The sequence below is a fragment of the Homo sapiens genome, chromosome 17, assembly GCF_000001405.40.
Source record: "Homo sapiens chromosome 17, GRCh38.p14 Primary Assembly".
In the NCBI taxonomy this organism is placed as follows: domain Eukaryota; kingdom Metazoa; phylum Chordata; class Mammalia; order Primates; family Hominidae; genus Homo; species Homo sapiens.
In genome coordinates, this window is record NC_000017.11 from 37,909,190 (window position 1) to 38,019,517 (window position 110,328).

The following is a 110,328-nucleotide window of genomic DNA, read 5'->3' on the forward strand; positions in this document are numbered from 1 at the left end:
AACATGGACAAACCCCGTCTCTACTAAAAATACAAAATTAGTCGGGCGTGGTGGTGCATGCCTGTAATCCCAGCTACTCAGGAAGCTGAGGCAGGAGAATTGCTCCAATCCAGGAGGCGGAGGTTGCCGTGAGCCAAGATCGCGCCATTGCACTCCAGCCTGGGCAGCAAGAGTGAAACTCCATCTCAGAAAAAAAAAAAAAAAAAAACAAGTATATATAAGTCAGCAATGAAGAAAATGCAGGACTTGTACACAGAAAAATCATAAAACTTTACTGAAGTAAACTGAAGACAACATATATAAATGGAAAGACATTTCATGTTCTTGGATTGCAACACCTTAATGTTGCTAAGATGTTACTACTCCAAAGCAATCTACACATTCAATAAAATCCCTGTCAAAATCCCAAGAATGTTTTTTGCAGAAATTAAAAAAAAATACATTCTAAAACTCATGTAGAATCTCAAGGGACCTCAAATAGTCAAAACAATCTTGAAAAAGAATAAATTTGAAGACATCACACTTCGTGATTTCAAAACTTACTACAAAGCTACAGTAATCAAAACAGTGTTGCCAGGCTTGGTGGCTCATGCCTGTAATCCCAGCACTTTGGGAGGCCGAGGCGGACGGATCACCTGAGGTCGGGAGTTTGAGACCAGCCTAATCAACATAAAGAAACCCCGTGTCTACTAAAAATACAAAAATTAGCCGGGTGTGGTGGCACATGCCTGTAATCCCAGCTACTCGGGAGGCTGAGGCAGGAGAATCGCTTGAACCCAGGAGGCAGAGGTTGCAGTGAGCTGAGATCAGGCCACTACACTCCAGCCTGGGCAACAAGAGTGAAACTCCACCTCAAAAAAACAAAAACAAAAACAAAACACAGTGTTGTACTGGCATAAAAACAGAGCACTGAAAGAGAATAGAGAGTTCAAAAATAAACTCTCGCTTATATGGTGAAGTGATTTTCAACAAAAGTGCCAGGATCATTCAGTGGGAAAGAGACTCTTTTCAACAAATAATTTTGGGAAAACTGCATTATCTACATGCAAAAGAATGTAGGTGGACACTTCTCTTACACCGCACACAAAAATTGACTCAAAATGGATCAAAGACCTAAACATAAGAGCTACATCTGGTGGCCGGGCGCGGTGGCTCACGCCTGTAATCCCAGCACTTTGGGAGGCCGAGGCGGGCGGATCACGAGGTCAGGAGATCGAGACCATCCCGGCTAAAACGGTGAAACCCCGTCTCTACTAAAAATACAAAAAATTAGCCGGGCGTAGTGGCGGGCGCCTGTAGTCCCAGCTACTTGGGAGGCTGAGCCAGGAGAATGGCGTGAACCCGGGAGGCGGAGCTTGCAGTGAGCCGAGATCCCGCCACTGCACTCCAGCCTGGGCGACAGAGCGAGACTCCGTCTCAAAAAAAAAAAAAAAAAAAAAAAAAAAAAGAGCTACATCTGGGCCGGGCATGGTGACTCACACCTGTAATCCCAGCATGTTGGGAGGTCGAGGCAGGTGGATCACGAGGTCAGGAGATCGAGACCATCCTGGCAAACACGGTAAAACCCCGTCTCTACTAAAACTACTAAAAAACTAGCTGGGCATGGTGGCAGGCGCCTGCAGTCCCAGCTATTCAGGAGGCTGAGGCAGGAGAATGGCGTGAACTGGGGAGGCAGAGCTTGCAGTGAGCTGAGATCGTGCCACTGCACTCCAGCCTGGGCAACAGAGTGAGACTCTGACTCAAAAATAAATAAATAAATAAATATAAAAATAAAAATGTCAACAAATTTGCTCAACTATAACAGAAAAAGAAAGCTTACAAGAGAATGTAGAGCTCATAGTTTCTACTTAGTGTTTGTTAGATAGATGGTTTAAATGGACTGAAAATCCTGAAAAACTGCTTGAATCATAAAGAATCTTTGAAATATTATGGAAGCATTTTCTAGCTTGTTTCTGAAACCTCTGAAAAAAACCTCCTCATGTATCAATACAAGCTAACCTGCTTTACAGAAATCAGAAGAAAACCATGGCTGGGCACGGTGGCTCACGTCTATAATGCCAGCACTTTGGGAGGTCGAGGTGGGCGGATCACGAGGTCAGGAGTTCGAGGCCAGCCTGGCCAACATGGTGAAACCCCTGCTCTACTAAAAATACAAAAATTAGCCAGGCATGCTGGCAGGCGCCTGTAATCCCAGCTCCTTGAGAGGCTAAGGCAGGAAAATAGCTTGAACCTCGGAGGCAGAGATTGCAGTGAGCCGAGATCGCACCACTGCACTCCAGCCTGGGACCCAGCGAGACTCTGTCTCAAAAAAAAAAAAGAAAAAAAGAAAACTATGTATTTTATTACATGTACACATTTGTCTTTCATATACTTGTAACTCAGAAAACCATGCTTTCACAAATGTAATAATAGAAATACAATAATATTAGCAATCATAACATTTGTGAAAGTGTAAAGAATAAACTGGTCAGATGCTGTCTCTTACACCCTAGAACCCAGGTTCTGGTCAAGGCTTGTCTTGGTTGTATGAACTCACTTCATGGACCTGTCATAAGGCTCAAAAGAGATACTGTAAACAAAAGCATCTTGTAAACTGCATAAGCCTGTAGATTTGTGGTCCATCTAAATCCAGGCACTTTAACGACTGATAGCTGTCCCCCCAGAACCTCCTTTCTCGATTCTTAACATAAACAACTTATACTTCCAAGTCCAGTTCAAAAGTTATATTCTTGGAAGCCTCCACGTCCCTCCTGTCCATCCAGGCAGAACTAATCCATCTACACTCTAGTATTATGCTCTCATAACTCTTGGCTCTTCCCCAGTTCATTCAAGAGTGTAACGAGCAGTTAAAATATGTCAGACATCATGCTATGCACTGGAGAAAAAATCTTAAATGTGTGAAGCTTACAAAGCTTTTTCACACACATTATCTCATTTCATACTTTAAAAATATCCCATAGGATCATGATTATGTGTTTACAATTTCTCTAACCAGAATAAATTCCCAGGGGGTAGAGACTAAGTGTGATTCATCTTTGATTCCCCAGAGTCTAATGCAGTGTCTGGCACCCAGAAGGCACCCATTAAGCACTTGATAAATGAATGAGTAAAGGAGTAACAAACACTTGTTCGATTACTAAAATGTCAATCAGGGTTAACACTGAAATAATCTTTCCACAAAGTTTCCACAGGGGAGAGGGGAAAAATACATTATATTATATACAAACACATCTGGGGAGCGAAAATTCCTCCCTATAGCAGAGCATCTCCAACTCAAGTTTAACTGTTTAACAAAGCCACATAGCAACTGAGGATGGATTTGATTTTACTACTGGACTAACAAGCTCTTGGTGAAGAACAATGAGTTCTGCATAAAAGCTCCTATGTAGATCATTCTGCTTGGTAAAACTGGACATTATTACACAAATATTAAAATAAATACTTAAAGAGCTTCTGCACAGCAAAAAAAAAAAAAAAAATCATCAGAGTGAACAGGCAACCTACAGAATGGGAGAAAATGTTTGCAATCTATCCATCTGAGAAAGGTCTAATATCCAGAATCTATAAGGAATTTAAACAGATTTATAAGAAAAAAAAACCATCAAAAAGAGGGTGAAGGATATGAACAGACATTTCTCAAAAGAAGATATTTATGCAGCCAACAAACATATGAAAAAAAGCTCATCATCACTGCTCATTAGAGAAATGCAAATCAAAACCACAATGAGATACCATCTCACGCCATTTAGAATGGTGATCATTAAAAAGTCAGGAAACAACAGATGCTGGAAAGGATGTGGAGATACAGGCATGCTTTTACACCGTTGGTGGGAGTGCAAATTAGTTCCATCATTACCAAAGACTGTGGCGATTCCTCACAGTGACCAATTGAAATTATATTTTACATGTAATAAAACCATTTTCTATTTACAAAAATCAAATAAATTCTCGTAAAGCAAACACGCCTCCATTTATTTCCCACTTTTTGCACAAAATTGGATTTTCACTGTAACTGAGGTGTGCTAAATGCATGGTTAATCTAGTGTCAGCATCATCTTCCTATAAATTACAGATGCCTTCTGTGAGCAGGTCTCCTGCAGGCTCATGTATGTTGTATTTTGAAATCTACTTTAGAGGATATTTTAAGACTTTTAGAACCAGAAATACCATTTGACCCAGCAATCCCATTACTGGCTATATACGCAAAGGATTGTAAATCATTCTACTATAAAGACACATGCACATGTATGTTTATTGCAGCACTATTTACAATAGCAAAGACTTGGAACCAACCCAAATGCCCATCAAGGATAGACTGCATAAAGAAAATGTGGCACATATACACCATGGAATACTATGCAGCCATAAAAAAGAATGAGTTCATGTCATTTTCAGGGACATGGATGAAGCTGGAAACCATCATCTCAGCAAACCAACACAGGAACAGAAAACCAAACACCACATGTTCTCACTCAAAAGTGGGAGTTGAACAATGAGAACACATGGGCACAGGGAGGGGAACATCACACACCAGGGCCTGTCAGGGGATGGCGGGCAAGGGGAGGGATAGCATTAGGACATATACTTAATGCATGTGGGGCTTAAAACCTAGACGACAAGTCGATAGGTGCAGCAAACCACCATGGCACATGTATACCCATGTAACAAACCTGCACGTTCTGCACATGTATCCCAGAACTTAAAGTATAATTTTAAAAAATTTAAAAAATAAAAAATAAAATAAAGTCTTGTTTCAGGGTAATATTAATTTGCGTTACCACCTATTTCAACACGGCAGACAATTGTACCATCTGAGACAAATGGAGCTTTGACATGAAATCTTAAAATACCCCATAAATGGTGGCCGGGCGCGGTGGCTCACACCTGTAATCCCAGCACTTTGGGAGGCCGAGGCGGGCAGATCACAGGGTCAGTAGATCGAGACCATCCTGGCTAACACGGTGAAAACCCGTCTCTACTAAAAGTACAAAAAATTATCGGGGCGTGGTGGCAGGAGCCTGTAGTCCCATCTACTCCTGAGGCTGAGGCAGGAGAATGGCGTGAACCCGGGAGGTGGAGCTTGCAGTGAGCCAGATCGGGCCACTGCACTCCACCCTGGTCAACAGAGCCAGACTCCATCTCAAAAAAAAAAAAAAAAAAAAAAAAAAATACCGCATGAATGGATTGATAGACAAAAAGCGAAAAAATCCAATGCTACCAGCTCTCATAAGCTCAAAATTCAATTCTCTACTCTACAAAAATCCCTGGTATAAGTGAGAGATATACTTCAAGATCTTTGCATATTCCAAAGTTTATGGCTATTACTGCCACAGAGCTTCTTCCATAAACTTCAAACGTTTGCACTGAAGAGCACTGTGTCTGGGGACTACTTTACTATCACTAGCTTCATAATGGTGTTTTCTCCTTGGTGTAATATTTCACAAGGAGACAAAGAATACGTATGTGTGTATGTGAATCATTCATGCTAGTTACCACGTAAATAACAACAAGCAGCAAATACGAAGTTAAAAGTGAAGTTGCAGTGTAAATGCTGCTGTCCAGATGGGTGAGGCTTACTCATCCGCCAAGCGAAGTCCTCAACCTCGCCTCCACCGCACACAGCGTTCAAGTTTCCATCTCAACAGAACTTACGCATCATGAACCTTTACGGTTCATAAACAGTTGAGAAAGCTAACATCAAATTCTTGCATGCCAAGAGTCTACAAATTATTCCATTCACAGATGTTATAATCGGATTTTTTTTTTTTTTTGATACGGAGTCTTGCTCTCACCCAGACTATAGTGCAGTGGCGCGACCTCGGCTCACTGCAACCTCCGCCTCCGGGGTTCAAGCAATTCTCCTGCCTCAGCCTCCCGAGTAGCTGGAATTACAGACACGCGCCACCATACCCGCTACTTTTTTGTATTTTTAGTAGAGACGGTGTTTCACTATGTTGGCCAGGCTGGTTTTGAACTCCTGACCTCAAGTGATCCGCCCACCTCAGCCTCCCCAAGTGCTGGGATTACAGGCGTGAGCCACCTCGCCCGACTCTGATCATTACTTAATTAGGATAAAACCATTCCTTAGAAAGGTCATTCAATTCTGATGATTGTATATCTCATATTTTTCAAATACTCTCATTGTTAATAAGCATTTCACTCCACTAAGGCTACCCTGGCATCAAACGTATTTCAGATTTGGCCAGGCTCGGCAGCTCATGCCTGCAATCCCAGCATTCTGGGAGGTCGAGGCGGGTGGTTCACCTGAGGTCAGGAGTTGGAGACCAGGCTGGCCAACATGGCAAAACCCCATCTCTATTAAAACTACAAAAAATTAGCTGGGCGTGGTGGCAGGTGCCTGTAATCTTAGCTACTCGGGAGGTTAAGGCAGGAGAATCCCTTGAACCTGGGAGGGAGAGGTTGCAGTGAGCCGAGATTGCACCCCACTGCACTCCAGCCTGGGCGACAGAGCAAGACTCCATCTCGAAAATAATAATAATAAAATACAGTGAGGTGGTTTTTTTTGTTTGGTTGGTTTTTTGGGGGGTTTTTTTGTGTTTTTTTTGACCGAGTCTCGCTCTGTCACCCAGGCTGGAGTGTGGTGGCGCGGTCTCAGCTCACTGCAAGCTCCGCCTCCCGGGTTCACGCCATTCTCTTGCCTCAGCCTCCCTAGTAGCTGGGACTACAGGCGCCCGCCACCACGCCCGGCTAATTTTTTGTATTTTTAGTAGAGACGGAGTTTTACCATGTTAGCCAGGATGGTCTCGATCTCCTGACCTCGTGATCCGCCCACCTCGGCCTCCCAAAGTGCTGGGATTACAGACGTGAGCCACCATTCCCGGCCCAACACAATGAGTTTTAATAGACAGAGTCAGGTGACATTCATCTATCTAGTCCTACACGCCATTTTGGCATTGAAGGGTTCCACAGGGCTGGAGTCACTTAGCTCTAGGTGCACAATTCTAGTGTATGAGTATACTTTTCTATTCTAAAGCCGCAATGAGCAAAATGGGTCAGTGTAATTGTAGAATTCATCTTCTACATATCAAGCACTGTAATAGGTAAACATTTTATATACATCCTCTCTAATCTTTGCAACATTCCACAAAGTAAGGGTTATTTTACCCATTGAAAAATCACTGGAAAGTCAGAGGATTTAGGGCCATTGCCCCCAACATCTACAGCCCACACCAAGATTTGAACCCAGATCTCTCTGGTTTCAAAACCCTGCCCTAATCATTTCACTGTATTACCAATCCAAGGAATAAATAAAGTTAAGGTATCTTAGTCAGATAAAAGTGGCAAATTAGACCAGGCGTGGTGGCTCACGCCTGTAATCCCAGCACTTTGGGAGGCCGAGGCAGGCAGATCACGAGGTCAGGAGATCGAGACCATCCTGGCTAACACGGTGAAACCCCACCTCTACTAAAAAAATACAAAAAATTAGTCGAGCGTGGTGACACACGCCTGTAGTCCCAGCTACTCGGGAGGCTGAGGCAGGAGAATCGCTCGAAGCTGAGAGGCAGAGGTTGCAGTGAGCCAAGATTGTGCCACTGCACTCCAGCCTGGGTGACACAGTGAGACTCCATCTCAAAAAATTTTTTAAAAATGTGGCAAATTAATGAGAGGAAAATTTAAAAAGTTAACCCCACAAACCAAGAAATCTATTTATGATTATGTTTGTTGTAAGAGACAGAGTCTTGCTCTATTGTCCAGGCTAGTCTCAAAGTCCTGACCTCAAGCAATCCTCCCGACTCAGCCTCCTGAGTAGTGGGGATTATAGGCGTTACAGGCATGAGCCAATGCCCCCAGCAAGAAGTCTGTATGTTCTTATCATACGTGCGACTAAACAAAATTATACTTAAGAAACTGACAAATCATGGTAATATTTTAAATATCATGACTACACTGAAACCCTGCCAGAGGTATTTTTAAAATGTCAAGGATTTTTTTGATTTTTTTTTTTTTGAGACAGAGTCTCCCTCTGTTGCCCAGGCTGGAGTGCAGCAGTGAGATCTTGGCTCACTGCAACCTCTACCTCCCGGGTTCAAGCAATTCTCCTGCCTCGGCCTCCCGAGTAGCTGGGATGGCAGGCACGTGCCGCCACACCCGGCTAACTTTTGTATTTTTAGTAGAGACGGGGTTTCACCATGTTGGTCAGGCTGGTCTCGCACTCCTGACCTTGTGATCCGCCCACCTCGGCATTCCCAAGTGCTGAGAATACAGGCGTGAGCCACCGCGCCCGGCCAAAATGTCAAGGATTTTTACGCTGATGTGCTTAATGTGCCCAATCTGCAATTCTAGTGGTAATCAGTGACATACCCATAAATCAGAGAGTACTTCTATGAAAATAATCACAGCCTACAAATACGGATAAAACTCCTCAGCTTTACCTCTTAGATGGTTCTAGACAGTTTCAGAATTCGTGCCTCTTTCTTCAACTCTCTCATTAATTTTATTACCCTTGGCAGTAAAATAATCTTACCAATTGCTCTCCCTATGAAATTGTGAATGAAAATTCCCATTTCTCTTTGCTAGGTCTTGTTAGCTGCCATCTCTGGGAAGGAGAAAGTGTTTTTATAGATAGGCATGGCAAGGACAAATAATGGAGTTGAAATGCAAGGGTGGATGGCAAATAAATTGCATCTTGTGAACTACCTCCAACTAACTTCTGCCTGGAGCACTGTGTTTAAAAGGATTCCTAGGCCACATCTGGAGGGATCCGGGAAAAAAAAAAAACAAAAGAGATGTAACGAAGGTAAGCGGAGAACCAGTAAAGTGTAGTGCTACAGTAGCCTAGGGTTTCAAGGAAAGGAGATTATAATATCCAGTCAGGCAGAGCAGCAGTCAAACAACATGAAGAAAAATGTCCACGAGACTTGGCATGTAGGAGATCACTGATGTGCCTATTGACAAGTTCAGTAGCGTTGTGAGGGAAAAGTCAATGGGCTAAAGCGGAAATGAGTGCTGACACAGAGACAGCAGGTGTAAACCAGAGACAGAGCCAGTGTACCGGATGGCTGAAGTCAAATACTTACGTAGCAAATGGGGATAGAGACACGTGTCCGATGGATGTATTGGCCTTCTCAGGACAAATATTCCATCCCCTGAAAACCACAGGAAAGGGGTAAAGAAGGATACTCCTATAGGTCAATTTACAGAAGAGAGCAAAACCTTAAAATTGTCAACGAAGTAGGAGCTAAGAACCTCTGTATCAGGTGAAGAGACAGGAAGGTCAAGACGGGGAAGGAGAAGATTTGCTAAAGATGTTGAAGAGAATGAGAGAACTAAACAGGGCTGGGCAAGCAAAGGCATCAGGCAAGGCTGAGTACTCAGATGAGGTTGAAATTATGTAATAGTTACATTAAAACAGGGTTAATCTGTATGACTAGGTGCTTTTTCTTTAGCCTTCAGATACAGAAGTAGAACAACAGACTGTGGATTGGGCTGGCATTTTGCCAGGATACACCAGGAAGACGGGCACAGGAAAGGCCCAATGTTGGGAGTATTTCCATTAATCTCCTATGAGATCCAGGCTGGCTAGGGTAGCAAGGCAGGTTATAAGAAGAAAAATACAGACAAACTCGTGAGACTGCAGAGGCTTGGAAGGAGAAAATGTGTTGGGTGACAGTGAGATGCAGAAGATTTCTAAGGTGATACACCTGTAGAGGAGAAGGTGGAGGTCCCAGCCCGGGGAAAAGGTGGCTAATCTGCCCCTGGTGATGACCACTGGCATTAAAGGAATCCAGAAGAGACGAGGCTTTTTCTGTTTGTGGAAGTTATCTCCTTGTCCAAGTTTCTCTTCACCACTGAAAACCTCTGAAAGTTGTCAACTTCATTAAGGTAGATTCAGAAGACCTGTTTGATTCAAAATGACAAAATGCTTCTAGAGAAAAAGCACATATGTCTGGTCAGATAATGCGTGTATGACTTCGGACAAATCATAGCATTTCAGTGTTTGAGGTAACCTAGTCTGTCTGTCCTCTTTATTCCTTAACTCTCCATCTGTACAGACAGAAACAATGTAATCAGCCACATAACTTGTATAGAATAAATATGAAGAGAGAACCAATTATGAAGGTAGAAGTTCTTGGGGTGAGGGGAAGAATTTTAAAATACAAAATTAACTAGCTACTTCTTCAAGAAGAAAAATATCAGGGAGTACTGAAAGAGAACAATTGCAGAAAGGAAGAGAAATTAACGTGAACAGCAACCAAAAACCTTCTAAGAATGTATCAACAGTCCAGTGGAAAACAAATACCCACCCTGATGACACCTTGATCTTGGACCCACGGCCTCCAGTACTGTGAGACAGTAACATTCTGTTGCTGAAGGTGCCCAGTCTGTGGTACTGTAAAACAGCCCTAGGAAACTAACACAGCCTGTTAGCCCACAGATGGTGGAGAGAAGGAATGCTCAGTGGAGCTCCAGGCTTACTGTCTACAGCTCCCAAAGTGTGCTACAGGACCCCTGGATGGGTGTAGGTATGCAAGATAATTTTGGGTGGTGCAGGGTGAATAATTTCAAATGACATAAAAATGTGTTTCTCTTACTGGGTAAATCAGGGGTCCCCACCTGTTAGGAACCAGGCAACACAGCAGGAGGTGAGCAGCCAGCCAGGGAGCAAAGCTTCATCTGTAGAAACAGCCGCTCCCCATCCCTCGCATTACCGCATGAGCTCTGCCACCTGTCAGATGAGTGGTGCCGTTCCATTCTCATAGAACCCAACTGGGAACTGAGCATGCCAGGGATCTAGATTGCGTGCTCCTTATGAGAACATAATGCCTGATGATCTCTGACTGTCTCCCATCACCCCCAAGTGGGACCACGTAATTACAGGAAAACAAGCTCAGGGCTCCCACTGATTCTATGTTATGGTGAGTTGTGTAATTATTTCATTATATATTACAGTGAAATAATCACAGAAATAAAGCACACAATAAATGTAATGGGCTCGAATCATCTCTGCACCATCCCTTCCCCTTCTCCCAGGTCCGTGGAAGAGTTGTCTTCAAGAAAACTGCTCTCTGGTGCCAAAACGTTTGGGGACCGCTGGTGTAAATGTTTCTAAGAATAGTTAAGCAACTTAAGCTTCACATGCTACGAAGAATACAGCTTTAAATGCTAATAAAAATAGGTGCAAATGAAAACATTCTTTCTGTGGTCCAGGGAATCTTAACCATTCTATCAGAAAGACTTGCAGCTTGGAGCTGCAGCTGCCCTCCCACATCCTGTCCGCTGTAAAGCCCTGCAACACACACATACAGGCGCACACACACACACGCACACATGCACATACATGCACATGCATATACTTGCACACACACATGCACACACACATGCACACAGATGCACATACATAAATACATTCACATGTATATACCTGCACACACACACATGCACACACATACACATGCATATTCCTGCAAACACACACACACACACACACACACACACACACACACACACGCTGTGCTTCATGCCCTCACTAGGGTGGCCTGGGAGGAAATGCGTGTTTTTAGGAGAAATGAAGACAACTCAGGCCCCTCATTCTCCTGGTGTTTGCACAAGTGCCTTCTCTGCAGACCATGCTTCAGCCTCTTTCTTGGTTCTCCCTCTTACTGAAAGAGAGAAGCAGAGGCCCGGCACATACTCGGCTGCTTAGGGCTCAAGCCAAGTTCGCAAGCTTCCTGGGGAGCCTAGTGAGATGAAGGCACTGCAGAGCCTCCCCAAAAGAGTCGTCGGCTTTTCGTGGATCCTTGAGCCCAGGAAGGCGATAGGTGAGACATCACAGTTCATCAGAAGACACGAGCAAACTCCGGCGAGAAAGGGCAACGGTCAAAGATTTTATTCTCTCGGAAAAGGGTTCTCGGGCTGTAAGCAGCAGGCAGAAGACTTTATTGCACGCGTAGTTAGGTGATGGCGACCTACGGTTTTCACTGGGGACTGGGATCGAGAGTGATCCGACCTCCTACTCATGCTCGTCTCTCCCTGTCTCTCTCTTTGCCTTTTGTGTCTCTCTGCCTGTCTCTCTCGCTCCTTTTCCTCTCAGCCTCCTCTGTCTCTCTCCTTATCTCTCATCCTCTCTCTCTCTATCTCACTCCCTTCTCCCCATCTCTCTTTCTCTCTCCTTCTTTTCCACTTCTCTCACCCTCCTCATCTCTCTGCCTGCCACTGTTCAGGCTCCTGGGGCCCCACGTGGATGGGCGGACACAGGACTCCTAGGCTACCTTTCATAGCGCAAGCAGAGGGCTGCAGGACCTTGGTCCCCACCTCCCAGCATCCTCAAAATGAGGGGTGTGGGGTGTGCCGTGCTCTCCTGAGTGGGCGCCCCACACTCCAGGAAGCAGAAACTGCAGGTCACAGCTGGCTCGAGTGGTGCCCACGGGGCTGCCAGCTTCCATCGTGTGATCTGCTGAGGCCAAAGCAGAGGACAGCAGCCCAGGCCCATCTCTGCAGCAGGGTGGGGGTAGGGGTGGGCTTGGGGGTGGGGATGGGGATGGGAGCCGCCAATGCAAACTGGCCCCTGGCTGGTTTCCTACCCTGCACCCTGCCATGCAAGTCCTCCTCTCCTACCCCTACCCCTGTCTGCCCCACCTCCACCCCTAGGCTGCCCCACACCCAGGCTCCAGAAGTCTCCCAGGATCCAGGAAGTAAGGGCAGCCTCTGGGTTCCATAGCCCCTAGTCCATGAGTCAGCCACCCCTCTGCGTGCTGACAAACCTTGGCTCTCATGCCCCACCCCAAGCCAAGCACACAGCCCTGTCCCCCCACCAGCATTATCACCGCCTCCTGATTTTGGCCCTGACAGCCCTGCTTCCTGGTAACCTTGCCCCCTCCCACCCTGCTCCAGGCTAGCCCAAAGGCCAGGCCCTCCACCCACCCTTCCTGGGGGCCACTCTACTATCTCCTTGCCCAGATGTCTTAACCTGGCTTTACCAAGATAGAATAAATAACAGGGATGAGGCCCCGGACCCCGCCAGGAAGATGTGCCAAAATACCCTCCATTTAGAAGCGGGAACAGTGATGGGGCCTATGGATGACCCCAGGATTGTCACCCAAGCAGCAAGAAGGGCAAGGAGCCCGGTTTCCTGCCCTTACCTGGGGAGGACGTGGCCAGGGCTCCAAAAGGCCCTGGAGAGGGGTGGGCAGGAGAGCAGATCCACCCTCCTCTTGAGGAAGCAGCCACCATCCCCAGGAAGAGCAGATGGGGGCACACAGGCAGAGTCCCCACGTGCTGTAGAGCAGGACCAGCAGAACTGTACTCAGCCCCAGCCCCAGGGGAGCTGCAAGATAGACTGAGACCCTCACAGGTTGGGCTCTGTGTCCCCACCCAAATCTCATCTGGAATTGTAATCCTCCTGTGTCAAGGGAGGAACCTGGTGGGAGGGGATGGGATCTGGGGACAGGTTCCCCCCTGCTGCTCCCCTGATAGTGCGGGAGTTCTCAGGAGAGCTGATGGTTTGAAAGTGTGGCACTTCCTGCTTCTCCGCTCACTCCCTCCTGCCGCCTTGTGGAGAAGGTGCCTGCTTCCCCTTCGCCTTCTGCCATGACTGTAAGTTCCCTGAACTGGGAGTCGATTAAACCTCTTTCCTTTATAAATTACCTAGGCTCAAGTATTTCTTTATAGCAGTGTGAAAACAAACTAATACCCCTTCCCTGAGGCGCCTTCTCCTTAGGCAACCCGCTGCCCCCATGCTCCTCCTCTGCCCCCTGTTCTTTCTTTTCCCCTCATGAGGCCCAAGTGATAAACGGGGCCAGCCCCAGCCCCAGCCCCAGCCCCAGCCCCATCCTACTGCAGGCCTGTGTGGCTGCTGGAGAGGCCGTGTTCCTTTCCTCTCCCTGAGCCTGCCTGATATGCTTTCTGGATCCTGGAGGAAACTGACCCCCTATTCTCATACTGGTGCAACATCTTCCAAGACCTCAAAGCTGTACCATTTGAGCCAGTCTTTTTTCTTATCTCCACTTGCTAGGGCTGTCATTGGGACAGTCCTAGAGGGTGGTGCCAATGGATGAATAGATGGATGGACAGTAGTCCAGGGATGATGTCCCTGTCTGTCCTGAACCGGGCCCTTCCTCCAATGAGAAGCCTTCCTGAGTGAGTTTATACAGTCATCCCTTGGTATCCATGGAGGATTAGTTCTAGGGTCCCCGGGAATGCCAAAATCCATGGATGCTCAAGTCTCTGATATAACGTGGCCTAGTATTTACGTATAAGCTATGCGCATCCTCCCGTATACGTTAGACCGTTACTAGATTATTTATGATGTGTAATACAATGCAGATGCTACATAAATGGTCGTGATACTGTATTCTTTAGGGAATGATGACAAGAACAAAGTCTGCACATGTTCAATAGAAACATAACCGTCCAATTTATTTTCTGAATATTTTCCATCTGCTGTTGCTGAATCTACAGATGCAGAGCTCCTGGATACGAGAGCCAAGTGTGCTTTGAGAGTAGGGTGGGTGAGGTTGCTAATGAGTACAGGGGAGCAGGTGTTGATCAGGAGGACCCTGCACTGGGGCATCTGGACGTCCTGCCTCAGGACTTGAGACTCCAGTTGGATGGCACAGGCAGACTCAGCCCAGGTCAAAGCCGTCCCCTTGAAGTTTCTTTTTATCCCAAGCTCTTTCTGGCCCCTGGAATTTGGCATCCCCTAGGCCCTGTGTGGAAGGACAGATGAACCAGGTTTTAGATAACATGTCTAGAAGAGTGAGCCCCTACTGTGTGCCCGGCACTTTCCCCACAGGATCCTCTAGCTAGAATATCCAAGGGTCATGGAGAGAAATACCCAGTTAAAATATCAGAAATGAAAAAGCGATACCATTAGAGACACTAAAAAGACCATTAGGTAATAGTACTAGCTTTTGTATTCTGAGATCCAACAGCAGCAGTCACTTCCCTCCACCGCTATGTGTATCCCAGGACCACCCTGGGCAGGGAGGGCTGAGGTTAGGGAGCAGCCATGGATGCTCTGATGCTGGCCCTGGGCCTCGGGGGTGACAGTGATGAGGAACTGGGTGCACACATGAGTGGGGCAGCCGGGCCTGGCCAGAGAAGCAGCACACACGTGCACAGATGTGTTTACCCACATACACATGTGCACGCACGTGCACAAACACATTGCAGGCAGGCATGTTGACGCCTCAGGCAGCGGAGGACCCTGACTCTGGGCACTGCTGACCCGGGCAAGGCCCCACTGTGATTCGTGCCATGACCTCAGAATGTCACTGGTGCTTAGCACCTATCTGCTCTCTGGCCTGCGTCAGTGGTCTACAGCAGTTACACACAGGCAGTGGTATCTGTGAGCAGCTCTGTGGACTCAAAGGTTTTCTCCCTGAGAGGCATGACCCAGGCCAGCTGATTCATCAGAATCAGGTGAGCGTGACCTGCTCTCTTCCCTCCAGGCGGACTTGGGGGCAGTGGCTACGGTGCGGGCGGTGTTGGCCTCTGTGGGGCAGCTACCGAGGAGGGTCATCCCTGAGCACTCACCAGGCGCCCGTTCTACACTGCCCGTGTAGACGATTGGCTCTTTCGTCTCCATGGTGGCTTCGTAGAGTGGGTGCTGTTCCCAAATGTCCCCATTCGACAGATGAGACGTCTGGGGTCAGAGAGGCAGTAACCGGCCTGGGAATCCGGACATGACCCTGAGTTTTGCTCTCAGCCCTGCCGTGTGCTGTGCTGGAATTCAGGCCTGAACCCTGTGACCTCCCTGCCCTAGATCCCAAATCTGCCCAGGTTTCCCATCCCGATGGGGCAGAGCCTGGTCCTGGCAGAGCCACTGGTATAGAGCCACTGGTACAGATCCACTGACGGTCCTCAGAACACCTCTGTGCCCTAAGCTGGGTCCTGATGGTCGCTGTGGGCCCCACTGAACACACATGGTCCCTTGTCCGGGGGAGCCTGCTGCCCTTGGGCAGCTGTGGAAAATGAAGGAGCCCTGGAGGGCTGGCTGAGGGGAGACTATCTTCCCTTGTGTTCAAAGGGGTCCGGGCACTAGGGTTCTCCCCAGGTATTTCTTGCTCTGCGTGGTCCTCTTGAGGCCTCGCCCTCCTTTTGCCTCGAGTATTCCCAGGAGGGACGGTCCATCCAGCTGTTCTCCAGGACCAAGGACCCACTGTTCTTCCTCAGTGACCCAGGAAAATGAAGCCTCCTCCTGTTGGGACGGCTCAGAATGGTGGACTCCACAGTCCCTCCGCGAGAGACGTGGTTTCCATGCGTACAATAGATCTTCCTCATCCCCCAAACCCAACACCCTCCTGCTCAACAGGCGTTATTCCTAAAGTGGCTTCACTGTTCAGACTGAAGAGCCACGGTAGCCAAAGTGATGAGCGGAGTAGAACCGAGCAGTCGGGAGAGATCTTGTTCCCTGTAGGAAACTGGGCATCGCTGAGGCCCTGAGCATCCCAGGAGGCCGATTGCACAGAGACCTCTGGTCGCTGACCCCAGTCTGCCTCCACATCCCTGGAATAGCCCATCATGGGCCCTTCACCCTTGGCAGGTGGAAACCATTCAACCTGCTGGGGCCGGTGTGTCCCCATTTCATGGCATTGGGGGACAACAGGATTCTCTGTCTAGGTCCCACTGTACTCAAGTCCTTGGGAAGATGCCCACCCCTGCTTGGGACTTGAGACTCCAGAGACTGGAGCAGCTGTGGGCCACTGGGTCTGGCCCCTTTTTCCCTGGGGGCGGCGGTGGAATGGGGGTTACGCAGCCAGCCAGCATCTGGGAGCCCGGCGAGAGCGGTTCAGGTGTTCTCCGAAGCCGCCGCGTACGGTGTGACCTTTAGACAATTCTGTCTCACAGGATGGACGTGGTAGAGGTCGCGGGCAGTTGGTGGGCACAAGAGCGAGAGGACATCATTATGAAATACGAAAAGGTACAAGTCGGTCTGCTTCTTGGAGGGAGGCCTCTTCCAGTGTGCCCTGGTCAAAGGGTCCTGGGCTCCCTAGGAGCACAGGGCAGGGACGGGTGGCCAATGCCCCCAGGCCCTTGCACCCTTTACCTTGGACCCCTCACCAAGGCTCCCTCTGGGCTACAGGGACACCGAGCTGGGCTGCCAGAGGACAAGGGGCCTAAGCCTTTTCGAAGCTACAACAACAACGTCGATCATTTGGGGATTGTACAGTGAGTCCTCTGCACTCCCCTCACCCCTAAAGCACCTGTCTCAGCTCAGGGATGGGTTTGCTTTTAGAAAGGCCTTTCTGACGCAGGACATGTCTCACCAGGTCGGGTCAACCTCCTTTCCAGGGACAGAACTCCTCCCTGACTCCCCTGCAGGTCCAGCCCGAGGTTGTTAGGCCAGAGGTGTGGGGCCCATCTAGGGAGCCGGTGGGAATGGAGACTGGGCTAGGTCAGGCCCCTGGGCGCTCAGCAGTTCTGTCGGCAAGTGAGCACAAGAGGAGCGGGGCAGCCTGAGGGTCTGGCCCTGTCTACTTGGAGACAAACCCGGTGAGATGCAAGGGTTATGGCCACAGGGTGAGGGGACTCCTGGCCCAGCCTCAGGGCTGTTGTGCAGCAGGTCTCTGAGGGCCCACCTGCCCCTGTTCTCCCCCATTCCCCTAGAGCTACAGCCCTCACTGTCCCGTGAGGGGAAAAGGCATGGTGACAATGGGGGCTGTAGCCCTAGGAGAACGGGGGAGAAGATGGGCAGGGCCCCGTTCTGGGCATCTCACGGTGAGGCCAGGGAGGCAGCAGGGCTCGCGGCTAAAGACCTGGGTCTGGTGCTGGGAAGGGATCTGGGGCCGGGTAAGAGGAGCCCAGCCAGGAGCCCATCCCTCAGGGATCACAGGATGGAGAGACAGAGGATCCCTGGGGAGGTAGGGCGGGAGGGAGCTGACGAGCCGTGCCACTTCTGAAACGCAGGGTGTGTGGCTCGGGTGCAGGGAGAGGCAGGTGGATGCTGGGAGGTCAGAACCTGCAAGGGCCTTGGGGCTGTCAAGTGGGGTGGGCCCCTGGTGCAGCCAGAGTACACCGGGCAGGTCTCAGGGCAGGCTCCCTTGACCCTGGCGGGGGGATGTGGTCACTCCCTGAGGGACTCCTGTCAGGGCCCGGTCGCCCACCCTGGGCGGCCCCCATCCCATCTCAGGGCTAACCTTTCTCAGCTCCAGCAGAAAGCACCACCTCGAGTCCAGGACGGGCAGCCCCATTGGGCAGCCTGACCGCCCCCCACGCCAGGGGCCCCAGTAACCCCGGCCAGGCTGTCCCTACACTCCTTCTTCTCCCAGGTCCTGCCCCTCCTGGGAGTCAGCCCCACAGGAAGGCCCTTGTCCTCCCTTCCCTGTGCCTTCTCCTGGGCTGAGCCCTGAGCTGGAAAGGGACAGAGCCAGTCCTTTCTGGGGGTCGGCACCCAGGCTGGGGCCGCTCCAGGCCCCGTGCAGTTCCTCAGCTCTGCCTGGGTTGCCTTACAGTGAGACGGAGCTGCCTCCTCTGACTGCGCGGGAGGCGAAGGTAAGAGCCTGATGCGTGGAGGGGCTGGTCCAGGGACGTAGGGACTGGGCGGGTGGTCAGTGAGGCAGAGGAAGCAGCTGGCCTGAGCGGTGGCGGGTGAGGGCAACACGCTGTCACTGGGAGGGGCAGCAGTCCCTGCTGGACCTGACCCCAGGTTGCTGTTCACTTTGGCAGTTTGATAAAATTCCAAAAGGAGAACCACAGTCCTGGCTTGGGGGTGGCTGCGCGCTTGTGTCAGGACCCCACCTAGAGGCTGGGACCTAAGACTGGTGTGTCTGTGGCCTGAGGATGGTACATCCCGGGGTCCCAAAGCCAGCCCACTGGTGCTCATTTGCTCAAAGGCTCTCAGCCCTTGAGGTCTGCCCTTCCCTGGCTCCTTCCAGCTGGCTCCCACCAGGGCTCCAGAGCCCAAGACCCAGCATCCGCGGGCGGCTCTGGGAAGCCTGGCAGCTCCGCTAACTCCAACATGCCTCATTTGACAGCAAATTCGGCGGGAGATCAGCCGAAAGAGCAAGTGGGTGGATATGCTGGGAGACTGGGAGAAATACAAAAGCAGCAGAAAGGTAACGTGTGGAGGGAGGAAGCACTCTCTGCAGAGACAGGGGACAGGCACCCATGGCTGTGGCCTGGCACCATCAGCCTCTCAGAGGGTGGGCGGCACACTGTCCTCGCCCAGAGGACTGCAGGCCTGGTCGCCAGATTTCCTGCCTATTCGTGCAAGCGTCACCTTGCAGGGAGGGAATCTGAATCTAGGGCTGGGACTACCCGGAGCTCAAGGCTAGGGATGCCCTGGTGACCTGAAGGAAGGAAAAGGTTCAGATCAGAGTTTCGACTCTGAGTGTCCATCCACTCTTTCAGTCCTGGGAAGGGAGACCCTGTCCCAGCTTGATCTCACCTCTACTGAGGAATCATGGGGCCAAAACCGACAATTTCCAGAATCCCCGGGCTCTGGTCCTCACTGGGGTCACCCCGTGGCCTGTGACACCAGATCGTTTTCTGCCCACAGCTCATAGATCGAGCGTACAAGGGAATGCCCATGAACATCCGGGGCCCGATGTGGTCAGTCCTCCTGAACATTGAGGAAATGAAGTTGAAAAACCCCGGAAGATACCAGGTACGCTCAGCCAGAGCACAACAAACAGGACAGGCCGTGTCGGGGCCCAGGTCTCCAGCTGGAGGGAACGTCAAGACCACCCTGGGGAGCTGGGGGTGAAGGTCAGATGAACACCCTGGGCACAGATGGTGACACAGTCACCACAGACAAACTCAGCTCTGGTGACCCTCCCTGGCTTCAGTAACAAGCCAAAATGCAGCTTTCTGCAGAAGGAAACCTTCCTTCTGTCCTTCCTTCCCGAAGTGCTGACTGTGGGCTGACTGCCACTGGGGGCAGGGAGTCTTCCATCTGTTCTGAGACTGCTTCCTCCTCTTGGCCCTGCCCTACAGATCATGAAGGAGAAGGGCAAGAAGTCATCTGAGCACATCCAGCGCATCGACCGGGACGTAAGCGGGACATTAAGGAAGCATATATTCTTCAGGGATCGATACGGAACCAAGTAAGCCTACGGGAGCCACAGGGTCCCAGCAGAGATGGGGTGAATGAGAGGGATGGGGGCTTCCCCGGAGCAGAAGCCAGGGTCACCCAGGAGGGATGACACAGCTGCCAAGAGCTCTCCCGGCCCAGGGAGCAGCCGGCACCATGAACCGAGCACCTCCCTGGTTCCAAGCCCTGGGCCAGACTGGAACATGTGGGGCCAGAACCCAGGAGGATCCTGAGGAGATGGAAGGCAGCAAACAAAATCATGCACAATGGTGAAGGGTGCTCTCCCTGACCCATGGGGACCCATGGTAGGACCCACGGGAGGGTGGCAGGATAGAGGGCCCATGAGCCCCCCCCAGGCAACAGTGACAGCACCAAATGCTGGGAGAATTAGGGGTCCTGGAAACTCTCATCCAGGTCCGCTGGGAACATGACATGGCACAGCCACGTTGGCAGCCCGTTGGGCAGTGGCTCACAAAGCTCGATGGACTTGAACCACACATCCCCAAAGTGTCACAGATATTGAACCCACTGATTTGCAAACTGACATCCACATGAAACCAGCATGCCAGGTTCACTGCTTGACTCCTCGTCACTCACACACGGAGCCTTCGGGGACGGCCTTCAACACGGGGATGGGGAGAGCAAGGCTGGTCCTCCCTTCAAACGGAAGACCCAGTGAGAAAAGGGAACGAGCCGGTGATGCCCGCACGAACGTGGGTGGATCCTAGATGCATTTTGCTGAGGGACAGAAGCCAGACCCAATAAGCTACCACAGTAGGATTCCCATTCCTAGGCCATTCTGGAAAAGGCCAAACCACAGGGACTGAGAAGCAGTCTGGGTGGCCAGGGGCTGACGGATCGGGGAGAGGCTGGGTGCATAGGGGCCACCCTGGAGACTTGGAGGATGAAGGAGTCGCCCCAGGAGGGGCTGGAGCGGTGGCCGGGAGACTCTGCACATCGGTTTGGAACCGTGGAGGAACTGTACACCCACAGACTGAACTGGCGTGTGTGCAAACTGAAAAAAAAAAAAAAAATCATTCAGAGTGAAAAGGATCAGGCAAGTCACTGTACAACTGGGCTATTTGCATGTCACAGATGTGGATTTTACTGAAACATTTCTTCAAGGGTCTCAGGCCCTGAAGAGCTCACTGCTTATCTGGTGAAACATCTGAACCTGAAATGGGATTTGCTGTTAGGCTTTGTAGACAAAGTGAAATTAACAACATCTGCACAAAACAAACCAAAGCCCCCTTTCTCTGTTTCCTAGGCAGCGGGAACTACTCCACATCCTCCTGGCATATGAGGAGTATAACCCGGTGAGTATTCCCGGCAGTGAGGTTCCCGGGCCATATTTCCATATTGACAGGAGTGGGTGTCTGGTGGGGGTGTCGTTGCTTCTTTTAAAGTTAGTATTTGTGACCCACCAGGATATAGGAGGTAGGATGTCAGCTCACCGCTGGCATAAACCTCCAAGGAAGGGGGTGGTCTCAAGGGGTCAAGCTGAGACACAAAGGAGTCAGGGCCTGGACTCCTGGTGTCACCTGGGCCTGACCACCACTTCTCAGAACAAGAAATGACGCCCTCCTCCTGGGGCTGCCCCAAAGCCCAGGAGCTTGGCAGCATCGCACACAGGATGGTGCTATCAGCAGACATTTTGGACAAGGTGCTGAAGTGCCTGATGGACTTGGCTCTTGTCATGAAATGAATGTGCATCCTGAGGAAGCCTCTTTTTCAGAGGAAGTCTCTCCTTCAGAGGAAGCCTCTCCAGTCACCTCTGCCCTCTCCAATGACATGAGTCCTCCCAGGTGACCTCAGCCCTCCCAGGTGATGTCCTTCCATGGTGACTCTGGCTCTTGCAGGAGGTGGGCTACTGCAGGGACCTGAGCCACATCGCCGCCTTGTTCCTCCTCTATCTTCCTGAGGAGGATGCATTCTGGGCACTGGTGCAGCTGCTGGCCAGTGAGAGGCACTCCCTGCAGGGTAAGTGAACAGCTGCCCCGGGGACCTCCTGCAGCCAGACCTGGGGATGGCCACCCTGGCCAGGTGATCACAGCTTTCAGCCAAGGCACCCTCCTTGTGTCGCCAGCTTGTTGGGAGACTTTAGAATGTCTCTGCTGAGGGTCCCACAGGAGTCCACGGCTGACCCCCAAAGCCCAAATCAGACGCCTCTCATCCCCATCAGCAGAGGGCATCTCATCCTCCCCGTGGCCACCCTCTGTGTCCTGGAGCCACGCCCTCCGGCTCTGATTCTGTGCAGCTGACTCTCCCCTCCCTGAGAGTCCTCCTGCCCTCCAGCTGCCCGGGCTCCTGCTGCCATCGGTGCCCACGAATGGGCCGACCAAGCCCAGGTGGCAGCATCTCCCCATCCCCTGTTCCCTGGCCCGACCCCACTACCAGGAGATGACCGGGAAGCCCAGCGCCCACCCAGTTCCGGCCACCCTGTCGTGGCCTGAAAGTCAGGCTTGCCCTTTTTGCACCCTGGCCCAGGAGGCCTCCAGGGGAACCTCCAGCCAGGCTCCAGGGAATGTTCCCGCCCCACCTCCCCAGGGTAAAGGCCGCATGTTGGGGTCACCAGACGGGAGGGTGGGAGGCCTTGGGGTTTGGGGGCCTCTCCAGCTGCCCAGCTCTTGCAGCTGATGGCTCCACATCTTGGGGGAAGGCTCTGATTTCATGATGGGCTGGGGGCTTCTCAGGATTTCACAGCCCAAATGGCGGGACCGTCCAGGGGCTCCAAGACCAACAGGAGCATGTGGTAGCCACGTCACAACCCAAGACCATGGGGCATCAGGTGAGTTTATGGTCCCCTCAGCTCTTCCCAGAGGCCCTGCCTCCCGTGGGGCTGTAGGAGCAGGGGGGCTGGAGCCCCTCGTGGGGCTGGTGACTGGCTGAGTCCCAGCCAGGGCCTGACCTGGGACGTCGGGTTCTCCATGGGCTGGGAGTTGGTTTCCTTTCCTGCCCTGGAGGAGACAGAGGCACAGGGATGGGGGCCCAGCTCCCGCAGAGCAGGGCAAAGGGCAGTGTGTCCACCGGGAGTGTGGGAAGGTGACAGTGTTGTGGGGAGCTCTGGACACCGCCCAGTGTTCTGCACTAGGGGAAGGGTCTTCAGAGGCCCTGGAAGAGGGAGGTTTTTAGGGCAGCCCAGTGGCCTGAGCACCTCTGTTGCTTCCATCAGGACAAGAAAGATCTATGTGGGCAGTGTTCCCCGTTAGGCTGCCTCATCCGGATATTGATTGACGGGGTAAGGAGGCATAGGGAGACCCTGGCTCAGGGACCTTCCTTGCCCTGCAGTGCCCTGCTTCCCCAGCCCGGGGGTCTGGCTCACTCCCAGCCCACAGGAGGCTCAGGCGGGTCCCCAAAGGACACACAAGCAAAACCCTCTGCCCAAGGGGGGTCATCCCAGGGCCATGGCTGGGGCTCAGGCCCAGCCTCATGGGCAGACTGGGCCAGGACCCGACTTGAGAGGGCTCAGGGAGGCCTCAAGCCCTGGGCAAGCCCCTCTCTCCAGGAGCCACATCCCCACTCAAATGAGTGCCCCCCATGAGGAGCTTCAAGACCTTGTCTGACCCAGCGTCCTGGAGGGCTCAGGCGACCCTCATGGGGAAGGTCACTGACTCTGGAGACTGAAGCCCCAGTGTGCGCAGCTCGAGCCACCAGCCCCAGCCTGGAAGGACCAGGTTCTTTCACACCTGCTGTCCCCACAGATCTCTCTCGGGCTCACCCTGCGCCTGTGGGACGTGTATCTGGTAGAAGGCGAACAGGCGTTGATGCCGATAACAAGAATCGCCTTTAAGGTTCAGCAGAGTAAGTCTACGTGTGCCCAGCGGGGCCTGGGGAGCCCTGGGGTCAGACCCCGACTGGCCCGAGGGCAGCTTCCTCACACTGTCCTCATGATCCTCTGTTCTGGCCCAGAGGGAGGTCTGGCCAGGTGGGCTGGGCAGGACACTGTGACACCGAGCCCATCCCCCACATGACCCAGATGAAAGTCGAGAGTGTGGTGAGCACTTCCCTGTCCGGATCGCCCCCCAGCCACAGTCTCCTGTGTGTATCTGGACACCTGGGGTGGCCACAAAAGGATCCGGCACTGCCCAGTAGGAGACTGAAGTGGCCACGGGGTATGAGCTGTGACCATTCCCAGGTAACTCCCCTGGCCTGATATCCACCCTGTCCCTAGAGCGCCTCACGAAGACGTCCAGGTGTGGCCCGTGGGCACGTTTTTGCAACCGGTTCGTTGATACCTGGGCCAGGGATGAGGACACTGTGCTCAAGCATCTTAGGGCCTCTATGAAGAAACTAACAAGAAAGAAGGGGGACCTGCCACCCCCAGGTGGGCTCCAGTGCCATGTCCCCTCCCATGTCACCCTCTGGGGTAGTCAGTAGTAGGGGAGTGCCCGGGACCCGCAACCCTACTACCTGGGCCTTCCTCTTCACCTTTTCTTCCTCCTCTTCCTCCTGGACTCTAAGAAAGTACAGGAGGCCCACCGGTCCTCAGGGCAGGCGCTCAGTGCGTGTATACTGGACATGCTGTGCACGCAGGAGGGGGATGTGGGCAAGACCCTCCAACAAGCCCCCTCCCACTTTCCACGGTGTCTCCCTCTCCCCCTCGCAGGGCCCTCCAAGTTACTAGACGAGCCCAGACCCATTTGTGGGAGACCCCGCCCCTCCCTGCAAGCACCCACAGCCTCAGAGAGCAGCAGAGGCCCCTCACTCCTGCACGCTCCTCCAAGGTTGCCAGGACAAGAAGCCTGGAGCCAGGGAGACAAGGGAATCCGTGTCCCTGACCCACAGAGCATTCAGGGAGAGGGCACAGGCGGGACCCCGGGCCCAGAGCCAGAGCCAAGAGTTCAGCCAGAAGTGGGAACGGTCAGTCCTGGCATGGACTGGGCAGCCCAGGAGGGCAGAGGGTGACCCACGTCCGGGCCCAATCACCCACTGCGGAGACGGGTCCCCACGTGAGGTGACAAGGGGCTGGGTGACATCCAAGGCCCCTCCCACCTGAGTTCTGACTGGGGGCCGTATCCCAGGCCCAACAGCCCTGGGACGAAGGTGTGTGGCAGGAAGCCCCCAGCCAGTCTGAACCCTGGGGGCAGTCCCAGGAGCCACCCGCCATGCCACGACAGCTTCCCCACGCCAGGCAGCATGCACCCCTCCCTCTGGGATCAGCAGACTACAGGCGTGTCCTCGGTGTCAGGCCACGGGGGCCACACAGAGACCCCGAGGACTCCAGAGACGCAGGCAGGTGGGGCCCAGCCCGGAAAGGCCTGCGTGGGCTCACTGGAGATGCTGACCGCGTCTGTTTTCCTTTCAGCCAAACCCGAGCAAGGGTCGTCGGCATCCAGGCCTGTGCCGGCTTCACGTGGCGGGAAGACCCTCTGCAAGGGGGACAGGCAGGCCCCTCCAGGCCCACCAGCCCGGTTCCCGCGGCCCATTTGGTCAGCTTCCCCGCCACGGGCACCTCGTTCTTCCACACCCTGTCCTGGTGGGGCTGTCCGGGAAGACACCTACCCTGTGGGCACTCAGGGTGTGCCCAGCCCGGCCCTGGCTCAGGGAGGACCTCAGGGTTCCTGGAGATTCCTGCAGTGGAACTCCATGCCCCGCCTCCCAACGGACCTGGACGTAGAGGGCCCTTGGTTCCGCCATTATGATTTCAGGCAGAGCTGCTGGGTCCGTGCCATATCCCAGGAGGACCAGCTGGCCCCCTGCTGGCAGGCTGAACACCCTGCGGAGCGGGTGAGATCGGCTTTCGCTGCACCCAGCACTGATTCCGACCAGGGCACCCCCTTCAGAGCTAGGGACGAACAGCAGTGTGCTCCCACCTCAGGGCCTTGCCTCTGCGGCCTCCACTTGGAAAGTTCTCAGTTCCCTCCAGGCTTCTAGAAGCATCTGGGCCAGGGCTCATGGCTGGATAATTTCCCTAGGCTTAACAACCCAAGCAAGCTTCGCATCCTCGTTTTATTTTTGGTTAAACTTATGAAAATGTATTAAGAAAGAGTGCAGCTCGAGAGAGATTCAGAGATGGAACACACCAGACCCCAGATCACAAAGCCAACCATGCCCAGCCCCTCCCAGCACCCCCAGCCCCACGACCATCGTTCTGAATTCTGACGACACCGTGAGCCTGCCTTTGTACTTCAAACTCATGGAAGGATAACCACCTTCATGTTTTGAAATAAATGTTTCCTGTTGAAATGATTTTAGATTTTAGACAGAAATATTGAAAAGGCACTATAGTATCCTCCTATACCTTCCATCCAGCTGCCCCTAATAATGATGTTTTGCAGTCCCATGGCACATAAGAAATTTAGGCCGGGTGTGGTGGCTCACACCTGTAATCCCAGCAATTTGAGAGGTCGAGGCGGGAGGTTCAGGTTCACTTGAGTCTAGAAGTCTGAGACCAGCCTGGGAAACCTAGGTGGACCCGGTCTCTAGAGAAAAGTCAAAGAAATTAGCCAGGCATGGTGGCGTGTGCCTATAGTCCCACCTAGTCAGGAGGCTGAGGCAGGAGGATTGCTGGAGCCCACGAGTTCCAGGAAGCAGTGAGCCATGATTGCACCACTGCACTCCAGCCTGGGTGACAGAGTGAGACTTTATCTCTTAAAAAAATTTAAGAAATTTAATGTGGGTACAGTTCTATTAACTAAATAATAATGTGAACTATTATCTAAGGTTATGAAGGCTAGAATTATCCCATTTTTGCCTAACTTCTCGTACCTGTCCCAAGATCCCACCTTGGACTCACCCTCTGCCTTCAGCTCACGTCTCTTCAGCTTCCTCCACATGGTCCAGCAAACACACACCTGGGCTGAATGGTAGAGCTGATTGCTCATACACAAAGGTAGACCGGTGGGCAGGGATTTTCAGACTTACACAGTCAATGAGTTTTCCTTGGTGTTCTGGAGAGCACCGTTTGAGAAACACTTTGACAGTGAATCTAGGCCTCAAGATCCATCAGCTGCTCTAGCTTGAATTTTGCTCAAGCTCAGTGAACACCTGCTCTGCCGGGTGCACGTGAAAGGGGCAAGGATGAGAAAGCTGTAGATAAAGAAGACAGGACGCAGGGGGTCTGTCTAAGCTCTATCCCCTGCCTTCAGCACTGAGGGATGAAATCCAACTCTTAGGGAACGGTGGCCACGTGCTGGGCCAGCCCCAGGCTCTCAGGATCTGACAGTGGGTGACGCAGAGCCAGGCCTTGCCCCTGGGGAGCTCTCCAGCATACACCTCCCTCTCCCCTCCCAGCGTGCCGCAAAGCAGGCGTCAACGCCATTGTTAATGCACGGAGGAGGAAGCTGACTGTTAGACCTGGGTTTTCCAGGGTTGCACGGCTTCTGGGAGACGGATGTGACCCTGAGGACAGGGCACAGGCCAGTGTAATGCCAGGATGGAATGAGCTGTGATCTGTGCTGTATAGAGGCCTAGGCCAAGGTGGGACTGACGGATGACCAGGTCAGCCGGGTCACTGAAAACACTCTTGGGTCCTCACCTGCCGGTTCCCAGGAGTCCGGAACTGCCAGGAGAGTGGTGGCAGGTCCCCCATCCTCAGCTGGGTGGGCCTGGATAGAACAGCAAGGCGAGGGCACATTTCCCTGGCCATTCCCTCCAGGCACAGCCGTGACCTGTTCATTCCAAATTTGTGGAAGTATTTCCACACACACAGAACTGCAAATAGCAGTGGACATGGTGAGAGGCGTTTGCACATGGGATAGGCAGGATTTTGGAGGCAGAGCCTCCAGGGCTTGCCGATGGGTTAGCTGCAGGGCTTGAGAGGGAACGGAGAATCCAGGATGATGTGTTCAAATCGGTCCATTCACCTCTTCCGTTCCACGCCTGTGCTGGGCACTGGGAGAGACAGATGCACACAGGAGCCCCGGCCGAGGGGAGGTGTCGGGGGAAGCCCAGAGTGTCTGGGCAGGGTAGGAAACCCAGAGCGTCTACTGGGAGCTGAAGGCTTAGGTCCACCTGGGTGCCGTCCAGGTTCTCTGCATGTAGAAGTATAGGCTGAGCTTCCCGGAGGAGGAGCAGCTGCTGTTGCTGGTGACCAGCACATTCAGGAACGGAGACTACTCTGTCAACAGACAGGGGGATGACCTGAGGTCTGGATGGTCTAGGGGGTGGTAGGGCCCAGGAGGACCCAGGAAAGGGTCTCGGGGATGCAGAACATCCTATGGAGGGCATTTGGGAGTCAGTGCTCAGGCCACTCCGGGTCACGCAGGTCATTTGCCGGCCTCTGTCATAATTATTGCCATATGAGAGTGCCACCTTTCCTGTGACATAATTTAGACATTCCTGTGAATGGCCTACCTGTTTATATTTACAACTTCATGTTTAAAGGAAATTTGTATCACTCTCATAAATGGAAAGCCAGCAAAACATAAATTCAATGAAAACAAAATGAAGTCAATGAACTTTAGCTAGATACTATTCCCTGACCAAGGCCTGCTGGAGGCCGTACAACCGGGGTTTGAATTGAGATCTGCCAAGCTTCTGAGTTTATTCTGTTTCCCCCACACCAAGGATCCTCAATACTGCATTACTGACATCAGGGGCCAGACAATTCTTTGCGATGGGGGCTGTCCTGCACCTGGCAGGATGTTTAGCAGCTTCTCTGGCCTCCACCCACTGGATGCCAGGGGAATGCAGAAGAGGCTTGCTTATTCTCCCATTTAATGCTCAGGACAATATCTGACATCAATGTTACGTCTTTTATTTTATAAATGAAGACAATGAGACTCAGAAAGGTTTAAGTGAGTCACCTAAGAACACACAGACAGCAAGAGGTAGAACCCGAAACTGAACACAGGTGTCCACAAGACAACAAAAAAGTTCAGGTTCCAGCTTCCTTTGAGTCTCTCATTTCAACAATGGCCATCATCTGCATACGAGCTGAAGTACAGGAAAGCTGGGCTGAACTCTCTTCCCATCAGGCCTAGGAGCCCCAGACCAGAACCCCAGCCCAAGTTCTCCCAGTCAGGCCCGCTGGAGGGAGCTGGCATCTACACTAGCATGGTTTCTCAAAGCTACAGGGATGCCAGTCTCGCTGCTGATGAAGAAAATGAAGGGCATTTGCTTCTCCTGCAGGCTGTCGGGATTTAACACAGATTCCTTTTCTTGCTCTCTTCTCCCATAGCACAAAACTGGGTGGTCCATCCCCCTCCCAGTGTCCCAAGGCTTTGTTGCGTGTTCTCTTTAATTTCTCCCACTCTCGCAGTGCACCCTACCCTCGTCTCCCTGGCAACCTTTCTGCTCTATCCTCTCGCCACCTGGATCACAAGAACACTTGTGAGACCCCTTAACAAGCTACATCCCAAATTATCATTCCCCTTTGTCCTCAGCCAGTGCCCGGGTCCAACTCGCTCTCCTGGGGTGACTTTCTTTCCTGCCCAATATGGTTTCATCATCTGTAAATTGGGGATAATTGAAGTCTTGATCCTGATATTGGGCTCTGAAAGCAGAAGTAGCAAGCTCAGCCAAGTCACTTCAACAAGAGGAGACGTTCCTTGTGAACCAAAAGGGCACTGGTCACAAGGGCCGCTCCTTCTCTCAGGCCTCTCCAGCACGCCCTTGGCTCAGCCAAAGAAGAGACTCAGGCTGTGCTTCTGTGCTGTGGGGATAACGTAGGTACCTGGTCCTTGACCCTGGGACTTTAACAGTTCCCTCTTGTGGCTCAGTTCTACAGCTTCAATGACACAAAGTGGCTTTTGCTCAAAATAGCCTTTGATAGGTTAAGGTACTCCTCTGCCACTCTAAGTCTGTGTGGAACAGACAGGGTTTTGCTTCACAGAGAAGATGCATAAAATTTGGTCTTAAAAATGAGTTCACCATGCACACATACACACGAAAAAAGTAAATACTGCATTACTGTATATATGAGGTTCCAAAATAGGCAAAACTAATTTATGGTGACAGAATAGTGGTGACCTCTGAGGGTCAGTGTTGACTGGGAGAGAACAGAAGAGAGCCTACTGGGGTGCTGGAAATGTTCTGTATCTTAATTTTGCAGGATAATTCCTTGGATGCATCCCTAAAAATTCAGTCAAGCTATATAGTAAGATTTGTGCAGTTTATGTAAGTAATAGGAGAGATAAGAGGGGGAACCTGTGGAGAAGCAGAACATTTCAAGATCTAGAAAGCAACAGTTGCAAGGGTACACAGTGTTCAGACAGGGACCAAATCATAGAAACTACTAGGGCTTGCCATGCTGAAATGACTGACTTCAAACCATAGGGCATACGTACCTTCCACTGAAGAAGAGCACCTGAGTAAAATGACTAGAGGTGCATTTCAAAGATTATTCTATGGGAAATATAAAGAACGAATTGGAGGAGTAGGAGGCAAATAGTCCAAGGGACAGATACAGATCTTTCTTTTTCTTTTTTTTTTTTTTTTGAGATAGGGTCTCCCTCTGTCACCCTAGCTGGAGTGCATTTCTGCGATCATGGCTCACTGCAGCCTCTACTTCCTGCGCTCATGCAATCCTTCCATCTCAGCCTCCCAAGTATCTGGGACTCCAGATGTGCGGACCACACCTGGCTAATTTTTTTATTTTGTTGTAGTAATGGGAATCTCACTGTTGTTTCCCAGGCTGGTCTTGAACTCCTGAACTCAGGCAATCTTCTGGCCTTAACCTCTCAAAGTGCTGGGATTACAGGTATGGGCTACAGTGCCTGGCCTTATTAAAATGTTGATGTAATAAATGGGACTACCTAGTGCTGTGCTTTCTCCTTAAAGGAGAGAGCTGACAGAATAAAACTAGCAGTAATAATCTGGTAAATTGTGCTTTCTACAGAGTAAATTTTGTTTGTCTCATGACATTTATGCAAATATTCAAATGTTTCAGGAATATAAACATTTAAAATTTGGGTTATAAATAATGCCTCCTGGCTCTGAAATTATCTGAATTCATGAAGCAATCAGTAGTAAATATGAAGGAAAAATGAAACACAGCCTTATATGCAAGGACAAACACAAATTTCTAATTCTTGTTATAATTTGGGTGCCCACCTGGTTTTGAAGGTGAGCCTTGGTCTGACTGGTTCTGAGACATTTCTCTCAAATAGCAAATGAGTAGTGGGTATGAATAGGGTACATTGGAAAGTCATGTCAAAATTCCATGTAATTTTTGGAGCGTTTTTTCTCCCATATGATTTATATAATTTGACATGTGTATTCCTATGTAAAATATTTAACCACTTCTCTACAATAAGCATTAAGTGGGCTCATTAGTATGCTCTTCTTATTCCATATTTCTGTGATTTCTCTTATCTGGAACGACTTTTTTATGCCACCCAGGCTGGAGTGCAGTGGCACATTTACTGCTCACTGCAGCCTCAACTCCCCAGGGTCAAGCCATCCTCCTATTTCAGCTTCCCTAGCAGCTAGGACTACAGGTGTGCACCACTATGCCCTGCTAATTTTTGTGTTTTTTTGTAGAGACGGGGTTTTGCTATGTTGCCCCGGCTGGTCTTGAACTCCTGAGCTCAAGAGATCCACCCACCGCAACCTCCCAAAGTGTTGGGATTACAGGCGTGAGCCACTGCACTCAGCTTCTTTTCTAATTTGTTTTTATTCTGAGATCAGATGAGATCAGCATGTTCAGGTTGGTATGGCCATAGACTGCTTTTATCTATTCTAATAATTTTGTATTGTACAATGTGTTGGAAAGGCAAGATGAAGTTAGATTATGAAGGGTTCATTTCCATTCAATTCTGTCTATCCTTCTGGACTTTGCCTAAATCTTACCTTCTTTGGAGCTTTCCTGAACTAACTTATCTCCTTTGAATTCTTACATTTGGATCCTTTGTATTTGAGTATTTTTACATATATATGTACATAAATAACACGTTTTATGTGTAGTAATTTACTCTCCCAACTAGATTGAAAGCTGCTTGAAGAGTAACCTTTTTTTAAAGTCACATTGGACCGTTTTAAGTACAAATTTAGCATATGCTTGATGATTGAGAGAAGAACCATATGGTTACAGTCATTGGTGTGTCTATGATTGTGATATGTTGCTATTTAAAAATCAATAGTTATTTCTTATTTAGTTTTCTGTTAAGCCATAACCTTTTGCTCTCATTTATACGTCTTCTGAACGTTAAGTAACATGTGGCTCATATTTCAAACTCCCAATTTGGAAGTTTATAGCAATGTAACTGAAGTTTATAATTACAGGTCTCAGAAAACTGCACTACACAGAAGTTCTCTATGTGTTAGAAGAATTTATTAGAAGATAGACAATTGTAGGTTACACTGTAATTTAGAAGACTTTTGCGCATCTCATGTATTTGTGTCAGTTTGAGAATTTGAAAATGCCCCCAAAATGTCTGTTCTTCACTAGTGCCTCTTGTGATCCTGGCAGAGATAAGCTAAACTTTTGAAAGGGTAGACTTTTTCTGTTTATCTTAGTATCCTGAGTCCCTAAATCTGGAATGTAGTAGATGTTTGTGCATTTCCCTATGTCAGTGAAGTCAAAATACTAGAGGTGGATTTTTCAGCTTTTCAAAGTTTTCACATTTACTAAGTCCTTCACAGTTATCGCCTACTAGTTAAAAAACTATTTGCCTCAATTTAGGCCAGTGCTACTTTGACATTTGCATTGCTGTAAAACCCTTACTAAAAGGTATATTTTTCTGGTATATAAATACATGTATGCAGCTTTTCTCATATCTTTGAGAAAGCAAAAAATTGTACTAAATTATGATTTCCACTGTAATAGGATTATGGCTTAGTCATGATCAGTATTATGTTTTCAGCTATGTCTTACTAGGATTATTGTAAAAGACTTTCAAAATAGTTCATGTGAATCTTTGTCTGATCTTCACAAACTCGGGTATGTACATAGCTCTCCCCCACCTTCTCCTGGCTTTGGCAATTTATTTTATTTTTATTGTGGTTATATATATATATATACATAAAACATACCATTTACCATTTGAACTATTTTAAAAAGTGTACAATTAGTGGCATGAAGTACATTCACAATATTGTATAACCATCACCACTGTCCATTTCCAGAACTTGTTCATCATCCCAAACAGAAATTCTCTATCCCTTTTCTTCCCCAGCCCCTGGTAACCTCTATTCTACTTTCTCTTTTTATGAATTTGCCTATTCTAGACACTTCATGGAAATAGAATCAAACAATATTTGACCTTTCTTATTTCACTTAGGATAATGTTTTCAAGGTTTATCCATGTTGTAGTACATAGCAGAATTTAATTTCTTTTTTTGACTGAATAATTTGTATATACTACATCTTGTTTATACATCCATCTGTTGATGGGACATATTTGGGTTGTTTCCACCTTTTGGCTATTGTGAATAATGTTGCTGTGAACACTGGTGTGCAAATATCTATCTGAGTCCTGCTTTCACTTCTTTTGGATATAAACCTAGGAATGGAATTGCTGGGTCATATGGTAATTCTATATTTAACCTTTTAAGGAACAGCTAACCTGGTTTCCACGGCTTCTGTACCATTTTATATTTCTACCAGCAATGCACAAGTGCTCCTTCCATTTTCTCCATATCTACCCAATACTTGTTATTTTCTGTTTTCTTTCAATTAATAACCATCCTAATGGGTGTGACATAGTATTGTCATTTTGATTTTTAGCTTCCTAATGGCTAGTGCTAATGAGCATTTTTTTATGTGCTATTGGTCATTTGTATGTCTTTTTTGGAGAAATGTCTGTTCAATCCTTTGCCCATTTTTGAATTGAGATGTGCGCTTTTTTGTTGTTGAGTTGTAGTTCTGTAGTTCTTTATACATTCTGGATATTATTCTCACATCAGATATATGATTTACAAATATTTTCTCCCAAATACTTCTGTGGGTTACAGATATATTAATATCTGTAGATTGTCTTTCATGGTCTTGATAGGATCTTTTAATGCCCAAAAGTTTTTAATTTTGATGAAATAATGTATGTAGCTTTGAACTTAAACAATGTTACAGATTGCGCAAAGGATATAACCATGAAATTCTGATGGAGTGACCCCACAGCTGCAGAAAACCAGAAAGAACCCTACTCTAAAACCCAAAAGACTTCCCTAGATAGAGTCCTTCGAAAATAATTTTCTAAATTATTCACACAGCCTGTGGATAAATTAAGAGGAAATGATATCTGTAACAGTGCTGCTTGTGATGAAAACACAGAAGAGTCAATTATATTATCAAATCTTAGCTGGAATGGAAAATCAGGAGGATATTTATTAGCAAACATTAATAAAAGGTTGGCCTTTATTATTGTAAGCATGTACACAGACGACAGCATGTAGTCTCTACCATAAGAATGAGAAATGCCTCCTATCTTTATGCATTCTGAAATTTAACCTTTCTTAACCCAATTGCTGTAAGGGCCTAGGGTTTATTTGTTATGTGTGTTATTGGAGTAGAGACTGTTTGAAGGTTAAGGGGGTATTTAGTGATGCAAGTGACATTTATATGTTTTAAAATCTTCTGCTTTTCTAGGCACTTTTTAAAATGAAATGCTATATTTTTAAACTTTTAAAAATTATTTTTATTATTTTTTGCAGAGATGAGGTCTTGCTGTGTTGCCCAAGCTGTTCTCAAACTCTTGGCCTCAAGAGATCCTCCTGCCTTGGCCTCCCAAAGTGCTGGGATTACAGGCGTGAACCACGTGCCTGGCCCAAACTTTTTAAAGACTTTATTTCTGGAGGCAGGTTCTCAAAAGATATCCTATCTTAATGGGCATATATAGAGAGAGAGTAGTAGGTGAGTTTAAGGGGGATGTAAATATTGGCCGAAAGAGGTTTCTTTTAGGTATATAACCCCTCAAATGTAGCCCTTTGGATATCAAAAGTTTATTATGGCAATGTTCTTTGTGCATTTTTATTCGATGTTGTCAGCCATTCATCTAATAACTCTTCAGAAGATTTTGTCTCTGGGCAGTGGCATTTTATAACTTCCTATATGGAAGAAAACTTTTATCCAACTGATAACTGATATGCCAATGTGTTAGTATGAAAAAATTTTCCCAACATTCTTACCAGGTGTGGTGGCTCAACCTGTAATCCCAGCACTTTGGGAGGTGGAGTCGGGCGGATCACTTGAAGTCAGGAGTTCGAGACCAGCCTGGCCAACATGGTGAAACCCTGTCTACTAAAAATACAAAAATTAGCTGGGCGTGATGGCAGGCACCTGTAATCCCAGCTACCTGGGAGGCTAAGGCAGGAGAATTGCTTGAATCTGGGAGGTGGAGGTTGCAATGAGCCAAGATTTCCTCACTGCACTCTAGCCTGAGCGACAGAGTGAGACTCTGTCTCAAAAAAAAAAGAAAAGGAAAAAAAAAGAAAATTTCCCAAAATTCAAATGTCGTTTCACTGCGTGGCTTTGTTTGATTATTAATACTTTAATACTGTGTTTAAAATTAATATTTATTATTTTTAAAAATCAGCTTCCTTAGGTCGAAGAAACATTAATGTTTAATATTAAGCTATTATTGTAGCTTAGTGTAGTTATAATAAGATACTGGAACTCATGGAAGGGGTTAGATTTTCTTCATCTTAGAAACCGTTACTTTTCATAAAATATATATTGTGCAATTATATATAAAATTATATAATAATTAGATATACAAATAAAAAATCGGATTATAGTTGGGCTCAGTGGCTCGCATTTGTAATCTCAGCTCCTTGGGAAGCTTAGACTGGAGGATTTCTTGAGTCCAGAAATTTGAGGCTGCAGTGAGCCATGATTGTGCCACTGCATTCCAGCCTGGGCGACAGGAATGAGACCCCGTCTCTAAAAATAAAAACTAAAAAAAAATAGATTATGATTGGCAAAAGATTGAGTGACAGTGAAAATGCAATGAATATTTTGACTACTATTTTTTGATTACATACATAGGAAGATACGAATTTTTCTGTCTTTCCAAATTAGTTTAGAAACTAAAGATTTGGCCGGGCATAGTGGCTCACCCCTGTAATCTGAGCACTTTGGGAGGCTGAGATAGGCAGATCACCTGAGGTCAAGAGTTTGAGACCACCCTGGCCAACATGGTGAAACCTCGTCTCTACTAAAAATACAATAAAAATTAGCTGGGCATGGTGGCATGCACCTGTAGTCCCAGCTACTTGGGGAGACTGAGGCAGGAGAATCACTTGAACCCAGGAGGCGGAGGTTGCAGTGAGCCAAGATCGTGCCACTGCACTCCAGCCTGGGCGACAGAGCGAGACTCTGTCTCAAAAACAAACAAACAACAACAAAACACCAGAAAAAGGAAAAATAGTGTTAAGAGATAACTTAGTATGTACTGTTTGTACACTTCATGGGTGTGCATATATGACGTGTTTGGTTTTATAGTGAAAATTCTAACATTCTGCTGTATGGTTTATGGTGCATTGTAGACGTTCCTTTAAGCACTCAATGATAAAGATTAAAATTACTAAGATAGAGAGTAAATCTATGTTATATGTAGTCATTTCTCAGTTTGCATAGTAGTATGGGACTGTAAAGATGACCATGCAAGCTAAGACTATTCAAAGGGATCATAGTAATCAGTGGAAAAAATTGTGATTGTTCTGTTGGACCTTTAAAAATTTTTGTCAAAACATTAAAAACTCTCTCACAGTTGGTTATAGATATACAGGGTAAGAAGAAGCGTGGTATCCACAGAGAAGGAGGGAGCTTCATAAACAAAGACAAACAGGAATATCAACTACCAGCCACCAACAGCACTCTTGTAAAACTTATTTAAATATTACAAAAAACAATATACAAGATTACTAAGAGATTGGAAGATAAAGGGAGAAAATTTCACTAATGATCTCATCACCAAACACAGTTAATTATTTGCTGTTACTCTTTTATCAAATTAGTGTTTAGTATTGTTTTAATCATAATGTACATACAATTTTGTATCTTGCTTTTTCTGAGATGTCTGTTTCTGTCCATGTTATACATACCTATACAGTCCTGTGCTGCATGATGATGTTTTGGTTAACGATGGACTGCATACACAACTGTGATCCCATAAGATAATAGTAGAGCTGAAAAATTCCTATTGCCTAGTGACATTGTAGCCATTTACTTGTTTTTGCTTTCTGCTTTTTTTATGTAGTCATTTACTATACTAAACCTTTAATCATTATTTTAGAGTATACTCCTATTTATTTAGAAAGGTCCCCCAAGGGAGGACAGAAAACACTCATAATTTAATGTTATTGTCCTTTTCACACATATGTAGCTATATCTATTATATTTTATTTTACTTTATTTTATTTTAATTTTTGAGACAGAGTTTCACTCTGTCACCCAGGCTGGAGTGCAATGGTGCAGTCTCAGCTCACTGTGACCTCCACCTCCCAGGTTCAAGCAATTCTTCTGCCTCAGCCTCCCGAGTAGCTGGGATTACAGATGTGCACCACCATGCCTAGCTAATTTTTGTATTTTTAGTACAGACGAGGTTTCACCATGTTGGCCAGGCTGGTCTTGAACTCCTGACCTCAGGTGATCCACCTGCCCCAGCCTCCCAAAGTGCCGGGATTACAGCACTTTTACAGCATGAGCTGCCATGCCCAGCCTATTTTATTTTATTTTGTTTTATTTTATTAGAGACAGTCTTGCTCTGTCCCCAAGCCTGGAGTGCAGTGGCGTGATCGTAGCTCACTTGGCTAATTTTTAAACTTTTTGTAGATATGGGGTCTGGGTATGTTGCCCAGCCTGATCTTGAACTCCTAGGCTTAAGTGATCCTCCTGCCCTGACCTCCCAAAGTGCTGGGATTACAGGCGTGAGCCATCCTGCCCAGCCTGTATCTATTATATAAGCTGGTTTTTTTGATTACTTTAATGTAAATGAGATTATACCATACTCTCTTCTCTGTCACTTCCTATTTTCATGTAATTTATGTTAGACATCTGTCAATGTCAGTATAAATAGGTCTAGATCATTTTTTATAGTTGTATACCTTTCGTTACATGGATGTTTCACAATTTACTTAGCTAACTACCTATTGTTGGACATTTGGTTATTTCCAAATTTTTGCTGTTTTATATAATGCTGCGCTTATATAAAATATAGTTCTATATAATTATGTTTAATTATGTACTACCGCTGTATCTGACAACTGACTTGTATCAAGAACATACAAAGAACTGTTACAAGTTGCCAGGCAGAGTGGCTCATGTCTGCAATCCCAGGGCTTTGGGAGGCCAAGGTGGGCGGATCTCTTGAGCCCAGGAGTTGGAGACCAGCCTGGGCAACATGGGGAGACCCCGTCTCGACAAAAATACAAAAATTAGCCAGGCATAGGGGCACACATCTGTAGTTCCAGCTACTTAGAGGCTGAGGTGGGAAGACTGCTTGAGCCCAGGAAGTTGAGGCTGCAGTGAGCCAAGATGACACCACGGCACTCCAGCCAGCGCGTCAAAGGCCCTGTCTCAAAAAAAAGGAAGAAGCGGGGGCGGCAAATAAGTAGAGTATAAGCCACCTCATCCAACTTTATTGGAACCAGTAGTTGACTGGTTAATCAGTCCAAGCAAGGAAGCATAAAAACTGATGCATGTGCCGGGCATGGTGGCTCACGCCCGCAATCCCCGCACTTTGTGAGACCGAGGCGGGCCGATCACCTGAGGTTAGGAGTTCGAGACCAGCCTGGCCAACATGGTGAAACCCTGTCTCTACTAAAAATACAAAAGTTAGCCATGCATGGTAGTACACGTCTGTAATCCCAGCTACTCAGGAGGCTGAGGCAAAAAAAGGAGAAGAAATGCTATGTGAAGCCTTTTTATAAGCACATTAATTTCATTCAGGAGGGCAGAGCACTCATGACCTAATCACCACCTTGAAAGCCTCACTTCTTAACATCATCACATTAGGTCTTAGGTTATAACATGAATTTTGGAGGACTCCAGAAAAAAAAAGTGAAAGACAACCCACAGAATGGGAGAAAATACTTGCAAATTATGTACAAAGTAGGCTCACTTTATTTGTGGAAAATATGTAGCCAGACACAGTGGCTCATGCCTGTAATCCCAGAACTTTGGAAAGCTGAGGTGGGAGGATCACTTGAGCCCAGGAGCTCAAGACTAACCTGGGCAACATAGGGATACCCTATCTCTACAATAAATAAATAAAATTACCCAGATGTGGTGACATGTGCCTGTGGTCCCAGCTACTTGGGAGGTTGAGGTGGGAGAATCACGTGACCCCAGGAGGTTGAGGCTGCAGTGAGCCAAGATAACATTAATGTATCCCAGCCTGGGCGATAGACCGAGACCTTATCTCAAAAAAAAAAAATATATATATATATATATGTATATATTTATCTATCTACCTATATATTCATATATAGATATAGATTAATATAGATATATAAACATATATTTATAGATATATAGATACATAAATATATAGCTATATATAAATATATATTTATAAATATATAGATATATATGTAACAAAATATGTTCCAAGACCTCCAGTGTATACCTGAAACTGCAGATAGTACCAAACTCTATATGTACTATGTTTTTTTCCTATACATACATACATACCTATGATGAAGTTTAATTTATAAATTAGGCACTGTAATAGAATAACAACAATAACTAATAATAAAAGAGAACAATTAGAATATACTTTTTGTTTTTGAGATGGAGTCTTGCTCTGTCACCCAGGCTGGAGTGCCATGGCGCCATCTCGGCTCACTGCAACTTCCACCTCCCAGGTTCAAGCGATTCTCCTGCCTCAGCCTCCCGAGTAGCTGGGCCTACAGGCACCTGCCACCACGCCCGGCTAATTTTTGTATCTTTAGTAGAGGCAGGGTTTCACCATATTGGCCAGGCTGGTCTCCAATTCCTGACCTTGTGATCCACCCACCTCGGCCTCCCAAAGTGCTGGGATTACAGGTGTGAGCCACTGTGCCTGGCTAGAATATACTTTAACATAAGTTACATGAATAGTTTTCTCTGTCTCAAAATACTGTAATATTTGGGATTGCAGCTGCCCGCAGGTAACTGAAACTGCAGAGAGCATACGGGAGACTACAGTATCTGACAATGGACTTGGATCTAGAATACATAAAGAACTCTTACAACTTGATAATAAAAAGGATATAACCCAATTTTAAAATGGACAAAAGATCTGAACAGATATTTCTCCAAAGAAGACATACAAATGGCCAATAAGGGCCAGGTGGTGGCTTATGCCTATAATCCCAACACTTTGGGAGGCCAAGGCAGGTGGATCACTTGAGGCCAGAAGTTCAAGACCAGTCTGGCCAACATGGCGAAAACCCATCTCTACTAAAAATATAAAAATCAGCCAGGCGTTGTGGCGCATGCCTGTAGTCCCAGGTACTCAGGCAGATGAGGCACAAGAATCACTCGAACCCGGGAGGCAGAGGTTGCAATGAGCTAAGATTGCACCACTGCACTCCAGCCTGGGCAACAGAGCAAAACCCCACCTAAAAATAAATAAATAAATAAAAATAAAAGAAAGAAAATAAATGGCCAATAAGCACAAGAAAATACACTCAATTTCTGTCTTAGTCTGTTTGTGCTGCTGTAACAAAATACCTGAGACTAAGTAATTTATAAGTAAAAAAATTTATTCCTCACAGTTCCGGAGGCTGGGAAATCCAAAATCAAGGTGATAGCACATTTGGCATTTGGTGAGGGCCTGTTCCATTGTTCCCGTTCTCGCAGTGGCATCTTCACATGGCAGGAGAAGAAAGGAAAAAAGAAGAAGAAATGTTATGTGAAGCCTTTTTATAAGGGCATTAATTTCATTCATGAGGGCAGAGCCCTCATGACCTAATCACCACCTTGAAGGCCTCACTTCTTAACATCGTCACATTAGGTCTTAGGTTATAACATGAATTTTGGAGGACTCCAACATTCAAACCATAGAAACATCATTAGCCATCAGGGAAGTGCAAATCCAAACCATGTTAAGATACCACTTCACACTCACAAGAATGGCTATAATAAACAGACACATAATAACAAGTGTTGGAGAAAATGTGGAAAAATTGAAACACTCATATGTTGCTGGAGGGAATGTAAAATGCTTTGCAATGAAGTTGGAACTGCTTTGGAAATAGTCTGGCAGTTCCTCCAAAGCTTAAACATAGAGTTATCATATGACCTGGCAATGCCAGGCTTCATCATATTCCCAAGGGAAAGGAAAACATATGTCCACACAAAAACTTACACATGAATGTTCATAGCAGCATTATTCATAATAGTCAAAAAGTGGAGACAGCTGGGTGTGGTGGCTCCCAACACTTTGGGAGGCCAAGGCGGGAGGATTGCTTGAGGTCAGGAGTTCGAGACCAGCCTGGCCAACAGAGTGAAATCCGATCTCTACTGAAAATACAAAAATCAGCGGGACATGGTATACGTGCCTGTAATCCCAGCTACTTGGGAGGCTGAGGCAGGTGAATGGCTTGAATCCAGGAGGCGGAGGCCGCAGTGAGCCAAGATCACACCACCGTACTCCAGCCTGAGTGACAGACTGAGACTCCATCTCAAAAAAAAAAAAAAAAAAAGTGATAAACAGATAAATGAAATGTGTTATATTCCTACAACAGAATATTATTGAGCCATAAAAAAAAAGGAAATAAGTACTGACACATGCTATAACATGAATGAACCTTGAAAACATTAGGTTACTTGAAAAAAGCCAGTCACAAAAGATCACAAATTGTATGGTTCCATTTATATGAAATGTCCAAATAGGCAAATCCTATCCTAAAAGAAAGTAAATTAGTGGTTGCCTAGGACTGAGGGATGGAGAAAATGGGGAGTGACTGCTCATAGGTATGGTATTTTTTTTTGAGAGAAATGAAAATATTCTAAAATTGATTGTGGTGGCCAGGCACAGGGGCTCACGCCTGTAATCCCAGCACTTTGAGAGGCCGAGGCGGGCGGATCACCTGAGGTCGGGAGTTCGAGACTAGCCTGACCAACATGGAGAAACCCCGTCTCTACTAAAAATACAAAATTAGCCGGGCATGGTGGTGCATACCTGTAATCCCAGCTACTCGGGAGGCTGAGGCAGGAGAATCGCTTGAACCAGGGAGGTGGAGGTTGCAGTGAGCTGAGATCGTGCCACTGCACTCCAGTCTGGCGAGAGAGTGAGGCTCCATCTCATAAAAAAAAAAAAAAAAAAGAAAGAAAGAAAAAAGAAAAAAAAGAATGTTTCAGGCAAAGGGAAGAGAAGTGCAATGGTGCTATTTCAGGCAGAAGCTTGTCAGGTTTGCTGTGGTGTGGTAGTGTGGAAGGACTCAGTGGGAAGGAAAAGAAATGAGGGCACAGTAGTGGGCAGGGCCAAGATAAAGCCATACGCATACTGCTACATTTTTTCCTTGTCCAATATATTTCATTAAATGTAGACAAAACTTATTATAAAGACATAACTTTTGATGTTTGTAAGGTCATCTGTTATTTGCACTCCTTTTTTTTTTTGAGATAGGGTCTCACTCTGTCACCCAGGCTGGAGTGCAGTGTTGCCACCACAGCTCACAGCAGCCTCGACCTCCTGAGCTCAAGCACTCCTCCCACCTTAGCCTCCTGAGTATCTGGGACTACAGGCACATGCCACCGTGCCCCACTAATTTTTTATTTTTTGTAAAGACAGGGTTTCTCCATGTTACCCAGGCTGGTCTCAAACTCTTGAGCTCAAACAATCTACCCACCTTGGTCTCCCAAAGAGCTAAGATTACAGGCGTGAGCCACTGTGCCTGGCTTGTTATTTACATTTGTGATTTTAAAATTCCATGTTTTTTATCATAAGATTGTCAGGTGCTTTCTGGACAGGAAATGCCTTAATTTATGACTCAAAATACAAACAAGTGTAGGTGATCAAATGCATATCTATGTCTTCAATGGAAATATATATACATACAAGTCATTAACGAAGACAAATGAGAACATGAAATTCATGACCTATTTTCCTTTCCATCACCTAGCCCCCTAAAGGAGAGATCTTTTTCATTCAGAGCCCTGGGTTTTGTTTTGTTTCATGATTTGCTTTTTTTTTTTTAAAAAAATAAGAGTTTATTTATTTATTTATTTGAGACAAGGTTTCACTCCCATCAGCCAGGCTGGAGTGCAATGGCGTGATCTCAGTTCACTGCAACTTCTGCCTCCTGGACTCAAGTGACTCTCTTGCCTCAGCCTCCTGAGTAGCTGGGACTACAGGCACGTGCCGCTGCATCCAGCTAATTTTTTGTAGAGACAGGGTTTCACCGTGTTGGCCAGGCTGGTCTTGAACTCCTGAGTTCAAGCGATCCGTCTGCCTCTGAGTCTCAAAGTGCTAGGGTTACAGGAATGAGCCGCCGCGTGGCCAAAAGAGTTTATTTTTTAAAGAAAATTGACTTCTTTGAAAACGTAGAAATGAGGCCGGGCGCAGTGGCTCACACCTGTAATTCCAGCACTTTGTGAGGCCGAGGCAGGTAGATCGCTTGAACTGAAGAGTTTGAGACCAATCTGGCCAACATGGTGAAACCCCATCTCTACTAAAAATACAAACATTAGCCGGGTGTGGTGGCAGGTGCCTGTAATCCCAGCTACTCGGGAGGCTGAGGCAGGAGAATCGCTTGAACCCGGGAGGCGGAGGTTGCAGTGAGCCAAGATTGCGCCATTGCACTCCAGCCTGGGCAACAAGAGCAAAACTCCATCTCAAAAAGAAAAGAAAAAGTAGAAATGAGGAAGCGGCCAGCCTGTGTGGGGATCTAATCAAACAAATCTTCCCCTGATGAGGGTAGCACTTAAGTTGAAAAAAATTTGCCTATATAATAAATATTGCAATACTTTATTTATTTATTTATTTATTTTTCGAGATGAGGGTCTCGCTGTGTTGCCCAGGCTAGTCTTGAACTCTTGGGCTCAAGGGCTTCTCCTGCCTCAGCCTCCCCAGTGGCTGGGCTAATAGGCACACACCACCATGCCCAGCTCTACATACTGATTTTTTTTTTTTGAGATGGAGTCTTCGCTCTGTCGCCCAGGCTGGAGTGCAGTGGCGCGATCTCCGCTCACTGCAAGCTCCGCCTCCCGCGTTCACGCCATTCTCCTGCCTCAGCCTCCCGAGTAGCTGGGACTACAGGCGCCTGCCACTGCGCCCACTAATTTTTTGTATTTTTAGTAGAGACGGGGTTTCACCGTGTTAACCAGGATGGTCTCGCTCTGCTGACCTCGTGATCCGCCCGCCTCGACCTCCCAAGGTGCTGGGATTACAGGCGTGAGCCACCGCGCCCGGCCCATACTGATTTTGAAATTTAAAAAATCTACATTCTATATTCGCATCATAGCTTCTCCCTAATAAAATCTTTGTGAGTGTTTATGGGACTTATTCCCCGAAAAATCTGCAAGCAGCCTGGTAGCTTTATATACACAGGAAAGCCAAAGGACAAACTAGGAATTACGTCAGAGATGGGGAAAGACTAAGGATCTTACCCAAATCAGTTGAGAATCAGCCTTAAGTATAAATGGGCCAGGTGTTGGTGGCTCACACCTGTAATCCTAGCACTTTGGGAGGCCAAGGCGGGCAGATCACTTGAGGTCAGGAGTTCGAGACCACCCTGGCCAACATGGTGAAACCCCGTCTCTACTAAAAGTACCAAAATTAGCCAGGCGTGGTGGCACGTGCCTGTGGTCCCAGCTACTTGGGAGGCTGAGGCAGGAGAATCGCTTGAACCTGGGAGGCAGAGGTTGCAGTGAGCTGAGATCACGCCACTGCACTCCAGCCTGGGTGACAGAGTAAGACTCCGTCTCAAAAAAAAAAAAAAAAGGATAAATGAAGCACAATTAACATTTGTTAATTTTATAAAGCAAAAGTTCATAAAAATAAATATTCTAATTAACTCTCCTACATCTTATAAACACTATTACCAAACCCATTTAAGATTGAAGATAAATTATATCATGGCATGGGTAAAGATTTTCAATAAGGAGTTGCTAGGATAAAAGTCAAAATTCTCCAGCATAAATTCACTGACAGGGATTTCTGTTTAATCTTTTCAAAATTCTAATACCCAATTTGTTTCCTCTAGAGAATAACTCGTGTAGAATCATAACCTCTTTGGTGGACCTTGATTTTTCCATCTGTAAAAGTATAGAACTAGTTTTGACTTAACAGTCAACAAATGCCTACCCTCTCCACATCTAGCTGATTAGAGCGCCCTCATGTGCGCATTTGCTGTAATGTTTTAGAAATCTGAAAAAGACAATATTAATCTCAGCAGTAATACAATAAATAATGTCTTCATTTGCACATTTATAGCAAATGCTATAAATATATAGCTCCAAGTATTACTCAGTAAAAGCTAAAGGCAAATGCTGTAGTAGGTTAATCTTACTGTCGTTCACTATCAAACCTTTCATATGCCAATTTTATCCTAAAACAGTGAAGTTATTGTTTTGGTTTCAATTTTAATTTAATGACTTAAAGGATTTTTTCCCTTAAAACTTCTAAGTATTTCATTATAATATTATTTCATCATTAGGCTTAAAGGAAAATATGTGGTCAATTGAGTTGTTATTTATTATACATGATAGCTTGACATCATCTTTTTAGGGATGGAAAACAGCTCCAGGGACCAAGTCTAACTCAGTTTTTTGATATAAGAATTTACCTGTCGGCCGGGCGCAATGGCTCACACCTGTAATCCCAGCACTTTGGGAGGCCGAGGCGGGCGGATATAGGTCAGCAGATCAAGACCAGGAGTTCAAGACCAGCCTGGCCAAGATGGTGAAACCCCATCTGTACTAAAACTACAAAAATTAGCCAGGCGTGATGGCAGGCACCTGTAATCCCACCTACTTGGGAGGCTGAGGCAGGAGAATCACTTGAACCCGGTTCAAGTGAGCCGGCTGCAGTGAGCCAAGATCACGCCACTGCACTCCAGCCTGGGCAATAAGAGCAAGACTCCATCTCAAAAAAAAAAAAAAAAAAAGAATTTACTAGTTTGAATCATAACAATTTCTTCCTACTCAAAGAGACTACATTGGAGGAAGCCAAAACAGAAGCTTATTTATTTATTTATATACTTTATTTATTTATTTTTGAGACAGAGTCTTGCTCTGTCACCCAGGCTGGAGTACAGTGGTGTGATCTTGGCTCACTGCAACATCTGCCTCCCGGGTTCAAGCGATTCTCCTGCCTCAGCCTCCCTAGTAGCTGGGATTACAGGTGTGTGCCACCACGGCCAGCTAATTTTTGTATTTTTAGTAGAGACGGGTTTTCACCATGTTGGCCAGGCTGGTCTCAAACTCCTGACCTCAGGTGATCCACCTGCCTCAGCCTCCCAAAGTGCTGGGATTACAGGCATGAGCCACCAAGCCCAGCTTAGAGAAGCTTATTTTTTAAAAGAAAATACACAAAAAAATCAAAATCTCATAAGTCCAATTGTAATTTTTTTTTGGCTTTTAAAAATTGTTAATGCCCTCAAATATTCTCCTATCCAATCACTGTATTTTAAATGGCATTCCTCCAGCAAATATTTGTTGAGCCCCCACTATGTGCCAGGATTGAAATGTCAAATTGAAGGAGGCAATAGCTACTGAAGTAAAGCAAAAAAAAGTACTGGTTATTTTTCCTTCTATAAAATGACCTAGTAATAACCGCTTTACCCAGGAGAGTTGCTGTAAAGATCTAATAACATGACACATATAACCACACCCCTAAAGAATGAGGTGTTACTGCATGTTCTCACTCATAGGTGGGAATTGAACAATGAGAACACATGGACACAGGAAGGGGAACATCACACTCTGGGGACTGTTGCGGGGTGTGGGGAGGGGGGAGGGATAGCATTAGGAGATATACCTAATGCTAAATGACGAGTTAATGGGTGCAGCACACCAGCATGGCACATGTATACATATGTAACTAACCTGCACATTGTGCACATGTACCCTACAACTTAAAGTGTAATAATAATAAAATAATAAAATAAAAAAAAGAAATTTTGCTTAAATAAATATTATAATAAAAAAAACAAATGAGGTGTTATTAAAATGTTTGCAAGAGAAACCCTAGTAATTCCAAGCACATATTTTAGGAATGGTTTCTTGTGTAGAAAATCCTGGAATGTGAGGCTCTGCTGATTTTTTTAATGCATATTCTCTTCTTATGTATGCGGAATTTTTTTTTTTTTTGAGATAGAGCCTTGCTCTGTTGCCCAGGCTGGAATGCACTGGCACGATCTTGGCTCACTGCAACTGCCACCTCCTGGTTTCAAGTGATTCTCCTGCCTCAGCCTCCCGAGTAGATGGAATTACAGGCGTGTGCCACCGCACTTGGCTAATATTTGTATTTTTAGTAGAGATGGGGTTTCACCATATTGGCCAGGCTGTTCTAGAACTCCTGACCTTGTGATCCACCCACTTCAGCCTCCCAAAGTGCTGGGATTACAGGCATGAGCCACTGCACCTGGCCTATTTTTGTTTTTACTAATGTTTCAAGAGACCCGCTTTATGTACAGAATTCTGGCTACAACCTAACAAATGAGTTGCTCTGTTCATCAGTTATAGCCAATTTAAGTAATTATGAAAAGCTCAACAATACTTTTAACTGGCAATGAAAGCGTCAATAGCTCACATTTACCACCACAACTTAGGATTTCTTGGTAGCTAAATAAAATGCTTCTATTTTGTGGGGGGAAACTGTCACATAAGTTGAAATTCTGCAATGTTCAATTGATGAAAAGGTCTCTATGTTAAATCAAAGGTATAAATTCCACATCAGTAGTACATGAAAGAGAAAAAAAAAGCCAAAATTAAAGTGATTCATGCCCACTTCCCTGAGTGAACCTAAGATTTTACTAACAGAGATGCCGTAACTTTGATCATGCACACATCAAACTTGAATTTAAAAACATGCATGCACTCACTCATCTTTTATCTCTTATGTAATTAATACTGTAAGATTATATTTTGCCTACGTGCTCTATATTACTAATTTATAGGATTATTACTATTCAGTGTTGTTTACTTGAAACCATACTGTACTATACACAACTTTTGCATTCCATGCTAACTTTATTTTTTTAATTATTTTTTTTTTATACAGAGTCTCACTCACTCTATTGCCCAGGCTGGAGTGCAGTGGCACGATCTTGGCTCCTGCAACCTCTGCCTCTCGGGTTCAAGTCATTCTCCTACCTCAGCCTCCCAAGTAGTTGGTACCACAGGTACATGCCACCACACCCGGCTAATTTTTGTATTTTTGGTAGAGATGGGGTTTCACCATGTGGGCCAGGCTGGTCTCGAACTCCTGACCTCAAGGTTATAGGCCTGAGCCACCATGTCCCAGCTCCATGCTAACTTTAGAGCTTATTTCCCATCCCATAAGATACAACACTACTTGTGTTATATAGTGAGCAGTGTGGGGAAGAAAAGCATAGAATTAAGTTAGTGACAAATCCAGTGAACTCAAAAAGAGGGAAAAAACCACTCCCAAACAATTGTTTTCCCCATATTCTATTCTCCCTAGAGGTATTCCATACAGGAACGACAAAAGAAAAAAAAGCATACAAAATGAGAAAGATGTTCATGTGACATATAAGTACAGTAATAAAATCAACAAGCATATATGGTATTTAAGCAAAATAGTATGTATGCATTGATGGTCATCTGATATAAATCCATCATTTCTGTTGGCCAACATCTAAAACCTTTACTTTTCTGAGGAGACAAGCTATAAATCTATACGGATATTTCTACAACGAGAATTCACTATTACATATGAACCAATATAATTTGATGTCAAATATTCACAATTAGGTTGAAAAAATCCCCTACTTGGCCGGGCGCAGTGGCTCATGCCTGTAATCCCAGCACTTTGGGAGGCCAAGGCGGGTGGATCATGAGGTCAAGAAATCAAGACCATCCTGGCCAACATGGTGAAGCCCTGTCTCTACTAAAAATACAAAAATTAACTGGGCGTGGTGGCAGGCGCCTGTAGTCCCAGCTACTCAGGAGGCTGAGGCAGGAGAATCACTTGAACCCAGGAGGCAGAGGTTGCAGTGAGCTGAGATCGCGCCACTGCACCCCAGCCTGACGACAGAGTGAGACTCGGTCTCAAAAAAAAAAAAAAAAAAATCCCCTACTTATGTTAAGAGTACCAAAAATAGGGCCAGGAATGATGGCTCATGCCTATAATTTTGGCACTTTGGGAAGCCGAGGTGGGAAGATAGCTTGAGTCCAGGAGTAAAATAGTGAGACTCTGTCTCTACAAAAAAATAAAAAATTAGCTGGATGGGGCACACACCTGTAGTCCAGGTACTCACGAGGCTGAAATGGGTGGATCACTTGAGCCTGGGAGGTCAAGGCTGTAGTGAACTGTGATCACACCACTACACCCTACACCCAGCCTGGGCTACAAGGTGAGACCCTGTCTCAAAAAAAAAAAAAAAAAAAAAAGGTACCAAAAATCTATAGCTGTTTCAGAAATAAAATACATGTAGTTAGTGAGGTTTTTCTCTCCCACTGCTATGACTTAATTTTTGGTTGAGATGCTAAGCCAAACATCATTTTAAGTCTGTGGCCCAACCAAAAAAGGGAATCATACTCTCCAAAGAATTGTACATTCCCACTCTAATTGCTAAAATAAAATGTTGGATTATGAAAATCAATTTTGTAGGTATCAATAAGTTATAAGAGCATGGCTTATTTAAAAAAAAAAGTGGGCCAGGTTACCTACATGAGCTGCAAAGCAAGCAAACTGAATTTTCTTATCGAAGAGCCCATCCTCATACTTAAAATTTCCCATGACTACATGGAAATTCTTTCACTTACCAAAAACACCTGATTGGCACTTTCACTGAGAGTTGTGTCATCTGGGCTGTCGACAGGTGTCTGACGTGTAAACTTGGAATCAAACTGACTTACATCCTCTTCAGATTGCTCTATACAAACAAAATAATTTAGAAAATAATGAATAGTCCATATGACATCAATCAAATGCACTGTAAGCTCTGGGAGCTCTTTTCGCAGGGGTTAACTATAATAAAGTATTAGAATAGTCTTAGCAGGCACTATTCTAATAGTGGAGAAATGCAAGTGGAAGAAAAAAATGCAAGTGGAAAGTACTGAGTCAAATTACATCTTCAAATCTTAAACATGCACTAAAAAAGATTTTAGTATACTGTTATTCCTATTAAAAATGTGAATATATTGGCTGGGCATGGTGGCTCAGGCCTGTAATCCAGCACTTTGGGAGGCTGAGGCAGGCAGATCATGAGGTCAGGAGTTCAAGACCAGCCTGGCCAATAAAGCGAAACCCCGTCTCTACTAAAAATACAAAACATCAGCCGGGCGTGGTGGCGGGCGCCTGTAATCCTAGCTACTCGGGAGGCTGAGGCAGGAGAATTGCTTGAACCTGGGAGGCAGAGGTTGCCGCAAGCAGAGATCGTGCCACTGCACACCAGCCCAGGTGACGGTGCGAGAGTCTGTCTCAATGAAAAAAAAAAAAAAAAAAGAATATATCGAGCTCAAAACAAGCTGGAAAAAATGTGAATATCAATTTCCCCTCTCACAAAGCTTCAGTGTGCCTAGTCCACTGGCTAAATCCCTGTTTAGAGATAATTAATTCAGTTGGCTACTGCAGGTTTGTAATAAACCTGAAAAACTACTGAAGCAGAGTTAAAACATGAATAATACTGGTAAGATGCTCCAGTTAAAGTTTCTTCCCACAGCTCATTTCATTCCTTCAGAAATCTAAAGGAGCAAAAATAATTTTCTATTCCGCATGGGTTATAAGTTATATTTCCTTGTGAAAGTATAGTTATCACTTCAGTTCTAACCATGAGATTTATTTATTTAATTCCTTCTCTCTTTCCCAAAATATCTGGTTAAACTCTTGGGCCAAATGTAAGAAGTAAATAATAATTTAGAATATCTGACTTAATACTAAAAGATGATGACCACATTGACCTTATAATTCTCTTAGAGCCCAGACTGTGAACCTGCACTCCCTGGAGGAATGGCTGATTCCAAGTGTGGGGAAAATGTACAAGATAAGCATAGAACACCAGTTTCCTTATTTTGCTCTCTCGTACAACACCAGACAATGTGCTCATGTCAAAAGGACTCAGAACCCAACATGAAGATGCACCCAGCATTCACTGCACCCAGCATTCAACGAAGGGAAAAAACGAGCACCAATAAAAATAACTGCTAGGTGCGGTGGCTCACGCCTATCATCCCAACACTTTGGGAGGCAGAGGCAGGTGGATTGCTTTTGAGCTCAGGATTTGAAGACCAGCCTGGTGAACACGGCAAAACCCCGTCTCTACCAGAAACACAAAAATTAGCTGGGCATGATGGTGTACCTGTGGTCCCAGCTACTCAAGAGGGTGAGGTGGGAGGATTGCTGGAGGTCGGGACGTCAAGCCTGCAGTGGGCAGCGATCATACCACTGCACTACAGCTTGGGTGACAGAGTTAAGACCCTGCCTCAAAACAATAAATGAATAAATAAAAATAAAATAAAAATAACTGCGATGAAAGGAAACACAAATATGTTAAAACGTGTAAGTTCATAATATACTAAAAAAGAAAAAAACACACACAAAGTTCATTGGTCAATTTTGGAAGATGCTAGGGAACTAATTCATTATTTTGAAAACTAGGAAAGAATCAAACATACATCCTGCCTTTTCTGTATGAACTGTACCTTGGGTAACTAACTGATCAAAGAGTTTCTCTTTATGAAAGAATTCCAGCTAACAAAGAAAGAAGAAATAACAGTTAGAATAAAACCATTTCACAAACACCTGATGAAACTACAAAAGTAGGCCAGAGTTTCTCAACCTCAGGGCTACTGACATTTTAGGCCTATTAATACTTTGCGTTAGGGGGCTGTGCTGTGCTGTGCTGACTCTTACCCCTGAAGGTACCTATAGCATTCCCTCTCCCAAGCTGTGACAATCAGTGTGTCTCCAGACATTGCCAAATTACCCTGGTAGTGAAATGCTGACACAGGCAGTGACCACTAACATCACTAAAAAAACACACATACGCACACACAAGTACACATTATGCCTCCTGATCAAAGCATATGCGATACTGAGAGTGTAATCTGAATCAGATCAACCACCTAAATTTAACTACCAGTTTTTGGAAATTTGGGGAACAGATGAACATGGTCAATGACACTCTGGGGATAATATCAGCAAAATCAAAATTTGAGAATTCTACAGGACAAATGACCCCGTTTCTTCAGTAAATCACGAGGGGAATCTATAAACGAAAAGAGACCTAAGAGACATAGTAACCAAACTACATACAGACCTTGATTAAATCCTTACAAACAGGAGAAAAAAAAAAAAGAATGGAACAACAACAAAAAAAAAATTAGGTGGGGCAACACAGGGAGACCTCATCTCTAGAAAAATTCAAAAAATTGGTTGTGGTGATGCACCCCTGTGGTCCCAGCTATATGGGAGGATCCCTTGAGCCTGGGAAGATGAGGCTGCCATGAGCCACTATCATGCCGCTGCACTCCAGCCTGGGCAACAGAGAAAGACCCTATCTCAAAAAAAAAAAAAGAGAAAAAAAAAACTGGGGAAACTGTCAACTTCTTAGGTGTGATGATGGGATGACAGTTATGTTTAAAGAAGATGATCTAATTATTTTTAAGCTGGGCAGTAGGTGTATGACAGTTCTCCTCCTTACAATTGTTTGTTGTTTTTTAAAGTGGGTCACATTATGGGGCATGACCAAAAAATAATCACCATCATCATCCTCCTCCTTCTCCACCTACAGCCCAAGGAATGGAAAAAGAAACTGTTTTCTCAGATTCTGAGGTGGCAGAAAGACAATAACACACTAACTCATTTACTCATAAACATATTGTTATGGATTGAATCGTGTCCCTTACCCACCCCCCAGAAAATTTCGTATGTTGAAACTCTAACCTCTAGTTCCTCAGAATGTGACCTTATTTGGAAAGGGTTATTGCAGATGTAATTAGTGAAGATGAGGTCCTACTGGAGTAGAGAGGAACCCTAATCCAATATGCCTGGTATCCTTATAAAAAGGGGAAATTTGTCCACAGATATGCACACAGGTAGAACACCATGTGAACATGAAGGCAGAGATCCAGGTGATGCACCTACAAGCCAAAGTATGCCAAAGATGACCAGCAAACCACCAGAAGCCAGGGGAGAGGCATGGAACATAAGGTTTCTCACAGTTGTCGAAGAAACCAACTCTAACAACGTGATCTAGAACTTCTAGTCTCCAGATCTATGAGATAATAAATTTCTGTTGTCTAAGCCACCCAGTTTGTGGTACTTCGTTGCAGCAAGCCTAGCAAACTAATGCACACATATTCTATATTTTGAAGAAAAAATTCCCAGAGAATCATTTTTAAAATGGTTAAATTAAGCAAAATAAAACAAACCAAAAAAAGAAAAGTCCCAACTACCTGAAATATTTAATTGTCTTAGGAAACTGACTTAAAAATATCTAATACAGGCCGGGCGCGGTGGCTCACGCCTGTAATCCCAACACTTTGGGAGGCCGAGGTGGGTGGATCACAAGGTCAGGAGTTCAAGACCAGCCCGGCCAAGATGATGAAATCCTGTGTCTACTAAAAATACAAAAATTTGCTGGGCATGGTGGCAGGTGTCTGTAATCCCAGCTACTCAGGAGGCAGAGGCAGAGATTTGCTTGAACCCAGGAGGTGGAGGCTGCAGTGATCCGAGATCACACCACTGCACTCCAGCCTGGGGGACAGATCAAGACTCTGTCTCAAAAATAAAAAAATAAAAATAAAGAGGAAGAACGCTATGGAATTTGACTAGAATTAGGGCTAACAATATGAAGCACTTTGGGAAGCCAAGGCAGGTGGATCACCATGTCGGCCAGGAGTTTGAGACCAGCCTGGCCAACATGGTGAAACCTCATCTTTACTAAAAATACAAGAATTAGCCAGGTATGGTGGTGAGCACCTGTACTCCCAGTTACTCCAGAGGCTGAGGCACGAGAATCACTGGAACCCGGGAAGCAGAGGTTGCAGTGAGCTGAGGCAGCCTGGTGTCCAAGCTGTGGTGAGCCATGATCATACCACTGCACTCAAGTCTGGGCAACAGAGGAAGTCCCTGTCTCAAAAAAAAAAAAAAAAAAAAAAGGGCCAGGTGCAGTGGCTCACACCTGCAATCCCAGCATTTTAGGAGGCTGAGGCGGGCAGATCATGAGGTCAGGAGTTGAAGACCAGCCTGGCCAACATAGTGAAACCCCATCCCTACTAAAAATACAAAAATCAGCCGAGTGTGGTGGCATGTACCTGTAATCCCAGCTACTCAGGAGGTTGAGGCAGAAGAATTGCTCGAACCTGGGAGGCGGAGGTTGCAGTGAGCCAAGACCACATCATTGCACTCCAGCCTGGGCAACAGAGTGAACCTCCATCTCAAAAAAAAAAAAAAAAAATTTAAAAAGGGAGTATAGGGCCAGCCACGGTGGCTCACGCCTGTAATCCCAGCACTTTGGGAGGCTGAGGTGGCTGGATCACGGGGTCAAGAGATCAAGACCATCCTGGCCAACATGGTGAGACCCCATCTCTACTAAAAATACAAAAAATTAGCTGGACACAGTGGCAAATGACTGTAGTCCCAGCTACTCTGGAGGCTGAGACAGGAGGATCGCCTGAACCTGGGAGGCAGAAGTTGCAGTGAGCTGAGACCATACCACTGCACTCCGGCCTGGTGACAAAGCGAGACTTCGTCTCAAAAAAAAAAAAAAAAAAAAAGAGTTTAAAAAAATCTTTACAGAAGAATGACAATATAGAAAAAATACAGAAAAAATAGAAAAGTCTCCAATTTCTAATCACTATAGTAATATTTGATTTGGGCAAGAAGCAATCCAGATGAAACCATTAAGTAAAGATTATTATGGGACAGAATATTCACACTGTTTCTATCATGCCATAGATCACTTGTTAATTACAAAAGGAAAAAGAGGCTGAGAATGGAGTCTCACGTCTGTAATCCCAACACTTTGGGAGGCCAAGGAGGGCGGATCACCTTAGGTAAGGAGTTTGAGACCAGACTGGCCAACATGGCAAAACCCCATCTCTACTATAATTACAAAACTTAGGCAGGCATGGTAGCAGGCACCTGTAATCCCAGCTACTTGGGGGGCTGAGGCAGGAGAATCGCTTGAACCCAGGAGGTGGAGGTTGCAGTCAGCCAAGATTGCACCACTGCACCCCAGCCTGGGTGACAGAGTGAGACTCCTTCTCAAAAAAAAAAAAAAAAAATGCCCTTATTCTTAGGAGATGTATAGAAGAAATTAGGGGTGAAGTGCTATGAAATCTGCAGTTAACTCTCAAATTGTACAGAAAGAAAATTTATTAATGTTAAAAAATGTCAATATTCATAGATACACATATATGTGGGGGCAGGTAGAAAGGGAGGGACACAGAGACAAAGAAAATATGGCAAAATGGTAACACCTGGTGATCACTGAACTATTCTTGCAACTCTGAAAAGTTTAAAAAATTTCAAAGGTATATTGTTTTTGAACTGCTCGGGAGGTTTAAATTTTTGAATTTTTAAAATAAGCAATCAATTGTGAGGAAGTCTGAGAAGCCACAGACTTAAGAGATAAGATGAAAAATAAGGAAAGTAGAATCACAGTAATAAGAGGAACAGAGTTTCAAAATGCTGTGGTCAGTCAGTAGCTTCAATGCAAAAGAAAGTTAAATTAAGGACCAACTCAGTAAAGACAACTGGATTCAGCAACTGGGAAGTCAGTGATGACCTAGGGTACAGGAGCTGCATTGAAATAGTAGAGTTGGGCCACGCGTGGCCCACATCTATAATCCAGCAGTTTGGGAGGCCGAGGTAGGTGGACCTCTTGAGGCCAGGAATTCAAGACCAGCCTAGCCAACATGGTGAAACCCCATCTCTACTAAAAATACAAAAATTAACCCGAGACAGTGGCGCACCCCTGTAATCCCAGCTACTCAGGGGCCTGAGGCATGAGAACTGCTTGAACCTGGAAGGCAGAGGCTGCAGTGAGCTGAGATAGGGCCACTGCACTTCAGCCTGAGTGACAGGGGAAGACTCTGTCTAAAAAAACAAAAAATAGGCCTGGCGTGGTGACTCATGCCTGTAATCCCAGCACTTTGGGAGGCCGAGGCAGGCGGATCACGAGGTCAGGAGATCGAGACCATCCTGGCTAACACGGTGAAACCCTGTCTCTACTAAAAATACAAAAAATTAGCTGGGCGTGGTGGCAGGCGCCTGTGGTCCCAGCTCCTCCGGAGGCTGAGGCAGGAGAATGACATGAACCCGGGAGGTGGAGGTTGCAGTGAGCTGAGATTACGCCACTGCACTCCAGCCTGCGTGACAAAGCCAGACTCCCTCTCAAAAAAAAAAAAAAAAAAAAAAGACGTAAACTGGGTATGTGCCTTTAGAGGTGGTGCACATTTTTAGCATTATAAATGAATATAAATGAGTGGCAATTGTTACTTTGGTCCACAGATTTTTGGTATCTTAACTAGTTTTTGGTCTCTTCCACTAAAGGCATTGCCTGTTGAACCTTGTTAGGAATGTAAGTACTGAAGGCAAACTGCCTGGGTTTGAATTTTGTTCTGTCCCTTGCACCCTGCCTGGTTTCAAATCCTAGCTCTGCTTATTACGTTCTTTTAAGGGGATGACCTTTGAGCAAATGTCTTAGCTTCTGTTTTCCCCAGTAAATGGACACAATAGTTGCTACTTTGTGAAAGATTCATGTAATTGACCAGCGTTTACCAAGTAGCATCAGTGTTTAGTTTCAGTCATTGGTGATTCTGCAGTTGGACTGTGAGGGGGTATTGGGGTGGGGGGTGGTGTGTGTGTAGCACTTAATTGCAGGCAGGAAGGAAAAGATACTTTTGATAACCGACAGGCAGCTTTTCTCTGCTTTTGTGTCAAAAGGGAGGAAGGGAGTTTGGAGAGGGAAATGAATTCTCTGTAACACTAAGCTCTCTTCCTCAAAACCAGAGGTAGATAGAATGTGTAATAATTTACAGAATTTCTAGACTTCAACGATCTGATTTTTTAAATTTATTTTTATTTTTTCAGGTTGAGACTGAGCTAAAGTTAATCTGTGGCGACGTTCTGGATGTACTGGACAAACACCTCATTCCAGCAGCTACAACTGGCAAGTCCAAGGTTTTCTATCATGAAATGTAGGTTCTATACTAACAATTAACAAGTGTACTTCAATAAATTTAAACATTCTCAGGAATAGTTGACTTTGTTTCTTTTTTTCTTAGACATTTCATATTATTTTCCTTATTAAATATAACCAAAAATCCCACAGAAATTAACTGAGGAGCCTCTAAATATCAACAAAATTATCACTTGATAGACTAGAATTAAACAAGCAAGTGGTTCCAAGAAATGGCACGAGTGTATTAATCATAAAATAAAATTTCTACATGAAACATTCAGCCATTCTAGACCATTTCTGTCTGTGCAGACTCATCTTTTCCTGTTCTTTGCAAAGCCCAGCTAGAGCAAGCAAGTTCTTCCCAATAGGTTTTTCCCATCTCTGGTTGCTTGGCTGGCTGGGCTTCCTCTACAAACCCCCTTCCTTTCCCCTAAGCAGGGCCCGGTGTCCCCATCCCGCGGAGTTGACCTCATGAGGGCATCTGACCAGGAGTAGCTATTCCTGGTGCTATTGTCATTGTCCTGTTTCATGTGTGAACATGGCTGGCTCTACAGAGATTTGGCGGGTAGCAAGGAGGTTTCTTTTTGAATCTTCTTTTGGAAGTCAGACTTGATGAGGATCTTATGCCCACTTTTTCCTAGCTCTGTGGTGTCAGGCAAAGTCTGTTTCTGCAAATGGGGGTTAAGAATTCCTACCTCACAGCAGTCTTTTGATAATAAGATCTTAAGTGTAAATTATTCCACTAGAAATTGCACAGTCACTTTGGTCTTCATCCTGGAGGTCCACTGACAAGCCTCATGCAAACCTGTGGCCCTGTTCATAAAGTGTTTTGATCCATACTTTCAAATGGCCTCAGGAAGACCTTTTATAAAGTAAAAATGTTAGGCAGCCACATGATATCCATTGACCCAGTGAGGCTGTTTTACTGGATATAAGAGGTTTGACCCGGCATTTTGGGGGGCCGAGACAGGCAGATCACTTGAGGCCAGGAGCTGGAGACCTGCCTGGCCAACATGGAGAAACCCCATCTCTATTAAAAATACCAAAAAAATTAGGTGGGCATGGTGGCACATGCCTGTAATCCCAGCTACTTGGGAGACTGAGGCACAAGAATCGCTTGAACCCGGGAGTCAGAGGTTGCAGTGAGCCAAGCCGAGATGGCGCCACTGCACTCCAGCCTGGGCAACAGAGTGAGACTCTGTCTCAGGGGAAAAAAAAGGGTGAGGGGAGGGTTTGAAAAAATAGTAGCATGTAGTTATGTTTCTACAATATTTAATATATATAAGGATTTACCAACCTCTTGCATTAGCTGCTATCCCCTACAGCAGTTGCTGTAGGAAAAAAACATCAAGTTCTGAGCTCCTACTGTTTGCCAGGCATATTCTGAGATGATCACGTTGAAATCTCAGAGTTACCCTGCAGAGTAGTCAGGGTATCACTGCCTGACAGATGAAGAAGCTGAGGCTTCCAGCAGTTAAATGACTTACCCCAGGCCACATAGAAAATGAGTGGGAGAGCCCAGGTCTGTCTGTGAGGTATAATGAAATTAGCATAAACCCTCCACATTGGCGCCACTTGCATAAATTAACATATATTCTCTCACAGAAAGTATTTTATTGGGCATAACAGTTTGTATCATTTACCGTTTAACATTAGCCGTGGATCTTCCCACATCACATGACTATGCCTCATTCTTTTTGGATAATATGATTACTATTGAATGGATTTACTATCATTCACTTAATCAATACTCCTTTTGATGGCCATTTTAATTGTCTATTTTTTCCTTTTGCACAGATTGGTGTAATAAACCTGATTTTATAGTAATATTTTTGTCTGCCTGTGAAAATGTTTGCTGGACAATAAATTCCTAGGAGTCAAATAAGGTCAAAGATTATAAATACAGTATTTATTTTCATAAATATTACCAAGTCAGCCACAAATGTTTAAATTACTAATGGTTTCAGATTATTGTATTTAATGAGTAAACACTTTTATAGGGTTTACTTTTATGAACACTTTTATTTGCCAGATATCATTCTAAGTCCTTTACAAAATTAACTTTTTAAATTTGTAATATAACCCTGAGATGTATATTAGGATTATCCCCATTCTACAGATAAGAACACTGAGAAGTTAATTAACTTGCCACATATCTAGGAAGTGACAAGGCTAGTTGCACAGCCAGGCAGTCTGGCTCCTGAGTCCACATTTTAGACAACACTATACCTCCTGGTTCTTTTGAGGCATTACTGCTGGAACTATCCTAATACTCATAAATAAACATTTCTTTTGGGGAGGGCCAAATAAAATTTTAAACAGAAAAGTTTTCACCAACTGTCAAGCTCATAAAGTTGTACGTTATACACTTTTTTCATGATGCCCACAGATAATTTATTAATGATATCATCTATTTTAAAAGACGTATGTAAAACCCAACCCTTAAGAAAGGATTCCTATCACTGTTCCCACAGGCACCCTCCTCAGTCTTATACCTTTCCATTCCACCCCCCAAAACAAATCATTCAGCATATTTATTTCATACTGTAATAGAGGAAGTAGCTTCTTTTTAGATTTTCTTAGATTATTAACATTGATCATACAAACATGGAATAGAAATTCCTTATGTTTTATCTGGATTTAAGGTGCTACATAATGGAATCTATTTCTATCAAGCCATACACATTGGAGATAATGAAATCACTTGTGTTCTAGCCTAAACGTTATGGGAATTTCAGAACTGCAACATAACAGATAATCCTTGGACGAAAACTAAATCTCTCCTCTGGTCAGGCATCTATGTGCATCAGTGAAGAGAAGACGGGGACTGTGGAAGGGAAAACAGTGAGTCAGGAAGGACTGTGGCCACATCTGTTCCCCGGACCCTCAAGTAGTTAAATCCTGACCTCCTCTACCCCAGACTGTCCTGGGGAACGGCCAACACTGGCTTTTCACAACTGTGTGTTACCAGAAATGCAACAGAAACCCAGCTGAATCCCCAGGGTTTCCCTTCTGCCCTTCTCAATGGAAAGATCTGTCCCAGGACCATTTATTCCAACATTTTCAATTATGAGAAATCTGGGAAGATAAAGTTATTTTCACATTTCTCAAGAAATACATACTTATTCATACTCATTACAGGAAAGTCAGAATCTACAGAAAACCAAGAAGATTTTTAAAAATCCATGATACCACCATCAAAAGAGCCACACTTAGTATGTTGGTCCACAGGTTTCCTAGCACCCTTTTCTGTTGGTGTATGCACAAAATACACAATCACATTCTGTCTACATTTTACAATTTGCCATTTTTTGATTAACACTATATATTGACCAATTTTTAAGACCTGCAACATATGTCGACAACATTATTTCAGAATAATATATTTATAAATAAACGCACACACAAACTGTCTGTCTTATATACAACACGTCTTACTTTCTAATTCTCCACTCTGGAAGATTTAGGTTTTCCTAACTTTTTAATATACTCACCAGGAATCAGTAAACTTTTTTTATAAAAGGCCAAAGGGTAGATATTTTAAACTCTGCAGGCCATAGGTTTCTGTTGCAACACTCAACTCTGCTGTTGCAGGGAAAGAAGCCATACACAATTTGTAAATGAATGGGCATGACTGTGTTCTGATAAACTTTACAAAAACAGGTGGTGGACTAGATGCAGCCTGCTCCTCTGGACATGGCTTACCAGCCCCTGACATATACCACTACAGAGGATGCTGTTAGAATGAAATCTCTTTACACATCTCTGATCATCTCCTTAGGACTAATTGCTAGACATGACATCATGGTAGCTGTGGGTCAAAGGGCATGCACGCTCTGGGATGTACATTGCCAGATTGCTCATGATCAGCCTTTCTCATGTCAAAATGTTTTGTGACCACCAGAAGGCTGGTTCTGCTTTTATTATCCATTGACTGAGGAGTAGAAATGACATGGCATGTATGCAGGATATTTAACCATCGTATAGATAATCCTTGTGCACAAGTGCATTCTATATTCTTTCCCAATAGGTCTACATCTGCCAGAGTTGAAATAAAATAAAACAAAACAAACCTATTTAGCACCTTCTGTGTAGCAGGTCCATTCATGTATGTTGTTGTATTTCATTCTCAGAATTCTTATGACCTAGGCATTTTAAACATTTTTTTAAAAATATTGAGTTGACAAGGATTGTGTATATTTAATGCATACAATGTGATGATTTCATATATGTATATATTGTGTACTAATTATCACAATCAAATTTATTACATCCATTACCACCTATGCTGTACATTAAATCTCCAGAATTTGTTCATCTTATAACTGAAAGTTTACACCCTTTGATTAATAGCTTCCCATTTTCCCCACCTCCAGCCCTTGGCAACCACCATTCTACTATCTGTTTTTATGAGTTTGACTCTCTTAGATCCCACATATAAGTGAGATCATACAAAACTTGTCTTTCGGTGTCTGGCTTATTTCACTTAGCGTAATGTCCTCCAGGTTTATCCAGGACAGGAGTTTCTTCTTTTGAATGGCTAATAGTCCATTGTTTATATGTGTTTTATTTATCCATTCATCTGTTGCTGGACACTTAGGCTGTTTCCATATCTTGGGTATTGTGAATAGTGTTGTAATAAACATGGGGCGCAGATCTCTCTTCAAGGTTCTAACCTGATTGCTGAATCGTATGGTAGTTCTGCTTCTAATTTTTTGAGGAACCTCCATACTGTTTTCTGTAAAGGTTATACCACTTTACATTCCAACCAACAGTGTACAAGGGTTCTCTTTCCTCTATGCTTTCGCCAACACTTGTTATCTCTTGTCGTTTTTTTATAAGAGCCATCCTATCCTATGAGGCAATATCTCACTGTGGTTTTGATTTGCATTTCTCTGATGATTAGTGGTGTTGAGCACCTTTTCATATGCTGGCTGGCCATTTGTATATCTTCCTTGGGGAAAAAAGTCCATTGGGGTCCTTTGCCTATTTTTAATTGCGTTATTCATGTATTTATTAATTTTTGCTATTGAATTGTGTGAATTCCTTATATTTTTTCAAATAACCCCTTATCAAATATATGGGTCGCAAATATTTTCTTCCATCCCGTAGGTTGCCTTTTCATTTTGTCATGGTTTCCTTTGCTGTGTAAAACCTTTTAAGATTGATGTAGTCCCATTTATTTATTTTCACTTTTGTTGCCTGTGCTTTGGTGTTACATCAAAAAAAATATTGCCAATTATGACCAATGTCGAGGAGATTTTTCCCTATGTTTACTTCCAGGATTTACATGGTTTCAGATATTACATTTAAATCTTTAATCCACTTTGAGCTAATTTTCGGTATATGATGTAAAACAAGTGTGCAATTTCATTCTTTTTCATGCACTTTCCCCAACACCATTCATTGAAGAGAGTTTCCTTTCTACATTGTGCCTTTTTTTTTTTTTACAGTACAGTGAAAGCAAGTCTATTAAGAAAGTAAAGGAATAAAAGAATCTACATTGTATATCCTTCATGGCCTTGTCAAAGATCTGTTGACCATATATGCACGGGGTTATTTCTGGGTGAGCTTGGCATTTTTTTTTTTTTTTTTTTTTTTTGAGACAGAGTCTCGCTCTGTCGCCCAGGCCGGACTGCGGACTGCAGTGGCGCAATCTCGGCTCACTGCAAGCTCCGCTTCCCGGGTTCACGCCATTCTCCTGCCTCAGCCTCCCGAGTAGCTGGGACCACAGGCGCCCGCCACCGCGCCCGGCTAATTTTTTGTATTTTTAGTAGAGACGGGGTTTCACCTTGTTAGCCAGGATGGTCTCGATCTCCTGACCTCATGATCCACCCGCCTCGGCCTCCCAAAGTGCTGGGATTACAGGCGTGAGCCACCGCGCCCGGCCGAGCTTGGCATTTTTATCTACCTCATTCTACCGATGAGGAGGCCGAGTCTCAGAGAGTTCACAGACCTGCCTAAGGTCACTCAGCTAGAGGTGATACAACCAGGGTTTGAACTGAGATCTGCCAAGCTTCTGAGTTTATTCTTTTTCCCCCACACCAAGGATCCTCAATTCTGCCTTACTGACATCAGGATCCGGTCAATTCTTTGTGATGGGGGCTGTCCTGCACCTGGCAGGATGTTTAGCAGCTTCTCTGGCCTCCACCCACTGGATGCCAGGGGAATGCAGAAGAGGCTTGTTCATTCTCCCATTTAATCCTCAGGACAATATCTGACATAAATGTTACGTCTTTTATTTTATAAATGAAGAAAATGAGACTCAGAAAGGTTTAAGTGAGTTACTTAAGAACACACAGACAGCAAAGGTAGAACTGGAAACCGAACACAGGTGTCCACATGGGACAACAAAAAAGTTCACGTTCCATCTTCTTTTGAGTCTCTCATTTCAATAATTACCATTGTGTGGATATGAGCTGAAGTACAGGAAACCTGGGGCTGAACTCTCCTCCCATCAGGCCTAGGAGCCCCAGACCAGAACCCCAGCCCAAGGTCTCCCAGTCAGGCCCGCTGGCGTGAGCTGGCATCTACACTAGCATGGTCTCCCAAAGCTGCAGGGATGCCAGTCTCGCCGCTGATGAAGAAAATGAAGGGCATTTGCTTCTCATGCAGGCTGTCGGGATTTAACACAGATTCCTTTTCTTGCTCTCTTCTCCCATAGCACAAAACTGGGTGGTCCATCCCCCTCCCAGTGTCCCAAGGCTTTGTTGCGTGTTCTCTTTAATTTCTCCCACTCTTGTGGTGTACCCTACCCTCATCTCCCTGGCAACCTTTCTGCTGTATCCTCTCGACACCTGGATCACAAGAACACTTGTGAGACCCCTTAACAAGTTACATCCCAAATTATCATTCCCCTTTGTCCTCAGCCAGTGCTCAGGTCCAACTTGCTCTCCTGGGGTGACTTTCTTTCCTGCCCAATATGGTTTCATCATCTGTAAATTGGGGATAATTAAAGTCTTGATCCTGATATTTGACTCTCAAAGCAGAAGGAGCAAGCTCAGCCAAGTCACTTCAACAAGAGGAGAAGTTCCTTGTGAACCAAAAGGGCACTGGTCACAAGGGCCGCTCCTTCTTCTGTCAGGCCTCTCCAGCACGCCCTTGGCTCAGCCAAAGAAGAGACTCAGGCTGTGCTTCTGCACTGTTGGGATAACATAGGCCTCTTCCATGTGGTTCCACACCAGGAACATGGGGACAATCAGACCTCTCCCAGTGTGGGCATAAGGATACAAGATCATGTCAATATTGACATTCATAATGGCTGGGCGCAGTGGCACACGCCTGTAATGCCAGCACTTTGGGAGGCTGAGGTGGGCAGATTGCTTGAACCCCAGAGTTCGAAACCAGCCTGGGCGACTTGGCAAAACCAGTCTCTACTGAAAATACAAAAAATTGGCTGGGCTTGGTGGCGCACACCTGTAGTCTCAGCTACTTGGGAGGCTGAGGTGGGAGGATTGCTCAAACCCAGGGAGGTTGAGGCTTCAGTGAGCTATGATGGCACTGCTGTACTCCAACCTGGGCAACAGAGTGAGGCCCTGTCTCAAAACAAAAACAAAGACAAAACAACATTCATAATAGTAGCAATAGCTACTATGTGCCAAGCCCAGGCACCTCTTTGAGTCTTTGCTGGCACTCTATCAGGTAAGCGTGCTTAGAAGTTACACGAAGCACACGGCTCAGTGTTTGGCCCATGGTAAGGGCCTAAAAAGGGATAGCCCCAGTGGTGGGGATGCTGCTGCTGCTGACCATTAACCCCAGTCTGCTCCACCTTCTTCCAGGCAGTCTGTGAGATGTTTCATGTCCGAGGCAAACAGCACATTCAGATCCCCAAGCTCTACACCTCCAGTGTGACCAGGCACCTGCACCACTTCAGGCTCATGCAGGACTCACAGCCTTTGGACCTCAGCTAAAGGACTTGCTTCTCTTCAGCACACGGGGCTTGTTTGTGTTGGGGTCTGAGCCCTGAGCCCATGGTCAAGGAGACCCCCAGGTCTTTCTGAACAGAGACAGCTGGCCTGGGGGCCTCCCTCTCACTGCGTGCAAGAGGCTGTTAGGGTGCAAGACTCAAGGCGCTGAGGGAGGCTGTTTCAGGAGGGAGCCCCAGGAGGGTGGTGGAGACAGAAGGGGGCAGCATCTGCCGAGGCCCTACTGTGTGCCTGGCACCGTGTGGGGTTTCTGGCCCATATGGGCTAAGTGACCCTGCACACTCCTCTTAGGAGAGAGGCTCAGATGGAGAAATTGCAGTTCAGGAAGGTGAAGCAAGCTGCTAGCCTGTGGCCATGTTGGGATCTGGGCCTCAGCCTTCCAGCCACGAAGGCAGCCAAGTGTCATGAAGAAGGCATCACAGAGGCAATTCCAGGCTGTAGTGGTGAACTTTCCACTCTGCATCCCCGGGTGCTGTGCCCTGTGCCCTGTCTAAGGTAGCCCTGTGGGTTTCTATATGTTTAAATTGTCCCCAGCATCAATGATGCTCTCCTGTGGATCCCAAGCCATGGAGATGTCCTGGGACTTTTCATTTTTAGGTACCTAAATTGAATTTCCCAACACACAGAAGCAAGACAGCCGCCCTAACAGACTCTTGCATGCAGTGAGAGGGAGGCCGCCAGGCCAGCTGTCTCTGTTCAGAAAGACCTGGGGGTCTCCTTGACCATGCGCTCAGGGCTCAGACCCCAACACAAACAAGCCCCGTGTGCTGAAGAGAAGCAGGTCCCTTAGCTGAGGTCCAAAGGCTGTGGGTCCTGCATGAGCCTGAAGTGGTGCACGTCCCTGGTCACATTGGAGGTGGAGAGCTTGGGGATCTGAATGTGCTGTTTGCCTTGGATCTTTATTTGTGATTCAGAAACAGTGGAATAAAAGGAAAGGAAAGAAAACCTGAATGGCCACCTCAGCAGGATGCTCCAAGGGTAGTGTCCAGGTGGCACTGACTCAGATATGTGGGGGCTTCCCCCACCCATGCTCAAGAGCCACTTTGCCATTTCACCATCTCTCTGTCCTCCACACCCCTCAGCAGCAAGCACAACAAGAATGTGTTCACCATGAAGCTCAAATCTCAGCAGAATCTAGAGTCTGAAATCCAAGTAAGGGAAAGTGTAGAGCTTCTTGGATGATGCCCTGTCAATTTTATTTTAACGAATGAAAGACCAGAAGAAGTCAGTCTTGAAAGGAGAGGACAGGAGCATCTGCTGGCATTAGCAGCCGTGCCATCGTAGGACCGACTCACCTGGACCCGCGGCCACCTGTGCTTTTACATCTAGTCTTGGTTAACCATGGGCCACTTTTCCAGCTTGGAAACTAAGCATATGCTCCACTTCCTCTCCTTCCTCATTGAACTCTTTCACTAAAAGAACAGTGCAAGAGAGACTTAAACTGTTTGCCTCATTCTTAAGACCTTTCAGGAAAAGTGTTGGCAGGGAAGGAAATCTCCCAGCTCTGGGAAACAGTCTTGTGGATTATCTGCTGGTTTCATTGATCTGTGCTGTCCTCCCTGCATTCATTAGGAAAACTGGCCTTGGTTCAAATAAGAACAGGATTTGTCCTGGTGACAGAGAAAGGTTTCTTCTGATGTCCATATATCTCCGAGGGGGATGCTTTCTCCAGGCAGAGGCTGTGGCCAAGCGATCGGGGGGCTCAGAGGGCTGCTGGGAAGGGGTGGGCCCCTCTCTCCCCAGAGGGAAACTCCTGGGGACCTCTCGAGCACCCCTGCCCATCCTTTAAACATAAATTCATAAATACAAACAAGTAGGCCATTCACAGAAATATATAAAATATGTCATAGGACGGGTGGCACTCTCATATGGCAATAATTATGACAGGGGCCGGCAAATGACCTGAGTGACCCGGAGTGGCCTGAGCACTGACTCCCAAATGCCCTCCATAGGATGTTCTGCATCCCCGAGACCCTTTCCTGGGTCCTCCTGGGCCCTACCACCCCCTAGACCATCCAGACCTCAGGTCATCCCCCTGTCTGTTGACAGAGTAGTCTCCGTTCCTGAATGTGCTGGTCACCAGCAACAGCAGCTGCTCCTCCTCCGGGAAGCTCAGCCTATACTTCTACATGCAGAGAACCTGGACGGCACCCAGGTGGACCTAAGCCTTCAGCTCCCAGTAGACGCTCTGGGTTTCCTACCCTGCCCAGACACTCTGGGCTTCCCCCCACACCTCCCCTCGGCCGGGGCTCCTGTGTGCATCTGTCTCTCCCAGTGCCCAGCACAGGCGTGGAACGGAAGAGGTGAATGGACCGATTTGAACACATCATCCTGGATTCTCCGTTCCCTCTCAAGCCCTGCAGCTAACCCATCGGCAAGCCCTGGAGGCTCTGCCTCCAAAATCCTGCCTATCCCATGTGCAAACGCCTCTCACCACGTCCACTGCTATTTGCAGTTGTGTGTGTGTGGAAATACTTCCACAAATTTGGAATGAACAGGTCACAGCTGTGCCTGGAGGGAATGGCCAGGGAAATGTGCCCTCGCCTTGCTGCTCTATCCAGGCCCACCCAGCTGAGGATGGGGGACCTGCCACCACTCTCCTGGCAGTTCCGGACTCCTGGGAACCGGCAGGTGAGGACCCAAGAGTGTTTTCAGTGACCCGGCTGACCTGGTCATCCGTCAGTCCCACCTTGGCCTAGGCCTCTATACAGCACAGATCACAGCTCATTCCATCCTGGCATTACACTGGCCTGTGCCCTGTCCTCAGGGTCACATCCGTCTCCCAGAAGCCGTGCAACCCTGGAAAACCCAGGTCTAACAGTCAGGTTCCTCCTCCGTGCATTAACAATGGCGTTGACGCCTGCTTTGCGGCACGCTGGGAGGGGAGAGGGAGGTGTATGCTGGAGAGCTCCCCAGGGGCAAGGCCTGGCTCTGCGTCACCCACTGTCAGATCCTGAGAGCCTGGGGCTGGCCCAGCACGTGGCCACCGTTCCCTAAGAGTTGGATTTCATCCCTCAGTGCTGAAGGCAGGGGATAGAGCTTAGACAGACCCCCTGCGTCCTGTCTTCTTTATCTACAGCTTTCTCATCCTTGCCCCTTTCACGTGCACCCGGCAGAGCAGGTGTTCACTGAGCTTGAGCAAAATTCAAGCTAGAGCAGCTGATGGATCTTGAGGCCTAGATTCACTGTCAAAGTGTTTCTCAAACGGTGCTCTCCAGAACACCAAGGAAAACTCATTGACTGTGTAAGTCTGAAAATCCCTGCCCACCGGTCTACCTTTGTGTATGAGCGATCAGCTCTACCATTCAGCCCAGGTGTGTGTTTGCTGGACCATGTGGAGGAAGCTGAAGAGACGTGAGCTGAAGGCAGAGGGTGAGTCCAAGGTGGGATCTTGGGACAGGTACGAGAAGTTAGGCAAAAATGGGATAATTCTAGCCTTCATAACCTTAGATAATAGTTCACATTATTATTTAGTTAATAGAACTGTACCCACATTAAATTTCTTAAATTTTTTTAAGAGATAAAGTCTCACTCTGTCACCCAGGCTGGAGTGCAGTGGTGCAATCATGGCTCACTGCTTCCTGGAACTCGTGGGCTCCAGCAATCCTCCTGCCTCAGCCTCCTGACTAGGTGGGACTATAGGCACACGCCACCATGCCTGGCTAATTTCTTTGACTTTTCTCTAGAGACCGGGTCCACCTAGGTTTCCCAGGCTGGTCTCAGACTTCTAGACTCAAGTGAACCTGAACCTCCCGCCTCGACCTCTCAAATTGCTGGGATTACAGGTGTGAGCCACCACACCCGGCCTAAATTTCTTATGTGCCATGGGACTGCAAAACATCATTATTAGGGGCAGCTGGATGGAAGGTATAGGAGGATACTATAGTGCCTTTTCAATATTTCTGTCTAAAATCTAAAATCATTTCAACAGGAAACATTTATTTCAAAACATGAAGGTGGTTATCCTTCCATGAGTTTGAAGTACAAAGGCAGGCTCACGGTGTCGTCAGAATTCAGAACGATGGTCGTGGGGCTGGGGGTGCTGGGAGGGGCTGGGCATGGTTGGCTTTGTGATCTGGGGTCTGGTGTGTTCCATCTCTGAATCTCTCTCGAGCTGCACTCTTTCTTAATACATTTTCATAAGTTTAACCAAAAATAAAACGAGGATGCGAAGCTTGCTTGGGTTGTTAAGCCTAGGGAAATTATCCAGCCATGAGCCCTGGCCCAGATGCTTCTAGAAGCCTGGAGGGAACTGAGAACTTTCCAAGTGGAGGCCGCAGAGGCAAGGCCCTGAGGTGGGAGCACACGGCTGTTCGTCCCTAGCTCTGAAGGGGGTGCCCTGGTCGGAATCAGTGCTGGGTGCAGCGAAAGCCGATCTCACCCGCTCCGCAGGGTGTTCAGCCTGCCAGCAGGGGGCCAGCTGGTCCTCCTGGGATATGGCACGGACCCAGCAGCTCTGTCTGAAATCATAATGGCGGAACCAAGGGCCCTCTACGTCCAGGTCCGTTGGGAGGCGGGGCATGGAGTTCCACTGCAGGAATCTCCAGGAACCCTGAGGTCCTCCCTGAGCCAGGGCCGGGCTGGGCACACCCTGAGTGCCCACAGGGTAGGTGTCTTCCCGGACAGCCCCACCAGGACAGGGTGTGGAAGAACGAGGTGCCCGTGGCGGGGAAGCTGACCAAATGGGCCGCGGGAACCGGGCTGGTGGGCCTGGAGGGGCCTGCCTGTCCCCCTTGCAGAGGGTCTTCCCGCCACGTGAAGCCGGCACAGGCCTGGATGCCGACGACCCTTGCTCGGGTTTGGCTGAAAGGAAAACAGACGCGGTCAGCATCTCCAGTGAGCCCACGCAGGCCTTTCCGGGCTGGGCCCCACCTGCCTGCGTCTCTGGAGTCCTCGGGGTCTCTGTGTGGCCCCCGTGGCCTGACACCGAGGACACGCCTGTAGTCTGCTGATCCCAGAGGGAGGGGTGCGTGCTGCCTGGCGTGGGGAAGCTGTCGTGGCATGGCGGGTGGCTCCTGGGACTGCCCCCAGGGTTCAGACTGGCTGGGGGCTTCCTGCCACACACCTTCGTCCCAGGGCTGTTGGGCCTGGGATACGGCCCCCAGTCAGAACTCAGGTGGGAGGGGCCTTGGATGTCACCCAGCCCCTTGTCACCTCACGTGGGGACCCGTCTCCGCAGTGGGTGATTGGGCCCGGACGTGGGTCACCCTCTGCCCTCCTGGGCTGCCCAGTCCATGCCAGGACTGACCGTTCCCACTTCTGGCTGAACTCTTGGCTCTGGCTCTGGGCCCGGGGTCCCGCCTGTGCCCTCTCCCTGAATGCTCTGTGGGTCAGGGACACGGATTCCCTTGTCTCCCTGGCTCCAGGCTTCTTGTCCTGGCAACCTTGGAGGAGCGTGCAGGAGTGAGGGGCCTCTGCTGCTCTCTGAGGCTGTGGGTGCTTGCAGGGAGGGGCGGGGTCTCCCACAAATGGGTCTGGGCTCGTCTAGTAACTTGGAGGGCCCTGCGAGGGGGAGAGGGAGACACCGTGGAAAGTGGGAGGGGGCTTGTTGGAGGGTCTTGCCCACATCCCCCTCCTGCGTGCACAGCATGTCCAGTATACACGCACTGAGCGCCTGCCCTGAGGACCGGTGGGCCTCCTGTACTTTCTTAGAGTCCAGGAGGAAGAGGAGGAAGAAAAGGTGAAGAGGAAGGCCCAGGTAGTAGGGTTGCGGGTCCCGGGCACTCCCCTACTACTGACTACCCCAGAGGGTGACATGGGAGGGGACATGGCACTGGAGCCCACCTGGGGGTTGCAGGTCCCCCTGCTTTCTTGTTAGTTTCTTCATAGAGGCCCTAAGATGCTTGAGCACAGTGTCCTCATCCCTGGCCCAGGTATCAACGAACCGGTTGCAAAAACGTGCCCACGGGCCACACCTGGACGTCTTCGTGAGGCGCTCTAGGGACAGGGTGGATATCAGGCCAGGGGAGTTACCTGGGAATGGTCACAGCTCATACCCCGTGGCCACTTCAGTCTCCTACTGGGCGGTGCCGGATCCTTTTGTGGCCACCCCAGGTGTCCAGATACACACAGGAGACTGTGGCTGGGGGGCGATCCGGACAGGGAAGTGCTCACCACACTCTCGACTTTCATCTGGGTCATGTGGGGGATGGGCTCGGTGTCACAGTGTCCTGCCCAGCCCACCTGGCCAGACCTCCCTCTGGGCCAGAACAGAGGATCATGAGGACAGTGTGAGGAAGCTGCCCTCGGGCCAGTCGGGGTCTGACCCCAGGGCTCCCCAGGCCCCGCTGGGCACACGTAGACTTACTCTGCTGAACCTTAAAGGCGATTCTTGTTATCGGCATCAACGCCTGTTCGCCTTCTACCAGATACACGTCCCACAGGCGCAGGGTGAGCCCGAGAGAGATCTGTGGGGACAGCAGGTGTGAAAGAACCTGGTCCTTCCAGGCTGGGGCTGGTGGCTCGAGCTGCGCACACTGGGGCTTCAGTCTCCAGAGTCAGTGACCTTCCCCATGAGGGTCGCCTGAGCCCTCCAGGACGCTGGGTCAGACAAGGTCTTGAAGCTCCTCATGGGGGGCACTCATTTGAGTGGGGATGTGGCTCCTGGAGAGAGGGGCTTGCCCAGGGCTTGAGGCTTCCCTGAGCCCTCTCAAGTCGGGTCCTGGCCCAGTCTGCCCATGAGGCTGGGCCTGAGCCCCAGCCATGGCCCTGGGATGACCCCCCTTGGGCAGAGGGTTTTGCTTGTGTGTCCTTTGGGGACCCGCCTGAGCCTCCTGTGGGCTGGGAGTGAGCCAGACCCCCGGGCTGGGGAAGCAGGGCACTGCAGGGCAAGGAAGGTCCCTGAGCCAGGGTCTCCCTATGCCTCCTTACCCCGTCAATCAATATCCGGATGAGGCAGCCTAACGGGGAACACTGCCCACATAGATCTTTCTTGTCCTGATGGAAGCAACAGAGGTGCTCAGGCCACTGGGCTGCCCTAAAAACCTCCCTCTTCCAGGGCCTCTGAAGACCCTTCCCCTAGTGCAGAACACTGGGCGGTGTCCAGAGCTCCCCACAACACTGTCACCTTCCCACACTCCCGGTGGACACACTGCCCTTTGCCCTGCTCTGCGGGAGCTGGGCCCCCATCCCTGTGCCTCTGTCTCCTCCAGGGCAGGAAAGGAAACCAACTCCCAGCCCATGGAGAACCCGACGTCCCAGGTCAGGCCCTGGCTGGGACTCAGCCAGTCACCAGCCCCACGAGGGGCTCCAGCCCCCCTGCTCCTACAGCCCCACGGGAGGCAGGGCCTCTGGGAAGAGCTGAGGGGACCATAAACTCACCTGATGCCCCATGGTCTTGGGTTGTGACGTGGCTACCACATGCTCCTGTTGGTCTTGGAGCCCCTGGACGGTCCCGCCATTTGGGCTGTGAAATCCTGAGAAGCCCCCAGCCCATCATGAAATCAGAGCCTTCCCCCAAGATGTGGAGCCATCAGCTGCAAGAGCTGGGCAGCTGGAGAGGCCCCCAAACCCCAAGGCCTCCCACCCTCCCATCTGGTGACCCCAACATGCGGCCTTTACCCTGGGGAGGTGGGGCGGGAACATTCCCTGGAGCCTGGCTGGAGGTTCCCCTGGAGGCCTCCTGGGCCAGGGTGCAAAAAGGGCAAGCCTGACTTTCAGGCCACGACAGGGTGGCCGGAACTGGGTGGGCGCTGGGCTTCCCGGTCATCTCCTGGTAGTGGGGTCGGGCCAGGGAACAGGGGATGGGGAGATGCTGCCACCTGGGCTTGGTCGGCCCGTTCGTGGGCACCGATGGCAGCAGGAGCCCGGGCAGCTGGAGGGCAGGAGGACTCTCAGGGAGGGGAGAGTCAGCTGCACAGAATCAGAGCCGGAGGGCGTGGCTCCAGGACACAGAGGGTGGCCACGGGGAGGATGAGATGCCCTCTGCTGATGGGGATGAGAGGCGTCTGATTTGGGCTTTGGGGGTCAGCCGTGGACTCCTGTGGGACCCTCAGCAGAGACATCCTAAAGTCTCCCAACAAGCTGGCGACACAAGGAGGGTGCCTTGGCTGAAAGCTGTGATCACCTGGCCAGGGTGGCCATCCCCAGGTCTGGCTGCAGGAGGTCCCCGGGGCAGCTGTTCACTTACCCTGCAGGGAGTGCCTCTCACTGGCCAGCAGCTGCACCAGTGCCCAGAATGCATCCTCCTCAGGAAGATAGAGGAGGAACAAGGCGGCGATGTGGCTCAGGTCCCTGCAGTAGCCCACCTCCTGCAAGAGCCAGAGTCACCATGGAAGGACATCACCTGGGAGGGCTGAGGTCACCTGGGAGGACTCATGTCATTGGAGAGGGCAGAGGTGACTGGAGAGGCTTCCTCTGAAGGAGAGGCTTCCTCTGAAAAAGAGGCTTCCTCAGGATGCACATTCATTTCATGACAAGAGCCAAGTCCATCAGGCACTTCAGCACCTTGTCCAAAATGTCTGCTGATAGCACCATCCTGTGTGCGATGCTGCCAAGCTCCTGGGCTTTGGGGCAGCCCCAGGAGGAGGGCGTCATTTCTTGTTCTGAGAAGTGGTGGTCAGGCCCAGGTGACACCAGGAGTCCAGGCCCTGACTCCTTTGTGTCTCAGCTTGACCCCTTGAGACCACCCCCTTCCTTGGAGGTTTATGCCAGCGGTGAGCTGACATCCTACCTCCTATATCCTGGTGGGTCACAAATACTAACTGTAAAAGAAGCAACGACACCCCCACCAGACACCCACTCCTGTCAATATGGAAATATGGCCCGGGAACCTCACTGCCGGGAATACTCACCGGGTTATACTCCTCATATGCCAGGAGGATGTGGAGTAGTTCCCGCTGCCTAGGAAACAGAGAAAGGGGGCTTTGGTTTGTTTTGTGCAGATGTTGTTAATTTCACTTTGTCTACAAAGCCTAACAGCAAATCCCATTTCAGGTTCAGATGTTTCACCAGATAAGCAGTGAGCTCTTCAGGGCCTGAGACTCTTGAAGAAATGTTTCAGTAAAATCCACATCTGTGACATGCAAATAGCCCAGTTGTACAGTGACTTGCCTGATCCTTTTCACTCTGAATGATTTTTTTTTTCAGTTTGCACACACGCCAGTTCAGTCTGTGGGTGTACAGTTCCTCCACGGTTCCAAACCGATGTGCAGAGTCTCCCGGCCACCGCTCCAGCCCCTCCTGGGGCGACTCCTTCATCCTCCAAGTCTCCAGGGTGGCCCCTATGCACCCAGCCTCTCCCCGATCCGTCAGCCCCTGGCCACCCAGACTGCTTCTCAGTCCCTGTGGTTTGGCCTTTTCCAGAATGGCCTAGGAATGGGAATCCTACTGTGGTAGCTTATTGGGTCTGGCTTCTGTCCCTCAGCAAAATGCATCTAGGATCCACCCACGTTCGTGCGGGCATCACCGGCTCGTTCCCTTTTCTCACTGGGTCTTCCGTTTGAAGGGAGGACCAGCCTTGCTCTCCCCATCCCCGTGTTGAAGGCCGTCCCCGAAGGCTCCGTGTGTGAGTGACGAGGAGTCAAGCAGTGAACCTGGCATGCTGGTTTCATGTGGATGTCAGTTTGCAAATCAGTGGGTTCAATATCTGTGACACTTTGGGGATGTGTGGTTCAAGTCCATCGAGCTTTGTGAGCCACTGCCCAACGGGCTGCCAACGTGGCTGTGCCATGTCATGTTCCCAGCGGACCTGGATGAGAGTTTCCAGGACCCCTAATTCTCCCAGCATTTGGTGCTGTCACTGTTGCCTGGGGGTGGCTCATGGGCCCTCTATCCTGCCACCCTCCCGTGGGTCCTACCATGGGTCCCCATGGGTCAGGGAGAGCACCCTTCACCATTGTGCATGATTTTGTTTGCTGCCTTCCATCTCCTCAGGATCCTCCTGGGTTCTGGCCCCACATGTTCCAGTCTGGCCCAGGGCTTGGAACCAGGGAGGTGCTCGGTTCATGGTGCCGGCTGCTCCCTGGGCCGGGAGAGCTCTTGGCAGCTGTGTCATCCCTCCTGGGTGACCCTGGCTTCTGCTCCGGGGAAGCCCCCATCCCTCTCATTCACCCCATCTCTGCTGGGACCCTGTGGCTCCCGTAGGCTTACTTGGTTCCGTATCGATCCCTGAAGAATATATGCTTCCTTAATGTCCCGCTTACGTCCCGGTCGATGCGCTGGATGTGCTCAGATGACCTCTTGCCCTTCTCCTTCATGATCTGTAGGGCAGGGCCAAGAGGAGGAAGCAGTCTCAGAACAGATGGAAGACTCCCTGCCCCCAGTGGCAGTCAGCCCACAGTCAGCACTTCGGGAAGGAAGGACAGAAGGAAGGTTTCCTTCTGCAGAAAGCTGCATTTTGGCTTGTTACTGAAGCCAGGGAGGGTCACCAGAGCTGAGTTTGTCTGTGGTGACTGTGTCACCATCTGTGCCCAGGGTGTTCATCTGACCTTCACCCCCAGCTCCCCAGGGTGGTCTTGACGTTCCCTCCAGCTGGAGACCTGGGCCCCGACACGGCCTGTCCTGTTTGTTGTGCTCTGGCTGAGCGTACCTGGTATCTTCCGGGGTTTTTCAACTTCATTTCCTCAGTGTTCAGGAGGACTGACCACATCGGGCCCCGGATGTTCATGGGCATTCCCTTGTACGCTCGATCTATGAGCTGTGGGCAGAAAACGATCTGGTGTCACAGGCCACGGGGTGACCCCAGTGAGGACCAGAGCCCGGGGATTCTGGAAATTGTCGGTTTTGGCCCCATGATTCCTCAGTAGAGGTGAGATCAAGCTGGGACAGGGTCTCCCTTCCCAGGACTGAAAGAGTGGATGGACACTCAGAGTCGAAACTCTGATCTGAACCTTTTCCTTCCTTCAGGTCACCAGGGCATCCCTAGCCTTGAGCTCCGGGTAGTCCCAGCCCTAGATTCAGATTCCCTCCCTGCAAGGTGACGCTTGCACGAATAGGCAGGAAATCTGGCGACCAGGCCTGCAGTCCTCTGGGCGAGGACAGTGTGCCGCCCACCCTCTGAGAGGCTGATGGTGCCAGGCCACAGCCATGGGTGCCTGTCCCCTGTCTCTGCAGAGAGTGCTTCCTCCCTCCACACGTTACCTTTCTGCTGCTTTTGTATTTCTCCCAGTCTCCCAGCATATCCACCCACTTGCTCTTTCGGCTGATCTCCCGCCGAATTTGCTGTCAAATGAGGCATGTTGGAGTTAGCGGAGCTGCCAGGCTTCCCAGAGCCGCCCGCGGATGCTGGGTCTTGGGCTCTGGAGCCCTGGTGGGAGCCAGCTGGAAGGAGCCAGGGAAGGGCAGACCTCAAGGGCTGAGAGCCTTTGAGCAAATGAGCACCAGTGGGCTGGCTTTGGGACCCCGGGATGTACCATCCTCAGGCCACAGACACACCAGTCTTAGGTCCCAGCCTCTAGGTGGGGTCCTGACACAAGCGCGCAGCCACCCCCAAGCCAGGACTGTGGTTCTCCTTTTGGAATTTTATCAAACTGCCAAAGTGAACAGCAACCTGGGGTCAGGTCCAGCAGGGACTGCTGCCCCTCCCAGTGACAGCGTGTTGCCCTCACCCGCCACCGCTCAGGCCAGCTGCTTCCTCTGCCTCACTGACCACCCGCCCAGTCCCTACGTCCCTGGACCAGCCCCTCCACGCATCAGGCTCTTACCTTCGCCTCCCGCGCAGTCAGAGGAGGCAGCTCCGTCTCACTGTAAGGCAACCCAGGCAGAGCTGAGGAACTGCACGGGGCCTGGAGCGGCCCCAGCCTGGGTGCCGACCCCCAGAAAGGACTGGCTCTGTCCCTTTCCAGCTCAGGGCTCAGCCCAGGAGAAGGCACAGGGAAGGGAGGACAAGGGCCTTCCTGTGGGGCTGACTCCCAGGAGGGGCAGGACCTGGGAGAAGAAGGAGTGTAGGGACAGCCTGGCCGGGGTTACTGGGGCCCCTGGCGTGGGGGGCGGTCAGGCTGCCCAATGGGGCTGCCCGTCCTGGACTCGAGGTGGTGCTTTCTGCTGGAGCTGAGAAAGGTTAGCCCTGAGATGGGATGGGGGCCGCCCAGGGTGGGCGACCGGGCCCTGACAGGAGTCCCTCAGGGAGTGACCACATCCCCCCGCCAGGGTCAAGGGAGCCTGCCCTGAGACCTGCCCGGTGTACTCTGGCTGCACCAGGGGCCCACCCCACTTGACAGCCCCAAGGCCCTTGCAGGTTCTGACCTCCCAGCATCCACCTGCCTCTCCCTGCACCCGAGCCACACACCCTGCGTTTCAGAAGTGGCACGGCTCGTCAGCTCCCTCCCGCCCTACCTCCCCAGGGATCCTCTGTCTCTCCATCCTGTGATCCCTGAGGGATGGGCTCCTGGCTGGGCTCCTCTTACCCGGCCCCAGATCCCTTCCCAGCACCAGACCCAGGTCTTTAGCCGCGAGCCCTGCTGCCTCCCTGGCCTCACCGTGAGATGCCCAGAACGGGGCCCTGCCCATCTTCTCCCCCGTTCTCCTAGGGCTACAGCCCCCATTGTCACCATGCCTTTTCCCCTCACGGGACAGTGAGGGCTGTAGCTCTAGGGGAATGGGGGAGAACAGGGGCAGGTGGGCCCTCAGAGACCTGCTGGACAACAGCCCTGAGGCTGGGCCAGGCGTCTCCTCACCCTGTGGCCATAACCCTTGCATCTCACCGGGGTTGTCTCCAAGTAGACAGGGCCAGACCCTCAGGCTGCCCCGCTCCTCTTGTGCTCACTTGCCGACAGAACTGCTGAGCGCCCAGGGGCCTGACCTAGCCCAGTCTCCATTCCCACCGGCTCCCTAGATGGGCCCCACACCTCTGGCCTAACAACCTCGGGCTGGACCTGCAGGGGAGTCAGGGAGGAGTTCTGTCCCTGGAAAGGAGGTTGACCCGACCTGGTGAGACATGTCCTGCGTCAGAAAGGCCTTTCTAAAAGCAAACCCATCCCTGAGCTGAGACAGGTGCTTTAGGGGTGAGGGGAGTGCAGAGGACTCACTGTACAATCCCCAAATGATCGACGTTGTTGTTGTAGCTTCGAAAAGGCTTAGGCCCCTTGTCCTCTGGCAGCCCAGCTCGGTGTCCCTGTAGCCCAGAGGGAGCCTTGGTGAGGGGTCCAAGGTAAAGGGTGCAAGGGCCTGGGGGCATTGGCCACCCGTCCCTGCCCTGTGCTCCTAGGGAGCCCAGGACCCTTTGACCAGGGCACACTGGAAGAGGCCTCCCTCCAAGAAGCAGACCGACTTGTACCTTTTCGTATTTCATAATGATGTCCTCTCGCTCTTGTGCCCACCAACTGCCCGCGACCTCTACCACGTCCATCCTGTGAGACAGAATTGTCTAAAGGTCACACCGTACGCGGCGGCTTCGGAGAACACCTGAACCGCTCTCGCCGGGCTCCCAGATGCTGGCTGGCTGCGTAACCCCCATTCCACCGCCGCCCCCAGGGAAAAAGGGGCCAGACCCAGTGGCCCACAGCTGCTCCAGTCTCTGGAGTCTCAAGTCCCAAGCAGGGGTGGGCATCTTCCCAAGGACTTGAGTACAGTGGGACCTAGACAGAGAATCCTGTTGTCCCCCAATGCCATGAAATGGGGACACACCGGCCCCAGCAGGTTGAATGGTTTCCACCTGCCAAGGGTGAAGGGCCCATGATGGGCTATTCCAGGGATGTGGAGGCAGACTGGGGTCAGCGACCAGAGGTCTCTGTGCAATCGGCCTCCTGGGATGCTCAGGGCCTCAGCGATGCCCAGTTTCCTACAGGGAACAAGATCTCTCCCGACTGCTCGGTTCTACTCCGCTCATCACTTTGGCTACCGTGGCTCTTCAGTCTGAACAGTGAAGCCACTTTAGGAATAACGCCTGTTGAGCAGGAGGGTGTTGGGTTTGGGGGATGAGAAAGATCTATTGTACGCATGGAAACCACGTCTCTCGCGGAGGGACTGTGGAGTCCACCATTCTGAGCCGTCCCAACAGGAGGAGGCTTCATTTTCCTGGGTCACTGAGGAAGAACAGTGGGTCCTTGGTCCTGGAGAACAGCTGGATGGACCGTCCCTCCTGGGAATACTCGAGGCAAAAGGAGGGCGAGGCCTCAAGAGGACCACGCAGAGCAAGAAATACCTGGGGAGAACCCTAGTGCCCGGACCCCTTTGAACACAAGGGAAGATAGTCTCCCCTCAGCCAGCCCTCCAGGGCTCCTTCATTTTCCACAGCTGCCCAAGGGCAGCAGGCTCCCCCGGACAAGGGACCATGTGTGTTCAGTGGGGCCCACAGCGACCATCAGGACCCAGCTTAGGGCACAGAGGTGTTCTGAGGACCGTCAGTGGATCTGTACCAGTGGCTCTATACCAGTGGCTCTGCCAGGACCAGGCTCTGCCCCATCGGGATGGGAAACCTGGGCAGATTTGGGATCTAGGGCAGGGAGGTCACAGGGTTCAGGCCTGAATTCCAGCACAGCACACGGCAGGGCTGAGAGCAAAACTCAGGGTCATGTCCGGATTCCCAGGCCGGTTACTGCCTCTCTGACCCCAGACGTCTCATCTGTCGAATGGGGACATTTGGGAACAGCACCCACTCTACGAAGCCACCATGGAGACGAAAGAGCCAATCGTCTACACGGGCAGTGTAGAACGGGCGCCTGGTGAGTGCTCAGGGATGACCCTCCTCGGTAGCTGCCCCACAGAGGCCAACACCGCCCGCACCGTAGCCACTGCCCCCAAGTCCGCCTGGAGGGAAGAGAGCAGGTCACGCTCACCTGATTCTGATGAATCAGCTGGCCTGGGTCGTGCCTCTCAGGGAGAAAACCTTTGAGTCCACAGAGCTGCTCACAGATACCACTGCCTGTGTGTAACTGCTGTAGACCACTGAGGCAGACCAGAGAGCAGATAGGTGCTAAGCACCAGTGACATTCTGAGGTCATGGCACGAATCACAGTGGGGCCTTGCCCGGGTCAGCAGCGCCCAGAGTCAGGGTCCTCCGCTGCCTGAGGCGTCAACATGCCTGCCTGCAATGTGTTTGTGCACGTGCGTGCACATGTGTATGTGGGTAAACACATCTGTGCACGTGTGTGCTGCTTCTCTGGCCAGGCCCGGCTGCCCCACTCATGTGTGCACCCAGTTCCTCATCACTGTCACCCCCGAGGCCCAGGGCCAGCATCAGAGCATCCATGGCTGCTCCCTAACCTCAGCCCTCCCCGCCCAGGGTGGTCCTGGGATACACATAGCGGTGGAGGGAAGTGACTGCTGCTGTTGGATCTCAGAATACAAAAGCTAGTACTATTACCTAATGGTCTTTTTAGTGTCTCTAATGGTATCGCTTTTTCATTTCTGATATTTTAACTGGGTATTTCTCTCCATGACCCTTGGATATTCTAGCTAGAGGATCCTGTGGGGAAAGTGCCGGGCACACAGTTAGGGGCTCACTCTTCTAGACATGTTATCTAAAACCTGGTTCATCTGTCCTTCCACACAGGGCCTAGGGGATGCCAAATTCCAGGGGCCAGAAAGAGCTTGGGATAAAAAGAAACTTCAAGGGGACGGCTTTGACCTGGGCTGAGTCTGCCTGTGCCATCCAACTGGAGTCTCAAGTCCTGAGGCAGGACGTCCAGATGCCCCAGTGCAGGGTCCTCCTGATCAACACCTGCTCCCCTGTACTCATTAGCAACCTCACCCACCCTACTCTCAAAGCACACTTGGCTCTCGTATCCAGGAGCTCTGCATCTGTAGATTCAGCAACAGCAGATGGAAAATATTCAGAAAATAAATTGGACGGTTATGTTTCTATTGAACATGTGCAGAGTTTGTTCTTGTCATTATTCCCTAAAGAATCCAGTATCACGACCATTTATGTAGCATCTGCATTGTATTACACATCATGAATAATCCAGAGATGGTCTAATGTCTACGGGAGGATGTGCATAGCTGATATGTAAATACTAGGCCATGTTATGTCAGAGACTTGAGGATCCATGGATTTTGGCATCCCCGGGGACCCTAGAACTAATCCATGGATACCAAGGGATGACTGTATAAACTCACTCAGGAAGGCTTCTCATTGGAGGAAGGTCCCAGTTCAGGACACACAGGGACATCTCCCTGGACTACTGTCCATTCATCCATCCATTCATCCATTGTCTCCCCCCACCCCCCCATCTCGGACTGTCCCAGTGACAGCCCTAGCAAGAAGAGACAAGAAACAAGTTCACGTTGTCCAGTTTTGAGGTAATGGAAGAAGTTGCACCAGTATGAGAATAGTGGGTCAGTTTTCTACAGGATGCAGAAAGCATATCGGGCAGCCTCGGGGTGCGGAAAGGAGCCTGGCCTCTCTAGCAGCCACACAGGCCTGCAGTAGGATGGGGCTGTGGCTGGCCATGTGGATCACTTGGGCCTCATGAGGGGAAAGGAAATACCAGGGGGGCAGAAGAGGAGCATGGGGGCAGCTGGTTGCCTAAGGAGAAGGCACCTCAGGGAAGGGGACTGTATTCATTTGTTTTCACACTGATGTAAAGAAATACCTGAGATTGGGTAATTTATAAAGGAAACAGGCTTAATTGACTTGCAGTTCCGGAAACTTACAATCATGGCAGAAGGGGAAGGGGAAGCAGGCACCTTCTTCACAAGATGGCAGGAGGGAGATTGTGCAGTGGCACAATCTCGGCTCACTGCAACCTCTGCCTCCCGGGTTCAGGCAGTTCTCCTGCCTCAGCCTCCCTAGTAGCTGGGATTACAGGCATGCACCACCACGCCTGGCTAATTTTGTATTTTTAGTAGAGACAGGGTTTCACCATGTTGGCCAGGCTGGTCTTGAACTCCTGACATCAGGTGATCTGCCTGCCTCCGCCTGCCAAAGTGCTGGGATTACAAGTGTGAGCCACCGCGCCAAGCCATATCTGTTCTTTTTTTTTTTTTTTTTTTTTGAGACAGAGTCTCACTCTGTTGCCTAGGCCAGGCTGGAGTGTGCAGTGGTGCGATCTCGGCTCACTGCAACCTCCACTTCCCTAGTTCAAGGGATTCTCCTGCCTCAGCCTCCCTAGTAGCTGGGATTACAGGTGCATGCCACCACACCTGGCTAATTTTTGTATTTCTGTAGAGACCAGGTTTCACCATGTTAGCTAGGCTGGTCTCAAACACCCGACCTCAGGTGATCCGCCCGCCTCTGCCTCCCAAAGTGCTGGGATTACAGGCATGACCCACCGCGCCTAGTCCATATCTGTTCTTTTTTTTTTTTTTTTTTTTTTTGAGACAGAGTCTTGCTCTGTCGCCAAGGCCGGAGTGCAGTGGCGTGATCTCAGCTCACTGCAACCTCCGCCTCCCGGGTTTAAGCGATTCTCCTGCCTCATCCAAGTAGCTGGGACTACAGGCACCTGCCATCATGCCAGGCTAATTTTTGAATTTTTAGTAGAGAAGGGGTTTCACCATATTGGCCAGGCTGGTCTCGAACTCGTGACCTTGTGATCCACCCGCCTCGGCCTCCCAAAGTGCTGGGATTACAGGCCTGAGCCACCGCACCTGGCTAGCCTGTGTCTGTTCTTTAAAATTGTTTTGTTTTCCTTACTCTCAGATTCTTCTTGCTGCTTATTGTGCCTTGTTGCTGCCTGTTGTGCAATTTCTTCCCTCTTGTATTTTACTGAACTTCATCTGAAGAAGCCTTAGTAGCCAGATAAACAAGCTTGTTTGGGCTAAAAAATCAATTGCTGTGTGAGAGTTTGTTGGATTCTCTTCTGAGTAAAGGGTATGTGTTTTATTGTACGGACTTTGTATCACCTATTTTGGCTTTTCATCCAGGCCTTTTTTTTTTTTCTTTCTTTTTAGCTTCCTGGTTCTAGATACAACTGATACTCTGATACAACCTGGGTAAATGTGGTCTTGAGTAGTAAATTATCTGTGAAGCTTCTCCGAACTTTGCCACATAAATGAGCCTGCTCTTGTTGTGAAGTAAATCTTACTCTAATCTGTATGTGAGTCAGTGGGAAATAACTGAGCCTTCGGATGGCTTTTGTTGTTAACTGAGATTAGTTCTCTAGATTTTAGTGATTTTGTTTTGAACACCATACAAGTATGTGGTTCTTGGTTTATTTGGTCACTTGTAATCTCTTTAAAATTTTATTTTAAATTAGGAAGTATTTTAGAAATACAAGAAAGTCACACACTATGAGATTAAACAGATGTTAACATTTTGCCCCATTTTCATCAGACTGTGCATGCTTTTTTTGGGGGGGAATAAAATGTCACAGATACCACTAAAGCCCGTTTCCATCTCGTCCCACCCTGCCTCTAGAAGTAACTTCTTTCTTCAGGTAGGTGCGTATTATTCCTTTTTATTCCTACGTATAGTTTAAAACTTTAATTGCATATTAGTAGCCACAAACATCACATACCAATATTCTGTGCCTTTTGCATTTTTACATTAATGGTAATTATTTTTGACCTTCTGCAAATGGCTCTTTTCAGTGTTTCTTGTTAGAAAACTTGGCTCAACTTGAGTTTACTAATTATCTGCTTCTTCTTGTCTTTAGCTATTATAGAACTGTTCCACCAAGGCAACAATTATTGCTATTTTAATGGTGAAATCAGTTTTATTAGGCAAATTGACTCAGGCTTCAGACTGGCATTTGGAATTGTCACACTGGAGATTTTCTTTTACTGAAGTCTCAGGACATTGACAATCAGAAAAAAACCCTCTTGAGTCTTACTATCGTACATGTAAGATATGTTCCTGAGTGACTATAGTAAAGACTCATTCAGGAAAATGTTATCTCCGATTTCTGCCTCCCTAGCTCATAGGAAACTTCCATTGTAAAGTTGTTACCAGGCGTCAAGCTGCCTCTTTGGTACAGCCCTTACTTAGTATTTGGCTCAGTTGAAGTGCAGTCTATATAGGAGGCCAAGAAGACTTAATCCTGGGTTTGAAACAAAGCAAGGATACACTAACATTCTATCCTTTAATAACATCAAGTAGAAAAATTGAAAATGAGCTTGTTATCAGTGCACTTTTATATGCCAACCTTGTTTCACTTGTGTTTTAAACTGGGAAACTGAAGATTTTAATGCTGAAATTTCTTTGAATTATTACCTGTTTTTTTGATAGTGGAACACACAGCTAATATTTACTAATATGAAGGTGTCAAAGGTGAGAAATCATGTACTACACCATCAGGTCAGCACTACTGTTTGGAAGAGCAGCATCACAAAGAGCAGTGTTATACTGCGTTGTAGTCAGCACATACACTTATGTCCAGACAGATATTTTAAATTACCTTCTTGGGGTAGTACACATATGCTGATATCCAAAGTGCCATATAATACAATACATAGTTTTTAAACTTCATATCATTCTGATCAGAAGCTTTATAAACTGTTAGGTGAATGCTGTTAGATGATATGAGAGCACAATTTAACCTGTGTGTGTGTATATGTATGTCTTAACATCTATTAAGTGATGACTACATATGAGGCACTAAGTGCTAAAACAGAGACTTTACATAGATTATCCCATTATTGGTCAACTTTTTAAATAAGTGCATCTCTAATATAAGACAAGATGCTGACCAATTTTTAAAATGTGAATGGATTTCTATTTTTAAGATAAGTACCTTTGTTCCTTTGGTTCCTCCCTCCCACCCTTCCAGAAATGGTAGTATCCTGGAAAAAAAAAATTAGTAGCAATTCAAGAAACAGCTTAATTCATTAGTATAAATAGATGAGTTTCCCCTAAACACAGGAGGAGTTGGAAGGTACTTGAAATTGGATGTTGTGCATGGTGCCTTTCCAAAATGCACAAATACTTTCTCTCAAATGGTTGCAGTAGTAATGTGCTGTGTGATTTGGCATGTATAATGTTGTACAGGTATCTTGACATTGGTGGATTAACTGCTTGGCTACTGTGAAATTCACTGTAGATGTTGATGGATGAAAGTGTGGTTGCCTAGGTAATGATTAAGACCAGTAACTAAACCACAGTTATTATTTTGCTGGCATAAACTTCAAACTCAGAAAGGTTTTTATTCATTTTACCCATTGGAGCATACCCCAGTAAGTGCTTCATTTCTTTGTGTTTCTGATTTTTTTTTTTTTTAAGATGGAGTCTTGCTTTTGTCGCCCAGGTTGGAGTGCAATGGCGCGATTTCGGCTCACTGCAACCTCCACCTCCTGGGTTCAAGCGATTCTCCTGCCTCAGCCTCCCGAGTAGCTGGGATTACAGGTGCCTGCCACCACGCCCAGCTAATCTTTGTATTTTTAGTAGAGATGGGGTTTCACCATGTTAGCCAGGCTGGTCTCGAACCCCTGACCTCGTGATCCACCCACCTTGGCCTCCCAAAGTTCTGGGATTACAGGCATGAGCTGCCGTGCCCAGCCATGTTTCTGAATTTTTAAGTCAACTTCTGAATAGGCAAAGAATTCTTTTTGTTTTTTTGTTCAACTTTAGTGCTATAAATCGCCAGTTGGACACAAAGGTTTTAGTGCTATTTAGGTATGTTTTGGTGAAATAGTGTGAAGGAATATTGCTGCTTAAAAGATAAGCCATTCATTAAATGACGTCTTTGTTTTGAAACATGAAGACTTATGAGAAGCATTTTTTTTGTAAGCCAAAGTAGTTTCACTTTATGTGTTACAGATTTTGAATAGCTCATTATAGACTTTGTAATTTACTGTCTCTCATTTAGGCAGGTAATTTTAGTTGCCAGCTAATCATGTTTAAATATGTATTGGTTATTAATAAATGATTACCCGTATACAGGTCTTTCATGCAGATAGCGTACTACTCTGATGTTCTTACCTAGTTTTGTGGTATGTTCAGTTGTCTAAGAGCATTGTTGATCTGCACACAGATTTTGTTTGGTCTATACAGTGTTTCTGAAAACTTGAATTAGTTACCATTAATAAAAAATAGAGAGACTGCACATGAAATCTGAATTTGTAGCTTTTAAAAAAAAAAATTGGAAGATCAGGCCAGGTGCGGTGGCTCATGCCTGTAATCCCAGCACTTTGGGAGGCCGAGGCGGTCAGATCACCTGAGGTCGGGAGTTCGAGACCAGCCTGACCAACATGGAGAAACCCCGTCTGTACTAGAAATACAAAATTTACCGGGCGTGGTGGCACATGCCTGTAATCCCAGCTACTAGGGAGGCTGAGGCAGGAAAATCGCTTGAACCTGGGAGGCGGAGGTTGCGGTGAGCCGAGATCACGCCATTGCACTCCAGCCTGGGCAACAAGAGCAAAACTCCGTCTCAAAAAAAAAAAAAAAAATTGGAAGATCTGTCAGCACTAAACCTGCCAGTCACCATAGCGATAATTCTTTGGCTCCAAGAAATGGCTACCACCTCCTTCTTTTAAGGGGTTGTGCACAGCTTCCACATGGCTTGCTACACTTACCTGCCTCAGGAAGCATTTCTTTGTGATTTAGGGCATCTGTGTTTTTGTTATTTTAGATTTAGAACATTCAAATGTCTGGAAATGAATTTGAAGTTTTGTTTTAAGCAAGGTTATGACTAAATTGAAAAATGCACAAGAGGCCAGGCGTGGTGGCTGACGTCTGTAATCTCAGCACTTTGGGAGGCTGAGACGGGCGAATCACGAGGTCAGGAGTTTGAGACCAGCCTGACCAACAAGGTGAAACCCCATCTCTACTAAAAATACAAAAATTAGATGGGTGTGGTGTTGCACACCTGTAATCCCAGCTACTCAGGAGGCTGAGGCAGGAGAATCACCACCGAGTGTGGTGGCTCACACCTGTAATCCTAGCACTTTTGGAGGGTCAGGCAGGCAGATCACTTGAGGCCAGGAATTCAAGACCAGCCTGGCTGACATAGAGAGTAGAGAGACCCCATCTCCACTAAAAATACAAAAATTAAGGCCGGGCACGGTGGCTCACGCCTGTAATCCCAGCACTTTGGGAGGCCGAGGCAGGCGGATCATGAGGTCAGGAGATCGAGACCATCCTGGCTAACATGGTGAAACCCCGTCTCTGCTAAAAATACAAAAAATTAGCCGGGCATGGTGGCAGGTGCCTGTAGTCCCAGCTACTCGGGAGGCTGAGGCAGGAGAATGATGTGAACCTGGGAGACGGAGCTTGCAGTGAGCGGAGATTGTGCCACCGCGCTCCAGCCTGAGCAACAGAGCAAGACTCTGTCTCAAAAATAAATAAATAAATAAATAAACAAACAAACTAGCATCTTGGTCCATGTTTTCCTGTGCACACATGAGAGAATTTTTCCATGGAAAGGAACCTAATAGTGGACTTTCTGGATTGTTGGACATAAATCTTCAACTTTACCAAGAACTGCCAAATTATCCTCTAGAGTGGTGTCAACTGACATTCCCATGAGCAAAGAATGAAGAAATCCCACTTTCAGCATGTTCTGAAAAACTTTAGTATTTTTGACAATCTAATGGGTATTAAATGATAGTCCTGGCCAGGCACAGTGGCTCACGCCTGTAATCCCAGCACTTTGGGAGGCTGAGGTGGGTGGATCACTTGAGGTCAGGAGTTCAACACCAGCCTGACCAACATGGTGAAACCCCATTTCTACTAAAAAAAAAAAAAAAAAAAAAAAAAAAAAAAATTAGCCAGGCCTGTGGTGCGTGCCTGTAATCCCAGCTACTTGGAAGGCTGAAGCAGGAGAATCACTTGAACCCAGGTAGTGGAGGTTGCAGTGAGCTAGATTGAGCCATTGCACTCCAGCCTGGGCAACAAGAGCAAAACTTTGTCTCAAAAATTAAAAAAAAAAATTTTTGTACTGATAGTCCATTGGTTTAATCAGAATTTCCCTGATTACTAATAACATTGGTTACTATGCATCTTTTCTCGTGTGTGTGTGTGTGTGTGTGCACGCGCCATTAAGTTTTTCCACTGTGAACTGCTTGTTTAACACTCTTGTGCATTTTTCTTTTTTTTTTTTTTTTTTGAGATGGAGTCTCGCTCTCTCACCCAGGCTGGAGTGCAATGATGCGATCTTGGCTCACTGCAACCTCCATCTCCTAGGTTCAAGTGATTCTCCTGCCTCAGCCTCCTGAGTAGCTGGGATTACAGGTGTGCAACACCACACCCATCTAATTTTTGTATTTTTAGTAGAGATGGGGTTTCACCTTGTTGGTCAGGCTGGTCTCAAACTCCTGACCTCGTGATTCGCCCGTCTCAGCCTCCCAAAGTGCTGAGATTACAGACGTCAGCCACCACGCCTGGCCTCTTGTGCATTTTTCAATTTAGTCATAACCTTGCTTAAAACAAAACTTCAAATTCATTTCCAGACATTTGAATGTTCTAAATCTAAAATAACAAAAACACAGATGCCCTAAATCACAAAGAAATGCTTCCTGAGGCAGGTAAGTGTAGCAAGCCATGTGGAAGCTGTGCACAACCCCTTAAAAGAAGGAGGTGGTAGCCATTTCTTGGAGCCAAAGAATTATCGCTATGGTGACTGGCAGGTTTAGTGCTGACAGATCTTCCAATTTTTTTTTTTTTTTTTGAGACGGAGTTTTGCTCTTGTTGCCCAGGCTGGAGTGCAATGGCGTGATCTCGGCTCACCGCAACCTCCGCCTCCCAGGTTCAAGCGATTTTCCTGCCTCAGCCTCCCTAGTAGCTGGGATTACAGGCATGTGCCACCACGCCCGGTAAATTTTGTATTTCTAGTACAGACGGGGTTTCTCCATGTTGGTCAGGCTGGTCTCGAACTCCCGACCTCAGGTGATCTGACCGCCTCGGCCTCCCAAAGTGCTGGGATTACAGGCATGAGCCACCGCACCTGGCCTGATCTTCCAATTTTTTTTTTTAAAAGCTACAAATTCAGATTTCATGTGCAGTCTCTCTATTTTTTATTAATGGTAACTAATTCAAGTTTTCAGAAACACTGTATAGACCAAACAAAATCTGTGTGCAGATCAACAATGCTCTTAGACAACTGAACATACCACAAAACTAGGTAAGAACATCAGAGTAGTACGCTATCTGCATGAAAGACCTGTATACGGGTAATCATTTATTAATAACCAATACATATTTAAACATGATTAGCTGGCAACTAAAATTACCTGCCTAAATGAGAGACAGTAAATTACAAAGTCTATAATGAGCTATTCAAAATCTGTAACACATAAAGTGAAACTACTTTGGCTTACAAAAAAAATGCTTCTCATAAGTCTTCATGTTTCAAAACAAAGACGTCATTTAATGAATGGCTTATCTTTTAAGCAGCAATATTCCTTCACACTATTTCACCAAAACATACCTAAATAGCACTAAAACCTTTGTGTCCAACTGGCGATTTATAGCACTAAAGTTGAACAAAAAAACAAAAAGAATTCTTTGCCTATTCAGAAGTTGACTTAAAAATTCAGAAACATGGCTGGGCACGGCAGCTCATGCCTGTAATCCCAGAACTTTGGGAGGCCAAGGTGGGTGGATCACGAGGTCAGGGGTTCGAGACCAGCCTGGCTAACATGGTGAAACCCCATCTCTACTAAAAATACAAAGATTAGCTGGGCGTGGTGGCAGGCACCTGTAATCCCAGCTACTCGGGAGGCTGAGGCAGGAGAATCGCTTGAACCCAGGAGGTGGAGGTTGCAGTGAGCCGAAATCGCGCCATTGCACTCCAACCTGGGCGACAAAAGCAAGACTCCATCTTAAAAAAAAAAAAAATCAGAAACACAAAGAAATGAAGCACTTACTGGGGTATGCTCCAATGGGTAAAATGAATAAAAACCTTTCTGAGTTTGAAGTTTATGCCAGCAAAATAATAACTGTGGTTTAGTTACTGGTCTTAATCATTACCTAGGCAACCACACTTTCATCCATCAACATCTACAGTGAATTTCACAGTAGCCAAGCAGTTAATCCACCAATGTCAAGATACCTGTACAACATTATACATGCCAAATCACACAGCACATTACTACTGCAACCATTTGAGAGAAAGTATTTGTGCATTTTGGAAAGGCACCATGCACAACATCCAATTTCAAGTACCTTCCAACTCCTCCTGTGTTTAGGGGAAACTCATCTATTTATACTAATGAATTAAGCTGTTTCTTGAATTGCTACTAATTTTTTTTTTCCAGGATACTACCATTTCTGGAAGGGTGGGAGGGAGGAACCAAAGGAACAAAGGTACTTATCTTAAAAATAGAAATCCATTCACATTTTAAAAATTGGTCAGCATCTTGTCTTATATTAGAGATGCACTTATTTAAAAAGTTGACCAATAATGGGATAATCTATGTAAAGTCTCTGTTTTAGCACTTAGTGCCTCATATGTAGTCATCACTTAATAGATGTTAAGACATACATATACACACACACAGGTTAAATTGTGCTCTCATATCATCTAACAGCATTCACCTAACAGTTTATAAAGCTTCTGATCAGAATGATATGAAGTTTAAAAACTATGTATTGTATTATATGGCACTTTGGATATCAGCATATGTGTACTACCCCAAGAAGGTAATTTAAAATATCTGTCTGGACATAAGTGTATGTGCTGACTACAACGCAGTATAACACTGCTCTTTGTGATGCTGCTCTTCCAAACAGTAGTGCTGACCTGATGGTGTAGTACATGATTTCTCACCTTTGACACCTTCATATTAGTAAATATTAGCTGTGTGTTCCACTATCAAAAAAACAGGTAATAATTCAAAGAAATTTCAGCATTAAAATCTTCAGTTTCCCAGTTTAAAACACAAGTGAAACAAGGTTGGCATATAAAAGTGCACTGATAACAAGCTCATTTTCAATTTTTCTACTTGATGTTATTAAAGGATAGAATGTTAGTGTATCCTTGCTTTGTTTCAAACCCAGGATTAAGTCTTCTTGGCCTCCTATATAGACTGCACTTCAACTGAGCCAAATACTAAGTAAGGGCTGTACCAAAGAGGCAGCTTGACGCCTGGTAACAACTTTACAATGGAAGTTTCCTATGAGCTAGGGAGGCAGAAATCGGAGATAACATTTTCCTGAATGAGTCTTTACTATAGTCACTCAGGAACATATCTTACATGTACGATAGTAAGACTCAAGAGGGTTTTTTTCTGATTGTCAATGTCCTGAGACTTCAGTAAAAGAAAATCTCCAGTGTGACAATTCCAAATGCCAGTCTGAAGCCTGAGTCAATTTGCCTAATAAAACTGATTTCACCATTAAAATAGCAATAATTGTTGCCTTGGTGGAACAGTTCTATAATAGCTAAAGACAAGAAGAAGCAGATAATTAGTAAACTCAAGTTGAGCCAAGTTTTCTAACAAGAAACACTGAAAAGAGCCATTTGCAGAAGGTCAAAAATAATTACCATTAATGTAAAAATGCAAAAGGCACAGAATATTGGTATGTGATGTTTGTGGCTACTAATATGCAATTAAAGTTTTAAACTATACGTAGGAATAAAAAGGAATAATACGCACCTACCTGAAGAAAGAAGTTACTTCTAGAGGCAGGGTGGGACGAGATGGAAACGGGCTTTAGTGGTATCTGTGACATTTTATTCCCCCCCAAAAAAAGCATGCACAGTCTGATGAAAATGGGGCAAAATGTTAACATCTGTTTAATCTCATAGTGTGTGACTTTCTTGTATTTCTAAAATACTTCCTAATTTAAAATAAAATTTTAAAGAGATTACAAGTGACCAAATAAACCAAGAACCACATACTTGTATGGTGTTCAAAACAAAATCACTAAAATCTAGAGAACTAATCTCAGTTAACAACAAAAGCCATCCGAAGGCTCAGTTATTTCCCACTGACTCACATACAGATTAGAGTAAGATTTACTTCACAACAAGAGCAGGCTCATTTATGTGGCAAAGTTCGGAGAAGCTTCACAGATAATTTACTACTCAAGACCACATTTACCCAGGTTGTATCAGAGTATCAGTTGTATCTAGAACCAGGAAGCTAAAAAGAAAGAAAAAAAAAAAAGGCCTGGATGAAAAGCCAAAATAGGTGATACAAAGTCCGTACAATAAAACACATACCCTTTACTCAGAAGAGAATCCAACAAACTCTCACACAGCAATTGATTTTTTAGCCCAAACAAGCTTGTTTATCTGGCTACTAAGGCTTCTTCAGATGAAGTTCAGTAAAATACAAGAGGGAAGAAATTGCACAACAGGCAGCAACAAGGCACAATAAGCAGCAAGAAGAATCTGAGAGTAAGGAAAACAAAACAATTTTAAAGAACAGACACAGGCTAGCCAGGTGCGGTGGCTCAGGCCTGTAATCCCAGCACTTTGGGAGGCCGAGGCGGGTGGATCACAAGGTCACGAGTTCGAGACCAGCCTGGCCAATATGGTGAAACCCCTTCTCTACTAAAAATTCAAAAATTAGCCTGGCATGATGGCAGGTGCCTGTAGTCCCAGCTACTTGGATGAGGCAGGAGAATCGCTTAAACCCGGGAGGCGGAGGTTGCAGTGAGCTGAGATCACGCCACTGCACTCCGGCCTTGGCGACAGAGCAAGACTCTGTCTCAAAAAAAAAAAAAAAAAAAAAAAGAACAGATATGGACTAGGCGCGGTGGGTCATGCCTGTAATCCCAGCACTTTGGGAGGCAGAGGCGGGCGGATCACCTGAGGTCGGGTGTTTGAGACCAGCCTAGCTAACATGGTGAAACCTGGTCTCTACAGAAATACAAAAATTAGCCAGGTGTGGTGGCATGCACCTGTAATCCCAGCTACTAGGGAGGCTGAGGCAGGAGAATCCCTTGAACTAGGGAAGTGGAGGTTGCAGTGAGCCGAGATCGCACCACTGCACACTCCAGCCTGGCCTAGGCAACAGAGTGAGACTCTGTCTCAAAAAAAAAAAAAAAAAAAAAGAACAGATATGGCTTGGCGCGGTGGCTCACACTTGTAATCCCAGCACTTTGGCAGGCGGAGGCAGGCAGATCACCTGATGTCAGGAGTTCAAGACCAGCCTGGCCAACATGGTGAAACCCTGTCTCTACTAAAAATACAAAATTAGCCAGGCGTGGTGGTGCATGCCTGTAATCCCAGCTACTAGGGAGGCTGAGGCAGGAGAACTGCCTGAACCCGGGAGGCAGAGGTTGCAGTGAGCCGAGATTGTGCCACTGCACAATCTCCCTCCTGCCATCTTGTGAAGAAGGTGCCTGCTTCCCCTTCCCCTTCTGCCATGATTGTAAGTTTCCGGAACTGCAAGTCAATTAAGCCTGTTTCCTTTATAAATTACCCAATCTCAGGTATTTCTTTACATCAGTGTGAAAACAAATGAATACAGTCCCCTTCCCTGAGGTGCCTTCTCCTTAGGCAACCAGCTGCCCCCATGCTCCTCTTCTGCCCCCCTGGTATTTCCTTTCCCCTCATGAGGCCCAAGTGATCCACATGGCCAGCCACAGCCCCATCCTACTGCAGGCCTGTGTGGCTGCTAGAGAGGCCAGGCTCCTTTCCGCACCCCGAGGCTGCCCGATATGCTTTCTGCATCCTGTAGAAAACTGACCCACTATTCTCATACTGGTGCAACTTCTTCCATTACCTCAAAACTGGACAACGTGAACTTGTTTCTTGTCTCTTCTTGCTAGGGCTGTCACTGGGACAGTCCGAGATGGGGGGGTGGGGGGAGACAATGGATGAATGGATGGATGAATGGACAGTAGTCCAGGGAGATGTCCCTGTGTGTCCTGAACTGGGACCTTCCTCCAATGAGAAGCCTTCCTGAGTGAGTTTATACAGTCATCCCTTGGTATCCATGGATTAGTTCTAGGGTCCCCGGGGATGCCAAAATCCATGGATCCTCAAGTCTCTGACATAACATGGCCTAGTATTTACATATCAGCTATGCACATCCTCCCGTAGACATTAGACCATCTCTGGATTATTCATGATGTGTAATACAATGCAGATGCTACATAAATGGTCGTGATACTGGATTCTTTAGGGAATAATGACAAGAACAAACTCTGCACATGTTCAATAGAAACATAACCGTCCAATTTATTTTCTGAATATTTTCCATCTGCTGTTGCTGAATCTACAGATGCAGAGCTCCTGGATACGAGAGCCAAGTGTGCTTTGAGAGTAGGGTGGGTGAGGTTGCTAATGAGTACAGGGGAGCAGGTGTTGATCAGGAGGACCCTGCACTGGGGCATCTGGACGTCCTGCCTCAGGACTTGAGACTCCAGTTGGATGGCACAGGCAGACTCAGCCCAGGTCAAAGCCGTCCCCTTGAAGTTTCTTTTTATCCCAAGCTCTTTCTGGCCCCTGGAATTTGGCATCCCCTAGGCCCTGTGTGGAAGGACAGATGAACCAGGTTTTAGATAACATGTCTAGAAGAGTGAGCCCCTAACTGTGTGCCCGGCACTTTCCCCACAGGATCCTCTAGCTAGAATATCCAAGGGTCATGGAGAGAAATACCCAGTTAAAATATCAGAAATGAAAAAGCGATACCATTAGAGACACTAAAAAGACCATTAGGTAATAGTACTAGCTTTTGTATTCTGAGATCCAACAGCAGCAGTCACTTCCCTCCACCGCTATGTGTATCCCAGGACCACCCTGGGCGGGGAGGGCTGAGGTTAGGGAGCAGCCATGGATGCTCTGATGCTGGCCCTGGGCCTCGGGGGTGACAGTGATGAGGAACTGGGTGCACACATGAGTGGGGCAGCCGGGCCTGGCCAGAGAAGCAGCACACACGTGCACAGATGTGTTTACCCACATACACATGTGCACGCACGTGCACAAACACATTGCAGGCAGGCATGTTGACGCCTCAGGCAGCGGAGGACCCTGACTCTGGGCGCTGCTGACCCGGGCAAGGCCCCACTGTGATTCGTGCCATGACCTCAGAATGTCACTGGTGCTTAGCACCTATCTGCTCTCTGGTCTGCCTCAGTGGTCTACAGCAGTTACACACAGGCAGTGGTATCTGTGAGCAGCTCTGTGGACTCAAAGGTTTTCTCCCTGAGAGGCACGACCCAGGCCAGCTGATTCATCAGAATCAGGTGAGCGTGACCTGCTCTCTTCCCTCCAGGCGGACTTGGGGGCAGTGGCTACGGTGCGGGCGGTGTTGGCCTCTGTGGGGCAGCTACCGAGGAGGGTCATCCCTGAGCACTCACCAGGCGCCCGTTCTACACTGCCCGTGTAGACGATTGGCTCTTTCGTCTCCATGGTGGCTTCGTAGAGTGGGTGCTGTTCCCAAATGTCCCCATTCGACAGATGAGACGTCTGGGGTCAGAGAGGCAGTAACCGGCCTGGGAATCCGGACATGACCCTGAGTTTTGCTCTCAGCCCTGCCGTGTGCTGTGCTGGAATTCAGGCCTGAACCCTGTGACCTCCCTGCCCTAGATCCCAAATCTGCCCAGGTTTCCCATCCCGATGGGGCAGAGCCTGGTCCTGGCAGAGCCACTGGTATAGAGCCACTGGTACAGATCCACTGACGGTCCTCAGAACACCTCTGTGCCCTAAGCTGGGTCCTGATGGTCGCTGTGGGCCCCACTGAACACACATGGTCCCTTGTCCGGGGGAGCCTGCTGCCCTTGGGCAGCTGTGGAAAATGAAGGAGCCCTGGAGGGCTGGCTGAGGGGAGACTATCTTCCCTTGTGTTCAAAGGGGTCCGGGCACTAGGGTTCTCCCCAGGTATTTCTTGCTCTGCGTGGTCCTCTTGAGGCCTCGCCCTCCTTTTGCCTCGAGTATTCCCAGGAGGGACGGTCCATCCAGCTGTTCTCCAGGACCAAGGACCCACTGTTCTTCCTCAGTGACCCAGGAAAATGAAGCCTCCTCCTGTTGGGACGGCTCAGAATGGTGGACTCCACAGTCCCTCCGCGAGAGACGTGGTTTCCATGCGTACAATAGATCTTTCTCATCCCCCAAACCCAACACCCTCCTGCTCAACAGGCGTTATTCCTAAAGTGGCTTCACTGTTCAGACTGAAGAGCCACGGTAGCCAAAGTGATGAGCGGAGTAGAACCGAGCAGTCGGGAGAGATCTTGTTCCCTGTAGGAAACTGGGCATCGCTGAGGCCCTGAGCATCCCAGGAGGCCGATTGCACAGAGACCTCTGGTCGCTGACCCCAGTCTGCCTCCACATCCCTGGAATAGCCCATCATGGGCCCTTCACCCTTGGCAGGTGGAAACCATTCAACCTGCTGGGGCCGGTGTGTCCCCATTTCATGGCATTGGGGGACAACAGGATTCTCTGTCTAGGTCCCACTGTACTCAAGTCCTTGGGAAGATGCCCACCCCTGCTTGGGACTTGAGACTCCAGAGACTGGAGCAGCTGTGGGCCACTGGGTCTGGCCCCTTTTTCCCTGGGGGCGGCGGTGGAATGGGGGTTACGCAGCCAGCCAGCATCTGGGAGCCCGGCGAGAGCGGTTCAGGTGTTCTCCGAAGCCGCCGCGTACGGTGTGACCTTTAGACAATTCTGTCTCACAGGATGGACGTGGTAGAGGTCGCGGGCAGTTGGTGGGCACAAGAGCGAGAGGACATCATTATGAAATACGAAAAGGTACAAGTCGGTCTGCTTCTTGGAGGGAGGCCTCTTCCAGTGTGCCCTGGTCAAAGGGTCCTGGGCTCCCTAGGAGCACAGGGCAGGGACGGGTGGCCAATGCCCCCAGGCCCTTGCACCCTTTACCTTGGACCCCTCACCAAGGCTCCCTCTGGGCTACAGGGACACCGAGCTGGGCTGCCAGAGGACAAGGGGCCTAAGCCTTTTCGAAGCTACAACAACAACGTCGATCATTTGGGGATTGTACAGTGAGTCCTCTGCACTCCCCTCACCCCTAAAGCACCTGTCTCAGCTCAGGGATGGGTTTGCTTTTAGAAAGGCCTTTCTGACGCAGGACATGTCTCACCAGGTCGGGTCAACCTCCTTTCCAGGGACAGAACTCCTCCCTGACTCCCCTGCAGGTCCAGCCCGAGGTTGTTAGGCCAGAGGTGTGGGGCCCATCTAGGGAGCCGGTGGGAATGGAGACTGGGCTAGGTCAGGCCCCTGGGCGCTCAGCAGTTCTGTCGGCAAGTGAGCACAAGAGGAGCGGGGCAGCCTGAGGGTCTGGCCCTGTCTACTTGGAGACAACCCCGGTGAGATGCAAGGGTTATGGCCACAGGGTGAGGAGACGCCTGGCCCAGCCTCAGGGCTGTTGTCCAGCAGGTCTCTGAGGGCCCACCTGCCCCTGTTCTCCCCCATTCCCCTAGAGCTACAGCCCTCACTGTCCCGTGAGGGGAAAAGGCATGGTGACAATGGGGGCTGTAGCCCTAGGAGAACGGGGGAGAAGATGGGCAGGGCCCCGTTCTGGGCATCTCACGGTGAGGCCAGGGAGGCAGCAGGGCTCGCGGCTAAAGACCTGGGTCTGGTGCTGGGAAGGGATCTGGGGCCGGGTAAGAGGAGCCCAGCCAGGAGCCCATCCCTCAGGGATCACAGGATGGAGAGACAGAGGATCCCTGGGGAGGTAGGGCGGGAGGGAGCTGACGAGCCGTGCCACTTCTGAAACGCAGGGTGTGTGGCTCGGGTGCAGGGAGAGGCAGGTGGATGCTGGGAGGTCAGAACCTGCAAGGGCCTTGGGGCTGTCAAGTGGGGTGGGCCCCTGGTGCAGCCAGAGTACACCGGGCAGGTCTCAGGGCAGGCTCCCTTGACCCTGGCGGGGGGATGTGGTCACTCCCTGAGGGACTCCTGTCAGGGCCCGGTCGCCCACCCTGGGCGGCCCCCATCCCATCTCAGGGCTAACCTTTCTCAGCTCCAGCAGAAAGCACCACCTCGAGTCCAGGACGGGCAGCCCCATTGGGCAGCCTGACCGCCCCCCACGCCAGGGGCCCCAGTAACCCCGGCCAGGCTGTCCCTACACTCCTTCTTCTCCCAGGTCCTGCCCCTCCTGGGAGTCAGCCCCACAGGAAGGCCCTTGTCCTCCCTTCCCTGTGCCTTCTCCTGGGCTGAGCCCTGAGCTGGAAAGGGACAGAGCCAGTCCTTTCTGGGGGTCGGCACCCAGGCTGGGGCCGCTCCAGGCCCCGTGCAGTTCCTCAGCTCTGCCTGGGTTGCCTTACAGTGAGACGGAGCTGCCTCCTCTGACTGCGCGGGAGGCGAAGGTAAGAGCCTGATGCGTGGAGGGGCTGGTCCAGGGACGTAGGGACTGGGCGGGTGGTCAGTGAGGCAGAGGAAGCAGCTGGCCTGAGCGGTGGCGGGTGAGGGCAACACGCTGTCACTGGGAGGGGCAGCAGTCCCTGCTGGACCTGACCCCAGGTTGCTGTTCACTTTGGCAGTTTGATAAAATTCCAAAAGGAGAACCACAGTCCTGGCTTGGGGGTGGCTGCGCGCTTGTGTCAGGACCCCACCTAGAGGCTGGGACCTAAGACTGGTGTGTCTGTGGCCTGAGGATGGTACATCCCGGGGTCCCAAAGCCAGCCCACTGGTGCTCATTTGCTCAAAGGCTCTCAGCCCTTGAGGTCTGCCCTTCCCTGGCTCCTTCCAGCTGGCTCCCACCAGGGCTCCAGAGCCCAAGACCCAGCATCCGCGGGCGGCTCTGGGAAGCCTGGCAGCTCCGCTAACTCCAACATGCCTCATTTGACAGCAAATTCGGCGGGAGATCAGCCGAAAGAGCAAGTGGGTGGATATGCTGGGAGACTGGGAGAAATACAAAAGCAGCAGAAAGGTAACGTGTGGAGGGAGGAAGCACTCTCTGCAGAGACAGGGGACAGGCACCCATGGCTGTGGCCTGGCACCATCAGCCTCTCAGAGGGTGGGCGGCACACTGTCCTCGCCCAGAGGACTGCAGGCCTGGTCGCCAGATTTCCTGCCTATTCGTGCAAGCGTCACCTTGCAGGGAGGGAATCTGAATCTAGGGCTGGGACTACCCGGAGCTCAAGGCTAGGGATGCCCTGGTGACCTGAAGGAAGGAAAAGGTTCAGATCAGAGTTTCGACTCTGAGTGTCCATCCACTCTTTCAGTCCTGGGAAGGGAGACCCTGTCCCAGCTTGATCTCACCTCTACTGAGGAATCATGGGGCCAAAACCGACAATTTCCAGAATCCCCGGGCTCTGGTCCTCACTGGGGTCACCCCGTGGCCTGTGACACCAGATCGTTTTCTGCCCACAGCTCATAGATCGAGCGTACAAGGGAATGCCCATGAACATCCGGGGCCCGATGTGGTCAGTCCTCCTGAACACTGAGGAAATGAAGTTGAAAAACCCCGGAAGATACCAGGTACGCTCAGCCAGAGCACAACAAACAGGACAGGCCGTGTCGGGGCCCAGGTCTCCAGCTGGAGGGAACGTCAAGACCACCCTGGGGAGCTGGGGGTGAAGGTCAGATGAACACCCTGGGCACAGATGGTGACACAGTCACCACAGACAAACTCAGCTCTGGTGACCCTCCCTGGCTTCAGTAACAAGCCAAAATGCAGCTTTCTGCAGAAGGAAACCTTCCTTCTGTCCTTCCTTCCCGAAGTGCTGACTGTGGGCTGACTGCCACTGGGGGCAGGGAGTCTTCCATCTGTTCTGAGACTGCTTCCTCCTCTTGGCCCTGCCCTACAGATCATGAAGGAGAAGGGCAAGAGGTCATCTGAGCACATCCAGCGCATCGACCGGGACGTAAGCGGGACATTAAGGAAGCATATATTCTTCAGGGATCGATACGGAACCAAGTAAGCCTACGGGAGCCACAGGGTCCCAGCAGAGATGGGGTGAATGAGAGGGATGGGGGCTTCCCCGGAGCAGAAGCCAGGGTCACCCAGGAGGGATGACACAGCTGCCAAGAGCTCTCCCGGCCCAGGGAGCAGCCGGCACCATGAACCGAGCACCTCCCTGGTTCCAAGCCCTGGGCCAGACTGGAACATGTGGGGCCAGAACCCAGGAGGATCCTGAGGAGATGGAAGGCAGCAAACAAAATCATGCACAATGGTGAAGGGTGCTCTCCCTGACCCATGGGGACCCATGGTAGGACCCACGGGAGGGTGGCAGGATAGAGGGCCCATGAGCCACCCCCAGGCAACAGTGACAGCACCAAATGCTGGGAGAATTAGGGGTCCTGGAAACTCTCATCCAGGTCCGCTGGGAACATGACATGGCACAGCCACGTTGGCAGCCCGTTGGGCAGTGGCTCACAAAGCTCGATGGACTTGAACCACACATCCCCAAAGTGTCACAGATATTGAACCCACTGATTTGCAAACTGACATCCACATGAAACCAGCATGCCAGGTTCACTGCTTGACTCCTCGTCACTCACACACGGAGCCTTCGGGGACGGCCTTCAACACGGGGATGGGGAGAGCAAGGCTGGTCCTCCCTTCAAACGGAAGACCCAGTGAGAAAAGGGAACGAGCCGGTGATGCCCGCACGAACGTGGGTGGATCCTAGATGCATTTTGCTGAGGGACAGAAGCCAGACCCAATAAGCTACCACAGTAGGATTCCCATTCCTAGGCCATTCTGGAAAAGGCCAAACCACAGGGACTGAGAAGCAGTCTGGGTGGCCAGGGGCTGACGGATCGGGGAGAGGCTGGGTGCATAGGGGCCACCCTGGAGACTTGGAGGATGAAGGAGTCGCCCCAGGAGGGGCTGGAGCGGTGGCCGGGAGACTCTGCACATCGGTTTGGAACCGTGGAGGAACTGTACACCCACAGACTGAACTGGCGTGTGTGCAAACTGAAAAAAAAAATCATTCAGAGTGAAAAGGATCAGGCAAGTCACTGTACAACTGGGCTATTTGCATGTCACAGATGTGGATTTTACTGAAACATTTCTTCAAGAGTCTCAGGCCCTGAAGAGCTCACTGCTTATCTGGTGAAACATCTGAACCTGAAATGGGATTTGCTGTTAGGCTTTGTAGACAAAGTGAAATTAACAACATCTGCACAAAACAAACCAAAGCCCCCTTTCTCTGTTTCCTAGGCAGCGGGAACTACTCCACATCCTCCTGGCATATGAGGAGTATAACCCGGTGAGTATTCCCGGCAGTGAGGTTCCCGGGCCATATTTCCATATTGACAGGAGTGGGTGTCTGGTGGGGGTGTCGTTGCTTCTTTTACAGTTAGTATTTGTGACCCACCAGGATATAGGAGGTAGGATGTCAGCTCACCGCTGGCATAAACCTCCAAGGAAGGGGGTGGTCTCAAGGGGTCAAGCTGAGACACAAAGGAGTCAGGGCCTGGACTCCTGGTGTCACCTGGGCCTGACCACCACTTCTCAGAACAAGAAATGACGCCCTCCTCCTGGGGCTGCCCCAAAGCCCAGGAGCTTGGCAGCATCGCACACAGGATGGTGCTATCAGCAGACATTTTGGACAAGGTGCTGAAGTGCCTGATGGACTTGGCTCTTGTCATGAAATGAATGTGCATCCTGAGGAAGCCTCTTTTTCAGAGGAAGCCTCTCCTTCAGAGGAAGCCTCTCCAGTCACCTCTGCCCTCTCCAATGACATGAGTCCTCCCAGGTGACCTCAGCCCTCCCAGGTGATGTCCTTCCATGGTGACTCTGGCTCTTGCAGGAGGTGGGCTACTGCAGGGACCTGAGCCACATCGCCGCCTTGTTCCTCCTCTATCTTCCTGAGGAGGATGCATTCTGGGCACTGGTGCAGCTGCTGGCCAGTGAGAGGCACTCCCTGCAGGGTAAGTGAACAGCTGCCCCGGGGACCTCCTGCAGCCAGACCTGGGGATGGCCACCCTGGCCAGGTGATCACAGCTTTCAGCCAAGGCACCCTCCTTGTGTCGCCAGCTTGTTGGGAGACTTTAGGATGTCTCTGCTGAGGGTCCCACAGGAGTCCACGGCTGACCCCCAAAGCCCAAATCAGACGCCTCTCATCCCCATCAGCAGAGGGCATCTCATCCTCCCCGTGGCCACCCTCTGTGTCCTGGAGCCACGCCCTCCGGCTCTGATTCTGTGCAGCTGACTCTCCCCTCCCTGAGAGTCCTCCTGCCCTCCAGCTGCCCGGGCTCCTGCTGCCATCGGTGCCCACGAATGGGCCGACCAAGCCCAGGTGGCAGCATCTCCCCATCCCCTGTTCCCTGGCCCGACCCCACTACCAGGAGATGACCGGGAAGCCCAGCGCCCACCCAGTTCCGGCCACCCTGTCGTGGCCTGAAAGTCAGGCTTGCCCTTTTTGCACCCTGGCCCAGGAGGCCTCCAGGGGAACCTCCAGCCAGGCTCCAGGGAATGTTCCCGCCCCACCTCCCCAGGGTAAAGGCCGCATGTTGGGGTCACCAGATGGGAGGGTGGGAGGCCTTGGGGTTTGGGGGCCTCTCCAGCTGCCCAGCTCTTGCAGCTGATGGCTCCACATCTTGGGGGAAGGCTCTGATTTCATGATGGGCTGGGGGCTTCTCAGGATTTCACAGCCCAAATGGCGGGACCGTCCAGGGGCTCCAAGACCAACAGGAGCATGTGGTAGCCACGTCACAACCCAAGACCATGGGGCATCAGGTGAGTTTATGGTCCCCTCAGCTCTTCCCAGAGGCCCTGCCTCCCGTGGGGCTGTAGGAGCAGGGGGGCTGGAGCCCCTCGTGGGGCTGGTGACTGGCTGAGTCCCAGCCAGGGCCTGACCTGGGACGTCGGGTTCTCCATGGGCTGGGAGTTGGTTTCCTTTCCTGCCCTGGAGGAGACAGAGGCACAGGGATGGGGGCCCAGCTCCCGCAGAGCAGGGCAAAGGGCAGTGTGTCCACCGGGAGTGTGGGAAGGTGACAGTGTTGTGGGGAGCTCTGGACACCGCCCAGTGTTCTGCACTAGGGGAAGGGTCTTCAGAGGCCCTGGAAGAGGGAGGTTTTTAGGGCAGCCCAGTGGCCTGAGCACCTCTGTTGCTTCCATCAGGACAAGAAAGATCTATGTGGGCAGTGTTCCCCGTTAGGCTGCCTCATCCGGATATTGATTGACGGGGTAAGGAGGCATAGGGAGACCCTGGCTCAGGGACCTTCCTTGCCCTGCAGTGCCCTGCTTCCCCAGCCCGGGGGTCTGGCTCACTCCCAGCCCACAGGAGGCTCAGGCGGGTCCCCAAAGGACACACAAGCAAAACCCTCTGCCCAAGGGGGGTCATCCCAGGGCCATGGCTGGGGCTCAGGCCCAGCCTCATGGGCAGACTGGGCCAGGACCCGACTTGAGAGGGCTCAGGGAAGCCTCAAGCCCTGGGCAAGCCCCTCTCTCCAGGAGCCACATCCCCACTCAAATGAGTGCCCCCCATGAGGAGCTTCAAGACCTTGTCTGACCCAGCGTCCTGGAGGGCTCAGGCGACCCTCATGGGGAAGGTCACTGACTCTGGAGACTGAAGCCCCAGTGTGCGCAGCTCGAGCCACCAGCCCCAGCCTGGAAGGACCAGGTTCTTTCACACCTGCTGTCCCCACAGATCTCTCTCGGGCTCACCCTGCGCCTGTGGGACGTGTATCTGGTAGAAGGCGAACAGGCGTTGATGCCGATAACAAGAATCGCCTTTAAGGTTCAGCAGAGTAAGTCTACGTGTGCCCAGCGGGGCCTGGGGAGCCCTGGGGTCAGACCCCGACTGGCCCGAGGGCAGCTTCCTCACACTGTCCTCATGATCCTCTGTTCTGGCCCAGAGGGAGGTCTGGCCAGGTGGGCTGGGCAGGACACTGTGACACCGAGCCCATCCCCCACATGACCCAGATGAAAGTCGAGAGTGTGGTGAGCACTTCCCTGTCCGGATCGCCCCCCAGCCACAGTCTCCTGTGTGTATCTGGACACCTGGGGTGGCCACAAAAGGATCCGGCACCGCCCAGTAGGAGACTGAAGTGGCCACGGGGTATGAGCTGTGACCATTCCCAGGTAACTCCCCTGGCCTGATATCCACCCTGTCCCTAGAGCGCCTCACGAAGACGTCCAGGTGTGGCCCGTGGGCACGTTTTTGCAACCGGTTCGTTGATACCTGGGCCAGGGATGAGGACACTGTGCTCAAGCATCTTAGGGCCTCTATGAAGAAACTAACAAGAAAGCAGGGGGACCTGCCACCCCCAGGTGGGCTCCAGTGCCATGTCCCCTCCCATGTCACCCTCTGGGGTAGTCAGTAGTAGGGGAGTGCCCGGGACCCGCAACCCTACTACCTGGGCCTTCCTCTTCACCTTTTCTTCCTCCTCTTCCTCCTGGACTCTAAGAAAGTACAGGAGGCCCACCGGTCCTCAGGGCAGGCGCTCAGTGCGTGTATACTGGACATGCTGTGCACGCAGGAGGGGGATGTGGGCAAGACCCTCCAACAAGCCCCCTCCCACTTTCCACGGTGTCTCCCTCTCCCCCTCGCAGGGCCCTCCAAGTTACTAGACGAGCCCAGACCCATTTGTGGGAGACCCCGCCCCTCCCTGCAAGCACCCACAGCCTCAGAGAGCAGCAGAGGCCCCTCACTCCTGCACGCTCCTCCAAGGTTGCCAGGACAAGAAGCCTGGAGCCAGGGAGACAAGGGAATCCGTGTCCCTGACCCACAGAGCATTCAGGGAGAGGGCCCAGAGCCAGAGCCAAGAGTTCAGCCAGAAGTGGGAACGGTCAGTCCTGGCATGGACTGGGCAGCCCAGGAGGGCAGAGGGTGACCCACGTCCGGGCCCAATCACCCACTGCGGAGACGGGTCCCCACGTGAGGTGACAAGGGGCTGGGTGACATCCAAGGCCCCTCCCACCTGAGTTCTGACTGGGGGCCGTATCCCAGGCCCAACAGCCCTGGGACGAAGGTGTGTGGCAGGAAGCCCCCAGCCAGTCTGAACCCTGGGGGCAGTCCCAGGAGCCACCCGCCATGCCACGACAGCTTCCCCACGCCAGGCAGCACGCACCCCTCCCTCTGGGATCAGCAGACTACAGGCGTGTCCTCGGTGTCAGGCCACGGGGGCCACACAGAGACCCCGAGGACTCCAGAGACGCAGGCAGGTGGGGCCCAGCCCGGAAAGGCCTGCGTGGGCTCACTGGAGATGCTGACCGCGTCTGTTTTCCTTTCAGCCAAACCCGAGCAAGGGTCGTCGGCATCCAGGCCTGTGCCGGCTTCACGTGGCGGGAAGACCCTCTGCAAGGGGGACAGGCAGGCCCCTCCAGGCCCACCAGCCCGGTTCCCGCGGCCCATTTGGTCAGCTTCCCCGCCACGGGCACCTCGTTCTTCCACACCCTGTCCTGGTGGGGCTGTCCGGGAAGACACCTACCCTGTGGGCACTCAGGGTGTGCCCAGCCCGGCCCTGGCTCAGGGAGGACCTCAGGGTTCCTGGAGATTCCTGCAGTGGAACTCCATGCCCCGCCTCCCAACGGACCTGGACGTAGAGGGCCCTTGGTTCCGCCATTATGATTTCAGACAGAGCTGCTGGGTCCGTGCCATATCCCAGGAGGACCAGCTGGCCCCCTGCTGGCAGGCTGAACACCCTGCGGAGCGGGTGAGATCGGCTTTCGCTGCACCCAGCACTGATTCCGACCAGGGCACCCCCTTCAGAGCTAGGGACGAACAGCAGTGTGCTCCCACCTCAGGGCCTTGCCTCTGCGGCCTCCACTTGGAAAGTTCTCAGTTCCCTCCAGGCTTCTAGAAGCATCTGGGCCAGGGCTCATGGCTGGATAATTTCCCTAGGCTTAACAACCCAAGCAAGCTTCGCATCCTCGTTTTATTTTTGGTTAAACTTATGAAAATGTATTAAGAAAGAGTGCAGCTCGAGAGAGATTCAGAGATGGAACACACCAGACCCCAGATCACAAAGCCAACCATGCCCGGCCCCTCCCAGCACCCCCAGCCCCACGACCATCGTTCTGAATTCTGACGACACCGTGAGCCTGCCTTTGTACTTCAAACTCATGGAAGGATAACCACCTTCATGTTTTGAAATAAATGTTTCCTGTTGAAATGATTTTAGATTTTAGACAGAAATATTGAAAAGGCACTATAGTATCCTCCTATACCTTCCATCCAGCTGCCCCTAATAATGATGTTTTGCAGTCCCATGGCACATAAGAAATTTAGGCCGGGTGTGGTGGCTCACACCTGTAATCCCAGCAATTTGAGAGGTCGAGGCGGGAGGTTCAGGTTCACTTGAGTCTAGAAGTCTGAGACCAGCCTGGGAAACCTAGGTGGACCCGGTCTCTAGAGAAAAGTCAAAGAAATTAGCCAGGCATGGTGGCGTGTGCCTATAGTCCCACCTAGTCAGGAGGCTGAGGCAGGAGGATTGCTGGAGCCCACGAGTTCCAGGAAGCAGTGAGCCATGATTGCACCACTGCACTCCAGCCTGGGTGACAGAGTGAGACTTTATCTCTTAAAAAAATTTAAGAAATTTAATGTGGGTACAGTTCTATTAACTAAATAATAATGTGAACTATTATCTAAGGTTATGAAGGCTAGAATTATCCCATTTTTGCCTAACTTCTCGTACCTGTCCCAAGATCCCACCTTGGACTCACCCTCTGCCTTCAGCTCACGTCTCTTCAGCTTCCTCCACATGGTCCAGCAAACACACACCTGGGCTGAATGGTAGAGCTGATCGCTCATACACAAAGGTAGACCGGTGGGCAGGGATTTTCAGACTTACACAGTCAATGAGTTTTCCTTGGTGTTCTGGAGAGCACCGTTTGAGAAACACTTTGACAGTGAATCTAGGCCTCAAGATCCATCAGCTGCTCTAGCTTGAATTTTGCTCAAGCTCAGTGAACACCTGCTCTGCCGGGTGCACGTGAAAGGGGCAAGGATGAGAAAGCTGTAGATAAAGAAGACAGGACGCAGGGGGTCTGTCTAAGCTCTATCCCCTGCCTTCAGCACTGAGGGATGAAATCCAACTCTTAGGGAACGGTGGCCACGTGCTGGGCCAGCCCCAGGCTCTCAGGATCTGACAGTGGGTGACGCAGAGCCAGGCCTTGCCCCTGGGGAGCTCTCCAGCATACACCTCCCTCTCCCCTCCCAGCGTGCCGCAAAGCAGGCGTCAACGCCATTGTTAATGCACGGAGGAGGAACCTGACTGTTAGACCTGGGTTTTCCAGGGTTGCACGGCTTCTGGGAGACGGATGTGACCCTGAGGACAGGGCACAGGCCAGTGTAATGCCAGGATGGAATGAGCTGTGATCTGTGCTGTATAGAGGCCTAGGCCAAGGTGGGACTGACGGATGACCAGGTCAGCCGGGTCACTGAAAACACTCTTGGGTCCTCACCTGCCGGTTCCCAGGAGTCCGGAACTGCCAGGAGAGTGGTGGCAGGTCCCCCATCCTCAGCTGGGTGGGCCTGGATAGAACAGCAAGGCGAGGGCACATTTCCCTGGCCATTCCCTCCAGGCACAGCCGTGACCTGTTCATTCCAAATTTGTGGAAGTATTTCCACACACACAGAACTGCAAATAGCAGTGGACGTGGTGAGAGGCGTTTGCACATGGGATAGGCAGGATTTTGGAGGCAGAGCCTCCAGGGCTTGCCGATGGGTTAGCTGCAGGGCTTGAGAGGGAACGGAGAATCCAGGATGATGTGTTCAAATCGGTCCATTCACCTCTTCCGTTCCACGCCTGTGCTGGGCACTGGGAGAGACAGATGCACACAGGAGCCCCGGCCGAGGGGAGGTGTGGGGGGAAGCCCAGAGTGTCTGGGCAGGGTAGGAAACCCAGAGCGTCTACTGGGAGCTGAAGGCTTAGGTCCACCTGGGTGCCGTCCAGGTTCTCTGCATGTAGAAGTATAGGCTGAGCTTCCCGGAGGAGGAGCAGCTGCTGTTGCTGGTGACCAGCACATTCAGGAACGGAGACTACTCTGTCAACAGACAGGGGGATGACCTGAGGTCTGGATGGTCTAGGGGGTGGTAGGGCCCAGGAGGACCCAGGAAAGGGTCTCGGGGATGCAGAACATCCTATGGAGGGCGTTTGGGAGTCAGTGCTCAGGTCACTCCGGGTCACGCAGGTCATTTGCCGGCCCCTGTCATAATTATTGCCATATGAGAGTGCCACCTTTCCTGTGACATAATTTAGACATTCCTGTGAATGGCCTACCTGTTTATATTTACAACTTCATGTTTAAAGGAAATTTGTATCACTCTCATAAATGGAAAGCCAGCAAAACATAAATTCAATGAAAACAAAATGAAGTCAATGAACTTTAGCTAGATACTATTCCCTGACCAAGGCCTGCTGGAGGCCGTACAACCGGGGTTTGAATTGAGATCTGCCAAGCTTCTGAGTTTATTCTGTTTCCCCCACACCAAGGATCCTCAATACTGCATTACTGACATCAGGGGCCAGACAATTCTTTGCGATGGGGGCTGTCCTGCACCTGGCAGGATGTTTAGCAGCTTCTCTGGCCTCCACCCACTGGAAGCCAGGGGAATGCAGAAGAGGCTTGCTTATTCTCCCATTTAATGCTCAGGACAATATCTGACATCAATGTTACGTCTTTTATTTTATAAATGAAGACAATGAGACTCAGAAAGGTTTAAGTGAGTCACCTAAGAACACACAGACAGCAAGAGGTAGAACCCGAAACTGAACACAGGTGTCCACGAGACAACAAAAAAGTTCAGGTTCCAGCTTCCTTTGAGTCTCTCATTTCAACAATGGCCATCGTCTGCATACGAGCTGAAGTACAGGAAAGCTGGGCTGAACTCTCTTCCCATCAGGCCTAGGAGCCCCAGACCAGAACCCCAGCCCAAGTTCTCCCAGTCAGGCCCGCTGGCGTGAGCTGGCATCTACACTAGCATGGTTTCCCAAAGCTGCAGGGATGCCAGTCTCGCCGCTGATGAAGGAAATGAAGGGCATTTGCTTCTCCTGCAGGCTCTCGGGATTTAACACAGATTCCTTTTCTTGCTCTCTTCTCCCATAGCACAAAACTGGGTGGTCCATCCCCCTCCCAGTGTCCCAAGGCTTTGTTGCGTGTTCTCTTTAATTTCTCCCACTCTCGCAGTGCACCCTACCCTCGTCTCCCTGGCAACCTTTCTGCTCTATCCTCTCGCCACCTGGATCACAAGAACACTTGTGAGACCCCTTAACAAGCTACATCCCAAATTATCATTCCCCTTTGTCCTCAGCCAGTGCCCGGGTCCAACTCGCTCTCCTGGGGTGACTTTCTTTCCTGCCCAATATGGTTTCATCATCTGTAAATTGGGGATAATTGAAGTCTTGATCCTGATATTGGGCTCTGAAAGCAGAAGTAGCAAGCTCAGCCAAGTCACTTCAACAAGAGGAGACGTTCCTTGTGAACCAAAAGGGCACTGGTCACAAGGGCCGCTCCTTCTCTCAGGCCTCTCCAGCACGCCCTTGGCTCAGCCAAAGAAGAGACTCAGGCTGTGCTTCTGTGCTGTGGGGATAACGTAGGTACCTGGTCCTTGACCCTGGGACTTTAACAGTTCCCTCTTGTGGCTCAGTTCTACAGCTTCAATGACACAAAGTGGCTTTTGCTCAAAATAGCCTTTGATAGGTTAAGGTACTCCTCTGCCACTCTAAGTCTGTGTGGAACAGACAGGGTTTTGCTTCACAGAGAAGATGCATAAAATTTGGTCTTAAAAATGAGTTCACCATGCACACATACACACGAAAAAAGTAAATACTGCATTACTGTATATATGAGGTTCCAAAATAGGCAAAACTAATTTATGGTGACAGAATAGTGGTGACCTCTGAGGGTCAGTGTTGACTGGGAGAGAACAGAAGAGAGCCTACTGGGGTGCTGGAAATGTTCTGTATCTTAATTTTGCAGGATAATTCCTTGGATGCATCCCTAAAAATTCAGTCAAGCTATATAGTAAGATTTGTGCAGTTTATGTAAGTAATAGGAGAGATAAGAGGGGGAACCTGTGGAGAAGCAGAACATTTCAAGATCTAGAAAGCAACAGTTGCAAGGGTACACAGTGTTCAGACAGGGACCAAATCATAGAAACTACTAGGGCTTGCCATGCTGAAATGACTGACTTCAAACCATAGGGCATACGTACCTTCCACTGAAGAAGAGCACCTGAGTAAAATGACTAGAGGTGCATTTCAAAGATTATTCTATGGGAAATATAAAGAACGAATTGGAGGAGTAGGAGGCAAATAGTCCAAGGGACAGATACAGATCTTTCTTTTTCTTTTTTTTTTTTTTTTTTTGAGATAGGGTCTCCCTCTGTCACCCTAGCTGGAGTGCATTTCTGCGATCATGGCTCACTGCAGCCTCTACTTCCTGCGCTCATGCAATCCTTCCATCTCAGCCTCCCAAGTATCTGGGACTCCAGATGTGCGGACCACACCTGGCTAATTTTTTTATTTTGTTGTAGTAATGGGAATCTCACTGTTGTTTCCCAGGCTGGTCTTGAACTCCTGAACTCAGGCAATCTTCTGGCCTTAACCTCTCAAAGTGCTGGGATTACAGGTATGGGCTACAGTGCCTGGCCTTATTAAAATGTTGATGTAATAAATGGGACTACCTAGTGCTGTGCTTTCTCCTTAAAGGAGAGAGCTGACAGAATAAAACTAGCAGTAATAATCTGGTAAATTGTGCTTTCTACAGAGTAAATTTTGTTTG

The 110,328-nt window shown here is 48.8% G+C and overlaps 3 protein-coding genes, 1 long non-coding RNA gene and 1 pseudogene across 24 annotated transcripts, besides 1 other annotated feature; 3 read left to right on the top strand and 2 right to left on the bottom strand.

Annotated features, from left to right (window-relative positions):
* Positions 1 to 14,346: 14,346 nt before the first annotated feature.
* On the top strand, positions 14,347 to 26,182 carry TBC1D3K (TBC1 domain family member 3K). Of its 7 annotated transcripts, none has more exons than XM_047435092.1 (14): positions 15,226 to 15,381; positions 15,525 to 16,882; positions 17,045 to 17,130; positions 18,231 to 18,453; positions 18,936 to 19,016; positions 19,460 to 19,567; positions 19,897 to 20,006; positions 21,261 to 21,309; positions 21,853 to 21,973; positions 22,687 to 22,781; positions 23,166 to 23,231; positions 23,695 to 23,794; positions 24,165 to 24,317; positions 25,299 to 26,182. In XM_047435092.1, exons 2-14 carry the CDS (start codon positions 16,811 to 16,813, stop codon positions 25,865 to 25,867), a joined length of 1,833 nt encoding a protein of 610 aa, XP_047291048.1. In that variant the 5' UTR covers positions 15,226 to 15,381; positions 15,525 to 16,810; the 3' UTR covers positions 25,868 to 26,182. The 7 variants fall into 7 exon arrangements, with proteins under 7 accessions (XP_006722300.1, XP_011522476.1, XP_011522474.1 ...); XM_006722236.2 differs by having other exon boundaries at positions 16,810 to 16,882; NM_001291464.2 differs by having other exon boundaries at positions 16,810 to 16,882; positions 18,414 to 18,453.
* Positions 26,183 to 40,539: 14,357 nt separating this feature from the next.
* Positions 40,540 to 53,011, bottom strand: LOC102723608 (uncharacterized). Its single transcript, XR_429954.3, has 3 exons — positions 52,876 to 53,011; positions 49,755 to 49,862; positions 40,540 to 40,664 (listed from the first exon to the last, which is right to left on the bottom strand). It is a non-coding gene; the product is annotated as an uncharacterized LOC102723608 (long non-coding RNA).
* Positions 64,794 to 65,666, top strand: LOC100420853 (nitric oxide synthase 2, inducible pseudogene; annotated as a pseudogene).
* TBC1D3L (TBC1 domain family member 3L) lies at positions 68,966 to 79,871 on the bottom strand. Of its 8 annotated transcripts, none has more exons than NR_170630.1 (14): positions 78,260 to 79,871; positions 78,012 to 78,097; positions 76,689 to 76,911; positions 76,126 to 76,206; positions 75,575 to 75,682; positions 75,136 to 75,245; positions 73,839 to 73,887; positions 73,175 to 73,295; positions 72,807 to 73,068; positions 72,367 to 72,461; positions 71,917 to 71,982; positions 71,354 to 71,453; positions 70,831 to 70,983; positions 68,966 to 69,849 (listed from the first exon to the last, which is right to left on the bottom strand). NR_170630.1 is itself a non-coding variant. In NM_001291459.2 (14 exons), the coding sequence occupies exons 2-14, from the start codon at positions 78,329 to 78,331 to the stop codon at positions 69,281 to 69,283; spliced, it is 1,650 nt and encodes a 549-aa protein (NP_001278388.1). In that variant the 5' UTR covers position 78,332; positions 79,761 to 79,871; the 3' UTR covers positions 68,966 to 69,280. The 8 variants fall into 8 exon arrangements, 7 of the variants coding, with proteins under 7 accessions (NP_001278388.1, XP_011522477.1, NP_001356429.1 ...); NM_001291459.2 differs by lacking the exon at positions 72,807 to 73,068 and having other exon boundaries at positions 76,689 to 76,728; positions 78,260 to 78,332; positions 79,761 to 79,871; XM_011524175.3 differs by lacking the exon at positions 72,807 to 73,068 and having other exon boundaries at positions 78,260 to 78,332; positions 79,761 to 79,871.
* Positions 79,872 to 93,132: 13,261 nt separating this feature from the next.
* Positions 93,133 to 105,719, top strand: TBC1D3D (TBC1 domain family member 3D). 8 transcript variants are annotated; one of them, XM_011524176.3, is made up of 14 exons: positions 94,787 to 94,942; positions 96,371 to 96,443; positions 96,606 to 96,691; positions 97,792 to 98,014; positions 98,497 to 98,577; positions 99,021 to 99,128; positions 99,458 to 99,567; positions 100,816 to 100,864; positions 101,408 to 101,528; positions 102,242 to 102,336; positions 102,721 to 102,786; positions 103,250 to 103,349; positions 103,720 to 103,872; positions 104,836 to 105,719. In XM_011524176.3, exons 2-14 carry the CDS (start codon positions 96,372 to 96,374, stop codon positions 105,402 to 105,404), a joined length of 1,833 nt encoding a protein of 610 aa, XP_011522478.1. In that variant the 5' UTR covers positions 94,787 to 94,942; position 96,371; the 3' UTR covers positions 105,405 to 105,719. The 8 variants fall into 8 exon arrangements, with proteins under 8 accessions (XP_047291049.1, XP_011522478.1, NP_001278394.1 ...); NM_001291465.2 differs by having other exon boundaries at positions 97,975 to 98,014; XM_047435093.1 differs by having other exon boundaries at positions 93,133 to 96,443; positions 97,975 to 98,014.
* Positions 103,412 to 103,913: an enhancer, noted in NCBI's record as "H3K4me1 hESC enhancer chr17:36339535-36340036 (GRCh37/hg19 assembly coordinates)". NCBI's record gives its function as "activates a minimal SCP1, AML or CMV promoter by ChIP-STARR-seq in primed H9 embryonic stem cells {active_cell/tissue: H9 hESC(primed)}" and the evidence as "EXISTENCE:reporter gene assay evidence [ECO:0000049][PMID:30033119]".
* Positions 105,720 to 110,328: the final 4,609 nt, after the last annotated feature.

Excerpts from the sequence above, each read along its gene's own strand:
- TBC1D3D (XM_011524176.3), top strand. The coding sequence starts at position 96,372 with ATGGACGTGGTAGAGGTCGCGGGCAGTTGGTGGGCACAAGAGCGAGAG. Across the intron at positions 96,444-96,605 it reads TCATTATGAAATACGAAAAG|GGACACCGAGCTGGGCTGCC; the intron begins GTACAAGTCGGT and ends TCTGGGCTACAG. Across the intron at positions 98,578-99,020 it reads AATACAAAAGCAGCAGAAAG|CTCATAGATCGAGCGTACAA; the intron begins GTAACGTGTGGA and ends TTCTGCCCACAG.
- TBC1D3K (XM_047435092.1), top strand. The coding sequence starts at position 16,811 with ATGGACGTGGTAGAGGTCGCGGGCAGTTGGTGGGCACAAGAGCGAGAG. Across the intron at positions 21,974-22,686 it reads TGAGAGGCACTCCCTGCAGG|GATTTCACAGCCCAAATGGC; the intron begins GTAAGTGAACAG and ends GGGGCTTCTCAG. Across the intron at positions 23,232-23,694 it reads TCCGGATATTGATTGACGGG|ATCTCTCTCGGGCTCACCCT; the intron begins GTAAGGAGGCAT and ends CTGTCCCCACAG.
- TBC1D3L (XM_011524175.3), bottom strand. The coding sequence starts at position 78,331 with ATGGACGTGGTAGAGGTCGCGGGCAGTTGGTGGGCACAAGAGCGAGAG. Across the intron at positions 71,983-72,366 it reads CCAAGACCATGGGGCATCAG|GACAAGAAAGATCTATGTGG; the intron begins GTGAGTTTATGG and ends TGCTTCCATCAG. Across the intron at positions 71,454-71,916 it reads TCCGGATATTGATTGACGGG|ATCTCTCTCGGGCTCACCCT; the intron begins GTAAGGAGGCAT and ends CTGTCCCCACAG.